This window comes from Chiloscyllium punctatum, chromosome 9, assembly GCF_047496795.1.
Source record: "Chiloscyllium punctatum isolate Juve2018m chromosome 9, sChiPun1.3, whole genome shotgun sequence".
NCBI classification, from domain to species: domain Eukaryota; kingdom Metazoa; phylum Chordata; class Chondrichthyes; order Orectolobiformes; family Hemiscylliidae; genus Chiloscyllium; species Chiloscyllium punctatum.
In genome coordinates this window covers 8,453,350-8,597,528 of record NC_092747.1, presented here as the reverse complement: position 1 = coordinate 8,597,528, position 144,179 = coordinate 8,453,350, and the positions used below count along the sequence as shown (strand labels likewise).

At 41.1% G+C, this 144,179-nt stretch overlaps 1 protein-coding gene across 5 annotated transcripts; it reads right to left on the bottom strand.

Annotated features, from left to right (window-relative positions):
* Nucleotides 1-34,714: 34,714 nt before the first annotated feature.
* On the bottom strand, nucleotides 34,715-129,058 carry emsy (EMSY transcriptional repressor, BRCA2 interacting). 5 transcript variants are annotated; one of them, XM_072576821.1, is made up of 21 exons: nucleotides 128,799-129,058; nucleotides 110,934-111,037; nucleotides 110,506-110,605; nucleotides 108,791-108,865; nucleotides 107,221-107,396; nucleotides 101,349-101,501; nucleotides 99,646-99,905; nucleotides 99,252-99,513; nucleotides 97,755-97,955; nucleotides 91,832-91,975; nucleotides 90,908-91,084; nucleotides 88,006-88,151; nucleotides 79,217-79,390; nucleotides 78,188-78,401; nucleotides 76,074-76,124; nucleotides 66,910-67,071; nucleotides 58,185-58,340; nucleotides 50,501-50,667; nucleotides 45,951-46,388; nucleotides 42,956-43,429; nucleotides 34,715-35,396 (listed from the first exon to the last, which is right to left on the bottom strand). In XM_072576821.1, the coding sequence occupies exons 2-21, from the start codon at nucleotides 111,001-111,003 to the stop codon at nucleotides 35,187-35,189; spliced, it is 3,810 nt and encodes a 1,269-aa protein (XP_072432922.1). In that variant the 5' UTR covers nucleotides 111,004-111,037; nucleotides 128,799-129,058; the 3' UTR covers nucleotides 34,715-35,186. The 5 variants fall into 5 exon arrangements, with proteins under 5 accessions (XP_072432922.1, XP_072432923.1, XP_072432924.1 ...); XM_072576822.1 differs by lacking the exon at nucleotides 128,799-129,058 and adding an exon at nucleotides 122,360-122,378; XM_072576823.1 differs by lacking the exon at nucleotides 76,074-76,124.
* Between the last annotated feature and the right edge of the window lie 15,121 nt (nucleotides 129,059-144,179).

The window sequence follows — 144,179 nt, the reverse complement described above, 5'->3', positions numbered from 1 at the left end:
GAACAGGAGAATCGACGTTTCGGGCATAAGCCCTTCTTCAGGTAGAGACTAGTTCCCATAGCGCTGAACTGATTTAAAATTCCACCATCTGCTATGCGGGATTCGGCCCTCTAACTCCCAAGTCATAAAGTTGACTCTCTGCATTAAGACAACGCCACCATTTCCCTGTCATGGGCAGATGAAAAATTCTCTTCACCTTGACACCTTCAACCTTGAGAAAGTACCTCACCCCACTTCAAGGAACGACAGCGCTGGGTTTTGAGAATTAGAAGCTGGTAACATTTCACATCTCTCTTTAGACACAGGAGTGCAAACATCCCAGGTGGAATTTAGCTGGCATGGTTTCTGTGAACAAACCAAAAGACAGACCCACCCCGGTCACATTTTTCAAAGTGATGAGTTAGTCACTGTTTGGGGTTGAGAAAGATGGATGGCTGTCTGTAAGAGCTGTTGGCCAATGAGAGGGGGAGGAGAGACTCTTGAAGCAAAGTGAGTGGTGTCAGTGGCATCAGGCAGACACCAGGTAGGGCTGAGGTTAGTGTTTGGATGGAGCAGCCATTAGCTTCCCCACTAACCATCTAAGTCTTGAGGGAGTGAGTGATTCCGATTTCCGCACTCTTTGGGCGGAGACAGGCTTCGCTGAAACACCAACTACTTGTTCAGGTCTCGGCAGAAATGCAACCACTCACCCACCAGGGGAAGTTACATACCAAAGATGTGATGTGATGGAAGATCTCCTGAACAAATTGTGAGTTATCTATTCTCCCAGGCTCTCTGACAATGCCATGTGTACGTCTATTCTCTGACATACATCAGAATTTTGTCACTTTTGTGAAGACCTAAGTATGAAATTGGTATTATGGCAAAGGTGCAGGGATCTCTATTCTGAACAACCGAGAGCATGTAACCTTTGAGTTTGGCTGAATTGGGTAGACTGGGTCAGAAGGCGGTATGTTCAAGGGATTGTCCATGCAATTGTCTTCAAATTGTTTCCATCTTAAACTCCAGTAGTGCCAGCAGTGTGACTGGTTGGCATTAGCCATTTCAATTATGTTGCTTTAAATTCATTCATGGGATGTCAGTGTCAATTGTTGGGTCAATATTTATCGCCCGTCCCTACTTGCCCCTAAAGAAAGTGGGGGTGAGCTGCCTTCTTGAACCGCTGCAGTGCACATACTGTAGGTGCATCCATAATGCCCTTCAGGAGGGAATTCCAGGATTTTGACCCAGTGACACAGAAAGAACAGCAATATATTTCCAAGTCAGGATGGTGAATGGCTTGGAGGGGAACTTGCAGGGGCTGGTGTTCCCATGTATCTGCTGTCCTTGTCCTTCTCGATGAAAGCGGTAATGGGTTTGGAAGGTGCTGCCTGAGGATCTTTGGTGAATTTTTGCAGTGCTTCTTGCTGCTACTTAGTGTCGGTGATGGACGGAGTGGATGTTTATGGATGTAGTGCCAATCAAGCAGGCTGCTTTGTCCTGGATGGTCATAGAGTCATAGAGATGAACAGCATGGAAATAGACCCTTTGGTCCAACCTGTCCATGCCAACTAGATATCCCAACCCAATCTAGTCACACCTGCCAGCACCCGGCCCATATCCCTCCAAACCCTTCCTATTCATATACCCATCCAAATGCCTCTTAAATGTTGCTATTGTACCAGCCTCCATCACATCCTCTGGCAGCTCATTCCATACATGTACCACCCTCTGCGTAAAAACGTTGCCCCTTAGGTCTCTTTTATATCTTTCCCCTCTCACCCTAAACCTATGCCCTCTAGTTCTGGACTCCCCGATCCCAGGGAAAAGACTTTGTCTATTTATCCTATCCATGCCCCTCATAATTTTGTAAACCTTTACAAGGTCACCCCTCAGCCTCCGATGTTCCAGGGAAAACAGCCCCAGCCTGTTCAGCCTCTCCCTGTAGCTCAAATCCTCCAACCCTGGCAACATCCTTGTACATCTTTTCTGAACCCTTTCAAGTTTCACAACATCTTTCCAATAGGAAGGAGAGCAGAATTGCACGCAATATTCCAACAGTGGCCTAACCAATGTCCTGTACAGCCGCAACATGACCTCCCAACTCCTGTACTCAATACTCTGACCAATAAAGGAAAGCATACCAAACGCCTTTTTCACTATCCTATCTATCTGCGACTCCACTTTCAAGGAGCTATGAACCTGCACTCCAAGGTCTCTTTGTTCAGCAACAGTCCCTAGGACCTTACCATTGAGTGTATAAGTCCTGCGAAGATTTCCTTTCCCAAAATGCAGCACCTCGCATTTATCTGAATTAAACTCCATCTGCCACTTCTCAGCCCATTGGCCCATCTGGTCCAGATCCTGTTGTAATCTGAGGTAACCCTCTTCGCTGTCCACTACACCTCCAATTTTGGTGTCATCTGCAAACTTACTAACTGTACCTCTTATGCTCGCATCCAAATCATTTATGTAAATGACAAAAAGTAGAGGACCCAGCACCGATCCTTGTGGCATTCCACTGGTCACAGGCCTCCAGTCTGTAAAACAACCCTCCACCACCACCCTCTGTCTTCTACCTTTCAGCCAGTTCTGTATCCAAATGACTAGTTCTCCCTGTGTTCCGTGAGATCTAACCTTGCTAATCAGTCTCCCATGGGGAACCTTGTCGAATGCCTTACTGAATGGTGTTGAGCTTCTTGAGTGTTGTTGGAGCTGCGCCCATCCAGGTAAGTGGGGAGTCATCACACCCCTGACTTGCGCTTTGCAGATGATGGACAGGCGTTGGGGAGTCAGGAGGTGAGTTACTCACCACAAGTCTCTGACCTGTTCATGGAGCAGCTGCATTTGATTGGCAAATCCAATTCAGTTTCTGATCATTTGTAATCCCCAGGATGTTGATAGTTGGGGATTCAGTGATGGTAACACCATTGAATGTCAAGGGGCAGTGATTACGCTATTGGAGATGGAGATGTTATTGAAGATGGCTACTGCCAAGTATTTGCGTGGCAGGAATGTTACTTACCATGTGTTAGCCCATGTCTGGATATTACGTCTGTTACGTTTGAACATGGACTGCTTCAGTACCTGAGGAGTTTTGAATGATGCTGAACATTGTGCAATCGTTAGTGAACATACGCAGTCATGACCTTTTGATGGAGGGAAGGCAATTGATGCAGCAGTTGGGGATTGGTTGGGCCTAGGACACTACTCTGAGGAGCTCCTCCAGAGATGTTTTGGAACTGAGATGACTGACCTCCAACAACCATGACCATCTTCGTTTGGGCAGGGTATGACTCTAACCAGTGGAAAATTTGCCCCCTGATACCTATTGATTCCAGTTTTGCCAGGGGTCCATGATGCCACACTCTGTCGAATGCCACTTTGATGTCAGGGACTGTCACTGCCAGAGAGGCTAAACAGCAGAGGCTATACATTAATGAATCTAACAGTCATGGAACAGCAACAATCAACTTTATATCTAAAACTGACAGAACAATGGAGATGGGTTCACACTATTAACTAATCAATGGCTACTGTGTCACATACCACTGGCAAAATAGCTCTTAAAATTCATGTTTTGCATTAACAAGTTTCCAAATGTTTTTAAAAGGAAACACGAAGCAAGGATTTTCCTTTTAAAAAAATATTATTCAGTTCCCTTGAGCTATGCATTTGCAAAACTTTCCTTGGATATTTTTCTTTTCTGCCATCAAATTACACCAAATCACAACTGCAAAGAGCCCCTTCATTGGCCAGGCTTAACATTTCATTCTTTTTTTGGAAAGAGAAGCTGATAGATTAACCTTTCATGGCTGTGGGCTGAATTAGTTAAAGCATGAATCCAATCTCAGTGTGAGCATTCTTGTTAGACTAAACATTCACTCACTTTTCCCAATTTTAAATATTGATCCCACATGCAAGCTCACTTGTTTAACTTTGAAAGAAGGAATTTAAAATATCAGAAAGGACAGTTATTTGCCAGTGCCAACTTTTTATGTTGAATTATTTCTCATCTCCAACTGACCAACTACAAGATACCACAAAGTGGAGGCATTTCAAATTGAAGCTTTCTTGTTAGAGTCTGCAGACAAATGATAGTGTAACTTTTCTTCTTTTCCCTGATCACATTTCAATCCATAAACCATCAGAAAATGGCCTCACATCCAATGGGACCATTAGATTTTTTTTTTGCCTCCCTAAATGTTGCCAGTACAAGGCACTGGTCAAACCGCAGCTGGAATCCTGTGAACAGTTTGGGCCCCTTGTCTAAGGAAAGGCAGACTGGCATTGGAGGCAGTCCAGAGAAAGTTGACTAGGCTGATAGCCGGTATGGAGGGACTGGGGCAGCATGGTTGTTCAGTGGTTAGCACTGCTGCCTCACAGCACCAGGGACCCAGGTTCAAATCCAGCCTCGGGTGATTACTTGTGTGGAGTTTACACATTCTCCCCTCATCTGTGTGGGTTTCGTCCGGGTGCTCCGGTTTCCTCCCACAGTCCAAAGATGTGCAGGTTAGGTGAATTAGCCATAGTGTTCAGGGATGTATAGGTTAGATGCATTAGTTGAGGGTAAATGTAGAGTAATAGGGTAGGGGAATGGGTTTGGGTGGGTTATTCTTCGGAGGGTCAGTGTGGACTCGTTGGGCTAAATGGCCTGTTTCCACACTGTATGATTCTTGTATGGTGTCATATTAGGAGAGAGTGAGTAGGTTGAGTCTGTACTCATTGGATTATAGAGAATTAGAAGTAACCTTATTGAACCTATAATTTATTAGGGGACTTGACAGGGTAGATGTGAACAGATTGTTTCCCCTTGTGGGAGAGACTAGGACCAGACGGCATCATTTCAGAATGAGAGGTCACCTGTTTAAGACAGAGATGAGGAGGAATGTCTTCTCTCAGAGGGGATTGAATCTGTGGAATTCTTTACCACAGAGGGCTGTACTGGTTGGGGTCATTCTGTAAATCCAAGGCTGACACAGATAGATTTTTAATCAGTAAAGGTATCAAAATTATGGGAAAATAATCAAGGAAGTGGAATTGTAGATGATCAGATCAGCCATGATCATATTGATTGACAGAGCAGACTTGATGGGCTGAATGGCCTAGTTGTGCTCCTACATTTTGTGGTCTTATGGAATCAGTAAATTACATTGGAAAGATGGCACTTCCAGCCAGTGATGAGTCAGAATACAGGAAGGAGATAGAGTCATAGAGATATACAGCGCAGAAACAGGCCCTTCGGTCCAACTCATTCATGCTGATCAGATATCCTAAGCTAATCTAGCCCATATCCCTCGAAACCCTTCCTATTCACCAACTTCTACAGATGCACCATTGAGAACATACGGTCCGGGTGCATAATATCCTGGTATGGCAACTACTCTGCTCAGTACCGTAAGAAACTACAGAAGGTTGTGAGCACAGCCCAGACCATCACAGAAGCCAACCTCCCATTTACACATACAGTTGCCACAGAAAGGCTGTCAACATCATCAAAGACCCATCACATCCCGGTAATGTGCTTCTGCAACCTCTTCAGTCGGGCAGAAGATACAGAAGCTTGAACACACGCACCAGCAGGTTCAGGAACAGCTTCTTCCCCGCTGTCATTAGACTGAGGAATGGACTAGAGCTGAAAATGTGTTGCTGGAAAAGCGCAGCAGGTCAGGCAGCATCCAAGGAACAGGAGAATCGACAAGGGCTTATGCCCAAAACGTCGATTCTCCTGCTCCTTGGATGCTGCCTGACCTGCTGCGCTTTTCCAGCAACACATTTTCAGCTCTGATCTCCAGCAGTCCTCACTTTCTCCCAGAGGAATGGACTATCTGACTTTAAATCATGTTGATCTTGTTAATGTTGATCTTGTCTAGCACAGACCCTGTGCAGTGTGACCTGTACGCCTCACCCAATCTGAGCACCCTATGATCTGCCTGTACTGCTTGCAAAACAAAGCTTTTCACTGGACTTAGGTACACGTGACAATAAATCAAATCAAATTAGCCATGCAGCACTCTCTCAACAGAACGCTGAAGGGTTAGCCTGGATGACCAGCTTCAATCCTGTCTCGAATTGACAATCTTCCATCTCTTGAGACAAGAGTACAATCTGCTAAGGTGACATATTTATCTCTGAAACAGAAACAGAGAATGCTGGAGAAACTCAACAGGTCCGATGGTGCCTGTGGAGGGAGAAACTAGAGTTAACATTTAGATTCTGTGGCCTTTCTTCCTCCCACAACCACACGTTTTTCTGGTAACGCAGCATCCCACATAGTTCATTATTTTTAATATGATGCTTTTTCAAAATATTCTATTTAATGAACATTATATTGTTTTTGAGTTGCTTCAGTGTGCTTCTCAAGTTATGACGTAGTACCTCTTATATAAGCAGGCTGCCTGAGATCAATAAAAGACTTTAAAATCCTTTAAAAAGTAGTCACCATAGTATTACCACACCATAGGGCTGGTCTCTCATTAAAGATGACAGGTGATAGTTTTAGGTTAAAGTGGTGTTGGAAAAGCACAACAGGTCAGGCAGCATCCAAGGAGCAGGAAAAATCGATGTTTTGGGCAAAAGCCCTTCATCTGGAATTCCGGATGAAGGGCTTTTGCCCGAAACTTCGATTTTCCTGCTCTCCATATGCTGCCTGACCTGCTGTGCTTTTCTAGCACCACTCTAATCTTGACTCTAATCTCCAACATCTGCAGTCCTCACTTTTGTCTGGTGATAGTTTAGCCTGACGGTCCCCACACCTCAGGCGAGGGAGAAAGAGAGAAGGAGAGACCTCCTTGTTCATCTCAGTCAGTGTGGGAATTAAACTCATGGTGTTAGCATTGCTCTACATTCCAACCAGCTATCCAGCCAACTGAACTAACCAACCCCCTATTAAAATGTTGCATTGAGTCTACAGCACTGAAACATTTAACCCAACTCTCCAAGCATGTGTGCTTCCACCTCCTTTATAGAGTCATGGAGATGTACAGCATGGAAACAGACCCTTCAGTCCAACCCGTCCATACTGACCAGATATCCCAACCCAATCTAGTCCCACCTGCCAGCACCCGGCCCATATCCTTCCAAACCCTTCCTATTCATGTCCCCATCCAGATGCCTCTTAAATGTTGTTATTGTACCAGCCTCCACCACTTCCTCTGGCAGCTCATTTCATACACGTACCACCCTCTGTTGCCCCTTAGGTCTCTCTTTTATATCTTTCCCCTCTCACCCTAAATCTATGCCCTCTAGTTCTGGACTCCCCACCCCCAGGGAAAAGACTTTGTCTATTTACGTGGATCTTGCTGCCAACGGCAGGATTTGGTCCCATTCCTCATTACCCCTCAGCTGACTGGCTTACTGGACCATTTCAGAGAGCAGTCAAAAGCCAATAACATTGCTATGGGTCTGGAGTCTGGAGTCACATGTGGGCCAGACCAGGTAAGGATAGCAGTTTCCTTCCCCTTCCCTGAAGGGGAAGGAAACTGGATGACTTTTTGCATCAACTGAAGATAGTTTTCACAATCACCATGAGACTCACTTAACATTATAGATTTCTTTATCAAATTTAAATTTCATCAGGTGAGATTTAAACTATTGTTTTCAGAACATCAACTTCTAATTTACCTATCTTGGTGACCTATCCACTGCACTATCCTCTTCCCCCTTATTCTCTGCAATTCTAATCCTCTCTCCCTCACATTCTTCTCCAGCTTCCACTTTAATAAACCTAAATATTTTATCGTGAGAGTGTCATGAAGGTGTGGGTGTGCTGTACTTTTAAAGAGTTAAAAGCTAGCAGAACTACCTGACATCACCAATTGTTCTGAATCAGATATAATATAACATGCGGCCCAGCAGCTAGGGTAGATGGTTGCCTGGAAACAAAAACAAATTCAAATTAGAGTTAAATTACAATGGAGGAAAGTGGAGTTAGAAAATAGAGAGAGAGAGCGAGGAAAAAGAGAGAATAAAAAGAGAGAGACAGAAGGTTCTTAGCTGAGCAAAGAGAGGGAGAAGAATGGGAAAAGAGAGAGAGAGAAAGAGAGAGAATTTGAACTTGAGAAGTTGTGGCTTAGTCAGTAAAGTCAAGTTAGGATGGAGATTAAAAGAGAAGGGAGTGATATACACAAATAAATCAAAACTCTGCCACATTTTGATGAGAAAAATATTGAAGCCTTCTTTATTTCATTTGAAAAATTGGCTAGGCAGATGGAGTGGTCCGTGGATTTATAGGTAGTGCTAGTTCGGACCAAACTGGTAGGCAGAGCTAGTGAGATATTTGCCACGCTGTCAGAGATTATGAAGAGGTTAAACAGGCTATTTTAAGTGCTTATGAATTGGTACTAAAAGCACATAGACAGCAGTTCAGAAACACAAAGAAGGAATCAGGTCAGACTTATGTTGAGTTTGAAAGAATTAAACATAGTCATTTTGATAGATGGGTATGTGCTTTCAAAGTAATTAGGACCTTTGAGGCTCTAAGAGAGATTATTCAGCTGGAGGAATTTAAGAAAACTCACTTCCAGAGATGGTAAGAATTCATGTGGAGGAACAGAAAGTTCAGGAAGTGAGAAGGTGAGAAGGGCTGCAGAGTTAGCAGATGAGGACGTGTTGGTGCATAAGACAAGCTTCCGGCCAGAACTTCATCCTTTGAGGGATAGAAGTTGGGAGAATGGGGGATCCTACACTACAAAACCAAGAGTAGACAGCACTGGTAAGATTTTACCACAGGTTAGAGAAGCCCAAGAGGGTGGAAAGGAGGTGAAAGGCCTCAGGTGTTTTCACTGTAATGGACTGGGACACAGAAAATTACAGTGTCGGTGGTTTCAGAAGGGCACTGGGAAAAGGTGCTTTCACTGCCAGAAAGGGACGTGTGAAGAGACAATGCTGGTCATTAAAGAAAGGCATTGTGGGAAAGATATGGTAAAAGAAGCTAAACCAGTGGCATTAGTGAAGGTAGTAGAGGAGACCCCGAGAGGAGCCGAGGAGCTGCAGGAGAGTGCACAGCCTAGGCAGGGGCTGGAGTTAGTACCTGATCTCTACAAAGAATTTGCCTCTGTGGGTAAAGTTTACTCAGAAAAAACAAGGAGAGAAGGGCAAGAAGTTGTAATTTTGAGAGATACAGGATCTAATCAGTTGCTGATAGTAAGGGATGAGTGAGTATGCTCTTTTTCTGATCTATTACCTGAGGGTGTGGTAATTTGTGGATAGATGGACAGAAATTTAGCATTCCCCTGTGTAAGATCAGGTTGCAGTGCCAATTCAAGACTGGGAAAATTACAGTGGGAGTGATTGACAGAGTGTCAGTTCCAGGAATTCAGTTGTTCTTGGGAATGATTTGGCAGGATCCAAGGTGGGAGTGACACCCCTTGTTGTGGAGAAGCCCAAGGAAGACCAAGAAACTGAGGAGTTAAAACAGAAATATCCCGGTATTTTCCCAGACTGTGTGGTAACCAGATCCCGCTATTGTAAGTCACAGCACAAAGCGAAAAGTAAAGAGAAAGATGAAGGAGTTGAGGTTCAGTTAGCGGACACCCTGTTTGATGTAATGGTGCAGGAAAAACCTGAACTGGCAGAGGGTCAGAAGGAAATGTTTAGTCCAAAAAGGCTAATGGACTGGCAACAGCAAGACAAGCCAATAAAAGATATATATGTGGATGCGTACTCCAAAAAGGAGGCAGAGAATATCCAAGAGGGTTATTATCTGAAAGGTAGACCCCTAAGGTGGAAATGAGCTCACAGCAGGTTAGTGGAGAGGAGAAATGGGCCGAAGTGCACCAGATTGTGTTGCCGGTAGCATACAGATAGGAAGTGTTACAGGTAGCACATGAACTACCTGTAGGAGGTCACCCAGGGGTACGAAAAACTCAGGCTAAGGTACAAAAACATTTTTATTGGCCTGGAATGCACAAGGATGTGGTTACATTGTGCCGTACGTGTCATACATACCAAATGGTAGATAAGCCACAGGCGGTAATAAGGCCAGCCCCTTTGTTGCCAATTCCCACATTTGAAGAATCTTTCACGCGGGTTATAATTGATTGTGTAGGTCCCCTCCCGAGAACTAAATGTGGGAACCAGTACTTGTTATCCATCATGGATGTGTCTACCAGATTCCAGAGGCAATTCCATTACAGAGTATCAAGGCAAAAAGGGTAGTAGAGAAGTTAGTAGCTTTCTTCATATGGTATGGGCTACCCAGAGAGATTCAGTCAAACCAAGGATCAAATTTTACTGCTAGGCTATTTAAGGAGGGTATGGATAGCTTAGGTATACAACACTTTAACTCCAGTACTTATCATCCTGAATCCCAGGGAGCTTTAGAAATGTGGCATCAGACCCTGAAGACCATGTTGAGAGCATACTGTCAGGATTACCCGAATGATTGGGATAAAGGTACTCCATTCATATTGTTTGCCATTAGAGATGCCCCAAATGAATCCACTCAATTCACTCCCTTTGAGTTAATATTCGGGCATGAAGTAAGAGGTCCTTATAAACTAATTAAAGAAAAATTGACAGGACCGAAGTCAGAGATCTCACACGTAGGTTATGTATCGGAGGTGAGGGAGAGATTAATTCGCGTAAGTAAGTTAGCTAACCAGCACCTAAAGAGGGCACAGTGTAAAATGAAGCAGGTTGGAGATAAAAGCTCTGAGACTCAGACGTTTTCCCAAGGGAAAACCAGTGATAGGAAATCCCTTCAAAGCCAGATGTAGTGGTCCCTATCAAATTGAGAAAAAGTTGAGTCAGGTGAACTATCTAGTAAAGATGCCAGATATATAAAAAGTATCGGGTATGTCATGTGAACATGTTGAAACCATATTACACTCGAGAGAAAGAACTGGAGAAACAGATGTTAGTTACTGCCCCGCAGGGTGAGGAATCAAATCCAGATGATGTGGATTTTGAGGTGCCTCAAAATAGATTTAAAAATGAAGAAGTCCTTGAGGAGTGGGATAGGTTAGTAAGTTATCTGTCTTGGGAGCATAGGATACAGTTGAAAGATTTGTTACTACAGTACAAGGACATGCGTAAGAATCAGATGGGGAGGACTAATGCTATTGAACATGAAGTAGACGTAGGGAATACCGCTCCGATAAAACTACACCCCTATCGGCTTAATCCTTCCAAAGCCAGACAGGTCCAGAAGGAGGTGGAGGCCATGCTCGACAAGAACATCATTGAACCGAGCCAGAGCGAGTGGAGTTCGCCGATTGCCTTAGTTCCCAACCCGGACAGGACTCAACGATTCTACGTGAATTATCGGAAGGTCAATGCCGTTACAAAATTGACTCATATCCAATTCCTAGATTGAAGGACTGTATCAAGAAAGTCAGACAAACCAGTTACATCACCAAGTTGGATTAATGTGTGGTTACTGGCAGGTACCTTTATCAGAGTTGGCGAAAGAAATTTCTGCGCTTGTAACCCCAAATGGGCGATATCAGTTTAAAGTGATGCTCTTTAGAATGAAGAATGCACCTGCCACATTCCAAAGACTCATGAACAGAGTTGTGACTGGGTTAACAAACTTTGCAGTCCCTTTGGACGATGTACTGATCTTTGGTAAGTCCTGGAAAGATCACATGGTACAGTTGGCAGAGCTCTTTGAATGACTATGAGAAGCAAAACTGGTGATAAACATAAACAAAACTGACTTCGCGAAAACAGAGGTGACATCCTTGGGACATAACATTGGTCACGGAAGGTTTGACCCCATGGAATGCAAAGATGAAGGCCATCGAGGAATTTCCACAACCAACCTCAAAGAAAAAGGTGCTTCGATTCTTAGGACTCAGCGGATTCTAACGGAAGTTTGCTCCAATCTTCAGCAGTGTAGTGGCACCGTTAATCGATTTGCTGAAGAAGAAGTTTCAGTGGACAGAACAATGCAGGAGGCATTCAACCATTTGAAAGCAATATTAACCACCAAACCAGTTTTGGCTACACCAAACTTTTCAAAACCTTTTAAAGTTGCCATCGGTGCTAGTGACATAGATGTTCGAGCTGTACTCCTACAGGAAGATGAGGATGGGATTGAACTGCCAGTTGGTTACTTTTCAAAGAAGATCAACATCCACCAGAGGAAATACTCCACAATCGAAAAGGAACTATTGAGTTTGGTACTGGCCTTACAACATTTTAATGTGTATGTCACGAGCAATGTGTCGGAGACAGTTGTGTACACTGATCACAATCTGCTTACATTCTTAGAATGCTTTCAAGACAAGAATATCGGACTATTTCGTTGGACTCTTATTTTAAAGACTTTAATTTAAAAATCATACATGTAGCAGTCATTAGAATGTTATCGCAGATACGTTATCGTGGATTTAAACTGATAAAGTTTAGGTGAGATTTGTATTTATTTAATGTTTTATAGATATATAGTTGTATGGGAAGACGTTAAGGTGAACTTATATTAAAGTTATTGGTATGTTAGGGTAATGTGTTTAAAGAATAGAAAACAAAAATGAAGCCATCTTTTCATTATGATGGTTCATCTTTTCTTAAGGGGGTAGGTGTTATGAAGGTATTACAAGGGGGTATCTCAGCTATTACAAGGGGGCATAGCTTTAAATTAAGGGGGGGTAGATATAGGACGGATGTTAGGGGTAGGTTCTTCACTCAGCGAGTCGTAAGTTCATGGAATGCCCTGCCAGTAGCAGTAGTGGACTCTCCCTCTTTATGGGTATTTAAGCGGGCATTGGATAGGTATATGGAGGATAGTGGGTTAGTGTAGGTTAGGTGGGCTTTGATCGGCGCAACATCGAGGGCCGAAGGGCCTGTACTGCGCTGTATTCTTCTATGTTCTATGTTCTATGTTCTAAGGTGTGGGTGTACTGTACCTTGAAGAGAGTTAAAAGCTAGCAGAACTACCTGACAGCACCAATGTAACATGTGGTCCAGCAGCTAGGGTAGCTGGTTGCCTGGAGATACAATCAGAGAGTCATAGAGGTGTACAGCACAGAAACAGACCCTTCGGTCCAACTTGTCTGTGCCGACCAGATAGCCCAACCCAATCTAGTCCCACCTGCCAGTACCTGGCCCACATCCCTCTAAACCCTTCCTATTCATATACCCATCCAGATGTCTTTTAAATGTTGCAATTGTGCCAGCCTCCACCACTTCCTCTGGCAGCTCTGAAAAAACAAATTTGAATTAGGTTAATCAGTTTAAATTATACCCCGAAAAATACCAAACTCCAATCAGGTTTGAATTTAGTATATTAACAATCTTAAAAGCCAATGACACAATCCAATTCTTTGGGGGGGTGTAAGACCGGCAAAAATTGAACAGTTGGGAGAGAACTGCCAAAAGACCAACAGATGTAGGCTGCTAGTGAGAAATCTCTTAAAGATACCTGTCGAGAGAAGGAGTTTGCACAGAGAAAAACATCGACACTAACCTGGAGAGCTAACCTGCAAAGAGAAGATTCGACAGCTGGCTGGTTTGAAATTTAAATTTTTCGGTAAATCTTAATCATGGGGTTTTATCGGACTAGTATTATAGAAAGGAAAATAAAAGATAGGTTAGAGGAAGGAGTTATAAATAGTTTTTAGTTAATTATTCTCTGTTATACTTTAAGAAATAAAGTTGTTAATTTTTATTTTAAATAGTCTTTGGCCTCTCGAATTTTCACTGTGTGGTATAAATCTTTTTTGTGTTGCTGGTTTAAATTAAGAAGGAGGGTTTACCCCATGTTGTAACAGAGACTGAGGCTGAGATTCTCATAGAATCCCTACAGTGTGGAAGCAAGCCATTTGGCCCATTGAGCCCACATCAACTCTCCGAACAGCATCCCACCCAAACCCACCCCTTTCCTGTAACCCTTCATTTCCCATGGCTAACCCACCTAACCTGCAAATCCCTGAACACTATGGGCAATTCAGCATGGCCATTGCACCTGACCTGCCCATTTTTGGACCATGTGAGGAAACCGGAGCATCCAGAGGAAACCCACGTAGGCACAGAGAGAAGATGCAAACTCCCCACAGTCACCTGAGCATGGAATTAAACCCAGGTCCCTGGTGCTGTGAGGCAGCAGTACTAACCACTGATCAAATGGAGAATGCAGCAGCTACTGTGCAAACTGCACAGACCCTCAAAACATAAATGAAACGTGAGGTGCCTTAAATTTTGGGATTAGCTATTGTATTCCTTTTGTGCAAATACCAAACAAGGCCCTTACCATCTTTTATGTATAAGGTTTCCTTGAATTGTTTTTTTGAGTTAGTGACCATTGTGTTTTCATTCATTTTCTCCGGGTCCACCCTATTAAACCTTTTCATTTTTTAAAAAAAAGGCTAATTTTAATCATTGTGGCTAGATCAGCATTTACTGCCCACCTCACTGTTGTAGATCTGGAGTCATATGCTGATCAGACCAGGTCATCAGACTCTTAATTCCAAACTTTTATCGATTTCACCATCTGCCATATGCAGGATAAGAACCTAGGTCCTCAGAACACTATCGGTATCACAAGATTACCAAACTCAGTGGCAACACCATAAAGCCACCGCCTCCCTTTGCTTTAATCAGTATGCCAGTCTTCAGCACACTCCTTTCCAGAGAGAGAAGTCCCAGCCTGTACAGAGATGGTTTATAACCTCATCATTCTGGTATTATTCATATAAATATTCGTGTTTTTTTTTTCCCATTGCTTCTATGTCTTTTTCCTTTTAAAGAGGAGGGATCTGTGCGCAGTACTCCAAACCTTGTTAATCCCAACATAATTTTGAAAAATTATTACCATCATTGACTTGCAGGAAATGCAACAGCCAATTTACGATCCTCAAAACATAATGCAAGGTGAGCTGCCTTAAACGTTGGGATGAGCAAATGTACTCTTTTTGTACAAATACCAAATAAAGCCCCGTGTTACTGGCAATGTCCCGGAAGAGATTTGACACTTTAATTGCTGATCCAAACCTTTTAAACAGTCATAGAGTCATACAGCATGGAAACAGACCCTTCGATCCAGCCAGTCCATGCTAACCATAATCTCAAACTAAACTAGTCCCACCTGCCTGCTCCTGGCCCATATCCCTCCAAACCTTTCTCATTCATGTACTTAGCCAAATGTCTTTGAATCATTTAAACTGTGCCCACATCTTCATCCTGAAACTCTTAAAGGCTTTTATTTGCAGAACCAACATTTTTAAGGTCAGAGAAGGGAATAGAAAAACTACAAGTGGGAAAAATAAACCTCTGCTTTGCTCGTAACAGCAACATGCACTTACACAACCCTTGTAATATGGAATACAAGACCTCCTAAAAAGAGAAGTGTTTCAGAGGAGTGATCACTCAAAAATGCATGGGAGAAAGCGAGGACTGCAGATGCTGGAGATCAGAGTCGAGAATGTGCTGCTGGAAAAGCACAGCAGGTCAGGCAGCATCTGAGGAGCAGGAGAATTGATGTTTCGGGCATACGCCCTTAATCAGGAATGATGATGAAGAGCTTATGCTCAAATCATTGACTCTCCTGCTCCTTGGATGCTGCCTGACCGGCTGTGCTTTTCCAGCAGCACATTTTCGACTCAAAAATGGATGGTGAACCTAAAGTAAAAGGGGATATAAGGACAGCACATCAGAGGGTTGGTTAAAAATCTTTGATTTGCTGATGGTGTCTATTGTGCTAGAATAAGTGCTTCAGTCAGACAGGCCATGGGAAGTGTCGAGGGAAGGAGAGAATTTCGATCTGATCAATGTGCAGGTCAGGTGGATTGGCCATGCTAAATTGTCCACAGTGTTAGGTTTAATCGTCAGAAGGAAATGGGTCTTCAGAGGGTTTGTGTGGACTTGTTGGGCCAAATGGCCTGTTTCCACGCTGTAGGGAATCTAATCTAATCTTAAAAAGTAACGCCAGCATTTGTGTAGCCCTTTTCACTGCCTCAAGATGTCACAACAGCCAATGAAATATAGCTGAAATAAATTCATTGTTATACTGTTGCAAATGCAAGAGGCACTTTGTGCACTGCATATTCTCCGCACAGAATACTAACATAATTACTGGCTAAACTCTTTTAGCGATGTTGATCAAGGAATAGTGCCCAAGGACAAATCCCATGCCCTGCTTTGAAATCATGCAAAGAGATCTTTGATGTGAGCAAATGTGGAGGTGACAGTGTTGACTGGAATGGACAAAGTCAGAAATCACATGGCACCAGGTTATAGTCCAACTGGATTGTTTGAAATGTCGAAGGAGCAGCACTTCGAAAGCTTGTGATTTCAAATAAACCTGTTGGACTATAACCTGGAATTAGAAACATAGATGATAGGAGCAGGAGGAAGCCATCCAGCCCTTCAACCCTGCTCCACCATTCATTACAATCATGGCTGATTGTCCAACTCAATAGTCAAATCCTGTTTTCTCCCCATAACCTTTGATCCCCTTTTGGAAAACTGGAGTGACATGAGCTACCCTCCAATTGCAAGGACTCTTTCAGATTCTATAGAATCCTGGAAGATGACCACCAACACATCAGCTATTTCTAGAGTCACTTCCTTAAGTACTCTGAGATTCAAAGTTTGTGAGGAGATTTGTAGCTCGGGTGCTCGTTGTTGTGGTTCTGTTCGCCGAGCTGGGAATTTGTGTTGCAGACATTTCGTCCCCCGTCTAGGTGACACCCTCAGTGCTTGGGAGCCTCCTGTGAAGCGCTTCTGTGATGTTTCCTCCTGCATTTATAGTGATTTGTACCTGCCGCTTCCGGTTGTCTGGGATGTAGATTATCAGGTAGGAGAAAGTGAGGAGTGCAGAAGCTGGAGATCAGAGTCAAAAGGTGTGGTGCTGGAAAAGCGCATTAGGTCAGGCAGCATCTGAGGAGCAGGAGAGTCGACATTTCGAGGATGAGCTCTTCATCAGGAATTGGGGGGTTGGGGTGGCCTGGGGAGTTGAGAGATAAATGGGGAGGGGTGGGACCGGGGGAAAGGTAGCTGTGAATGTGTTAGGTACATGAAGGTGGGGGAGTGATGGCGATAGGTCAGTGGGGAGGGGACCAGATAGGTGGGAAGGAAGAAGGACTGGTAGGACAGATCAAGAGGGCGGTGCTGAGTTGAAGGGTGGATCTGGGATGAGGTGGGGGCAGGGGACATGAGGAAACCAGTGAACTGGCCATTGTCACCTGTTACATCACTTCTGCCCCTGCGATACCACTGAAGGCAATGCATCTGCCCCCTTGAGCTCCCCCCATGGTGAACGTCACTTCCATTGGTTACGTCAGCCACAATCCCATAACCACATTCACTCCATTCCCAGCTCCATACCAGGTCCTAGCTCCTAGACCTGCCGTGTTTTTACCATCCCCCCCCCCCCCCCCCCCCCAGACCTACCCCTCACTGAGGATGATAAAGGCCTTACCTTCATCCCCCTATGATCAATGAATTCAACACGCGTTGCAACGTCGAACTTTACTTCTGCCGCCTCCACCTCTGTGCTTACTTTTCCCATCAGGACTCCGAGGACCCCTTCGCCCACTTCCAACACACTCTATCTACCTGGACATCCCATGCCAGTCTGTTACCCACCCTCAATCTCTTCATTTCCAACTGCCACTGCGACATTGACACCTCAAACCTGTACACCCTCTTCACCCACACCAACCTCCCGCCTTCACAATGCACAGCCCTCCCACTCCAACCCCAACCTCACCAACAAACCCCTGACAAGGGGGCACATTTGTAGTTTGGCACACCTACCTGTATACCAGTGAAGCCAGGCGCCAACTCACAGACACCTCCTCCTACTGCCCCCTTGATCATGACCTCACCTCCCATCACCAAACCATCATCTTCCAAATCATCCACAACCTCACCACCTCAGGAGATTTCCCACTCACGGCCTCCAACCTCATCGTCTGTGAACCCCACACTGCCTGGTTCTACCTGTAACCCAAAATCCACAAACCTGACTGCCCCAGTCAACCCATTGTCTCAGCCCGCTCCTACCCCATCGAACTTTACACCATCCTGTTCCCCATGGTCCAGGAACTCCCCACCTAGGTTCGGGACACCACGCACGCCCTCCACCTCTTCCGTGACTTTTGTTTTTCTGGACCCACAAGAAGTGCAAATCCTGCACCCACACCTCCGTCCAAGGCTCCAAAGGATCCTTTCACATCTGACAGAGATTTACCTGTACATCCACACGTCATCTACTATGTCCGTTGCTCTTGATGTGGTCTCCTTTACCTTGGGGAGACAGGACACCAACTTGCAGAACTTTTCAGCGAAAATCTCTAGGACACACGAACCAATCAAACCCACTGCTGTTTGGCCGAACACTTCAACTCGCCCTCCCACTCCACCAAGGACATGCAAGTCCTTGGCCTCCTTCGCCGCCAAACTCTAGCCACCAACTCTTGGAGGAAGAATGCCTCATCTTCTGCCTTGGGATCCTCCAACCACATGGGATCGTGGATTTCACCAGTTTCTTCATTTCCCCTGCTCCCACAATATCCCAGATCTAACCCTCCAACTTAGCACTGCCCTCTTGAACTGTCCTACCTGTCCATCTTCCTTCCCACCTATCCGCTCCACCCTTCACTCTGACCTGTCACCATCACCCCATGCCTTCATCTACCTATCTTTCCAGCTACCTGCCCCCCCAGCTCCACCCCCTCCCATTTATCTCTCAGCCCCCTTGGGCCGTTTCTCCCCTTCCTGATGAAGAGCTTATGCTCAAAACATTGACTCTTCTGCCCCTCAGACGCTGCCTGACTGGCTGTGCTTTTCCAGCAGCACACTTTTCGACTGTGGATTATCAGGCCCTGGTGATTTATCCGTTTTCAATTCCCTGAATTTTCCCAGCATCATTTCTTTACTAATCTCGTCAGTTCTTCCCTCTCACTAAATTTCACATTTTCCAGCATTTCTGGTATCTGATTTGTCCTCTTTTGTGAAGAAAGAATCAAAGTAAGTATTCAGTTGCTCAGCCATTTCTTCCTCCCCGAATATACATTCTCCCATTTCTGTCTGTAGGGGACCTACATTTGTCTTCACTAATTTCCTTCTCTTCTTGTACGAATAGAAACTCTTAGTGTCAGTCTTTATGTTCCCTGCAAGCTTACTTTTGTACAGTGTTTTCCCCTTATTAATCAATCCCTTCATCCGTCTTTGATGACTTCTAAACTGCTCCCAATCCTCAGACCTAATATTTTTCCTGGCCAATCTGTATGCTTCTTCCTTGGATCGAATACTCTGTAATTTCCTTTACAAGATATGGATTTGCCCTCTTACCTATTTTGTTTTGTGCCGGGCAGGAATAAACATTTGTTGCAGATTCCCCGCGTGTTTCTTGAATGCTTGTCATTGCCTATCCGCCGTCATCCCTTTTAGCAACCCTCCAAATCTATCAAGGCCAACTCACACCTCATATGTTCAGAGTTTCCTCCTGACTCTGTCCACTTGAACACAGTCTCAACATGATGCTTTGTTCAAGTGCTAGCATTTCCAACATTACAGCACTCTCTCAGTACTACAATTTGAGGGTCAACTTGGATTTTTGTGTTCATTCCCTGTATTCAGGCTTCTGATTCAGACAAGAGCAATGAGAAATGATTGATAAATGCTATATTCCTTCACTTCCTAATGATATGTAAGCATATTGCTTTGATTACTATTCTATTCATAGTGCTTTTCCTCTTCTGAGTCACTTGCCATTGCGTGGATGAGACGTGTACGTACCCATGGCCTGCAGTGATTGAAATTGATCCAACCTAATGTTGTGTCTTGCATAAAAAAGTTTTGAAGAAGTTATTTTTGTATGGGATAAGGGCGTCAGAAAGGACTTCAGATTTCCTTCCCTGACATTAGTGAAACAGGTGGATCAGTGGTAACGTGATTGCCACTATTTAATTTCAGTTTTTATTGAATTCAAATCACGCCATCTGTCGAAACCCACATCCCTGAACCTGGCATACCCTAGCCCAGTGATATTATCACTCTGTGCACTCTACCCTGTCCCTTGTCGATAGAGATGATGGATTTGACAGACTATAAATGGATTGTAATAGGGTAAATATAAATAAAGCACCTTCACATATGAAAGTACTTACAACTAAGGACATCAATACAATAACTAGCAAAGGAATTCAGAAGATTGTTCTTTATTCAGAGTGTGGCAAGTGTGTAGGACGTGTTGGAGCGGGGTGATTTAAGTGAGTTGCATGGATGATTTTGGGGGAAATTATGTAAATACCTGAGAAAGGGACATCGGACAAAATAGGGTTGAAGGAAGTTAGATGGAGTCTAATAATCAGCACAGACCAGCTGGACCAGAAGCCTGCTTGTGAGCTTCTTGGAATGTTTGGTGCGGTGTATGCTGCCAATGCCACATTCCAAGAACATAAAAACTACACAAGTAACGACCTAAAAGAGTGATTTGTGAGTTTTGTGTCAGTTTTTGAGGGGGAGTGGTGGAAGAGGTATAGCTTGTCCTCAATTAAAATTGAAAATTAAGTCAGGGTTCAAGAAGGATTTCATATTATAACACTTTGAAATTGACAATTACAATTAGAATGAGTGAGGAAATTAAAGTATCGTACAATGCTGCTACAAAAAGCATAAATGAGTCTGCAAACAAAGGAAATTGCAGCATGTTATGGGATGCATGAGCTGAGCATTTATCATGAAATGCTGGGAAGGTTCAGCAGGACTGGCAGTGTTCAGGGAGACGGGTGCAAATTGATCCATTTTGTGAGCATCGACTCTCGTGAGAGAATGTTTTCTTCGGGAAACAAGAAGAGAATGGGAATCAGACAAATGGACACTGAACCTTCTCTTTCCCACAGGCAGAAGTCACATGACTGGATTAGTGGTGCTGGAAGAGCACAGCAGTTCAGGCAGCATCCAACGAGCAGCGAAATCAACGTTTCGGGCAAAAGCTTTTCGGGCTTTTGCCCGAAACGTTGATTTCGCTGCTCGTTGGATGCTGCCTGAACTGCTGTGCTCTTCCAGCACCACTAATCCAGTGTTTGATTTTCAGCATCTGCAGTCATTGTTTTTACCCAGAAGTCACATGACACCAGGTTATAGTCCAACAGGTTTATTTGAAATCACAAACTTTCATCAGGTGAGAAAAGGAGCAGCGCTTTGAAAGCTTTTGATTTCAAATAAACCTGTTGGACCACAACCCTATGGTGTGTGACTTCTGACTTAGCCCACCCCAGCCCAACACTGGCACCTCCATATCATTTCCCCAGAGTGCAATGTTCTCACACCACAAAATGTTGCTGGAATCAGGAGAGTTGAAAGAAGAGATCGCTCATTGTGACAAAACACCTGTTTTGTAACGGCTCTCGAGGTTTAAACAAGCTTAGTCATTTCATGACAAACTAATCAGCCTTAATTGTTCTTGGCAACTAACAAAAACCACCTTACAGTAGTAGCAGTCAGATGGGCTGCCAAGTTCCAAAACAAAAACAAGCGATGTCCTTTCTTCTCAGTGTGTCCGTGACAAAGTATTAAGAGCGCAACATCTGCTCAGAATCCACCAGTTTATCATCACCAGCATCAAGGAAATAAATATGTTTTTTGTTGGTTAATCATAAGAGATGTCTGTGGCTTGGATTAGTGGGCAGTGGCTCAAAGCGAAATGGTCACTGGAATTATTGTAGATGATACATTGACAGGAACAACATCATGCTGAGGTCATTGCAACCTGTATTGCTGGCAGTCAGTACATATTAAATTTGCAAGTTTCCCCTGTTTGATGAAAATCTCAGACACATTACAGTACCTGCAAGAATCCTGGAATGATTACACCAGTGAAGGCCATTCAGTCTGTCATTATTTAGATCTATACTCCTTCAGTTAAAACTATATTCACTAGAGTTTAAAAGAATGTGGGGGTCTATAACATTCTAAGACAAGAATGGGTAAACACAGGATGTTCCCAATGACCAGGGAGTGTAGAACTTGGGGTCATAGTCTAAGGATAAGGGGTAGGCTGTTTAGGACTGAGATGAGGAGAAATGTCTTCACCCAGAGAGTGGGGAGCCTGGGGGATTCTCTGCCACAGAAAGGGGTTGAGGCTAAAACATTGAAGACTTTCAAGAAAGATGTAAAGGTACTCATAGCTTTGCCAAACCATAAGGCCACTGTCATTGGAGAAAGATAACTGGTGGTGATTTAACCTGGTCACCATGCCCCAGATGGGTGGGGGTGGGGGTGGGGGTGGGGTAGGGGGGAGAAAGAGGTTAAGGAGGAGAGTCCTTCATGGTAACCTCAGCAAGTCCAGTAACCGAACCTGTGCTATTGACGTCACTCTGCATCACAAACCAACCATCCAGCCAACTGAGCTAACTTACTCCCTGCTCCAAGTTTCTATGACATTCCAGCTGTCTACAAGAGAAACTCAGCTGGTTCTGTTCGCTGCCTTTTCCCTATAGCCTTGCGATTGTTTGCTACTCAGATAATTGTTCAATTCCTTTTCGAAAGCCACAGTCAAATCTGCATCTATCAAATTCTCTGGTTGTGCACTCCAGAACCTAATCACTTGCTGCATGAAAATATTTCCCCGCATATTGCTGCTGTTAGACTCACAAATGTTCACAGCATTCAGTGTATCATGTCTATACCAGTCAACAATGATCTGACTACACTAAGGCCATCTTCCAGCTCTTGGAGGCTACGGCAATGCAATTCCAGAGGTTTGTGACTTCAGATACATGCCTAGTTACCCAGAGTGCAGTTAAGAGTCAGCCACAATGCTGTGGTCTGGAGTCACATGTCTACCTGATCAGGTGAGGACAGTAGACTTTTGTGTCTACAGGACATTAGTAAATCAGATGGGCATATCCAATAAATACTGCTTAAATGTTACAAAAGTTTCTGGCTCAACCACTTTCTTGACAGTGAGTTATAGACTCCCATCAGCCTTCTGGGTGAGAAAAGGTTCTCATCTTTCCTGCTAGCTTTCTTCCTCTAACCGAAAACCTATGCCCCCTGGTTAATGATCTCTGTACTAATGGAAAAGGTGGCTTCATATCCATCCTATTGATGCCCTTTATAATCTTATGCATCTCTGTCAGATCCCCTCTCAATATTCACTGTTCCAAGGAAAACAACCCCAGCCTATCCAATCTTTCCTAAGCTTAGACCCTCCATCCTGGTAAATACCAAAAGAACTGCAGATGCTGTAAATCAGAAACAAAAACAGAAATTGCTAGGAAAATTAATCAGATCTGACAGAACTGAGGAAGGGTCACTCAAACTGAAACATTAACTCTGATTTCTCTCCACAGATGCTGCCAGACCTGCTCAGCTTTTCCAGCAATTTCTGCTTTTGTCACATCCTGGTAAATCTCCTCTGCACCTTCTATAGAGAAATAACTTTCTTCCCAGAATGTGGTGGACAGAACTATGCACAGTACTCCAGCTGTGACCTAATCAGTATTTCATATAGTTCCAGCAAAACCCCCTTGCTTATGTATTCTATTCCCTGGCTAATAAAGGTAACTATTCCATAGGCCAACTCATCCACCTTATCTAACTGCCCTGCAACCTTCAGGGATCTGCAGACGTGCACTTCAAAGTCACTCTGATCTTCAGTAATTTCCAGGCACCCATCGTTCATTATGTAAACTCTTGTCTTGTTAGACATCCCCAAGTGTATTACGTCACACTTTTCTGCATTGAATTCCATTTGTTTCTGCCCTGCCCACCTGTAGACATCCTCCTGCAGTTTTCAGCTATTCCCCTGTTTACCGCCCTACCAATTTTTATGTCATCCACAACCTTCTTGATCATATCTCCTGTACATTAATTAATGTACACCACAAACATCAAGGACCCCAGCACCAAGACCTGCAGTAACCCATTGGAACAAACTTCCAGTCACAGAGAATTCCCTCTATCATCACCCTCTGCTTACTGCTTGTTTAATTAATTTTGCCTTAGATCCCATAGGTGCTTACTTTCTTGACCAGGCTGCCATAAGGCATCTTATTTATGCCTTGCCTAATGTCCATGCAGATTACATCAAATTCACAACCCTCATCAACACTCCTGGTTCAAACTTGCCAAACATGTCTGAGTTAAGTGCACAGAGGGTGGTATTCAGTCACCAATTCGCTTTTATATTTACCTGTGCACAGTACAACGACTCTGACCAGCCTGCTCTGAGTTGCCCTTAGACTGTGGAGACTTTCTGAATCTTCCGTTTCTGACAGCCAAGGCTCCCCAATGGTGCGGGTTAACAACCACAATCGAGGATCTCAGTCAATGAGATTCACCTAGTTCCAATCACCACTAAGCACTTCCCTTTATAAATCAATACTTCTTTTTCCAATCATCTTAAATCAGGGTTCAATAATTCTCAATGGTTTTGCCAATTGAAATAATTTCTCCCTATCTCCTCAGTCCAGTTCCCCTTATCCATTTTGAACATCTATGTCAAATCTCTTCTCACCTTCTCTAATTAATCCAAGTTGCAGAAGGTGGTGGTGTAATGGTTATGCCACTAGATTTGAAATCCAGAACCATAGTCTGATGATCTGGGGCTATGAGTTCAAATCCCACCATCACTTCACCTCATTTGTCAGTTCACATTTGCTGCTTCTGAGCATTTTCCCCCTTGAGTTTAAAACGCTAGTCTTGGACTTACTCTGCCCTTCCTCACACAATGCAAATTTCTATCATATTATGACTGCTGCTGTCTAGAGCACCTTCACTAGGAGGTCACTAATTAATCTTTGTTGAACAATACCAGGTCTAGTCTAATCTGTTCTCTGGGTGGTTCCAGCTATGAACTCATCAACATTTGACCATATGATTAGCCTATTTATAGATCACGTGAAATGGAGATTAAAATCCCTCATGATTATTACCATGTCTTTCTCAGAAAGGCCCATTATTTCTTCCTTTATACTCTATTCTACTATAACCGGATCTGATTACTATAAATGGACCAGTACACGATTCCCTCAAGTAACTTCGTGGAATTGACATTTCTCATTTTTCAAAGGAATGTGCAGATTCATAGAGCATAGAACATAGAACAATACAGCGCAGTACACGCCCTTTGGCCCTGATGTTGCGCCGATCCAAGCCCACCTAACCTACACTAGCCCACTATCCTCCAAATGCCTATCCAATGCCCGTTTAAATGCCCATAAAGAGGGAGAGTCCACCACTGCTACTGGCAGGGCATTCCATGAACTCACGACTCGCTGAGTAAAAAATCTACCCCTAACATCTGTCCTATACCTACCACCCCTTAATTTAAAGCTATGCCCCCTCGTAATAGCTAACTCCATACGTGGAAAAAGGTTCTCATGGTCAACCCTATCTAAACCCCTAATCATCTTGTACACCTCTATCAAGTCACCCCTAAACCTTCTTTTCTCCAATGAAAACAGCCCCAACGATCTTCCTACCATACCAGGCAACATCCTGGTAAACCTCTTCTGCACCCGTTCCAGTGCCTCAACATCCTTCCTATAGTATGGCGACCAAAACTGCACACAATACTCTAGATGCGGCCGCACCAGAGTCTTATACAACTGCAACATGACCTCAGGACTCCAGAACTCAATTCCTCTACCAATAAAAGCCAGTACGCCATATGCCTTCTTCACCGCACTATTTACCTGGGTGGCAACTTTCAGAGATCTGTGTACATGGACACCAAGATCCCTCTGCTCATCCACACTACCAAGTATCTGACCATTAGCCCAGTACCCCATCTTTTTGTTACTCATACCAAAGTGAATCACCTCACACTTACCCACATTGAACTCCATTTGCCACCTTTCTGCCCAGCTCTGCAGCTTATCTATATCCCGCTGTAACCTGACACATCCTTCCTCACTGTCAACAACTCCACCGACTTTCGTATCATCCGCAAACTTGCTCACCCAAACTTCTAGCCCCTCCTCCAGGTCATTTATAAAAATGACAAACAGCTATGGTCCCAAAACAGATCCTTGCGGAACACCGCTAGTAACTGCACTCCAAGATGAACCTTTACCGTCAACTACTACCCTCTGTCTTCTTCCAGACAGCCAATTCCTAATCCAAACCTCCAACTCACCCTCAATACCATACCTCCGTATTTTTTGCAGTAGCCTACCATGGGGAACCTTATCAAACGCCTTACTAAAATCCATATACACCACATCTACCGCTTTACCCTCATCCACCTCCTTAGTCACCTTCTCAAAGAATTCAATAAGGTTTGTGAGGCACGATCTGCCCTTCACAAAACCATGCTGACTATCCTTGATCACATTATTCCTATCCAGATGTTCATAAATCCTATCCCTTACAATTCTCTCTAAGACTTTGCCCACAACAGAAGTAAGGCTCACCGGCCTATAGTTACTAGGGTTATCCCTACTCCCCTTCTTGAACAAGGGAACCACATTTGCTATCCTCCAGTCTTCTGGCACTATTCCTGTAGACGAGGACATAAAAATCAAGGCCAATGGGCTCTGCAATCTTCTCCCTTGCTTCCCAGAGAATCCTAGGATAAATGCCATCAGGCCCAGGGGACTTATCTATTTTCACCCTTTCCAGAATTTCCCACACCTCTTCCCTACATACCTCAAAGCCGTCCTTTCTAATTAATTGTGACTCAGTATTCACATCGGCAACAATGTCCTGTTCCTGAGTGAATACTGATGAAAAGTATTCATTCAGTGTCTCCCCAATCTCTTCAGCCTCCACACGCAACTTTCCACTACTATCCTTGACTGGACCTATTCCTAACCTAGTCATTCTTTTATTCCTGACATACCTATAGAAAGCCTTTGGGTGTTCCCGAATCCTACCAACTAAGGACTTTTCATGTCCCCTCCTTGCTGCTCTTAGCTCTCTCTTCACATCCTTCCTGGCTACCTTATAACTCTCAATCGCCCCAATTGAACCTTCACGCCTCATCTTTACATAGGCCGCCCTCTTCCCTTTAACAAGGGATTCAAATTCCTTATTAAACCACGGCTCCCTCACACGACCCTTTCCTCCCTGCCTGACAGGTACGTACTAATCAAGGACACTCAATCGTTGCTCCCTGAACAAGCTCCACATATCAATTGCGCCCTTGCCTTGAAGCCTACTTTTCCAAGGCACGCATCCTAAGTCGTGCCTCACCGCATCATAATTTCCCTGCCCCCAGCTATAACTCTTGCCCTGCAATGCACACTTATCCCTCTCCATCACTAGAGTAAATGTCACCGAATTGTGGTCACTGTCCCCAAAGTGCTCACCTACCTCCAATTCTAACACCTGGCCTGGTTCGTTACCCAGAACCAAATCTAGTATGGCCTCACCTCTTGTTGGCCTGTCTACATATTGTGTCAGGAAACCCTCCTGCACACGTTGGACAAACACCGACCAATCTAACGAACTCGAGCTATAGCTTTCCCAGTCAATATCAGGAAAGTTAAAGTCGCCCATAACAATCACCCTTTCACTCTTCTCCTGAATCATCCTCGCAATTCTTTCTTCTACGTCTCTCGGACTATTAGGAGGCCTGTAGAAAACTCCTAACAGGGTGACCTCACGTTTCCTATTCCTAACCTCAGCCCAAACTACCTCAGATGGCGAGTCTTCATCCTTCGTCCTTTCCACCGCTCTAATACTATCTTTGACAAGCAATGCCACACCTCCCCCTCTTTTACCCCCCACCTCTGACCCTACTAAAACATTTAAACCCTGGAACCTGCAACAGCCAATCCTGTCCCTGTTCTACCCATGTCTCCGTAATAGCCACAACATCGAAATCCCAGGTACCAACCCACGCTGCAACTTCACCTACCTTATTTCGTATACTTCTTGCATTGAAGTATACACACTTCAAGCCACTTTCCTGTTTACAGGCACCCTCCTTTGAGATTGATGAATATATTTTAAAATCCCACAAACAGGTAGAGAAAATAACCAAGAAGGCTAATCATATGCTTTATATCTAGGGGACTGAAGTATAAGGATGAAGAAGTTACACTTTAGTAATATAAAACTCTGGTTGGACACCACTTGGGACACAGGGAGCAAATTTGGGCTACACTGGATATATTGACCTTGGATGAAGTACAATATAGGTTTTCAAGAATGATACCTGGACGTCAATGATAAGTTATGAGGAGAAATAATATAGATTAGGCTTGTATTCTCTAGAATTTAGAAGGTTAAGAACTGATCTGATTGATATCTTTAATATGTTAACAGGAAAAGAGAGGGTAGATAAATTATTTCCATTGGTTGGAGATTCTAGAATTAGGGGGCATAGTCTAAAACAATAGGCCAGACTGTTCAGGTGTAATGTTAGGAATCTGAGATAGATTAAGTTTTTGTTCAGCAAAAGTGTTAAGGGATATACAGTTGAGTGTATGTTTCGGTTGAAGGGCTCTGGCCCGAAACGTTGATTTTCCTGCTCCTTGGATGCTGCCTGACCTCCTTTGCTTTTCCAGCAACACACTCTCGACTCTAATCTCCAGCATCTGCAGACCTCAGTCTCCTGGATGTAGACCAGCATAGGTACTGGGAGTTAGGTCAAAGATCAACGTGATGTCATTATATGGCAGAATAGATTTGAGGAGCTGAGTGACCTACTCCTATACCTAATTACCCAAACCACTTCCACAACCTGATTTCCTGAACTTAGATCATCCCTCTTTATTTTGCAGATGCTGCCATTAATTAACAGAGCCACCTTTCTACCTTTGGCTAGCTTCCTGGCCTTCCTAAATGTCACATACCTTCAACATTTAGGTCCCTAGCTATGTTACTCTGTCCCTCTGTTTGTAATTACTGCCTACACTTGCTCAGTATTTTGAAATAAAATCAGAAAATATGCAGACTACAGCAACTGTAGTATTTCACTTTTGTGATGCATTTGGGATACCAGAGTGAGATTAAAACCATGCAAACATTGAATTGACAAACTCAAAATGCTGCCCGGCCAGAACTGTAGCCTTGCCAGGTTTGGCAAAATAAGATTTGCAACGCAGCGACTGAACATTAAAATAAATAAATCATATAAACGTGCACCATCTATTATGCCTTATAGAAGTCACAGAATCTGCCATGCATTTTCAGGTATACTAAGAGAGCTATCAGACTATAAATGTTTGATTATCAGTAGATTTTAAACTGTAGCACTCATTGGCAGCCAGCAAGCTTAACTAATGGTTTCAATCTTAAGTTAGTTCATGATGTTACTATGAGGACCTGAGCCAACTTTCTTACAGGAAATTCCAAAGCTGCAAAGTACAAACATTGTCAGTTCGGTTCGTGGCTGCCAATTATTCTCCACAAAGTGTTTTAATTGATGTTGTTCCAATTGTCCAAATTATTCAACCAGAAAACTGTGTTGTCAAAAGGATCAAGACTGAATTAATCCACTCACTAAATAACCCTTCGAGACAAAGGACATTGTTTGAATTTGTTACAGAGCTTTGTACCAATATTCCAAAGCACTGCGCATACAAAGTCACACTTGTATTTTGAGGGGGTCCGGAAAAGATTTACCAGGATGTTGCTGGGAATGGAAGGTTTGAGTTATAAGGAGAGGCTGGGACGTTTTCCACTGGAGCATAGGAGGTTGAGAGGTGACCTTATACAGGGTTATAAAATCATGAGGGATGTAATTAAGGTGCACAGAATGTGTCTTTCCCCTTGCGTGGGGAATTTCAAGACTGGGGGCGTATTTTTATGAGGAGAATAATTGTTAAAAAAAAAACATGAGGGGCAGTTCTTTTACATAGTGAGTGGTTTGTGTGTGGAATGGATTCCAGAGGAAATGGTGGACGTGGGTACAGTTACAATGTTTGAAAGACATTTGGATACTTACATTTGTAAGAAATGTGTTTAGGGATATGAGCCAAGCACAGGCAGATGGGACTAGTTTAGCTTGAGTTTAAGGGCAGCATGAACTGGTCGGACCAAAGGGTCTGTTTCTGTGCTGTATGACTGTATGTATCTACAGGTGTATCACTCTATCCTAACTTCCAAGGGAATTTTACACTTCAAATCTGCAGGCCATAATCTAGCATTCTCAGAAGTGATATTACAAATAAAAGCTATCTAGCCTCATTTTACCTGCTCCTAAAACCAATTCCTAAGTTGCTATTTACTACTGATTAATTACATTTTAGAACAAAGTGTACAACTGTCTCTGTTAATAAAATGCAAACTTGAGTACAGTGGTCAGCACTGCTGTCACACAGCGCAGGAACCCGGGTTCCATTTGAGACTCGGCTGTGTGGAATGTGCACGTTCTCCCTTGTCTGCGTGGGTTTCCTCCCATAATTCTCAGATGCGCAGGTTAGGTGGATTGGCCATGCTACATTGCCCACAATGTGCTGGGATCCGCAAGCAAGGTGACTTAGCCATGGGGATTGTAGGGCTAGTGGAAAGGAGTTGGGATGCTCTTTTGGGTCGGTGTGGACTCAATGGGCCAAATGGCCTGCTTCCACACTGTAGGGATTCTATCATTTTCATATTCAATGAGAACAGTATGCTAATTAGCTAGCAAGTGGGCTGAGATTGGTAGAGGCAATACTATGGAGAATCCACTTCTGCAAAAGTCAAATTAGACTAAAAACATTAACTCTGTTTCTCCCTCTCCACAGATTCTGCCAGACCAGCTGCATTTATTCAGCATTCTCGGTATTTGTTCCAGATTTCCAGCTTCTGCAGTATTTTGTTTTCAGTTGACCGAGTCGAGAGTGTGATGCTGGAAAAGCACAACAGGTCAGGCAGCATCTGGAGAGCAGCAGTATTGACGTTTCAGGCATTCCTGATGAAGGGCTTATGTCTGTAACATCGATTCTCCTGCTCCTCGGATGCTGCCTGACCTGCTGTGCTTTTCCAGCACCACACTCTTTACTTAAATTTAAACCAGCATTTTGACTGATTGATCAAGGCATTGCCCTGAGGGATGAACCAGAGAATGGCTGTCATCTACTTTGTTAAGTTGAAACAAGAGAAATGTGTGTACTTTTCCTCATTTGTCTGCAAAGAACAAGGCTTTGTGTAACAACAGATTTAACTCAGTACGTCACACACAACCCAATTAACAATCTTACTAAGGATTTGATTTATATTTGTGTAAATGTAGGAGAACGGGAGGTAATTCTACAAGGGTTCAACTGGATAAATACCAAATGAGCAACTTCCCAGTCTAGAGAGTATAAAGGCACAGCCTCCAGGTGTCAACAGGATTATCTACCTCAAACAACTGTGGATGCTCAATTATTAAATATGCTCAAGGCGAGAGAAGTAGATATTTTAACTTTGAGGGAGACTTATGGATATGTACACGGTCAGGAAATGGAACTGAAATCAAAGATCATCAAAGATTTCAGTATATGGTGGAACAGGCTTGAGGGGGTCATAAAATTCCTGGTTCAATTTCTTGTGTCGCTAGGTTTTCTTGGGTCTGGAGGTATTGATCTGGGCTTTTTCCTGGTGGACAGGCCCAAGGAGACATTACACATGCACTGCATGATTAATGAGGAAATCTGTATCAATATCGATTGATTATATGCACAGTATGCCCCCAGTTATAAACACCTGACTTACACATACGATCCCATAAAGGGGTTTAATTTTAAATATTGGTCAAATGAACCTTTCCTGTACTTACAAGCAGCTACTTTATACTGTTTTGCATTGTGTTCCAACCTGCATACAAATCAACTTGAGAATTGATTCGAAAACGCATTCACGACCCAGGGACTGCTTGTAAGCTCAATAAAAGCATCAAGATAAATCAATTTATCATTTCTCTTCCTCTTTTACATTGAAACCCAAATTGTCACAAGACATTTCTTTAATTAACAGAAGAGGTAAAGATCCTGATGCTTGATGAGACAATACCCTCAAGAATTAACTGGAACAGAATTTGCTGCAAAGTGCTTAGGAAGGGTTTAGGAGAGAGACCAGGGTAAAGATTTTCCAGATGGTGGTGTTTTCCACCTCAACACTTAAAGAGGCAGCAAGGAATTTATCCCTGTCAATTACAGTGACCCCACGTCATTCAATTCTGGTCTCCCTGCTATAGGAAGGATGTTGTTAAACTTGAAAGCTTTTCAGAAAAGATTTACAAGGATGTTGCCAGGACTGGAGGGTTTGAGCTATAGGGAGAAATTAAACAGGCTATGACTATTTTCCCTGGAGCGTCAGAGACTGAGGGGCGACCTCAGTGGTTTATACAATCGTGAGGGGGGATGGATATGGTGAATAGCCAAGGTCTTTTTCCTAGGGTAGTGGAGTCCAAAACTAGCAGGCACAGGTTTAAAATTAGAGGGGAAATATTTAAAAGGCACCTGAGGGGCAACCTTTCCATGCATATATGGAACAAGTTGCTAGAGGAAGTGTGGATGCTGGTACAATAACAACATTTAAAAAGCATCTAATGGGTATATGAATAGGAATGGCTCAAAGGGATATGGGCCAAATGCTGGGCAAAGTTAGCACATAAAAGTTCTAGAGTGCAGTTTCCTGGATCCAGGAAAGTAAGGTAAAATGTCAGAACATGAGCAGCCATTAATGCAGTCAATGACGCTAACTTTTATAAATCATGTTGCAGTTACTCAAAACTTATTTAGGCCACATTTGGAGTGTTATGTACAGTTCTGGTTGCCACAATATAGGAAGGATGTGGAGGCTTTGTGAAGGGTGCAAAAAAGATGCTACCTTGATTAGAGCATTTTGGCTATAAGGAGAGGTTGAACAAACTTGGATTGTTTTTGCTAGAGTGTCAGAGGCTGACGGGTGATCTGCTAGAAACTAACAAAGTTATGGGATGCATAGATAGGGTAGATATAGGGGGCTTTTTCCCAGGTTGCAAATGTCAAATACTAGACTTAAAGTGAGAGAGGGAAATTTGCAGGTGTGTGAGGTAAGTTTTTCATGCAGAGGGTGGTAGGTGCCTAGAACTCGCTGCCTGGAGAGGTGGTAGAAGCAGATATGATGGGAACATTTAAAAAGGCATTTAGGCAGACACATAAATAGAGGCAGGGAATAGAGGAATATGAGCTATGTGCAGGTAGACGGGATTAGTTTAGAATGGAAACATGGTTGGCAGGGACATGATGAGGTGATGGGCCTGTTCCTGTTCCTGTTCTCTGATGAAGGGACTTTTGTTGGAGGTTCAAGGCGAGGTTGCCAGAAGAGAAAATTCTGAATCCTTAATAAAGTATTGTGAAATAATGTCATTTACATTTGTGCTGGGGGTAGGTAGGATTGGTAAGAATACCTTGAGATATGTCTCAACTACAATTTTTGTTCAAGGCATTCTGAGAAGTGTTTGTCCATAGTTTGTCTGTTAACTATGTCCTTATGTTAAGCTTGCGGTGTTAGAACACAAGTCATAGAAACCCTTGCACAATCCAAGCTTTTGGTTTGGTCCATAATTTTTTCATACTAGTTCAAGTTTTATTTGTAATAACTTAGTTATTTGTGTTTACTTAAGAAACCTGGCTGAATCATTTCATATAATAAAGTAGACACAAAATAAAACCCAAACAAATCAGCTGTGTCATCACCCTGGTTAAACTTAACTTTCTTATCAGCAGTAGAATAGCATGGCAAGAGTGGAATCAGTACACCTTTCTCCTCTCCTCCAGCCTCTGTCACTAGACATGGTATTCTTTACATGAAAACTACATTTCTTAATTGTGGTTTTTGCTGAGAGACAATCAGCAAAACACTTCTGTAATCTAGTAGCCGCCCTCGTCTGCTGTTCCTAATGATAACCAAACCCGTTCAAAGTTTCTACTCTCCTCCCAGATGCTGGAATTTCCCCTCCACGGAATAATTACACACTAAGGAATTTTAACCCACGTATTATGTCTATGAGAAGTAATTCTGGAAAATGTCCCTGATGTCACAGCAAGCCTGACATATGCCAAACTTAAAATGCATCTAAAAACAAAGAAATTTAGGTGACTAGACCTTTTCAATTAAAATAAATACACCAGGGAACACACATGCATTGATACATGTGTACACACACGTGCACACTTAGGTACAATTCTCATGTCACAGATTTTTTTTTCTCAAACTGTTTCCATGTAATGTGATAACCATGCAATTACACCCACTTTATGCACTTCTGGAGTGCCAAGAATGATTGGGCAGAAGATCACCTGAAACAAAATTAATAAATATTGTATACTACCTTGTATACTACAGGTACTATTAAAAGCACATCAGTATAAACCGTGGCAGATTAGCATTTGCTTTCTATTAGAGAATGTTGATTTTGTGTCCAGTATCTCTGTAACCAGCAATTCGTTACTGTGATTTATAAGCAATGCAGCAATCTGCGGTGTTCACAGGGAAAGTAGAATTGTTTCAATAATCAGAACCCTCTTATGGGTTAAGAAATGCTTCCACCAGAAATGTTAACCTGCCTCTTTACTTTCAGATGTCACCAGTTCTGCATTTTTATCCTACAAAGTTTTTCTTTAATTTCTTACCCAAAATTCTAGTGGAGACATGATGACATTTCAACATACAGGTCTTCCCTCCAGAATTATTTCTGTTGAAGTAGGAATTTTAACTATTTCATGCAAAGTAGTTACCCATAGACTTCAACACTTTCATGCTGGATAATCAATAACCTCATAGGATTTTTGTAACAAATTATAAAATTAATACTGCTGGACAATTGAGAAAATAACCTTGAACGTTAACATCCTCCTGACAAAATTAGATCATGCAAAACTCGGTCAATAGGTAGATCTAGAAGTCTGAGATTTTCAGATAACTCACTTCAATGGGGTGAACTGCAGAAATGTTTTTCTTTATTAATAATGGTACATATTTCCAAACATGCCGCCTTTCCCCAAGGAAAATCGCACCTCAAATTCAGAGCTGCAGCTGTGACAACAGTGCGTAATTTCTCAAAGCAGCTGGAAGGCTCACAATAATGTGCCCAGATTCCTAGTGTTCCTTCTGGGAATGCTGAGCAGAAGATTCTTTGTGACTTGGCCAATTTTCACATATACGTAAAGGTGGAAATATTGGGACCTTCTCTAAATCATAGAGAAGCTTTTTTTTACAAAAAAAAAGAACTTCCTACACAAGATTCACTTTTAAAAGTCTAAATGTATACAGAACACTTTACATTTTCTTCCTTTAAAAAAGTCTCTATGTACAATATTTTTAAAAAACACATGTTCAGACTTGTGGAGAAATCTCTCCAGGTTCTGAAGAACGCCTTGGGATACATTTTACTTTTATCCTTTATTCTTTCAATGTGACTGTCCTGTGGTGCTTCCTGTTGAATTAGGCTCTGTACCCTCTTCGTTGCTACTGTCCACATCATGTTCCATGGCTGAATACTGTACAGACTCCTCATCTGCGATTCGCTGGCTGGTAAAGTTTGTGATGTCCAAGAGACCACTGGGTTCGACCACTACATTTGAGCTGGACTGACTGGGTATGGAATACTGAGGTATAGACTAGGAAAGAAAGAAAGTAGTCATAGAATCACAGATATTGCAACCTGGAAGGTGGCCAATTCACCCATTCTGGTTACGTAGGTGCTGTCATTCCAAATTGAATTATGCAAGTTAACCTATTGAACTTTCACAAATAATATTACACAAAACAGCCAAATGCTCTAATGAGCCTGTGCAGAAAATAGAAAAAATATTTTAAGAACTTGCTTCTTCATTCTTCTCAAGTTAACCATAAATCTGTAAGGAAATAATTTGCATTTATACCATGGTCACGTTATTACAGACTTTTTACATTAACTCTGAAAATGATGTAGTTCTATCAGAAACTAGCACCTAAAATCTAAGGGAAACTGAAAATATGAGGGACATATCAGCTATCATGTTTGTGAAAGCTACAATGCAAGTTATAATAGCTGACAAGCAATGGCTAACATTTGAAAGAATTAATACATAGTCTAAAACAAAACCCATTCTTCTAAAGTACAAAAACCCTGCCAAGAAAATGTTCCAACCCTGGCAAATTTAAAAAAAAATTGGGAATTGAGTTTGATCAAAGAAAGGGATATCTAATGTGATCAAACAATGCCAGGCTTGATGATTGGGAGCCATTCAGAATTCTGCAAAAGAATAAAAATGGGAAAACAGGATATGAAAGTACATCAGCAACAGACATAAAAAGAGACTTTAAAAGATACATAAAAAGGAAGTGATTAGAAAAACAAAAAATGGGTTCATTACAGGCAGAGTCAGATGAATTTATAATAGGGACTAAGCAAATAGCAGAGAACCTCTTGGAGTTGGTGGCATTGAGGTATAGTCAGTGGATTAATGATCCAGAAGTTCAGGCCAATGCTCGAGAAACTGGATTTCAAATTCTATTATGGCAGATGCAGAATCTAAATTCAAATGATTGACTTTAGAATTTAAAGTTAGTCCGAGTGACGATGACTGTGAAACTATAGCCAACTGTTGTTAAAAACTATCTGGTTCACTAATTAGGGAAACAAATCTGCAATCCTTACCTAATCGGGCCTACGTGACTCAAGGTCCACAGTAACATTGCTGACTTTTGAGTGCAATCTAAAAATGCATTAGTAAGTTACTTGGTTCAATGACAGATAGACTTGCTAGTGATGCCCAAATCTCATGAAGTAATAAAGTAAATAAATAAATACTCACATCATGGATGAGAATTCAAAAAACCTCCCAGAAATAATGGAGAATCTGGGATTAATGGAAACAAGGGACTTCAAGATACTACCATTTTAAACACAAAGTACCAGAGAAATTCAAGCAGATTTAGAGACAAAAGATGCATTAGTTGTCACCTTTCAAAATTCTACAGATTCTGGAATGGTTCCTGCCGATTGGATGATGGATATCCTGTACATAAAAAGCAGGACAAAGTCAACCTGGCCAATTACTATCCCATCAGTCTACTCTCAATCATCAGTAAAGTGATGGGAGGTGTCATCAATAGTACCATCAAGCAGCACCTGCTCAACAATAACCTGCTCAGTGGGACCCAGTTTTAGTTCTGCCAGGGCCATTCGCCTTCTGACCTCATCACAGCCTTGGTTCAAACATGGACAAAAGAATTGAATTGCAGAGGCAAAGTGAGAGTGACAACCCTTGACATAAAGGTGGCATTTGACCAAGTGTGGCATCAAGAATGCCCTAGCAAAACTGGAATCAGTGGACATCAGGGGCAAACTGTCTGGTGGTTAGTCATACCTGACACATAGGAAGAGGTCAGTTATCTCAGCTCCAGTACATCTCTGCAGGAGTTCCTCAGGACAGTATCCTAGGCCCAACCATCTTCAGCTGCTGCATCAATGACTTTCCCTCCATTATAAGGCTATAAGTGGGGATGTTAGTCAATGATTGCACAAACGTTCAGCACTATTCACGATTCCTCAGACATTGAAGCAGTCCATGTCCAAATGCAACAAGATCTGGACAATATCCAGGCTTGGGCTGACAAGTAACATTCACGCCACACAAATGCCAGGCTATGACCATCACCAGTAAGAGACAATCTAACCACCAACCCTTGGCAATCAATGGTGTTATTATCAACAATCTGGGAGCTATCATTGATCAGAAACTCAACTGGACTCACGTCATAAGTGCAGTGGCTACAACAGCAGGTCAGAGGCAAGGAACACCACAGTGAGTAACTCACCTCCTGACTCCTCAAAGCCTGTCCACCATCTACAAAGTACAAGTCAGGAGTGTGATGGAATACTCCCCACTTACTTGGATAAGTGCAGGCCCAACAACACTCAAGAAGCTTGACACTATCCAGGACAAAGCAGCCTGCTTGACTGTGACCACATTCTCAAATATCCACTCCCTCCACCACCAATGCTCTGTGGCAGCAGTGTGTACTATCTACAAGATGCAAGACAGAAATTCACTAAAGATCCTCAGTCAGCATCTTCCAAACCCATGACCACTTCCATCTAGAAGGACACTGGCAGCAGATACATGGGAACATCACCACATTCAAGTTCCCCTCCAAATCACTCAACATCCTGACTTGGAAATATAACACTGTTCCTTCATGGTCACTGAGTCAAATCCTGGAATTCTCTCCCTAATGGCATTGTGGGTTAACCTTCAGCAGGTGGCTTGCAGCGGTACAAGGCGACAGCACATTACCACCTTCTCAAGAGCAACTAGGGACGGGCAATAAATGCTGGCCAGCCAATGATGCTCACATCCCACAAAAATGAATGATTTTTAAAAAAACTTTAGAAAAGGATGGAGAGAAAAGGGGTAACTGCAGGTCTGCTAGCCTAGCATCTTTTTGATCATTTGAGAAATACTAAAATCTAAAATAAAGAATGTGATTACAGGATACTTAGAAAATAACAGTAAGATTTGGAAGAGCCAATATGGAGCTATGAGAGGGAAATTATGTTTAATAAACCTGTTTGAGTTTCTTTAGGATGTAACCAACAGAAGTGAAAGGAATAAGATTACATTTTTGTATGGTTAGACTTTCAGCAAGCTTTTGATAAAGCTCCACACAAAAGGTTAGTAAAAAAGAAAACAAATTACAGCAAATGGGATTGAGAGGAATGTAATAGGTTGGATTCAGATTAATGAATAGAAAACAAAGATAAGAATAAGTAAGCAATTATCTGGTTGGCAGATTGTGACTAGGGGGTATTAACAGTGAGAAGCTGGTAAAGGGCTTGTGTGCCCTTGTACATAAATCACTTTAAGTAAATATGCAAGTCCAATAAGCAGTTAAGACAGCAAATATTATACTGTGTTTATGACTAGACAATTTGAGTATCAGAGTAAAGCTGTCTTATGTCAATTAAGAGTCTTGGTGAGACCACATATAGTATTGGTCGCTTTACCCAAGGAAAGAAACACTGGTCATTGAGGAAGTTCAATGAAGGTTCACCAAACTAACTCCTGGAATAAACAGATTGCCCGGCAGGAAAGATTTAACTGGGCCATTATCCTCTCTTTTTCAGAAGACCAAGAGATGTCTGAATGGGATCTCAAAATATTCACAATTCTTAGAGATTTGACAGCGTAGATGCAAGAAGGATATTCTTCCTAGTTTGAAGGTAAAGAACCAGGTTACATAGCATTTTATTTCAGACTAAGATGAAGGATAAGTTTCTTCACCCAGAGTTGCGAATATTTGCAATTCCTTGCTCCAAAAGGGCTGTGGGGGCAAATTCACTGGGTATGATCAAGACAGAGACTGATAGATTAGATCTCTTACAGTGTGGAAACAGGTCCTTCGGCCCAACAAGTCCACACAGACCCTCCGAAGAGTAACCCACCCAGACCCATTTCCCTCTGACAAATGTACCTAACACTATGGGCAATTTAGCACGCCAATTCACCTAACCTGCACATCTTTGGACTATGGGAGGAAACTGTAGTACCCGGAGCAAACCCACGCAGACACGGGGAGAATATGCAAACTCCGCACAGATAGTCGCCCGAGGTTGGAAATGAACCTGGTGCTGTGAGGCAGCAGTGCTAACCACTGAGCCACAGTGCTGCCCCAGATTTCTAAATATCAAAATTATTAAAGGGATAGAGGTTAGTTCAGGAACATGAAGCTGAAGTAGATTAGCGATTATGTTATTGAATTGTGGAACAGACTGATGAGATCACTCCTGCTTGTATTTCTTATGTAACATCTTTCATGACCTCAAGGCAAACCAATGCATTTTACAGTTGCTTTAAGGTTAGTTGCAACTGAAAAGTAGGGAAATGAGCAGTCAATCTGGACAATACAGCTGCGTTACAGGAAATTTAATCAAATACATAATGAGATAATCTCCTTTATTGATTAAGGAATGAGTATTAGTCAGAAAGTGCTTCTCTGTTCTCCTTCAGATAGTTGTTGTGGGATGTTTATGCATCCACCTGAGAGGGCAGATAAGGCTCTGGTTCAATGTTTTAACTGAAAGATACAATGAAACACTCCCTCAACGTCACAGCAACTAGAAACTGTGTGCCAAAGCATCTGGAGTCGGGTTTAAATCTCCACAGTCTTCTGATTCAAGGGACAAGTATGCTACTACTGAGTCAGTGCTGATGCATGCTTACTTGTAAATTATTGATCAAGCAGTGAATAGCTTTCATCACCTACTCTTCCAGATTTCATGACTTTCAAAACTATTAATGCTCATTGCTCTAAAAAAGGTTCCAAATGTTCAAACGGCTTCTTGTAGCTATATCGTTTAGTTTTTGGAATCATTCTGTTGAATTTTTGAAGTACACAATGCTCAGGTATTAACTGGAATAAAATCTATGATACCGTATATTAAATAAAACCGCAGCCGTCTATAATTAATATAATGTATATAATAATCATCATTCCTCACAATTAAACCATCTGCTCTGATCTTTGGAAAGCTACAACTAACATCTGCGATAGCCTCTAATTACTAAGCAAAATGATTAAAAAAAACAAACTATATCAAAATGCATTGCAGTACTTGAAATAAAGCCATTCAATGAAGAACAAGGATTATAATGCTAGAAATCAAAAGTTTAGAAAATAGAATAATATAAAGGAACGTATAGAAAGAACTGGTGGCATAAGACTACACCTGGGTTTCACACTGCATTAAAAAAGGAGAGGGAAGCATCCTCCAATTTCAGATTCTTAGAAAATACCAATCAAAGCAGCTGCTGATGAAAAATCATTGATCTGAAATGTTAACTGTTTCTCTCACTTCAGATGCTGTTTGACCTCGTGCATTTTCAATATTTTCTATTTTCGGTCAGTCTGATTTATTTATACAATAAGTCTTTATTTCAATACCATACTCCAAGATGGCGCCGACACCATGCGACTTGTTGTGAGCACCCTAGAGCATATCTCACTTTAATATTTCTTATAATCATTCTACATTTTTGTCTTAAAATTTGAATCTGTAAACATTAACTTCAAATAAGGTGAACTTGTCAATGTTCATCTTGCCTAGCACATGCCTTGTGTGCCTCTGTCCAAGTTTCTTTCCACCCTATGATCTGTATGTTCCTTGTTTACTATGATCTGCCTGTGCTGTTCGTAAACAAAGTTTTTCACTGCATTTAGGTCCACGTGACAATAAATGAATCAATCAATGCTACAAACTGCACTTTTGGGTGATTAGTTCAACAAACATCTTGTAGGGCGGACGAGTTCTATCTTCTCTCATCAATTAGTTTGGTTTCACAGATTATTTCATTTCTAAATTAACATTACAAGTACGTTCCAATGATGGTTTCTACTTCCGCATCACACTTTGTAGTTAAAGTAATATCTGACAATTTAGTAACACCTGACATTGTAGGAAAAACATAGTGTCTTCCAGTCAATTTTTGAAAATAGTTTTCCTAGCAAAGACAATTAACTATTGTAAAAGTTATTTGAATTAATTAACCAAAACACCAACGCTTCACCTTCCAACAGTACAACGGAATGTTCACCTTGATTAGCATGTAATGAACTCACATAGATGATAAAACAAGAAATAACATTAGTTAGAATATTCCCTCTAGTATAAATACTTCATTATTCCTAGACTTAAATCATATATCACTGAATATCAGTAGTCTATTCACAAGATTCCTCAGTTCTGAAGCCAAAGTTAACAAGATTGATTGGTGCAGTTGTCACTGTTTCCCCTGGAGAAAAGAAGGCTGAGAGAAGATTTGACAGTCACTCAAAATCATGAAGAGTAGGACAGAGTAGACACGGAGAAACAAAATCACACATTGCAGGAAAAACTCAGCAGGTCTGGCAGCATTTCGGGTCCTGTTAATTCTAAAGAAGTGTCACTGGACCTGAAACATTAACTCTGCTTTCTCTCCACAGATACTGCCAGACCTGCACTGTTTTTCCAGCAATCTGTGATTTTGTTTCTGATTTCCAACATCCAGAGTCCTTTGGTTTTTTTGTTTGATAAAAACGGAGAATCTGCTCCCACACGTGAAAAGATTGAGGAAAAGAAGCATAGATTATGATAATCATTGGCAAAAGAAGCAAAGTGACATTTTCATGCAGCAAGCAATTAAAGTCTGGAATGTAATGCCCGAGTGTTTTCCTCATTTTAGACCTAACTAAAAAGGGAGAATGTTTAAGGTTACAGGGAGTAGATCGGATCATGGCGCTAAATAAATTGCTCACATGAAGAGATGGTGCAAACACGATTGGCAAATTGGCCTCTTCTGCACTGCGACGATTCTGTGATTCAACCAATCAATGCATCAGAACCAAGCTTAATCTTGTCCCCAGTTGCCACTCTTTCACGTGCATATCCTGTGGGAGTTGCTGTTTAACCATCAAGAAGGGGCAAGCAGATTTCCTTTTCCATGATATGGGCAGTTAACTTCTCATCAAACAAGGCTCACTAAGTGGTTTTATTAATCTTGGTTGGAGGAAAAGTTTGAGGTGCAAGGCGCTATTGCAATGCTTTCCCTATCCATTAAAAAAATATATTTTGAGGCTTTTTGTTATCCTGCTTTATTCTGGCCATCTGATGTCCATTTTAAAAGTAGGAGCATCGTTCACAAACGTTTAATTTTAATTGGCAGAAATTTATTTTTTTGTCCAGACTTGGGAAAATAGATAGATGTAGGTGCATAATGGATTGTGTTAACAGTTAAGTGTAAAATTTAAGATGAGACAACAAGGATTAGCAAACATACTGGCAGCACCCCCCACACCCCCATGCGTCTGAGGACAGTCAGATGAATAAACTCATCTGTGACACCAGTGAGGCCAGACATCAAAATGCTTACAACCTTTTTTAAAAAATCATGATTATTTTGTCAGACGCAAATTACAGAAAAGCAAAATTGTTTACCACTGTAACCTAAAGCTCAATATTCAACTGGGGAAAAAGTACAAGCATTTACAACTGCATCTGGATTGAAATTTCTCTCTGGCACTGTTTTAGCAAAACTATGGTTTAATTTGTCTTGGATTTTTTTTTGGTGCAGTTGACACATTCCAGGACAAAGTGCCTGTGTGTTGCACGTATTGCCAGGCTGCATTAAGATTTTAAATAGATATGCCTGCTTACCTGAATAAGAATATCTGCAGATATTTCACTGGACTTCTCTTGTGTTAAATTCTGAATTTGAAGAAAGTGGCTTTGAACAGCCTTTCCAGATCCCTCGGCTTCCCTAGGTGGAAGCATCTTCTCTGGGGGCTGTTTGGTTTGTTGTTCTTTTAGCACAGGGGCCACAGCAGGTTTCTGGAACTGATTTGAAGGGTCTGACTGTGGTGAGCTTACTTTCTGTGCTGTGGGCTTCCTCTCTTTGCTAGCGTCTACACTGGAGGCTTCCTCATTCATTCCGATCTGGGCCTCCATGATGGAAATCTTTAAAAAGTCTGTTTCCATTGACTTTTTGGAAGATTGTACCGTATAATAGTTTGCCGCCATCACTGAACTCTTTGAGCTGCCACTGGCCATTTTCGTGATGGTAGTGGCTTGGTAATTTCCAAAGGTTATTTTGGTGACTGTTGTTCCTTGCGCTTTGATGGGCGGCTGTGCCTGCAAATGTTAACAGAAGCCCTACAGTAACCATTAAACGACAACGGGAGAACAGAGTAGAACATTTCGGGATGGATTTAAACGTTATTCTGAATCTGATGAGAGTTTACAACTAAAAAAGAAATTTCATCTTTTCTCTGGAGGTTGCTGAATTCCAGAATCTTCTGGTTTTATTTCAGTTTCCAGCATTTGAAATTTAGCGATTGCTCTGCATCTCTAAATCAGAGAATATTTGGAATGTCACAGTAGGCTGATGTAGGGATTGTGCCCTCCATCCCAAAAACCTCAGTCTTCCACCCATGGATCATTTCTAAATCCACTGTCCAGCATCAAACTGAGTCATACGGAACAGGAAATTTCTAGCTTTGTTTCCTTTATATACTGACCTAATGGATCTTTGAATAGATTAGCAGTAGACAGCCTGAGGTTGGCCCCAGTACTGTGGGTACTACAGAGAGTTTTAGAAATGCCCTTCATTCCTTACTGCTATACCAATAACTGCTCCTAAAAACATCACGTGCACAGGTAGTCAGTGAATACAGGATTAAGCTTGACTGTGGTGCTATCCACATTCAAGCAGCTTTTCAACATTCTATCTAAGCTGACACATGAAGACTGGTCACTTTGCAAGACGCAACAGGGTAGTTAGAATCCATGAAACTGTAGTTCAGCATAGAGTGCGGGAAAAGAAAGCTACAGAAGAAGTGAGAGAAAAAAACATTACAGTGCTTCTCAAGTAAAACTGTAAAATTATAATACTTTCAACCCCCTGGGCTGGCTAAAATAGAAACATTACTTTATACTTAACCTTCTGGAAGTATTAAAAATAATTCATAAATTTGACCTATTCAGTCAACCATGGTGGCTAAAATACAGGTTGATTCCATGACGCAAAAATTCTAGGAAAACATAAAATTGCTTCACACTGACAAGATCAAAGTCTGCCTGCCTATTCACTGCAAAATTAGTTGTTTTAATTCTCTTGGTGAGCGTCACTCACTGCACCAAGCTTCTCCTGTGTTGACACTGTGCTGACCATCCCAATTGCCAAAGCCACAGAATGGTTGGCCCAAGAAAAGGGAAATATTCACACTGGTATAACGTGAGACATCTTTCTGAAACATCTGTCAAGGCAGAAGTTTAAAGCAGACTAGAATCCATAAACTGCAACAACTTGCAGGTGAAGGGGCAAAATCAAGGGGCAGCTGAATTAATCTATGTTAGTTCTTTTCTGTTCCATATGAGCCTTCCCACACCACTTTCCAACTAATCTGACCAGCTTATCCTTCTATTCCTTTCCTTCCTATCCAGCTTCTCCTTAAATATAGCAATGACATTCACCTACTGAGGAACTCTAGATGCAAACACTCCATTCAATCTATATTTTGCATATGACACCGGAGCTCTTAATTTATTTAAAGATGATGGTATTAGTTTTGTCTCTAAGTTATTGCACATTGAAGGATAATACAATTCCAAGTGAGCAGGCTCACTTCATCTACTGTTGACATCACAACTTACCCAAGCAGGTTCTGCAATTCTAATGCTGCAACTGAAATTAATAAGCATTCTATTGAGTTTTAAACTAGAATGAGAGATGGAATGCTAAGCTAATTAATGCAACATGGAAAGACCAGATGCATTCATCAGCCACAGATTTTCTGAGAGGAAACAGAGTGACAAAATTTAAAATTAAAACTAAGAGAGCAAATGGCAAATCCAGGAAAAATCTTCTTCAAAACAAATGGTTGCAAATACAATTTCACAGAAGACAGTCACTAGGAAGGAGAGGTACTATGGAACATGGAGATAAAATCAAGGAGTATAGAATAAAAAGGTAAGTTTCATCTCTGGCCAACTAAGTGTTAGAGTAAACTCACTGTCATACAAATAGTTTTGAGAAGGGATCAACATATTGATGTTACGGGATTAGTAGACAGTACAGAGGGCAAGTTACTTGTGATGACTTCTGGCAATCAATACTCTAACCGCCTCAACTCATTCTAATTTCTGCTAAAACTTTCTTACCGACAAATTCTTTACAGAAAAACACGTCATCAAGTTACTTGAAGAACTAATGAAGCATTTTAAGTGTACAAACTGAAGAACTATAATTTGTAACTGAACTTATACAAGTCCAATTCTGTTGCTAGCAAGTTAGTAATTTCAGTAGGTTTGCTACACTTGGCCTCAGACTCCTGATTTGAAGTGGGAATTGGGAGATCAGTAAAGTTTCCAGCCACTGATCATTAGCCATAAGAGGAAGGAAGGGGCATAAACAGTTGGGTGAGAAAAGAGACAAATATGTATTACAAGCATTTATGGCAATCAAATTCAGATCACTTCAAGAATTCCAGTGAACACATCACTATTCTTTAATTTGAATGTTAATGATCAATTGACTGCAGCACATTGACTATTACTCTTGCTAACCTACCTTTAGTACATGGTAATCAGAAAAAAACTTGTTGAAACTGCTGACAGGTATTATATGTTCCCAGCTATTATGCAATATTGTTACCTGGCCAGGAAGTGGTTGTTCTGATGAGGCAGGCTGCTGTTTTATAATTAGCTGGGTCTTATCTGGGTGATGCTGCAGATGTGTTGGCGGTGCTAACTGCGGCGTCTGTTGTGCTTGGTGCAGTAGTTTTGGAAGTTGAGGCTGTTGTGCTTTTACTGCGATCACCTGCAGCATGGTTGGTTGTGTCTGGGTTGTTGCTGCAGCAACTTGCTGCAGTGTTGGAGATTTAGTCTGTGTCACCTCGTGAGATTGTTGTAATTGTTTTTGTTGATGCTGGGATGAGGATGAGGATGATGGTATCGAGGTGCTGGATCTGTAGAAGAGGCCTGTTTGTGGATCCAATGTGTCCCCTTCCTCTACTTCACTTTCTTCAGCTTCAGAATCATCTTGCTTGGCTACTACACCCTGACCAGTGGCTGCTTGTACCTTTATCGGGATCTAGATGCAGATTTTAGGAATCAAGCAGAAAATTAATGTAAGACATACTTAAACGTAACAATTTTCTGAGGCAAACCAGATTGCATTGTAAAGAAGGTACCATGCATAAAACGTTTGGAGTGATAATAAAAATTCCAACCATATTGAAATCTCTGAACTCAGTATAGGTTCAAGCCCCACTCCAGGAAGTAAGTACATGATCTAGACGAACCCATAGCATTGGAGTACTGAGGACAGCTACAAGTTGAAGCTTCAAGCAAGACATTTAAATAAAGCCATGACTGCTCCAAAGGGTTGGGTTGATCCTAGAGATCCTATAACAGTATTTGAAGCATAGCGTCACAGAGATCTACAGCACAGAGAAGACTCTTCGGCCCATTGTGTCTGTGTCGGTCAAAAACAGCCACCTAACTATTCTAATCCTATTTTTCAGCACTTGGCCCACAGCTTCACATATCTTGGAATCACAAGTCACATCTAAATACTTGTTCAATATTATGAAGGTTTTTACCTCTACCACCTTTACAGGCAGTGGGGTCCAGATTCACACCAATCTATAGGTGACAAAGGTTTTCCCCACATCTCCTCTAAACTTCCTGCCCCTTACCTTAAAACTATGCAAAAGGTAAAAACAATGACTGCAGATGCTGGAAACCAGATTCTGGATTAGTGGTGCTGGAAGAGCACAGCAGTTCAGGCAGCATCCGAGGTGCTCCTCTAATCCATAAAACTATGCCACTGGTCACTGATCCCTCCATCAAGAGGAAAAGTCTCTGCTTATATACCCTATCTATGCCCCTCAATTTTATACATCCCCCCTTTAATCTCCTCTGTTTGAAGGAAAACAATCCCAGTCTGGCTGATCTGTCTTCATAACTGATAATCTCCAGCCCAAGCAACATCTTGGTAAATTGTCTTTGCACCCTCTCCAGTGCTGTCACATCCCTCTTATAATGTGGATTCCAGGACTGCAAATGATATTCCAGCTGTGGCCTAACCAACATTTTATACTGTTTTAGCATAACCTTCAAGCTTGACTAATTTTTTGAAAGTACATCTTCTTCACTCAACACATTATGGTCATTTGTCAGATCCTTTGCAAAATGAACTTGGCATTTCACACACGACAAGTTACAACATTTCAAAGAGTTCTATTTGCATGTGAAGCACTGGTATTTCTGGGATATAAAAAAGCACCAAGTCATCTTCTAAAAATAGTCATGATTAGTTTCAGACTTTTAAGTGAGACAGACATCAATTTTAATCCTTACGAAATATGAATTACTTAAATCAACTGTCTCAAATGTTTAGTTTAAATTTAATCTTTATATTACTGCCAAGTACATGGCTAATAAGCATTAATGAAATGGCAGTTTTAAATTGTCTTGTACTAGATACAGCACCAACGATGCCACTCAGCCTGTCATGCTGCACCAAATCTCAAATTAAGAATTCTTTTAGTGCTCTTTGTCTGCCTTCTCCCTATTAACACTACATATTCTTCCTTTCCAGATGATCATCTAAATTATCTACTAATGCTTCGGCAGACTTCACGACTTCCAGACTTAATTTCTCACTGAACAAAACTGTTTTTATTTTATATCACTTTTATTTAAACTTGCACCCTCAAGTTTGTGATTCTGAAACTGGGAGCAGTTTCTCCCTATTGATTCTGTTAGGCCTCTTAATTTTGAGCACCTCAAGCAAATCTTTGTTCAGCCATTTCCCTCTCCCCAAGTTAAAAAAATGTCCTAATTTCTCCAATCTAATTTTGTAACTAAAGTTCCTCTTACATGGGCCCATTCTTGTGAACCCTTTCTGCATAACATGACAGGTTCCCTTCGCAGAAGGACATCAGTGAACCAATAGACCTCCAGCAATATTCAAGGTTCTTTGACCTGGCACAGTCCATATACTGAATTTTATAACTTGCCATGGTAGAAGTGGTGACCAATCAGGGTGATCTGAGCACATTGTGAGCGGGTGGAATGGGGTAAAGGAGAGGGGTATTGCCTGTGATTTTCACTAACAAAATTTCAGATCACAGGTTCTGTCCCACTGGAGATGCAAAGTTCAATGAATATGATCTTCACACAATGTGCTACTTGCAGTATCACCCAACATATGGAGCAAGTTTACAGCAATAAAACTAAAGGAAGGGAAAACTGGGGGAAGGAAATAAAGCAAAATAAGCATTTTTGATGTGACAGCGTTGAATGGAGTACCCACAAAGATAATTACTTGAGATTTTCAAAGTGGTTTCTTAATAATTTCAAAATAGCAGCTCTTTTAAAACAGGCTAACTAGTTACTGTTTGGTTGCTGTTTATTGAATTATACTGTGTGTACAATGGCTGCCTCAAAGTTTTATTGATGTTTGAGAGAAGATTCACACCATACAAATCAAGCAAATCATTAGCTCAAATCAGTTACGCTGTGAGCAAATGTGGACACTGACTACCTTTTCATGTACATTCACAGTCCTGCATTGCAAACAACGTCTCTCAAAATGTAGACCAATGCCTGTGCACTCTAACCTGTGCAAACAAGCATATATAAATGGCAAGTAGAGTCAAGCAACCTCTCAATGTGCATTCAATTCCTTATACGGTTTCATTCAACACCCTCTGTAAATTAACCAAGACGAGGGAAAAATCCTGTGATCAATTTCAGGAAAAACCCTGGGAAATTCTGTCTGAATTCTGTATAGCCTTGATTAAGCAAGTTCCATAAGTCTGGAAAATCAAATCAATAAACTAATTTAACAGATTAAATTCTCTGCAAGAAAATTGAACTATATTTTCCAAATCATTTGTAATGGCATTGGAAGTCTGGGTGAGTGCTTTGAATCAATTGGCTCAACTGTCCCTTTACTAAAGTGGATAACCACTTTAATGTGGTTATGGATTTTCTAATCAATCTTCTCCTATCCTACTGGTCAAGCACATAGATATACTAGTAATCTTCTGACGCTTTGCCCAAGCAATCAATTTTCCTGCCTTAGGTTGAACAGTGTGATCAGGTCTTTGACGAGGGGAGGCACACCCAATCTTGTTCTCACCTGACAACCATATGTTGGTCAGCAATTAAAAGTGGAAATCCTAGCTTAGTTACCCCTCTCTAATAGGAAATATTTTAGCAATTAACTGCCTTGCATCTTGAAAGCCAACAACACCCATGTACCAATTGCAGTAGAGGATAAAATAACTGCACAGAGGATGGTACCCTATCACCAAGTCACCCTTTATTTACAGGTGCACAGTTCAGAGCCAGTCCCTAGAATAAAGGCACTCCCTGACGTTCCTGGTTTATTTCCCCTTTTTCTTTTTTTTTTAAACACTACTGCCTAACTGCAGCAGAGCTTATAATTTTCCCCAGTACCCATGTTGTGTGTGCGCAGGTGTGAGACACAATGAAAGAAACCAATGTACAAATCCTTATTCAATTTTCACCACCAAGAAGAAAGGATATACCCGAGTGGCCAGTGACAAGTAATGCTTTTCTCAGAGGGCAATGCTGTGTGAGTAAATAGTGAGGGGGAGGGCAAGGGATTAAATCAAAATAGAGTTGGAAGGGGAAATAATACACTCCACTCCCTGTGGTGCCCAACTCTCCCTGAACAGCTCAAAGTGGATATTCTTAGTTATATGAGTCAACCAGGGATCCTCAACCAAGGATCTCATTCAATGAGATCCATTTGACCTTTGTTCCAATCACTAGAGCTACAAACAGATCATTGGAGCAGATTGTGCAACCCAAGTGTTTAACTCTTCAGGTGGACTGTCCACATTTGTATCTGGCAGCCATTTTCCTTCAACTCCTTGAAGCCTAGGGCAGGTGCAAAAAGCGGAGAGTCAACAATTCAGCAGTTCAGGCATCAGTTAATTCTTCTTGCTCCAGGAGTGGTGTCAGTAGTACTGGTAGAGGGGGCAGAAGCAGAATAGCAAACACCAGTGCCATTATAGTACTTCATTATTTACAAACATCTATTCTCCACCTAAAAAAGTAATCGCTATTATAGCTAACAAGTTCCCTATATAATAACATAACTTTCTAGGCAATCCCATTGGCAGTACTATTTGTAAAAAGGATTGTGCATAGTCAAGTGATTACCTGCTGAAGAACGTGTGTGACTGCAATTGCTGAGGAAACTGGAACCGATTTCATCGCTGCAGGAGGCTGTGCTGACTGCTGCTGTGGACCACTTGGTAATAATGATGTCAGTGCTACTTCAGCAGAACAGACACTTGAACCAGAAACTGCTGGTTTGATACTTTTCCCTACATTAAAAAGGATCATTAATAGAAAGATACACAAGAGTTGAACAATAAAATTATATAGTACAAGTAGAGCTGTCAGAAAGTGAAAGTCCTAGTACTAAAATAAGATTAGCACTTTCAGTTCACAGCATCTTTCCTTCTCTTTTTGAACCGAGGAGACAACCCCCTTAGCAACAGGACATCGCTGACAGGTCAAATTTGAAAATGGATCAGGGGTCAGAAGAGCTTTCAGTTTGCTTCTACTTTATTATTTAATTAAAAATAAATCATTAGCTTCCATTTACTTGTAAATTGAGTTGCCAAAAATGATAGAAGTTCCAAAACCTAATTGACCAATATACAATTGCCATTCCTAGCATGATTTCCAACATTAGTACCAATGATATGTCTTCAAAACAGGTTTCAGAGTATATTATTTGGTTTCTACATTTCTTCAGTCAGCTTTTCAGACAAAAATATCTTGCAGGTTTCCAACTCAAAACTCTATACCTCAGAATTTGCACTTTTAGTGACTCATAATTCAAGTGATAATTTGTGGGAATTTAGTATAGAAATGGTCATTAACTACAGCATAAGGTGACACTGGGCATTTGAAATCACTATCTGGTTTTGAAGTGAACAAAACAGGCAGGACTCAGATTATATCAGAATCTGTGTTGCTCTGGCTGTTATAGAGTTAGAAAGGACAAAGAAATGCACAGGAAGAGAAAGGGACTGTGATTTGGAAAAGACAGAGTCATAGGGGCATACAAGATGGAAATAGCCCCTTTGGTCATCCATGCCAATAGATTTCTTAAACCAAATTAATCCCATTTCCCTGCATTTGTCCCATTTCCCTGTAGATCTTTTCTATCCATATGTCTGTCCAAATGTCTTGTAAATGTTGTAATTGTACTCGCTCTACCATTTCCTCTGGTTGCTTGTTCCATATAAGCACCACCTTCTGTGAAAATGATGCCCTCAGAACTCTTTTAAATCTTTCCCCTCTCACCTTAAACCTGTGACCTCTAGTTTTGGACTCTCCAACTCTTAGAAAAAGACCTTGGCTATTCACTTTATTTGTGTCCCTCATGATTTTATGAACTTCTTTAAGGTCACCCCTTAGTCTCTTATATTCCAGGGAAAAAAGTCTCAGCCTATCCAGCCTTGCCTAAAACTCAAACCTTTCAATCTCAGTAACACCCTTGTAAAACTATTTTGCACCCTTTCCATTTTAATAACATCCCTGCTATAACAGGGTGGCCAGAATTGTATGCAATGTCTTGTAAAGACATGACACGAAGTCCCAACTCCTGTACTCAATGTTCTGACTGATGAAGGCAAGCCTGCCAAATGCTTTCTTCACCATCTTGTCTACCTGTGATGCTACATTCAGGAACTATGTACATGCACCCACAGATGTCTCTGTTCAATAACACTGCCTAGGGACTTACCATCAACTGTGTAAGTCCTGCCCTGGTGTGTCTTACCCAAATCTAATACCTCAGCATTTATTTGAACTAAATTCCATCTGCCATTCCTTAGACCACAGGCGCTCCTGTTGTACTCTTCGATAACTTTCTTCACTGTCCACTTTGCCACCAATTTTGGCGTCATCTGCAAACTCACTAACCACTCCTCCTATATTCTCAAATAAATTGTTTATATAAATGATGAGCAACAGTGGATCCAGCACAGATCCTTGCAGCACATTGCTGGTCATAGGTCTGCAGTCCAAATAACAACACTGTCTCTTACTGTCAAGCCAATTTTGTATTCAATTTGCTAGTTCTTCCTGAATCCCACGTGATCTAACCTTATTAACCAATCTACCATATGGCATCTTGTCGAAGACCTTTTTAAAGTCCACGTGGGCAACACCTACCGCACCGCATTGCCCTCAATCTTCTTGGCCACATCTTCAACAAAAAACTTAACTAGATTTGACAGACCATTTCCCAGGCACAATGCCATGCTGACAATCCCTAATCAGACTAGCTCTTTCCAAATGCATATAGATCCTGTCTCTCAGCATCCCCTCCAATAATTAACCAGCACTGATGTTAGGCTCACTGCTCTGTAGTTCCCTAGCTTTTCCTTGCAGCCCTTCTTAAATAATGGCACATTAGTCACCCTCAAGTCTTCCATCCTCTTCCCACCCCCAGAGTCCCCATTTCACCAGCCTCTTGCCCCTCCCTCCAAGAGACTCCCTATTCATCCAGCCTCTCTCCTCTCCCAAACTAACCATTGCAACCTCTCTCCTCCCTCCCCACAGTTCCTGCCTCTCCCCACCCCCCAAACTCCCCTTTCTTCATGAAAACAAACCTTCCAGCTCAGTGAACAAACCTATATCCAGAATCTCCAGCCTATTTTCTGCTCCTCCAAACTCCCCACTCCTCAAGCCTCTGTCCTCCCCCAGACCCTCCATGTTATTTCCTGGTATTACCAGAGCCCACCATATTGTTTAAAGGTATTGAAGAAAGGAGTTCCTGGGGGACTCCATGCTTTCAGTACTATCACCACCCAAGTGACAGTAGTTAGAGTGTCTATAGCTGCAAGCAAATGCAACTCAAAAAGGTCTTAAAATGTTTGAATAAAACGCAAAAAAGATTTTAAAAAAGCAAGAAAAGCTGAGTTGGAAGACTATAGGGTTGTATACTCTGCTTCAGTTGTGCAGCAAGCCATGCAAAAGTTTATAACTACAAAGGACATATCTTTGATGTACTGACTATTTAAAGTATAATTTAATATTTGGTCTACAACATCCTTCAACTGCTAATGTTTGAATTATGTTGATTTTACTTGGTTTGTTACAACAGAAGTTTCAAGATGTTGAATCTTGTCAAGCAGTTTTCTTTCCATTGATACATGGTAACATTGGTTTAGCAGACCATTTTGAGCAGGCAAAAGGCAAATTGCCAAAATCAGTGAGCGAGTGAATAAATTGTTGGCCTTAGTTCCTGATCACTCAAATAGTGGAAATAAATCCTTCAAGTGTTTAAAGTCCAGATCAAACATACATTATCAGTTTGTTTAGGTGAGGTGGTTAGGCAGTGCCAAATTCAACAAAAATTACAAACATCCGATGATGACAAACGAAAATTCAAGGCACACAATTTAAGATCACTTGCAGACTGTGTCAATTTTCCTTTTTATATACATGCAAAGACCAGAAGATGTCGGTGCAGAATCAGTCCATATCTAGTTTGTTCTGCTATTCATGAGTGATCTGATAATAATTCCTCAAATCCACTTTCTTGCATTTTCCCCATACTTCTCAATCCCTTTATTAATTTCTAACAGCCTTGAAATGACTGATTCACATAATGAAAACACAATCAACAATCCTCTGCGGTAAAAACTGCCAGATTCACAACACCCTCCTCATCTGCATGCAAACTTGCAACCCCTTATTCTGAGATGATGTCCACTGATTCTAGACTTTACCCACAAAAGGAAACAACTTTGCCACACCTACCCTGTCAAGTCCCCTAAGAATCTTGAATGTTTTATTGATATCACACCTCACTTTTTGATATTCCAAAGAATATAGACCAAATCGACCCAACCTCTCCTCATAAGTCAGTTCTGCCATACTGGTATCAGCCTAGTGAACCTTCACTGCACTGCCTCCAGTGTCAGTGTATATTTCCTGAGATATGTAGCAGAAGACTATTCACTGTAGTCCAGCTGTGTTCTGACTATTGCTTTGTCTAGTTTGAGCAAAATCTCACTACTTTTATACTCCACTCCCTTTGAAATAAAGGCCAAAGATTCCAGTCAATAAGATTATGCAAAGCAATTATATAATGACCCAGCCTCATTAAGTTGTCTACACTTGCTGTGGAAGTATTTTCCAGTGGCTCCTCCAAATACACACAGACACATGAGAGCTGGATTTTTGTACATCAGCAATTTAAGAGCCATGTCTAGAACTACCAAAATGCTGCCACCTGGTGGATTTAGAAACACTGACTGCAAAAATCACATTCTGAATTTACAGACAAGTTACTGAGATGCATGAACATTAGAGTTTGATTGTTCTTCCTGTAATTATCTGTTTCCCACTGTCATTCAGGTTCATTGAATCAATGTCTACCATTCACCACCTACCTATATTTACCAGTGGTATTGCAGCGTCCACCTCTCTGTTTCTGAGTTTACCATTTACCTTTACCCTGTTTGTTTCCCAGCATTCTTCTTGGACATTCATATATCTTCCTCATTAATGTACTCAGTCTGTTCCACATCTTTTAAAAAAATAATGCCCCATTCACTTTACTACCCACTGTGTAGAAATATATATTTTAATTTAATTTGATGGGATTTTCAAAAAAGAACATATTGTATATCTTGTCTGATTTCACTCACCAAAGACTGTTTCCCCAAAGGAATTTATCCAATAAGGACCAAATGCAGCAAGTAATAAAAGAGAGAAGTAAAGAATGTTTGGAAGTACAAGGCTGAAGGCATCAGAATTAGTTTGCTTTCTTTTTCTAGAAATTAGAAACAACCTGCTTCTAGCTAGGTGGTGAGTGCACTTTCCAACCTTATCTTGATGTAGAACATTTCTTACATCTACAGTTGCTGCTAACAACTATTGCAGAAACTAGCAGGGGGCAGGGAAGAAACCTAAAGAACTGCAGATGCTGGAAATCAGAAACAAAAACAGAAATTACTGGAAAAGCTCAACAGGTCTGGTAGTATCTGTTGAGAGAAATCAGAATTAACATTTCAGGTCCAGTGACCTTCCTTAGAACTATTGGGGGTGGGGGTGTTTGTGTTTAGAAGGAGTGGCATAGTGATAACCTCACTGGATTAGTAATCCAGAATTCCAGTCTAATAGTCACCACAACTGATGGTGAAATTTGAATTCAATGAAAATCTGGATTTAAAAGCTAGCATAATGTCCATGTAAACATTGTCAATTTCCATAAACTGGAAACAGAATTTGAACTCGATTTAACATATAAATACGAGGACTACAATATCAGGTCAGATGCTAGGAATCCTACAGCAAGTAACTCACTTCTCAACTCCCCAGAGACTGTCTACCATCTGCAAGGCAAAAGTGAGGAATGTATTGGAATACTTCCCACTTGCCTAGGTGAGTGGAGCATCAATAGTACTCGAGAAGCTGGACACCATCCAGGACAAAGCAGCCCACTTGATTGGTACCACACTGTAAATATCCACCCCCTCCACCATGCTCAGTTGTAGCAAGAAGTCTATCATCTCCAAGATCCAATGCAGAAATTCAGCAAAACCCCTTACTGACCCACAACCATTACCATAAAGGAGGACAAGAGCAGCAGATATGTGGGAATACCACCATCCTGACTTTGAAATATATCATCTTTCCTTCATTGTCGCTGAGTCAAAGTTCTGGAACTTCCTCCCTAATGACATTGTGGATCTACCTAAACCAAATGGATTTCAGCTGTTTAAGGCAGCAGCTCACAATCAACTTGTCTAGGGTTTGAGTAGGGATAAGCAATAAATGACTAGACCAGTCAGCAATGCCCATATAGTACCAATGAATTTTTTTAAAAATCAATCCAGTTCACTAATGTATTTAGGGAAAGAAATCTGCTGTCCTTACCTGGTCTAGTCTACATGTGATTCCAGATTCACAGCAATATGATTCACTCTTAAATGCCTATCAAAATGGTCCTCACAAGCCACTCAGTTTGAAGACTATTAGAAATGGACAATAAACTGGCCATATAAAAACGTATTTATCATTAAAAACATCCAATGCCCTTTTTAATAAACCCATCACCTTGGATATCCGACATTACGCCAATTCATAAAGGGTTGAAGCATCAATCCAGCTTACTACTTGCAAGGAATGTTCCTTTGGCAGAAATATCAAAATCTTTGAGAATTTAGTGTCGCAATGCTTCATGAGAGAGAAGAGAGAGAGTCTCAAGCTGGTAGTGCCATGGATCACGGTGTCACAATGAAAGTGCATATACTTGTCAATAAATATAAATAAGCTGAGTTTGGAAATTTTTTTTTCCCATTTGTTCTCACCCCACAGTGTTTTTCTCCTGAAGGCAATGGTATGCCTTGTATTATTACAAGGTCAGCATTCGCTTCTGTTACTGATGACTTTAAACAGCTAGTATTTGCAGGTTCTGGTGATTAAAGCCTTCACAGATGAAGGCTACTTTTTTCAGCAAATGCTTTTTTATTGTAAGAAAATATCATCTGATTTCACTCAGTGGGCAGAATCCCTGACAGAATCTCTCTCTTTCTCGTTATTGTTCCTCAACCTAAAGGAGCTGAGAATAATTGTAGAAAGCTTATCAAATCAACTTAAAATATGGTATAAATAGCCTAAAACTGAAGAAGAACAAATACAAGTGTCTTCATCATCAGCTTTGCAACTACTCCAATATAAACTGGTACTAGATTAGATTTCAAAGTTTTTCTTTAATTCATAACAGAATGTGGGCATCACTGACTAGGTCAGCAATTATTGCCTAACCCAAATTGCTAGGAGGGCAGTTAAGACTCAACCACATTATTGTCGATCTGGATTCACATGTAGACCAGTCCAGGTACGGATTTCAGATTTCCTTCCCTTACAGAGGTTTATAAAATCATGAGCGGCACAGATAGGATAAATAGATAAAGTCTTTTCCCTGGGGTGGGGGAGTCCAGAACTAGAGGGCACAGGTTTAGGGCGAGAGGAGCAAGATATAATAAAGGGACCTAAGGGGCAACTTTTTCACACAGAGGACGGCGCATGTATGGAAGGCACTGCCAGAGGAAGTAGTGGAGGCTGGTACAATTACAACATTTAAGAGGCATCTGGATGGGTATATGAATAGGAAGGGTTCAGAGGGATAATGGACCAAGTGCTGGCAAATGAGACTAGATTAGGTTAAGATATCTGGTTGGCAAGGACGAGTTAGACTGATGGGTCTATTTCTGTGCTGTACATCTCTATGACTCTAAAAGGATAATAGTGAACCATGCGAGCTTTTGTAACGATTGACAACAGTTTCATGACCATCATTAGACTCTTAATTCCAGGTGTTTTTGTTAATAAACTCATATTCAAACCCTGGTCCCCAGAACATTACCAGAGTCTCTGGATTAATAGTTTAGTGATAATAGGAGAAAGTGAGAACTGCAGATGCTGGAGACCAGAGTCAAAAAGTGCGGTGCTGGAAAAGCACAGCCGGTCAGGCAGCAACCAAGGATTAGGACAGTCAACGTTTCGAGCATTAGCATTCCTGATGAAGAACTTATGCTCGAAACGTCGACTCTCCTACTTCTCGGATGCTGCCTGATCTGCTGTGCTTTTCCAGCACTGCACTTTTTGACATTGATAATAATAAACATCAGGTTCTCAGGCTCAGTCAACTTCTGGCACTAAGCTAAAAAAGGTGACTAAAAAAGAAAGCTATTTGCACTGCTATTCCTTTATTAAAGTCTGGAAATTAACTGATATTTATTTACCATGCATCTAAACATATTGTCATTTTCAGAAACTTCTCTTTTGACTTCAAGTAGGGGGCACTTACCAGAGTTGAAGTACTCTGAAGCTAGCTCCGAGTCAAGAGCAGTGATGGCAGGGCTTTCTGGTGACAACCTCTTTTCCTGTGTCATTTGGATTGGGACTGCCATCTGACTGAGGTCAATAGTTGGCTGCCGAGATTTAGACTCCAATTTTTCTTTACCTACACCAAATACAGAGAAATGTCCAAATCATTTTCCTTAGACCAAATTGCTCCTCACCAAAATGGAGTCAAAAACATTGCTCAGAACTTGTCTGCACTTGAACAACACCTGTAAGCATAAACATTTCAACAGGAATTAATGCTACTCCCTAGCATGAACACTGACTGATTTTTCTCACATCAGACAAGATCAGCTGAGTCAGTACAGACCAAAGAACAGTAAATATGGTTATCCATTCACTGTCATGTATAAGTCCGCAACATGGGTTTGATTAAACCACTAATGAAAACACAATGAGCTGAAGTCATGGGGATAGAGTAAATATACAATAGCAAATTTGAATAAAGTAATGGGCAAGTGATAGCTGGTACTGTACGATCTTTGACAAGGAAATTCAAACCATAGAGATTGCAGGGCAGAGACTAGTCATGACTATGCTAGTAATGGGAAACTATAATTAATACGGATGGATTTGAGATACTGGGACAATGTTCACTGGAGCAAAGAAGGTCAAGAGAAGAAATTATAAAGTTTTTCAAATTAGGAAGGTTTTTAGTATGGTGAGTGAGGAGAGACTTGCTCCTCTGTTTGGGAAGTTGATACAAGGGATCATCAATTTAACTCAAGCCCAAAATGAGAGGCACAGGAGACATTGTTTTGCACAGAGCACTAATTGCTTTGCTACAAGAAATCATTGAGGCAGAAACCCTGCATCCTTGAGAAACAAACAGAATAAATGTTTTGCAAACCAAAAAGCAAAGCTATGAAAGCAAAGTGAGGATGGCAGCAAGGTTAGTTTTGAATTTACTGCTCCAAGAACTGGTGTATATACAATGGATTAATGACCTGTGCTAAAAACATAATGGAGATGCTTCAACAAATTTGTCACCAGTCATGCCTACAATCACTGCAATGAAGAGCAGGCTACAGGCTACAATTGAAACAAAACAGAACAGAAATTGTGTTCTCTTTTGCTTCAATTCAAAACAATTCCTTCACAGAATAAAGTGTTATAGGTAATTGTAACAGTTTTTTGGCAATCAGCACTCAGTTATACCTAGCTAAAGCACCATCTTTAGGTAACTCCTTTCAGACAATGTAAAAGTTATCAGCTCTTTTAGCTCTCACCTTACCATACAACCATTGGTGTTGGCTGTTTTGAAAAGCACTAAGGTAGACAAGTTCCCAAGACCTAATGGAATTTATCCCAGAACACTGGGTTGAAGGTGGGGGGATACGGAAGGGAGGAAATCGCTCAGGCCTTGTATGAAATCTTTGTATCTGAGAATAACCAAAGTTGTTCTTTTGTTTAAGGAGGGCAACAGGGATAATCTGAAAAATTACAGGCCAGTGAGTCTTACATAAGTAGCAGGCAAATTCTTGGAAAAAGATTCTTAGGGATAGGATTTACTCACATTTGGAAAAATATGGACTTATTAGCGATAGGCACCATAGCTTTCTGCATGGGAAGTCTTTCCTCACAACCTTGATTGAGTTTGTTTTGAAGAAGTGGCAAAGATGACTGATGACAGCAGGGTGGTGGATGTTGCCTACAGGGACTTTAGCAAAGCCCCAAGTGGAAGGATGCTACAGAAGGTGAAGTCATGTGGGATTCACAGTGATTCTGTTAAGATGGATACAGAATAGCTTGGTCAAAGAAGACAAGAGTATCAGTGGAAGAGTGCTTTTCTGACTGGAGATCTGGGACCAGGGGTGTTCTGCAGGGATCAGTGCTGGGACCCCTGTTTTCTGTAATTTATATAAATGATCTGGAAAAGAATGTAGCTGGTCTGATTAGTAAGTCTGTGGATGACACAAGATTGGAGGAGCTGCTGAAAGTGGAGTGCCAGAGGATACAACAGGATATAAGCAGGTTGGAGACTTCAATGGAGAAATGGCAGATGGAATTTAATTCAGGCAAACATAAAGTGATACATTTTGTACAGTCTAATGCAGGAGGGAAGTACACAGTAAAATGGCAGAACCCTGAGGAATTACAGAGGGACCTAGGCATACATGTCCACAGTTCCCTGTAAGTGACAACACAAGTAGATAAATAAGGTGGTCAAAGAGACATATAGTATGCTTTTCTCGATTGGTTGGGGCATAGTGTATAAAAATTGGCAAGTTACATTGCAGCTGTATAGAAGTTCAGTTAGGCCACAATTGGAATATCATGCACAGTTCTGGTCACTATACGACCAAAAGATTGTGGAAGTTTTGGAGAGGGTACAGAAATGATTTACTAGGTTGTTGCGTGGTTTGGCGGGTATTAGCTATGAGGAAAGAATTGACGAACTTGGTTTGTTTTCACTTCAACATCAGAGGCTGAGGGACAACTTGATAGAAGTCTACATATTGTTGAGAGGCATGGATTGTATATCAATTACTATAGGAAATAGCTTTAAGGTTTAAAAGTTTAAAAGGAAATGTGAGAGGCAAGGCTTTTTTTTAAATTGAGCTTGGATTGCATTGCCAGAAGAGGTGGCAGAACCAGATACAACTGAAATCTTAAAAAAAGCATCTTAACAGATTCACAAGTAGGCAACGAAGAGGGGAATAGGAAGCTAAAGGGTTTTAATTTAGAAAGGCGTCTTGTGTCAGTGTGGGCTTGGTGAGCCGAAGGGCCTGTTCCTGTGCAGCATGTTTCTTTGTTCTTTCTTTATTCTGTATGTGAGGGCAAGCAAAGCAAAAGCTGCTGATCAACCAAATCTACCTAGAACTTTTACACATGGCAGTCAGAGTGATGGGTGGGAGTCTTTGAACACATTGTCAACCTGCTATTTCCTTGGGAAAAGTGCAAAACAATATGACAGAGTTAAAGGAATGAGGAAGGAGAGACACAGACACTAGGAACATGGACAAAAGAGTTGAATTCCAAAGGTGAGATGAGAGTGACTGCCCTTGATATCAGGCCATATTTGAGAGAGTGTGGCAACAAACCTAGCAAACCTAGAGACTCAATAGTGAAAATTCTCCACAGGTGTGAATAATACCTGGCACAGAGAAGATAGTTAATAGTTGTTGGAGGTCAGGTATCTCAGCTCCAGGACATCTCTAAAAGGAGTTTCTTGGGATACCATTCTAGATCTGATAATCTTCAGCTGCTTCATCAATTACCTTTCTTGTGGTCAGAAATGGAGATGTTCACTGATGATTGTACAACATTCAGCATCATTCGAAACATCTCAGACACTGATGCAGTCAATGTAAAAATGCAGTTAAGACCCAAATGATGCAAGAGACATGGGCTGACAAGTGGCAAGTAACATTCACAGCACACAAGCACCAGGCAATGACCATTTCCAACAAGAGAGATTACAACCATCGTCTCTTGACATTCAATGAACTCCCTACAGTCAACATCCTGGATGGTTACCACTGACCAGAAATTGAACCGGACTAACCACATAAAGGCCACCACAAGAATTAGGAGTTTTAATAGAAGAATTACACCTGACTCAAAACACTAAGTGCTTCTCTCTCTCCACAGATGCTCACAGATCAGCTGAGATTCTCCAGCATTGTATTTGCAATCGCATAAATATTGTGCCTCAAATACTGTGCAGGCCAGACACTAGGAGCCCTGCAGCGAGTAATTTATCACCTGGATCTCCATAGTTCAGCATAAAGGAGCCGATGACTGACATTAAATTCGCAAACATTCGCTCCCTTTATTAAAGAGTAGCAGCAGTGTCACCATCTACAGATGCAGCACAGAAATTCAACAAAGCTCCTTAGACAGCACACGCCAAACACACAGCTTCTGCCATTTAGAAAGACAAAAGCAACCGATACATGGAAACACCACCACCTACAAGTTCCCCTCCAAGCTACCTACCATCCTAACTTGGAAACAGATCACAATTCCTTCACTGCAATTGAGTCAAAATTCTAAAACTCCCTCCCTAACAACACCTACAGCAAATGGACTGCAGCAGTTCAAGAAAACACTGCACTATCACTTTCTCAAGTGCAATTAGGAATAGGCAATGAATGTTAACACAGTGAGATCCTGATCCCAGAATAAAATAAATCTTGCAAATACAAGTTCAAATTAAAATTTATTAAAGTGCCAGAGCCTAGATAGTATTGAATTCAACAATGTATGGTAATTTCCTTCATGGTCAGAGAAGGGTGTTGACGGCAGACTGTTAAATGTCACTGGATTAGTAATCCAGAAGTCCAGGCCAATGTTCTGTAGACATAGGATCAAGTCCTACAATATCAGCTGGTGAAATTGAATTCACTAAAGATCTGGGAATAAACAGTTGGCCTACTGGTGGCTATATAATCCATATTGTTTGTTGTAAAAAGGTTCAGAAATGTCCCTTTGGAAAGAAAATCTGCTGTTCTCGTCTCATCTGGCTTACATGTGACTCTAGATCCACAGCGATGTGGTTAACTCTTAACTGCTCTCTGGCAATTACAGATGGGCAACAAATGCCAACCTAGCCAGTGATACCCTCAAAAGCAAACAGAAAATATGCCTAGAGTGACACATCTCCAGCACTTTATGGCACAGCTTTTTTTTTTAAAATGACAAATGCAGGCTTGTTGGTCACAAGACCAGTTGAACTGGTTGGGAATTTGTGGGTTAATTATTGTGACCATGGAACTCTGGAGTTTCAGTTATCCAGGACATAATAGCCCAACATTCAGGATATGTTAATGGTACCTTAGCTGATGAAAGTTGTTTTGGTCACATTTTGTCTAATTCCTCATTCCTCTTGCAATTTCTCATTTATTTTGTTCTAAGTCTCCAACCATAAGGCTTTGAAGCCTCAACAACCCTCTAATTAATTCTAGATTCACTATCCTCTAAGAAGAAGATTTAAGTGGGTGACCGCTCACTCTCAGATTACACCCTTTGGTCATAGACTTTCCAACAAGAAGAAACAACCTCTTCCCATTAACCCGGTCAAGTCCCTTCTGAATCTTTAATGTTTCAGTTCAGTCTCCTCTCATCCTTCAAATGAGTACAACTCAACTTAACACTTTTCACTGACAGTCCCTCCATACCCTGCAGCAACCTTGTGAACCTTCTTTGGATCGCTCCAATGTCATTACATATTACTTAAGATATGAAGCCCAAAACTAGTCACAACATCCAAGCTATGGTCTGACTAGTGCCTTCTATAGTTTTAGCAAGACTTACCAGTATTTTTATACTCCATTCCCTTTGAAATAAAGGCCTACATTCCATATGTCTTCTCTCTTCCTCAATGACTTTAGGAGACAGTTCTTTTTGACATTCACGGACAAGGATTCCCAAATCCCTCTGTGCTGCAGCTTTCTTGATTTAAATAACTGGAAAAGTGCAAAACTTTGTACTTTCCCACAATATATTCAAAATGTCAAGTTCTTGACTGCTCACTTAACCTGTCTATATCCCTCTGTAGATTGTGTCATCTTCGTATCTTGAATTCTCAACAAGCTTTTGTGCCATCTGAAAACTTAGCAATAGCACCTTCACTTCTCTCATCAAAGTAATTAACACAGATTGAAAATGTCTGCTTTAATCCAACTGTCTCCTATGGTTAGCCAATTCTTTACCCATTCTAACAGACTATCGTTAGCACCACTGGCTCTTAAGCAATTCCAAGATGGAGGCAGAGTAGGAATCCTAAGTCAGAGCATGTCGCTCCGACCGTTTATTTTCTTTTACTTCTTTATTTCTCTTTCGTGTTTCTTTTTCCTTCTTTCTTCTGGGTGATGTCCTGAACTCCCGGCATCAGCACAGGCCCAGCGTTGCTGTCTCTCGGCAGTCCTACTTGTCCTCAGCATGCACTTCTGGTCTTGAAATGATTCCAGAGCAGTCTCCTGGTCTTGCAGAGTCAAGACCCGTCACAGATTGGAGGCAAGGTGCCAGCGTGGACTGGGTTGGGAGGACTGTTATTCTGACCTTTTTACTCTTTATTTTACTAAAATATGTTTCATGCAGTATATGTCTATGACTCTATTCATATGATCTGAAATGCTGGACTTTATTCTTCTTTATTTTTCTAAATATTATTCCCAAAGAATCTATACTTAAGAATCTGTGATTAAGTGGTGATTTGTAAACTTTTCACTGTATTCATTTGAGCACGTGACAATAAAGCTAATTCTAATAAGTAGCCTTATGTGTGGTACTTACCAGACCCTTTTGAAATCCAAATATATTAAATCTATTGTTCCTCTGACCATGCATTTTACCTTTTCAAAGAATTCCATAATAATACCAATTTCAAAACTGTCATTGTCTACCACATCCCAAGTATGATAAAAATACATTTTTTAATCAATGAGATAGCGCCACAGTTTTATTCCCAGAGTCATTACATAGAGTAACTTCTCATCATCAATTGATTTTAACTTCCATCCCAAATCATCATGTTTGCTCTCCCATGAGTTCATTGCTCTCTTATTATACCCAAACCTTGCTTTTGTGTAAACATACCATTTTCATTCCTTTCATCTTGCCATTCCACATGGACTTGCTAGTCCAATTGCACAGGTAGGTTTATCTCTGGTAAGTTCCTTGCATTGCTCCCACTTTCATGTGCCTTCTGTGCCCCAAAACTATATCCTTCTGTATCCCTGTCTGGAAAGAAATGACTTCCCAATTCACTCGCCTGTGTACCTTCAAAATCCCAACTCTCTAGCCTTAAACCCTCCAACGGCACAATATATCAGTAGCTACTGCTTTGCTCAATCTCAGCTTTCATTCCTAGCCCCAAAGAAAAGCACTGATTTCTCTCACCCAGGCTGTTCCCCAGTACTGCCCTCATCGCTGATCCTTTAAGGCTGAGGAATGCACACTTCAAAAAGGATTTGGTGGACAGCGGGGTTAGCCATCATCTGGTCTGATAGACCATTGGTTATATCCTGCTATCATCCGCTAAACTTGGTCATTATTTCATAGAATCATAGTCATACAGCACAAAACCAGATCTTTCGGTCCAACTCACCCATGCCGACCAAGTTTTCCAAAATAAATGAGACCAACTTGCCTGCATTTGGCCCACATCCCTCTAAACCTTTCCTATTCACATACTTGTCCAAATGTCTTTTAAATGTTGTAACTGTACCCGTATCACCACTTAAACTGGTAGTTCATTCCACAAAAACCACCTTCGGCGTGAAACAGTTCCACCTGGAGTCCCTTTTAAATCTTTCTCCACTCACTTTAAAAATACACCCACTAGTTTTGAACGCCCCACACCCTAGGGAAAAGACCTTGGCAATTCGTCTTACCTGTGCCTCTCATGATTTTATTAACCTCTATAAGGTCACCCTTCAATCTCCTATGCTCCAGTGAAAGAAGTCCCAGCCTATCCAGCCTCTCCTTCTAACTGGAGACCTCTAGTCCTGGCGACAGCCTAAGAAAACACTAAGATTCCTTTTTTATTGCAGACCTTCTCAAATTGCTCTCCCATCCACTCTTGCCTTTGAAATTATGTGCAAAGGGTTTCTTTGTCATCAATTTTGAGCCAGCCAATTAGAGGTCCCAGCATAGTATTAAAACTACTCTTAAGGTCACAAATGATTTTCTGCGTGACTGTGACAAAGGTAGACATTCCTTCCCTGTCACTCCTGATCTGTCTGCAGCCTTTGCATATTGACCACACCATCCTATTTAAATTCCTCTCCGCTGTCAACCAGCTGGGTGGGATTGTACTCAACTAATCCCAATACTACCTTTTCAAGAAAACTCAGAGCATCATTTACTGATGTTCCTGGCCACATACCACGACCTTTGCTGTCCTACAAAGGATATGTCCTTGGCCCCTTCCTATTTCTCAGTCACATTTAACAAGGTGATCTTCAGATCTTGTACTTGTGCCATCACTCACATTGTCTATTTTCACCTCCACAAAATTGCTCGAATAAGCCTCTGTCTCAGCTCAAACCATAGTTCATACATTTGTCACACTTTTGGCTGGCATACCAAATTCTACCCTCTGTAACCTTGAAGGCCATCCAAAAGTGCACTGCCTATGCCTTAACTTGAAACAAATGTTCCATTCTGTGCTCACTTACCTACACTGGAAGCAACATAGGGATTTTAAATTTCTCATGCCGTCAAATACTCCCATGGCATTATACCTCTAACTCAACTCTTGCAGTCCCATACCCTTTGACACATCTGCACTCCTCCAATTCAAACTTACGTGCATCCCTGATTTTAGCTGTTCTACCACTAATGGCTGCCTCAGTCCTAAGCTCTGGAATACTCTCCATCTATCTTTATATCTTGCTTTCCTCTCAAGGCATTCCTTAAAACCTATCATTTCACATCAAACATTTTGGTTATCTGACCTCACATCTCCTTTAGGTGGCTCAGTGTCACTTATATAATGTCTTTTGTGACAGGTCTTGCAATGTTTCATCAAAAGTAATATAAAAATATAAAATATTGTTTGCTAATGTTTGCTTCAACTTCCCTGTAAAAATTTGGATGGCTGAAGGGAAATTCAGTTTCCTTAAGCCTGTCAATTTTTTTAGAATGGAAGCATTTGTCCACTTCTCCACCATCACAATACTTCTCCCCACATTAAGCCAGCAGTTTAATAAAATGCACACCTGTCTGCTGGAGTTCCAGCAGTGCTTTAATGGTGGAGGTGGCTGATTGGGGTTCTCCAGAAACATCCTGGTAGATGATTGTAGGGCTGGTGTCCATGGCAACTTCATGTTCTGCCCAATCCTGGCTCCTTGATGAAATAACATGGACTACTTGCTGAGAGTCTGCAATGAAAAGCACAAATTTTATTAAAGTTGCAGTACCTCAAATCTGAACTTCTACTTTGCGAAACAAGAAGTCACATTTACAACATGATGATGTAACTGGTACACTGAAAACTTCTGCTCTTCTCTTCACACATACAGCTATAAACATCTACACATGCTTGTGCATACACACCCACATTCCCATTTGCATCGATACAGAAACACACACTCATCCTCTCATCCTCACGTAGATACACATGAACCCCCCCCCCCACAAAATATATTCACACAAGTGTGTGTACACACATGCATACATACAGATACATCCATGTACAGTCAGTTCTCCTGACTGTTCAGTTGTTACCAATAGCAGGTAAATAAACTGTGCAGACAATTCCAAGCTTGTGTTGAGTTCATTAATTTCAACTGGAGTACTTGCTTCAGCATTCAGGAGAAAAGTCAGCCAGGTTCCTGTTCAATTTTTAAAATTACAGTGTTCTAAAGAGTTAGATTACAAATTTTCTGAATCAATCTTTGATTTAGGTACATTATGACACACCTCTGGAGGAGGTGGAACTTAAAACCAGGCCTCCTGACTCAGAGGTAGGGACGTCACCACTACACCAAAAGAGTCCGCCAGGTTTCTGTTCACGATCTGTTATTTGAGGACAGGGGTTTAATTATCCTTTTGATCATATATAACATTAAAACTCATTTTGACTCTCAGAGCAGCAATAAATGTCATTGGAAATCAAGATCCCTTTGAATGAATAAATACATTTAAGGTAAAGAGATGATACAATTTAAAGTAGTTACTTGGGGGAACAGTGGACCAACACATAGGTAGTGCACTAGGTCATCAAGTTCCTAAGCCTATTCCACATCTACTTATATGAGTTCTGGATGTAAGTTTGCTCGCTGAGCTGGAAGGCTCATTTTCAGATGTTTCATCATCATACTAGGTAACATCATTAGCGAGCCTCCAGTGAAGCACTCGTGGTATGGCCTGCTTTTCACTTAAGTGCTAATCCCTTACCGGCATAAAATTCACTAAAGAGGAGGAAGACAACAACAAATTGCCTTTCCTAGACTCACTGATGACATTATCTAGTATGGTGACGAAATGTCTGAAAACAAACCTGCCAGCTCAGTGAGCAAACTTACATTCAGAATCTCAAACGGTGCTACAAATCTTCTTAAAACTCACCACTTATATCAGTTCATGACTGATCTATATTGACAAATCTCCATTTCTCTAACTTGACCAGCTTCTTAATTTCAATCATAATGGCTTAGTTCTCACTTTAAGAATAAACCACCATTTTCTGAATTTACCGTGGTTTCGTAATTCCCACTCTAAAAAATATTATTGTAATTATCAGATATGGATTTTTAAAACCATTCTTTAATGGAATCTGTGCAGTGCTGACAAAACATTCGTTGCCAAACCTCATTTTCCATTATAAAAGTGGTAGGGAGCAGTTAACTTTTACCCTTTAAACTTCAAAAGTTAGGGGAATAAAAAAAAATAGTAATCTTAAGGAATCTAACCTTGTAACCTAATCCTTTAAAAGCAGGGGTGCCTTGTGGAATAGTGGTAGTGTCCCTACCTCTGGGCCTGGAGGTCTGATTCAAGTTTTACCTGCTTGAGATTTGTAATAACATCTCTGAATAGACGGATTAGAAAATATTGATTCCTTTCAACTGACTCACTATTCAAGATGACCAAGTTGAAAACACAATACTTCTGCTCTCTCTCCATAGACTTTGACACTTTCAGCTTCTAAAAGAGCTACTTCTTTCCTAAATGTATTGAGTAAGATCATCTCCACAGCCTGCTGTTCCACAGGTCACCACCAAGTGAAATAATTTCTCCTCATGGCAGTCTGAAACTAACTATTTGTCTGGATCACCTTTCTTAGGAGACCAAATCTACACACAATACTCCAGGTGTGATGTCACCAATGCCCTGTACAACTATATAGTAAGACTTCCTTGCTCCTAATCTCAAACATTCTTGCAATGAAGGCAAACATAACATTTGGCTTCATAACTACCTGCTACGAATATATGCATATATGGAATGCTCTGCCCCAGTTGGCGGTGGAGGCCAAGTCTCTGGATACTTTCAAGAAAAAGATGGATAGAGCTCTTAAAGATAGTGGATTCGAGGGTTATGGGGATAAGGCAGGAACAGGATACTGATTGTGCATGATCAGCCATGATCATAATGAATGGTGGTGCTGGCTCAAAGGGCCGAATGGCCTACTCCTGCACCTATTGTCTAATGCTACACCTGCATGCTTCTTGCCCCCCACCTTTTCTCAGTCCCAGCCCTCAGACTCAGCACCGCCTTCTTGACCTGCAATCTTCTTCCCGACCTCTCCGCCCCCACCCCCTCTCCGGGCTATCACCCTCACCTTAACCTCCTTCCACCTATCACATTCCCAACACCCCTCCCCCAAGTCCCTCCTCCCTACCTTTTATCTTAGCCTGCTTGGCACACCCTCCTCATTCCTGAAGAAGGGCTTATGCCCAAAACGTCGATTCTCCTTCTCCCTGGATGCTGCCTGACCTGCTGCGCTTTTCCAGCAACACATTTTTAAGCATACAAGAATACCCAGGTCCTTCTGTTCATAAATCTACTCCATTTAAATGATACTTTTTTTAACCTACTGAAGCAAAACCTTTACTTATCCACGTTACGTTGCATCCATCACATATTTATCTGTTCATAACTTGTCTGAACAATCCTGAAGCCACTTTACATCCTATTCATGACTCTCACTCAAACCTCGTTTTTTGCTCCCAAACTTTAAATATTACACTATACCCTCATCCAATCATTTATACATAGTGAATAGCTAGGACGCAAGCACTGATCCCTGAGGTACTGTATTTGTCACTACTTCCAACTGAAGATGGCCCACTTATTCAGACTCTGTTTTCTGTGTGCTAACCAATTCTCAATCTACGCCAGTATATTATCATAAGTCCCATTTGCTTCGATTTTGTGCATTAAACTCTTATGTGGGATCTTATCAAAAAGGTCCGAAAATCTAAACGAATCACATGTATTATTCTCCATCATGTATTTCCCTAGTTAGAACCATAAAAATCCAGATTGCTAAACAACATTTGCCTTTCATAAATCCATAGTGACTTTAAGTAATAAAGTATCAGCTATAAGTCTCTTGTTATCACATCTCCATAACAGACTCCAGATTTTCTCTAGTACTAACAGTCAGAAAACCAGTCTATAATTCCAGGTTTTCTCCCTACCTCCTTTTTTTAAAACAGTGAGCTTACACTGGTCCCTCCCCAATCTGCCAGGACAATTCCAGAATCTATAGAACTTTGGATAATGACAACAAATGCATCCACTATTTCCATGGCTACCTCCTTTAACACCCTGGGATGCAGATTATCAAGCCCTGTCCCAATAATTTCTCCAGCACTACTTTTATTCACTAAAATCCTTCAATTCTTCTTTCCCATCAGCTCCTTACTTCCCTAGCATTTCTGGAAAGTTTTGCGTGCCTTCATCTGCGAGGACAGAACAAAAGTAATCAATTAATTGTTATGCCATTTCCTTGTTCCCCATTATCATTTATCTAATTTCAGGCTCTGGGAAGTGACAATTGCCATCACTAACCTCTCTCTTTTTATATAATTATGAAGCTCTTACCATCCACTTTTAACATTCCTTGCAAGTTTGCTGGAACACACAATTTTCCCTTTTGAATCAACTCCTTGGTTGTCCTTTGCTGAATTCTAAACTGTTCCAGGTCCTCAGACTTGCTACTGTTTTGTGTAACTTCACTGTATTTGACTTTGGATTTAATACCATACTTAACTTATTTCGTGAATCGTGTTTAGGCCCCCTTTCTTGTTGTCAAATTCAGCTATGCAATGCATGCATTGCATTTCTTATGTAATATGCCATTTAAGCCATGATGTAATCAGGGTAGCTTATGCTGCATCCGTTCCAAGGTCAATACATCCTTCGAGAATTGCATGACCAAAACTGAATGCAGCAGACGAGACTAAACACAGCTCTATAGAACTACTTCCTATCCTTTGCATGCAGTATCATCGAAGTCTAATATTCGATTCACCTTTTTGATTCCTTTATGTTCACTAAATAGAAGTAGTCTGCAATAACAAGTGATCACAATGTTCAATGGCCCACTAAAAAAAGCACTGATTCTGAGAGACATACGAGTACTTTGTAAGGCCATACAAATTTTGGCACAATACAACTACAGGACTGAATTATTTTTCACCAACTTATGATTTGATTTGATTTGATTAAGCAAATGAGGAATCAAATAATATTCTGCTTGAGTTTTTTTTTTGTTAAACACTTTTTATAAAAGGAGGAAGTCATTTAACCTAAGACAACTACGACATAGATTTATGGCTGCGTTTAAGGCTCAAGCTAATGTAAACTTCAGCTAACATCTATGCATATTAGTTTGTAAGGTTACTTTGAGCTTTAAATCTGTTTTAGACATCAACAATTACAATGGAGTTACGCATGTCTTTTTGATCTAAAAGATATTGATAGGTTTTGGAGAATACTAAGATGTACCAGTAGGAACATTTGGGATGACATTAATTACTGGGGGTGATCCTACATTCTCCAAGCAGATACACATTATTCACCGGTGCCACCTGACCTTGGTAAAGAGCTATAAAATCATTACGTTAAGATGCTATAAAATGGTTGATCTTACAAAATGATTAGCATGTCAAAGAGTAAATCAGAAGACAGTAGGAAGAGATGTCACTAAGATGGTTGTCACTTTTAAAGAAACCAAATAAGCATTAGGCACACATTACGTAGCCAACTCAGTTTAATCTTGTGCTGACCATGCATTAGTAGGCCAATGAGTTCAGAATGTCTCTGCTCACACAAGGGTAGTGACTAGCAAGGGTTAATCTGCAGTGATTCTTCATGGTTGACTGCACAAGGAAGGAAGACTGAAGGAAAACTTCAGTGGACAGAACAAAATAAATAAATCAATCAAACAAGACATGTGCACAATCAATCTGTGTTGCAAACAGCATCTTGAAATGGGTTGACTGAAAAACACTTTTTAATCAAGTACCAAAGCTTTGATACTTGTTTTGATACAATTAATAAATCCTGCAAAACCTATGAAAACAAGTACCTGGAATGTGTCTTATAACGAATTAGGACTCAAACTTTTAGACTGACTCGCTCAAACTCAGTCTATAACTATAACAGAGGGACTCTTGTAGTGGAATGTCCTTACCTCTGAGCCAGCATGCCTGATCATACAATCTCATTTGGCCCATTAAGTCACACCAACTCTCCGAAGAGCATCCCAGCCAGACCCACCCCATCCTTGTAACCTTGCATTTCCGAAGGCAGATTGACCTAGCCTGCACACACATGGGCACTATGGACAATTTAGCATGACCAATTCAGCTAATCTGCACATCTTTAGACAGTGAGGGACAGTTGGAGCACCTGGAGGAATCCCACACAGACACATGGAGAATGTGCAAACACCAAACAGACAGTCATCAGAGAATTGACTCGAACCCTGGTCCCTAGTTCTGTGTGGCAAATGCTAACCACTGAGCCACCATGCCACCCCACAAGTTTGAATCTCACCACACATCTGAACAGATTGATTAAGAATACCTATAATTATTTTAGTTCTAACTGAAGTGAATCCCCAAATCCTAATTTTAATAACTATTATTAAAATCATCCTAGTTTCATTTCTTGATGAAAATTCTAACATCTTTCAATACAATAGTTCAACTAGGTACTCTGACCTTACCACACAAAACATGAATATTACACCTTGCACTCTTCAAAATACCCCAGAGTCTTAACAATTGAGAACATAGAACAATAGAGCACAGGAATGAGCCCTTTGCCCACAAAGTTGTGCCAAACATGATTTCAAAATTAAACACTAATCCCTTCTGCCTGCCCTTGGTCCATAACCCCCCATTCCGTGCTTATCTAAAGTCTCTTAAATGCCCCTATCGTATCTGTCTCCAACCCTGGTAACGTATCCCATCGCTCTAAAACATTTTCCCCTCAGATCTCCTTTGAACTTTCCCCCTCACACCTTAAATGCATGCACCCTGGTTTCAGACATTTCAACACTGGGAAAAAGATTCTGATCATCAACCCTATCTATCCATCTCATAATTTTATAGACTTCTATCAAGTCTCCCCTCCAGTGAAAACACCCTGAGTTTTTCCAGCCTCTCCTTACACAGCTCATACCCTTCTATCCAGGCAGCATCCTGGTAAACCTCTCCTGCACCCTGTCCAAAGCACCACATCCTTCCTGTAATGTGGCAACCAGAATTGAACACAATACTCTTAAGTGTGGCCTAACCAAAGTCTTATTAAGCTGCGACAGCACATCCTGACTCTTGTACTCCATTCTCTGAACAATAAAAGGCAGACATGCCATACGTCTTCCTTACCACCCTATCTACTTGCATGGCCACTTTCAAGGAACTATCGACATGAACCCCAAGATCTCTCTGTACATCAATGCCATTCAGGGTTCTGCCATTAACTTTTCCTTAACATTTGATCTCCCAAAGTGCAACACCTCACACTTCCCTGGATAAAACTCCATTTGCCATTTCTACACCTATATCTGCAACTACTCTATATCCTGCTGTATCCTTTGACAACCCTCTGCACTATCCACAATGAGTCATTCATTGTCATAATGTAGGGAAGCGAAGCAAATATGCACACGGCGAAGCTAGCAAACAGCAATAAGATATCTATTTCAGTGATGTCGACTGAGGGATAAATATTCATCTGCATTGAGGAGAGAACATAACTGTTTTTTCATTCATTTGAGGGGGAGTCAGAAGCCTGGTTTAATGTTAAGAATGACACCTCTAGTACCACACTAAAACATCAAATAGGCTAGAGGTCTCATGAATAGAGACTGAACTCTCAACCGCTGTGTCATAACTATGAGGCTTCAGAGATCTGTGCCATGACATCCAAGCCACTCATCACCCTGACTTGGAAATTTATTATCATCCTTTCAGTGTCACTATTTCAGAATCCTAGAACACCCTCGATAATGGCATTGTCAGACTGCTTAGACCAAATGGGTTGCAGAGTGCAACGTGGCAGCTCACAACCTTCTCAAGGGCAACTAGAGATAGGCAATAAATGTTGACCCAGACAGATACATCCAAAATGAATTCCAAGTTATTACAAAATAGTTAAATTGCTTTCCTTTATTGCGTACCAAACCTGCCTATCTATGTCTCCCAAAAAAGTCAACTCCTCCATCCGATCTGTGATTAATAACATAACTGAGAACAACTACCATGTTCAAGACTGCATGGGAGTAGTGCCTTTCTGCTAAATACAGGTTGACTATGATTTTTCCCCTCAGTCAGATTTGAAGACTTGTGGTATGGGTCCAGCACATAGGAAACATCTGCTGCAGGGCAGCAATTTAATCATGCGTCAATGTCTTCTGAGGATGAGTGAAGATAACTGGGAAGAAACCCCTCTAGTGATGGAAGGATAGATGTATGGAGAAGAACAGCTCTGTTGAAAACGTTTAAATATTTTTCTTCACGTATCAGCAGATTAAAAAATTGTTTTCTCCATCAAAATCCTTTGATGCCCCTTCAAATATAGATTTTTCTAAGATAAAGGAACAAGTTACTTAGCACTCTCAGCTCATCTCTTCCAATTACTGGAATTGCTGCCACCTAAATTAAAGTGACAAAGAAAGTTTGATCCTGTAGGATTCTAATTTAAGTATTTAAAACCAATTGTCTCTGAGACATTGATAAGTTTCAGCTCAGCAATCACAAAGGGATTCTACTCCACAGATGTAATTAGTCAACCTGCCTCTTGGATGAAGATCAAGACCTGGCTTTGGAGGCACATAATAATGAGTCTACCCTGCAATAATAAACGAGCTTATAGTGTATTATATTGGCCTATTATATCTGCAAATTCCATATTAAAGGTTTATCTATTCATTCACAGGATGTGGTAGGCATCACAACATTTATCGTCCATAAGGCAGTTAACAGTCGACCACTTTACTGTAGGTCTGGAGTCTCACGTTGGTTTGACTAGTTACAGAAAACAGATTTCCTTCCCTAATAGACATCAGTGAACCAAATGAGTTTTTCCTGACAACAATTTCATGACTATCATTAGAGTCTTAATTCCAGATTTTTACTGAATTCAAATTCCAACTTCCACCATATTCGAAGTTGGGCCCACAGAATATTAACAGGGTCTCTGCATGAATAGACTTTTAATAATACCACTAATCTATTGCCACACATTAGCAAAAAATTCTTAAAACCTAACAATAACTAAACGGAACTCGAGGCACTGCAGAGAAGGTTAAGTGCAGGGACAGAACATGCCTGTCCTCTTGAAAGCCAGCACTCCATTTAAAAATAATACAGACTAGTATAGGTATCTGGCACAAAAATAATGTAAACTAAATTTCAACAAGTCACTAACAACTCACAGATATCACGTATGACTGATCAGATTGAAATGCTTTACTCACACCAGTGGTTAATATCAAGAATAAAGCTTCACTGTATCATTCTAAATTAATCAAAAAACTTTGCTCTTTAAAAGCTGTTCTCATTTATATGAACTCATCCTGTCAGAAATGTTTAATACACATGTATGTGCACATAGAGTCACTGTTTTCAGCACTGCGAGAACATTGAACTGCATCAATTTAATCAAAACAATTTCATTGGAAGGGGAGTAAGGTATGAAAACATGGAAAACAAGGAAATGGTATAGGAATACTGCAATAGTCCTTTCAATTAAAAATAATTCCATAGGATGAGGTGAAATGGATGATACCTTATAATCAAAAGATAAAACTAAAAGGAGGGAGCAGATACAAAATACAAAATGTTGTGAATGACATCCCATGTAGACTTACAAGTGGTCAGTTTTAAAAATGCAACAGGGACGGCACAATATCTGGACTTACTCAAATAATTATTTCGGGTTTTCTGTATCTCGATGTACGATCTGCTTTTGCCTAGTGTGACAATTAAGACAAAACAACAAGCAGGGGTTAAGGAAGACCACAAAGCTTTGCATTTAAAAATGGCACCTCAACAAAGTATATTTCAAATCTATAATGCACTCAACCTTTACTTTATTCATTGATTATAAAGCTAAATATCCTGATCAATACTGAAAACGGTTCTGCAACATGAACAAAGACAGCTTGTCACACATCAAACAACAGTGCACTCTGTTCCACTGGATCATATGTTGAGCCTGGTCTTGTACAATCCTTCATTTAGCTACAAAAACATCCCATTAACTTCTTAAAACAATGCCTGCCTTTCACATGACCTTGTAGACTTGAGGAATTCTGAGATGAGAGAGGAGACAACCTTTGCCAATTCTGTTGTCACCTACCACTGGGAGGTGTATAGGGATATACATAGTAGTACTTGCACTAATTTTGCATCCTAGAAGCCTTCACCTAGTGCTAATAATCCAGGAGAGAGGTGGTCACACAGAGCAAACAAAATGTCATGGCTCCATTCAGCATCTTTCATAATGGCAAGGTAGGGACGGGGAAATACTCAGGCATGCCATTGACAACCACTCTGCAACACGGCTTGTTGATATACTAATACACCAAACAATAATGATAAATATTGGCTGAAACAAGTTCGTACAAGATACAATGTGAGAAATACTCTTGACTATGTGCAAAAAGAAATCAGCCTTTCTCTCCTAGAAAACGTACACAAAAAATTATCAGGAGGAAAGTGGATAATAATTTCTAAAATGAGAGACACTATAATAAAAGCAGGAACTTGATGACCAAATCTCCAAATCAACATCTAGCTAGATCACAAAATCAAGTTTGGACTTTTTATCATCTGCATTTAGTTTAAGCATGTTGATTTATCTATAAGTTATTTTGCAATCTGTAAATTTAACACATTATGGAGTTCAGCTTATTGCTCACACGCACACGCTGGCACATTCAAAACAAGACATGGACATTTTCCATCTAGATAAATGGGGGAAAAAAGACTGAACAACCATGGCCTGATAACAAAATGGACAGAAAAGGCTTGAAATACTCATCAGGTTAGGCAGCGTCAGTGGAGATAGAACACTTCATGCATGTGTTCTGATAAAAGGTCAAACAGAAAGATAAACTCTATTCCTCACCACAGGGACTGACTAGCCTGAATACCTATTTCAGATTTCCAAAATATTTGCTTTTATATCTGACAACAGAAATTCCAGTTACTTGTGTCTGTGATTAGAAAAAATGACTACATGCAGTTTTATTGTTAGGCTAAGTGTTAATTAAAACACAGACAAACACCTAATTTGAGGCAGGGCAGAAACAAGAAACACAAGAAATTTGTAGGAAAATGCTACACATTCACTATTTCTTGAAAATAGAATAATGTGTGGTCTGTGAACTGAGAGAAAATGAAATCACCTATTCCCAGTCAGAAAAAGGGTTGAACTGACTGAATAAAAGATTCACTGAATAAGAAGAATTGGCTGTGAGTTACAGAAGTTGAATAATCAAATTATCTTAGTGATGTATCCCTGATTTCTGTTGGCATTTTAATGATTCCCTGCTTGCAGCCATCACCAACCACAACTTATCCGATGAGAAAGAGTTGAGTAGCATAGCAGCCATTTACTTACGCATGATTTAATTCAAACAGACACAAACAAGACTGCATTTTAAGTTATAAAAATACAACTGATGCCAACTGGAATAAACTTATTGTCCTTTGCTTTCCCTTTCAATAATTCAAGGTTCATGCACACCCTATGTTCCTGCCTTGGGATTTTGTACCCAGCTTAATTTGAGAGAGAAGAGTACTAGAATGGGAAGACACACATTTAAGTATTACCACTGTATATTTTTATGAAAATGACAAAAAATATTAAGTCTGTTGTTCATATTTCAGCTCCAATTCTTCTGAAGTTTAATGTTCCTTCCTTGCATAACTTATTAGATGCATACTCAAGCATTTGAAACTATATTCAATCCCTCACCCTGCAAATTTGAAAAAACATAAAAGATGCAAGCATTTTGAGAGTTTGTACCATGAGAGATTTGTACGGAGTCACTCGAGGAACCACTCCCACTGCTGCCCTCAGCATAGGATTGTGCATCGTCCTTCAGACTGCCTTCTTGTCCAGATAAACTGCTTCCCTCCGTGACCCTTGAGACCTGCTGCAGAGTTTCACTCACCAGCTGACGAGTCTGTTCACTCACCATTGTGGCCTGGAAAGCCACAGGCTTTGGTTTAATCAGAACCTGTATTGCAAGTGAAAAGTATTCTTTGTTATTACGGTTGTCACAGACCATTAAAACTTAGCAATTAACAGGAAGATATTGAAGGTGAAGGAGGATTTTAAACTCAAGTCCTGGCTGATCACCTGTATTAAGATACTCAAATTTAATCTTCAAACAGGGTTTCAATAGTTGGTTTACATCAGAATACATTGTGTATAATTTTATGCATTGAAATACAAAGCAAACAAACTTTTACATGCCCACTCAACATTCCAAATAGTTTCCCACATTTGATTCAAGATGAAAACGCACCACGTCTCCAATGATTTGCTTTTCCATATATGGGACAGTTCCAAAATGGGGGAAAACAACCCTCCTCCAATCTCAATGCCAGGCTCAGATATATTTGACCAAGATTGTAACTTTCTCCTTGCTAATATGATGCCCAACACTAAGGTTGTGTTACTTTAACCCAACTCGTTGGCATGGATAAGTTGGACTGAAGGATCAGTTTTACGACTAAGTAAAAAGTCAAGTTGTGTTTCCTCAGTGATGAACAATAGTAAATGACAATCTGGGTGTGACAAACATAGCAAAAATGCCATAGTTAAACAAAATAAAATGCTTATACGTACACATATTAATACCCCGAGGGGTAAAAAGTAAATCTGTGAAAATGAGAGAGACAGAAATAGTGGTAGTGTTCAAATCAAATAAATCAAATAGAACCTAAGAAAGACCAGACTAAGAGAGCAAGTTAAAGACTTCAGAAGGCATCACCCTTCAACCACCAGCATTTCCTGTTTTTTATTTCTTCAGCTTTAGAACCCACTCACCTGCGTTTTCCCTTGCTGTCCGTAGAGAATTTTGGTGGGGATGATTTTTGTGGTGGGTTGTACTGACGAACCCACCCCTTTTGGTTGAGCCACAATCATTTTAGTAATGGGTCTTGTTGCAGTGATAATTGCTGGTTTTGTCCCTGCAGGTACTGCCTGAATGGTCTTTTCACCCTAGCAGGCAGATTTAAAGGGAGAAGTGGGGAAAAATATACAAGTAAATGCTCTGAGAGTTAAAGCACAATTTTTCAAGTCAAATTCAGTACACAAACAGGCACAAAAATTCTTTGCCCTGAAAAAATCAACTTGATAATTAATATAGAACAGACTCAGCTATACATTTAAAGCTTGCAAAATTATCTTGGCACTTAAATTATTTGCTTAACGCACATTCAACCCAGTCTTAGTCAAATGTAACAAAACAATTTTACAACTTCTGCTACAGCAAAACCGTGGGGGTGGGAATTCAAAATAGAAATGGGGAGAGTGTGGGTTCAACGTGTTGCCTTTAGACATGTAGCAGCAATATGCACAGAGCATCTTGCATTCGTAGGAACATGCAGGACTTGATAAGGAGCAATAAGGAGGCAGGGGCTCTTGTCGACAATAGAAGGGGTGGTGAGAAACTTAAAAACAATTAGGAAAGCGAACAGGGGGCATGAAGAAACACAGGTGTGTAAGATTAGGGAGAATCAGAAGATAGGCAAGAAGTATATTAAGGGGAAACAGATGACCAAGGAAAGAATTGGGCCTATTAAGGACCTAAGGGCAAACTACATGTGGAGCCAGTAGACTTTGGCAGGGTGTCACATCAATCTTTACTCAGGAGAAGGAATATTTCAGTACAGAATTTTTGGTAGGGACTGAGGTGTTCTTGAGCAGATTGACATAGGGAGAGAGGAGATATTGGCAGTTTTGTAGGCTTAAAGGTGGACAAATCCCCAGGTCCAATGAGTTGCATCCCAGGCTATGTTGGAGGTGAAGGAAGGATTTCAGGTCTAACCCAAATTTGTGATTCACCTCTGGCCACAGGGGAGGTGCCAGAAGAATGAAAGAGAGGTAATGTGGTACCACCTTCCAAGAATGGTGGTGGGATAAATCAGGGAATTACGGGCAGTAGGTCTCACAACAGATATATGGAAACTGTTGGAAAAAATTCTAAAGGAGAAAACTAATTTCTGCTTGGAGAATCATGGGATAGTCAAGCAATGGCTTCATCAAAAAGGGGTCATGCCTTTAAGGTTTTTGAGGTAAATCAGCTGTGTTGATGAGGGCAGTGCAATTAAAGTAGTTTATATGAATTTTAGTAAAATCTTTGATGAGGTCCCATATGGGAAACTGATATAAAAGGTAAAAGCACATTGGATCCAGTGCAACTTGGTAAGATGCACCCAAAATTAGCTTGGGGGGCGCAGGAGACTACGAAAAGGAGGTGATGGCCTAGTGGTATTTTTGCTAGGCTATTAATCCAGATACCTAGCTAATGTTCTGGAGACCTGTTTCAAATCCTGCCAGGGGCAATAAATAAAAATCTGGAATTAAGAATTTACTGTTGAGCATGAAACCATTGTTCATTATCAGAAAAACTCATCTGGTTCACTACTGCCCTTTAGGAAAGAAAACTGCCACCCTCTTCTGGTCTGGCCTACATGTGACTCTAGATCCAAAGCAATGTGACTGACTTTCAACTGCCCTCTGAAATGATCTAGTAAGGCACTCAGTTATCAGTCACTACATATCTCAACAAAGAAATTAAACTGGCATCAACCCAACCATCGGAAAAGACAATGGCAGAAACAGCCCTGTCAACCCTGCAACGTTCTCCTGATTTGCATATGGGGCTAGTGCCAAACCTGGGAGAGCTGTCTCACAGCTGTTAAGCATCAACCTGATATAGTCATATTCACAGAATTACACATTATAGAAAATGTCCCAGGCACCATCACCACCATCCCTGGATATGTCCTGTCCCATTGGCAGGACAAACGTGGCAGAGGTGATGGCACAGTGGTACACAGTCAGGAAGGTGTTGAGTCTTGACATTGACTAAATCGATTCCCACATTGAGAATGGCACTTTGAATAGATGTAGCATCTCAACACTGGGCATGCACAAGGTGCTGTGGGCCATCAACAGCAGCAGAATTGTAGGCAAAAATGAGGACTGCAGATGCTGGAAACCAGAGTTTAGATTAGAATGGTGCTGAAAAAGCACAGCAAGTCAAGCAGCATCCGAGGAGCAGGAAAATCGAAGTTTCAGGCAAAAGCCCTTCATCAGGATTCCCAATGAAGGGCTTTTGCCCGAAACATCGATTTTCCTGCTCCTCGGATGCTGCCTGACCTGCTGTGCTTTTCCAGCACCACTCTAACCAAAAAAAAAGCAGCAGAATTGTACTCTAGCACAACTTGCAGCCTCATAACCTGGCATATCCACCACTCAATCAATACCATCAACCCTGGTTCAATGGACAGTGCATTAGGGCATGCCAGGAACAGCACCAGGAAATCTAAAAATGAGGTGTCATCCTGGTGAAGCTGCCAAACAGGACTATTTGCATGTCAAACAACCTAAGCAGCAAGTGACAAGTCCCACAACCAATGGATCAGATCTACACTCTGCAATTCTGTCACATCCAGTCATGATTGGCAGTAGGCAATTAAACAATTCACTGGAGGTGGTGGCTCTACAAATATTCTCATCTTCAAATGATGGAAAAGCCCAATATATCAGTGTTGAAGCATTTGCAGCGATCTTCAACCAGAATTTCTGAGTGGATGTCAGCCTCCTCCTGGGCTTCCCAGCATTACACAAACCAATCTTCAATCAATTCAATTTACTCCACTTGATTTCAAACAATCGTTGGAGGCACTGGATACTGCATGACTATGGGCCTTGATAACATTCTGGCACAGTTCCAAAGATTTGAGCTCCAGAACTTACCAAGCTGCTCTAGTATAGCTACAACACTGATATCTACCAGACAACGTGGAAAATTGCCCAGGCACGTTCACAAAAAGCAGGACAAATCCAATCCAACTCAACCAATGAACTCCCCGATAGGCTACTCTTGAGCATCAGTAAAATGCATCAGTCAAATGTTGGAAGGTGTCATCAAGTGCTATCCAACAGCACCTGCTCAGCAATACCCAGTTTGAGTTCGCCTGGGCCACTCTGCTCCTGTCCTCATTGCAACCTTGGTTCAAACATGGATAAAAGAGCTGAATTCCAGAGGTGAGGTAATTCCAGTGGCAGCCCTTGACATCAAGAAGATATTCAACCAGGCATGGCATCAAGGAGTCCTATCAAATTTGGAATCAATACAGCAAGCTCTCTGCTGGTTGAAGTCAAACCTGACAGAGAAGATAGTTGTTATTGTTGATCACTCATCTGAGCTTCAGGTCATCTCGCATGAGTTCCTCTGGACAGCATTCTAGACCAAACCATCTTCCACTGCTTCATCGATGACCTTCACTCCATCATAAAGGTCAGAAGTGGGAATGTTCGCCAATGCTCAGCACCATTCATGACTCCTCAGATACTGAAGCAGTCCATGTTCAAATACAACAAGATTTGGAAAATTTCTGAGCTTGGCCTTACAATGCGACAACTAACATTCACGCCACAAAAATGCCAGGCAGTGACCATCTCCCATAACAGATGATCTATACGTTGGCCCTCTATGTTCAATAATGTTACAATCACTAAATCCCCCACTATCAACATCCCAGGGGTTACCATTGACCAGAAACTCAACTGGATTTGCCACATAAGCACAGCAGCTGTAACAGAGGCTAGAATACTGCAGGGAGTAACTCACCACCTGACTGCCCAAAGTCTTTCCATCATCATCAAGGCACAAGTCAGGAGTGTGATGGAATACTCCCCACTTTCCTGAATGGGTGCAGCTTCAACAATATTCAAGAAACCCGACACATTCCAGGACAAAACAGCCCACTTGATTGACACCACATCCACAAACGTCGAGTCCCTCCACCACCAATACTCAGGAGCAGCAGTTTGTACTACTGACAAGATGCAGTGCAGAAATTCACCAAAGATCCTTAAACAACACCTCACAAACCCATAACCACTTCCATCTAGAAAGAGAAGGACAGCAGATACACGGGAACACCACCATCTGCAAGTTCCCCTCCAAGCCACTCACCATTCAGATATGGAAATATATTACCATTCCTTCACTGTCATTCTGTTAAAATCTTGGAATTCTGTGCTTAATGGCAATATAGGTCAATGTGTAGCACATAGACTGCATTGGTCAAGAACGCAGTTCACCACCACCTCCTTAAGGGCAATAAATACTGGCTAAGCCAGCGACACCCATGTCTCACAAATGAAAGAGAAGGTGATGGAGAAGGCGGTGTGTGCCTGGAGGATGGTGTCAAGTGGCATAACACAGGGATCAGTTCTGGGTCCTTTATTCTACTTATACCTGTAAAAGATACAGATGAGAATGTGGGGGTGATGATAAGTAGGTTTGTAGATGACAAAGATTGGCCAGGTGGTGAATAGTGAGGAAGAAGGTCTCAGGTTGCAGGGAGATATAGACAGGTTGGTCAGATGGGCAAATCTGTGACAGACAGAAATTAACCCTGTAAAAAGTTAGCTGATGCACTTGGAAGAACTAACAGGACAAGGAAGTACTCTATGAATGGCAGGATACTAGGAAGCTCAGAGAAAGGGAGGGGCGGGGGGGCAGATCGTGGGGTGTTTGTCCACAAACATAAATTATCTGGATGTCAGCATAAGATGTATAGTTAGTAAGTTTGCAGATGACATCAAAATTGTAGGTGTAGTGGACAGCAAAGAATGTTCCCTCAGATTACAATGGGATATTGATCAGATGAGTCAATTGGCTGAGAAGAGGCTGATGGAATTTAATTTAGATAAATGAAAGATGTTGTATTTTGGGAAAGCAAATCTTAGCAGGACGTATACACTTAATGGTAAGGTCCTAGGGAGTGTTGCTGAACAAAGAGATCTTGGAATACAGGTTCATCACTCCTTGAAAGTGGAGTCACAGGTAGATAGGATAGTGAAGGAGGCATTTGGTATGCTTTCCTTTATTGGCCAGAGAATTGAGTACAGGAGTTGGGAGGTCATGTTGCGGCTGTACAGGACATTGGTTAGGCCACTGTTGGAATATTGCATGCAATTCTGGTCTCCTTCCTATCAGAAGGATGTTGTGAAACTTGAAAGGGTTCAGAAAAGATTTACAAGGATGTTGCCAGGGTTGGAGGATTTGAGCTACAGGGAGAGATCGAATAGGCTAGGGCTGTTTTCCGTGGAGTGTCAGAGGCTGAGGGGTGACCTTATAGAGGTTTATAAAATCATGAGGGGCATGAATATAGTAAATTTGATCCTGGGTGGGGAGTCCAGAACTAGAGGGCAGAGGTTTAGAGTGAGGTGGGAAAGATTTAAAAGAGACCTAAGGGGCAATGTTTTATCGCAGAGGGTGGTGCGTGTGTGGAATGGGCTGCCAGAGGAAGTGGTGGAGGTTAATACTATTGCAATATTTAAAAGGCATCTGGATGGGTATATGAATGAGGGGGATTTAGAGGGATATGGGCCGGGTGCTGGCAGATGGGACTAGTTTGGGTTGGGATACCTGGTCGGCATGGACAAGCTGGACCGAAGGGCCTATTTCCACGTTGTACATTGCTACGACTCTATGACTCTAAATCCCTGAAGCTGGTAGGAGAGGTTAATGGAGAAGGGGATTAAGAAGGCACATGGGACACTTTCTTTTATTATAAGAACAGCGAGGTTATATTGCAGCTGCACACAAATTTTGCTTAAACCATAGCTGCAGTGCTTGTGCAGTTCTGGTTGCCACACTACAAGGAGGATGCGATTACCCTGAGGGAATGCAGAAGAGATTCACTAGGATGTTGCCTGGTTGGAATATTTTAGCTGTAAAAAGATACTGGAAATGCTTGAGTAGTTGTCTCTAGAGGAAAGTGAGGACCGCAGATGCTGGAGATCAGAGTCGAGAGTGTGGTGCTGGAAAAGCACAGCAGATCAGGCAGCATTGAGGAGCAGGAGAATCGATGTTTCGGGGCTTATGCCTGAAATGTCAACTCTCCTGCTCCCTGGATGCTGCCTGACCTGCTGCGTTTTTCCAGCACCACACTCAAAACTCTAGTTTTCTCTCGAGAAGGGAAACTGATTGAGGCGCATAAGATTGTGAGGGCATGGACATGGCGAATAGGAAACAATCGTTCCCTTAGTTGAAATATCAATAACAACAAAACATAATTTTAAGTTGAAGGACTGGAGCTTTCGAGGGTATCTGACAAAAATCTTTTCACCCAGAAGATGGTGAGAATCTGGAACGCACTGCCTGGCATAGCAGTAGACACAGGAAACCTCAACTGATAATAAGTACATGGATGAACACTTGAAACATCATAACATTCAAGGCTATGAGCCAAGTGCTGGAAAGTGGGATTTGTGTAGCTAGGTCAGTGCAACTTGATGAACCAAAGGGCTTCTTCTGTGCTCCATGACTCTACAACTTGGTAGCATTTTTGTCCTGAGATGATCTCCTGGCCACATTCTTAACATCACCAAGAATTCAGAACATTTCCAGACTCCAATTCTGCTTCAGCCCATTTTCTGCTGAAGAATTCATCTCTGCTTGTCACCCAAAGGCTTGGCGAATCTAAAACACTCTTCAATGGCTCCTATGATCTTGGATATCACCCAAACCTCTACTCCACATGCCCTTCTGCACAATGTGTCAATTCATCCATCATTAATGTTTGCTGACCTGCTGCTGTTTAAGTAATATTATGCTTTCAAATTTCTTAATAGCTTCCTGCTTCTCTACTTCTGTAATATTTTCCAGCCCTGCAACCATTAGAGATCTTAAGACTTCTCCAATTCTGGTTGCTGTTGTGATAAAGTTGAATAATGTGCTATCATTATTTTGGAATTTGAACGGTCAAAAGAGAGGCTGATGAATTGGTTTCAGTTCTGTGATGGTAACTATTTTTTCAAAAAGTCAGAAAATCATTTGGAAAAGTGACCTAAATATACAAATTCATTGCTCAGTAAATGTCTAACTAGATATCTGAGGCAATAGCTGATTAAATATTTACACTGCTGAGGATATGACATACAGAAAACCAAATAATCAGGTTCACTGGTCGTGCATTCCAGATTGAGTTCAGTTTGGAAGAATTAGGTTTCAGTTTCATCGACATTGAAGAATAAAACTTTCAGCTCAGGAGATCAATTTCACTCTCATAGAAGGGTAGTTTGTGAAGTCTCAAAGCAATAGGAGCTTGCAAAGCTGTCTGAACTCAATGGACATTTAGGTAATCTAGGAAGGACTCTTAAAACTGCTTAAGCAGTCCAAGGAGAAAAGCTGGAAAGCATCAGTTAAGTAAGAAAGGAGTGATTTTCTCTAGGCTTGAGTATCTGAAAGGGATATTGCTGCAAAAACAGTTAAATCTTTGTTGTGTTTATGTAATGCTTTATTCAAATTGGATTACATATTAATACTTAGCAGCTTGATTCCTTTGTAAACAACTTTTATGTTAAGAAATATCAGTATTCTCATGTGAATGTTTAGCAACTGGTATCCAATTGCAAAAATAAATATAATCCATCAAGCCCAGATTTCTTTCTCAGATGTGATTTCTTCTGCATTACTATCAAACGGGATCATAACACGTGCTTTCAATTTCCTCAGCCATATGCTCTAGAATTCTCTTTAATTCTCTATGTTTCTCTATCTCACTTGGTTCCTTTTGAAAGCTCCTTAAAACCTCCCTCTTTGACAAAGCTTTTGGTTATCAACCCAAATAGCATCTTATGTTGTTTGGTAGCATCTCAGGATTTTCTAATGTCTCTGAGAAGGTCATTGGTAAGTTTTGTTATATTAAAGACAGTATATAAATACAAGTTAAAATGAAGAACTATAGATGCTGGAAATCCTGAACAAAAACAGCAAAAACCTGGCAGAGGAATTGTTGAAAAAACTCAGGAGGTCTGAAAAAGGGTCAGTGGGTCTGAAATGTTAACTCTGCTTTCTCTCCACAGATGTTGCCAGACCTGTTGAGTTTTTCCAGCAATTTCTGTGTTTTCTTTTGTAAAATACAACTTGCTGTTGTTAACTGTATCACTTCTCTAGAAATGAGATATGGTTAGTCCATGAAGTTCAGTTTCTAAGCAAATGGTTGGTGAGTCTAGAATCAAGGGATGGTCTTAGAACTAGGGTTATTCCATTTCAAACTAAAAAGAGAAGGAATATCTTCAGAGGGTGGCAAATCTTTAGAATATGCTTACCCAGAGTCTGAGGAAGCTCAATTATTGATCATGCTCAAAGCAGAAATCAATTGTTTTTTGGATAGTAAGGTAAAAAGGTAGCATAAAGATGGATGATTAGCCATGATCTAATTAATGGGTGGAACAGGCTCATTCATTCAACCTGGCCATCTTCTGCTGCTCTTTCCTATATCTTGGAAATTTGCCACAGCACTAGCTGTTATGAATTGTTAACACTTTCCTACTTATTTTCCCTACTGATACTTTTTCTCAAGATGAAGGCTGGGAGGCCAGTGATGCTGCAAAATTATCAATGCACATCCCTATCTAACCATTTCTCCAAATATTAACGACATACACTGGTGTTCCATTCTTGCTTGCCTCCTAATTTTGCGATACTCGAAACCTTTCAGTGACCTCCACTAATCAGGAATAAATGAAACCACTATGGATCATGAACTTTGTATGTAATGTACAATAGATAATTACGAACTTACCCCAGCATTCAACAACGTTGTGACCACATTTTTTCCTGGAATACCCTGGATGGTTGTTCCTTTCCCTGCAGTCTTCTGTACAACAATGACATTTGGCTTCGATGTCATCGAAGTCATTGGAATAGTAGTTATTTTTGTTGTTGTTCCTAGTGCAAATGCATTACAAAGGATGTTATATATAATTGCTACTGGGCTGACTGACATATGAGCTATCAATAATAAAGTATGCATTTGTTCCAAGATTTGCCACAGTAAGAAAGGAAATTTGAAGCACAGAAAGCAAAAGATTGAGAATAAAAAATTACAAAAAAAGATATAATCACATCTATCCAAGCTAATAGCTATCAGCCATGTAGCTTAAGATCAAGAAGAACAAGAACAAAGATAAGAGAAAATGGGATAAAAAGCAAGTCAGAAAATTATTACCTCGGTCTAAATAGCAGTAAAAAGATATTTTACAACTTTTCCCCATAAACAGTTTCTCCATTTATTTCTTTGGAGAAAAAAGTCCATGCCTTAGTTCATAACTCAACTACTCACTTAATTCTGGAGATGAAGGCAGAGAGCAAAAAAAAGAGACAGAGAATTCCCCTTCTGGATATTTAGTCAAATCAATAATAAAAATAACTAAACAAGGCAAGGGAATGATGCACTGTAAGTACAGAGGATGGTCATTATGCTGTAAATAATGTGTTAGGAATCTGACTAAGATTTTAGGTTTAAGCTAAAAAGGTGCAAGTTTAAAGGAGATCTGAGAGGCAAGTTTTTGTTTTAAACAGAGGGTGATAAGTACCTGGAATGTGCTACCAAATGCAGTGGTTAGGCAGATTCAATAGCAATGGTTAAAAGACATCTTGACAGATATATGAATAAAGGGCAGGAATAGTGCGATGCAGACTACTTAGAGGCTAAACGTTTTTAGTGTAGAAAGGCATCACACGTCAGCGCAGTCTTGGTGGCCGAAGGGTCCATTCTTGTGCCGTACTGTTCTTTGCTCCTTGAGTTGAACAATGATCATGGATCATATCCTTTATTCAGCTTCTAGTCTGCTCAAAGTAGACTAGCAGGAAAAGATCTATTGCCCCACCTGATTAATTTAACAGGAAGCTGTTCACTATTAATTGCATTTTAACTCCTAAACTTTAGTGATGACCTGCACTATAAACTGTGCCCCTTCATGTAACATGTACTTTTTCTTCGGTTTTAAAAAAGACAAATTACTGATATACAGAGAGAAAGAAAGTCAGTTATCATTTGATAAATTTCCTCAGTCTTCACTCAACTAAATTTCACTTCCTTCCCTCTGTCAAGTTCCAGCAAACCACAAAGGGAAAGACTAGTATAAGTATATGAACTAGACTCGGAATGAACATTAATCTGAAAACAACAGCAGTAGAAAGCGCTTTTAAAAGAAAACTGTTTAAAAGAAACTGTGCCAAGGGTAAGAAGATGTACTGAAGCATTAATGACACAGTTGTAGTTGTATAGTTTAAGTCAATAATTTCAACAAATGAACTAATGTTTTCCACATTAATCAATTAGAACAGGTCATCTACAAAAACAAGAAAAGATGCCCAGAGAAAGCAATTCCTTGGGATTCAAATATCATGCTTAGAACATTCCAGCACTGCAGAGCTGCAAGATGTATCAAAACTGTGTACTTCCAAAACAAAAGCAAAATATTGTGAATACCAGGGCTCTGAATCAAAATGCGAAGTACTGGATAAACTCAGAGTGTTTAACACTATCTGTGGAGAGAGGAAAACAGAGTTAACGTTTCAAGTCCAGTATGACTCTTCTTTGGAATTACTAACAAAAATTTAACAGAAACATTAATCCACCTCATATCACAAGAACAAAATTACTTTGTTGAGTTGAAAGATGTGATGTGTCCTAATTATAAATATTTTAATAACATCTATTTGAGTGTGGATTGTTGAAATGTAACTAGTAACAAACACATGTGGGTATGAAGAGATTTAAATCTTGAATTTGTAAGTACTTCTATAGCTTTGGTAATTTGTTTTAAAATTTATTTTAAATTTCTGGACAGTAATGGGTTTTTGTTTCTACTGGAAAAATTTTACAAAAAAACAAGGTAATCGTTGTGCATTAGCTTCCAATTAGGATTTTTTTTTGGATTAGGGGAAACTCCAGTACTTGGGGAATAATTTTTTTTAAGTTTTAATGTAGGCAATTCTATAAATGTCAAGGCTGAGCTGGATAGGTAAAGCAGTTGCTCCTGAGGAAGGAAGACAATAGTTTAGAATTGTTAAAAATAGGATAACCTCTGTATAAGGAATTTTGGACAAGTTGTACAGCAGAAGGGTTTGGTTAAACCCTCAGCAGCTCTTTGAGAAAGATAAAGCCCAGTTCTCTGAAAGTTCCAGAAACAGGCTATCAGGTTTTCAAGACTGAGAATTGAAGCCACAGTTAAAGTAAGCTCTAAAGGAGTAATAAAGAAAGGAATCCTCCCTGATATTTAAAAATAGTTTTAGGGTTTAATGGGATCATACTTTCACCATGTTTAAAAATCATTAAATATGGCTGTAAATATTTTGGTTTATTCTATTTTATCTTCTTTTATTTTGCATAATAAGTTCAGATTTATTGTTAAAATCAATTCTGCAAGATTGCATGAGTATGTTTCAGTGAGATACCACATTGTTAAAATTTTTTTAAAAATCTATAAAGCCGGATTTTAGTTTGGAATCTAACTTCGTCTCATGATAATGTGAGCTGGATAATAGAAAAATGTCAACTCTATTTCTTTCTTCACAGATGCTGCCAGACCTGCCAAAGTAGGAAAACAGCACATGCTCTTATTGCATATTTCCAAACATTAGGCAAGTCTGATCTTTAAGAAATCTTCATTGTTAACAGTTGTACTGGTAACACTAACCAGACATTATACTGCTGCTGATAATTTTTCCTCCAAGGGATGTAGCTAGTGACTTGGGTACTACAGTGATGATGCTCCCACTGGTAGTTTTCATGTAGGTTGTAGATCCTGTAGATGCTGCCATACGAGCACTGATAGTGGGATTCAATGTAGGGCGTGTGTAGGTAGTTTGGGTACCTGTATCACAAGAAAAATATATTGTTTAAAAAAAAATGATTTTCTGAATTCCACTACCATTTAAATCGAAAATAACTACAATAATTATTTAAACAGAAGCATCAATCGCTCACAAACAAGACAGTTAGGCCATTTTTTGGAATACTGCATGCAATTCTGGTCTCCTTCATGTTGGAAGGATGTTATGAAACTTGAAAGGGTTCAGAAAAGATTTACAAGGATGTTGCCAGGGTTGGAGGATTTGAGCTTTCAAAGAGGTTGAATAGGCTAGAGCTGTTTTCCCTGGATCATTGGAAGCTGAGGGGTGACCTTATAGAAGTTTATAAAATCATGGATAGGGTAAATAGACAAGGTCTTTTCCCTGGGGTAGGGGAGTCTAGAACTAGAGGGCATAGGTCTGGGTTGAGAGGGGAAAAGATATAAAAGAGACCTAAGGGGCAACTTTTGCACGCACACAGTGATGAGTGTATGGAATGAGCTGCCAGAGGAAGTGGTGGAGGCTAGTACAATTGTAACATCTAAAAGACATCTAGATGGGTATATGAATAGGAAGGATTTGCAGGGATATGGGCCGGGTGCTGATAAGTGGGACTAGATTAGCTTGGAGTATCTGGTCAGTATGGACGGGTTGGATGGAAGGGCCTGTTTCTGTGCTGTACATCTCTATGACACAAATCACAAGAATGGAACAACAAATGAAATAACCTACTCACATGCTTCTTCAATGTTCTGTACTTCAAGTCTTACCTGTCGGTGTAGTAACCAACTTTGTTGTCATAATGGCACCATTACTGCTAACCACCATGATAGGCGAAGTACTAGTACTAGGCATTGTAGCTGGTTTTGGCAGGATTTTGCTTGGTTGCATCTGTTGGGTTATAATCTTGACGCCTGTCAAAAACAAGCTACAATGAAGGTAGTCAGCGACAGACCTAATAATATGGTTTAATATGACACCTTCTCCCATTCCAAAGAACAGATTTAACAATAATGACTAGCTTATATCACAGTCAAAAGCTTGAACCAGAGATGCAACTGATGTCTGGTGAAGAGCACTACACCACAAGGAACAAAGTGTATTTCAAACATCATCTGACAAAGAGACCACAGGAAGAAGACAGAACGGTTATTATCTACACTGTAAATTGGATGGTTAACCAACTGGAAATAAGATATGGCAAAAATCACAGGACAAATGACCAATACACTCACAACAAAGGAATGCTTTGCCTACAATAGGTTGTTTTCTCCCCATGCACTGGTGCTTTAAATTTAATGAGTATTTTGTATAAAGTGCTGGCATTCTGCACTCTCAGACAAGTTGAACCTGGAGACAGTTTCCAGCTGATGGCAGACAAGTAGTCAACATGGCACTGCATTTGAATGCAGAACATATGCACCTAAAAGAGAAGCTGCTGACTGTAATCATCGGAAACTACCTTCATTCTGACACCATATAATTTTTTTTAAAATAGTGTAAGCAGTAAAACGAAAAAAGAGTGCTACTGGAATAAAATTATAGGACTTGTTTTGGTAGAGTCATAGAGGTCCACAGCATTGAATCTTCACCAGTCAAAAAATACCGCCTAACTATTCTAATCCCATTTTCTAGCACTTGGCCCATATCCTTGTAGGCTTTGGCATTGTTACTGCATATCAAAATACTACTTGAATGTTGTTATGTGGCTTTCTGCTTCTCCCACTCTTATATACAGTGAGTTCAACATTCCTATGACCCTGTGGGTGAAAATAAAGATTTCCTCGCATTGCCTCTAAACACCCTGTCTCTGACCTTACATCTATGCCCCCATTCACTGATCCCTCAACAAGAAAAGATTCTTCCAATCTACGTTGTCTATGCTCCCTCATGATTTTATCCATCTCAATCATGGTTCCCCTCACCCCGCCCCTCCAGTCTCCTATTCTCCAACGAAAACAATCCCAGTTGATCCAATCTCTTTTCATAACTAAACGTCTCTGGCCCAGGCAATATCCTGGGGGCTATGTTGATGATAATCTCTTGGCTGACCAATAAAATAAAAGAATTGCAGATATTGGAGCTTGGAAAGAAACAAAAGGGTCACTGAACTTAAAATGTTAACTATCTTTTCAGCATCAATGTAATCAGTCTCATCGTGCTGCCCACCAGCAATCCTCATTGCCTTCACCTCAATTTGTGACCATAATTTTGTTCGCAGATTACACAGCTCTACTTATTTCCCACTCAAGAACCATGTTACCATACTTCAAGCAGGGGTCATCAAGAACCAGGTGGTCTTCATGAAATTTGTCTTGGAAATCAAAAGAAAGACCGAATGTACCCTTACACGGAGGACTGAATTACATCTGAATTCCATCACTCCAATCCCTTAAAAGACTAACCTGAAGATCAATAAGTGTCAGCAGCCAACTTGCACACAGCAGGATCACAAACAAGGAGATGAATGGCAAATAATTTGTTTTAGCATGCGATTAAACAATAAATATTAACAAGGAAAGCAACGAGACATCCTTGCTCTTCTTTGAAATAGTGCCATGGAATCTTTTCATATCCATTTGAGAGGATATGGTTCAACATCACATTCAAGAAATGGCATCTCCAACAATGTAAGATCCCCTCAGTACTGTACCGAGTGTGCTAGCCTCGACTTCAAGTCTCTAGATTGGAACCTGAACCAATGTCCCACAAATTCAGAAGCAAATCTTCTCCCCAGAAACAGAACACGTCTTACGAAATTCTATCCAAAATTGAAAGGTTTTTGTCATGCTTTTTGTTTAACATCATGAGGATAGCATCCATGCAACTGAGATCTTGTTCAAGGTAGTCCATATCACGGTGAACACCTGAAATAACAATGTCCTTCAGCACTATCTTGGGATCCAGGACACAGCACAAACTGTGCTAATAGGTTCCCTAAGTAAACAAACCAAGGAGGAAAGAAAGAACTAATGTCAATCAGCTACTCTGCCAAAGATGAGCTCAGAGGTTCAGTCTTTATCTTTTCTTTCAATTCTCTCACGGTTGGCTGGCCAGCCAGTATTTACTGCCCATCCCTCGTTGCTCGGGAATATGGTGGAAAAAGGTTTTGAACCTGCAGTTAACGCACTGTACCAACAATTTCATGAGGGAGGGAATTCCAGGATTTTGACCCAACAACACTGAAGGAATGTTTCCAAGTCAGGATGGTGAGTGGATTGGAGGCCAAAATTGCTTCTGGTGATGGTGTTGCCATGTATCTATTGCCCTGATCTTTCTAGATAGTAGGTATGAGTTGAAAAATGCTACCAGAGTAGCTTTGGTGAATTTCTGTAATGCATCTCAGAGATGGTGCATACAGCTGCTAATGAACGTTGGTGGTCCAGGGACTGGACATTTGTCAACATGGTGCTAATTAAGCAACTGCTTGGTTTTTGATGGTGTGAACTTTCTTGACAGTTGTTGGAGCTTCACCCATCCAAACAATTGAGGAGTATTCCATCATACTTCTGACTTGTGCCTTGTAGAGGGTGATCAGGTTTTGGGGAGTCAGAAGGTGAATTACTTGCTGCAGGATTCATAGCCTGTTCTTGTAGCTACTGTAGTTATAATGCTTTTCCAGTTCAGTTTCTGGTCAATTGTAACCCACAGAATGTTGATAATGGGGATTTCAGTTGCAGTAATGTATTTAAGTTTCAAGGGCCGATAGGTAGATTGTCTTCTATTGGGAGTGGTCACTAACTGGCATGAATATTACTTGCCATTTCCTAGCACAAGCTTGGATACTGCCCATGTCTTGTTGATTTTGAGCATGAACTGCTTCACTATCTGAAGAATAACAAATTGTGAACATTGTGCAATCAATGGGAAACATCTACATTTCTGTCATAATAATGGAGGGAAGGTTGCTGATGAAGCAACTGAAGAGAGTTGGACATAGTGTACTATCTTGAGGAACTCCTGCACAGATATCTTGAAGCTGAGATGACTGACCTCCAACAACCACATCATTCTTTTTACAGAGATGACACCAACCAGCAGAGAGTTTTCCATCTGATTTGCATTGACTCTAATGAGATCAAGAACTGAGCAGCCTTGGCAGAACCTAAATTAGACATCAGGGAGCAAATTATTGCTGTGCAGGTGCTGTGTGGTAGTGTTGTTGATGACATCTTCCATCACTTCACTGATGATCGAGAGTAAATTGATGGGGAAGAGGAGGAGGGCAGTAACTGGCTGGATTGGTTTGTCTTGCAACAGAATATTTTCTGCATTGTCAGGTAAATGGCAATGCTGTAGAGGTACTGGAAAGCTTTGCTCGGTGTGTGGCAAGCTTTTGAGCACAAGTCTTCAGTACAATAGCCGGAATGTTGTACAGCCTTGTAGCCATTGAAGTATCCAATGCCTCCAACCATTTCTTGATATCATATTGAGTGAACTCAATTAGCTGAAGGCTGGCATAAGGGGACTTTTGCAGGAGGTGGAGGTGGATCATCCACTCATCAGTTCTGGTTGAAGCTTGCTGAGAATGATTCAGTCTTATCTTTTACACTCACGTGCTGGGCTCTCCTATCATTGCCAGTTGGGATACATTTGCGGAGCCTGCTCCAGTAAGTTGTTTAATTGTCTACATCATTCACAAATGGATGTGGCATAACTACAGAGTTTAAATCTGATGTAATGGTTGTGGGATTGTTTAGCTGTGTTTCAGCTTTGTTGTTCAGTTTGCAAATAACCCTGTTTTGTAGCTTTATCAAGTTCACACCTCATTTTCAGGTATGCCTGGTGCGGCTCCTGACATGAACCTCCTGCACTTTTATTTCAAGCAGGATTGATGCCTGGACTCAAGAACAATGGTATATCATTTGGGACATTTAAGAATGATTTTAACTACCAAGGCTAAGCTGCTGAAATTACAGCTCATAGGCCACATTCAGCTTTCAAACCCTGGCAATAAAACCTTCAAATCACAACCAACTTTGGCCCTTTTAAGTTGCACTGTTTATTCACAGCTGAATTTCATGGGTCTGACAGTTTATTACAGGCTGTTTATTACAGTTTATTAATGCTGCTGACTTAGCAGTAAATAAATTCTAAACTTCAACACCAGGTGTATTAGTTCCAGCAGGTTAGAGTGGATGCACATTCATGGAATTAAAGATATATTATGACCCACAATATCCATCTAAATGAGCCCCCAAAAAAGTCAGTAAGGTTCAATGTTCTTGCATTTAATTATAACTTAGCCTCATTCAACTTTGTATTCATAGGTACAGGCTCTTTTATGCCAAAACTATGGGAAGGTGCTCCACAGGCTTTTGAAAGAGTGTTGTCTCCTCTCTTTTATAATCTACTTCCCACAACAATTATGCACTTAAAAAAAATCACATACAAAATAAACAAACAGTCTCACTCTTTTTTTTTACATTGTACATATGATGTGGATGTTGCTGCTTCAACCAGCACTTATTGCCCATTGCTAATTGCCCTGGGGAAATTGGTGGGGAGTTTATTTAACTGCTGTAGTCCCTGTGGTGTCGGGTCACTCAATGCTGTGAGGGAGGGAGTTCCAGGATTTTGACACAGCACAAACAAAAGAGCAGCAATATGTCTCCAAGTCAGGATAGTAGGTGACTTGAAGGGGAATTTGCAGGTGGTGATACTCTGATGTATCTGCTGCCCTTGTCCTTCTAGTTAAAAGGTAGCTATATGTTTGCAAAATGCTATCGAAGGAATGTTCATGAGCTACTGTCGCACATCTTGGAGATGGCACTGCGTGCTAATGGTCTAAGTGGTAAATGAGTTGCAATCAACTGATTGCTTTACTCTGGATCGTGTTCATCTTCTTGTGTATTGTCTGGATGGGTACAGTTCCAACAAGTGGAAAGGATTCCATCATATCTGACCCGTACCTGTAAATGGTGGACAGGCACTGGGACACAGGAGGGCAGTTTCTTAACACAGAATTCCTAGCCTCTGACCTACTCTTGTTGATCCATTCAATTTCTGGTCAATCCCAGAATACTGGTGGTTTTAGCGATAGTAATGTCACAATGTCAGGGGGTGATGGTTGGATTCTTTCTAGCTCTACAGTTAACCTCTGGTGCCCATCTGGATATTGATGAAGGGTATATAATGGTGAATGGTTGAAGAAGCTAAGCTCAATCTCTTACTGCCTTTATATCATTCATACATTCAGCAAATGAATATTTTAAAAATCTGGAACTCTCTTCTTAACAGCACTATGGCTAACCCTGCACCAAGGACTGCAATGGGTCACCATCACTTTGTCCAGAGCAATCCAGGATAGGAAATAAATAGTGGCCAAGCCAGTGATGCCCACATCTCATGCACAAATAAAAATAATTTTTAAATCTTAGAATTATGCAACACAAGTTACAAGAGAGTGAAACAATTAACAAAAAAAAACCCTCACTCAGGCTTGTCAAGACTGAAGCCCAGAGAAACAGAAACACGCTGTAAGCAGTTGCAATATGTAGTTATATACGCAAACACCACAGAATCTATCGGGAATTATTTTAGTAGCACACTGGAAAAAACAAAGACTCAATTTCCAGATAACTACTGAATGAAAAATCATGCACTTAAATCCATACTTTGTCACTGCTGGGTATCTCATGTCGTCCTCACAAACAACATGTATATAAAATCTTCACTGCATTTTCAACTTACCTGACTCCTGTTTGATCTGAATGGTAGGTTTGACACCAGGTGATGTTTGAGACTGTTGGGACTGCTGCTGTGGAGATTGTGACATTTGCTGCTGCTGTTGCTGTTTGGGAAACTGCGTCAAGATCTGAGTTGGGGAGCCCATAAGTGCTTTGGGGGACTGAAGCCTGGCTGCGGTAACTTTAACTGCAGTACCAGATGCACCTTTCATAAAGACAAAACAATCAGCATTTGTTTTATAAAGTGCTTTGACTAAAGTTGTGCCTGGCATCCTGACTTAGGATTTCTTAAAATTACCAACAATTTCCTCTTCTTCTTCTGGCAGTCCCTTGAAGCATTGGGGGTTGCTTGCTGCCGAGAATGGCTTTGACCTTTCGGGTGGAATCTTTTAATGTGAGGAAACTGTTGTGCTACTACTATTCCATGATTCTGGCTATCCAGGATTCTCTGCTGCTCTTATCACCTGCTGTTGGCCTATTGGAAGAATGTGCAAATCAATGCTGTCATGAATACAGCTTCCATGGCCACTGAGTCCTGAAGTGGGACTTGAACCCAGAGCTTCTGGCTCAGAAACAGGGACAGTACCACCCTGCCACAAGACCCTCACTCGCAATACAATACTTGTAATATAAATTTACTCGAGCTACTTGAACACTTTGTCCAGGTTGTACATTACTGACGGGCTCCTGCACCATCAGCCTTTCTGATGAAACATTAGAGCAAAGGTCCTTTTCAGATGAGCATGACCTATCCTATGAGCCTTTTAAAGGACATGCGAGTTCCTCCTGATGCCCTGGCCTATATTTCTCTCTCAATGACAAGGACAAATTTTCTGCCCATTATCTCAATGTTGTTTCAGAAACATTGTTGTGTGTAAAATGGCTGCTGAATGTTTCAACTTTGGAAGAACAATGATATTTCAGAAGCATTAGATGGACTGAAAGTTCTCTGGGGAATCTTGCAATTGGAAAGATGCATTAAAAATGCAAGCTTTTTCTTCTGACTTGCAGGATACTAACAGGCAATAAATTTCAGTTAAAAAGAAGCCTGATGGACGAGAACTGAAATCATGAGGTGCAGTCAGTTCAGGTCACACCAATTTAAATTTGGGAGCCTATTCTTAACCACAAGCCAAGGCAGTGCTCTTGTGAAAAGCTAAATAGAACAGCATTAACATCGTGCAAAGAACAGGATGCACTGTATAACATTTAAATTGTTGAGAAAAGGAAACAGTTTCCAGAGTTGCAGTTAAATCCATATCCAAAACCTTAGAACACAGAGGTGCCACTCAGGCAAGTCAGACCCTTGCAGGATCTTAATAAACAGCTAAAGTTTCATTCTTATTTTCATGATATCACTTCATCTTCAAAAAATGTATTATAGTTCCTTTATAAATCCTCACATATTTCAATATTTGATCTAAAAATGGGGTGAATTGTTTAAGAAAGGAAACACAATGGTGATCATAAATTTATTAAACCAGTGCATTTATTCCATTACCTTGAGCTATTGTTGACATCACAACAGAAGATGTTGACGAAATCATTGATGTGGCAGCAGCGGTGGTAGACGTGGATGAAGGGGAGGGGTTACTGCCAGCAGTAAAAGGAGGCTGAGTGGCAGTAATGACCACTGGCTGTCTCTGAGTGGCAGTGGTGATGACAGATGTTGGCACAAGCTTGGTGACAGCTGCGTAATTGTGAGACTTGGACAAAATATTAGGTACAAACGTTGAACTTGGTGACGTGGTTACTATTATCACCTATTTTTGAATAAACACAAAATGAGAATCTTTACAGGATTAAGCACAACTGCTGTCAGAACAATGTCACTGCAATAAAATTCATAATCAGATAGGACTTATTCAGCCAACAGAAACCACGTCCTAACTCACCTTCTGTGTAGCTGTGTTTGTTGTTTGGGTTGTAGGCTTGGTAAAAGTAATTTTCACTGGTGACATATGTGAGGGAATGGAGTTTGCGATGCTCTGCATGATGTTGCTTACTTTTGGGCTGCTGCCGACAGGAACTGCAATTGACTTGGCAACTGGTGTGACTGCCTTGGGAACTTCTTTAAGCACCACAGGGGAAGAACTTGATGAATTTGTACGCCTGCGCTTGCGAGGTTTGTCATCTTCATCAGCACAGCTAACACCTAGTTTAAAAGGAAGTGTCATCATTAATGAGATGCAGAAGAAACAATATACTTTTATTGGAAGATTTAATCATTTACCCATCCCAAGTCTATCACTTCCCTCACTTCTTTGTGTGAATTTGTTTTCTTCATTTGAGAACCTGATAGGCAAATGCCAACAAAGCTTTCAACTATAAAGCATTCAATTCCAGTGTGATCCTGCTCTCACCCAACATCCACGAACAACAGTTTCCTCCTAAGCAGATATCCATGAATAGGAGAAAGGACTGGGAACCCATTTCCCTTCCCAAGCTTTAGTCATGAGCCACTGAAGCTAATTCTGCTGTTTAAACAGATGACCTAGCGGAGATCAGCTAACCTCAACATAATTCAAGGATCAAACCTGTGTCACTGTCTGCCACAACACACATCACATTTATTCACTAAAACTTCAGCCAAGTTTTCCTCATTGCGAAATTACCATACATTAATCCCACTGAATCATATTCTCCATGAGCAAAACCTAGTCAGGACACCTGGTAGACTTTGTTTTGAACAGTGGAGTGGACCTCAGCCACTTATAATTTGGATGAAGCACTGTTTCTTTAACAATTCAACAGTCCCACCAATAGGAGTATGGACATGTAAACTTCTTAAATTACTGCAATTTGTGGTGAAGCTACTCCCACAGTGCTATTAGGTAAGGATTGCCAGAGATTTTTACTCCTTATACTCAACTTTCAATATCACACTCCTTAAAATATAGTCACCTGCAATGTACAGAAAAGCTCCCTAGCAAAGATGACATAATGCCAAAATATCTGACTCCATAATTTTATTATTAAAAATATAAAGAAATGCAGGCTGCGATATAAAGTGTGCACAACTTCCAGAAGCAACTTGATTTTTCAATCTTGAAGAAACTAGTCTGGATAAGCAAAGATATAACCTATCAGCAAAAAGTACAGCATTAGATGCCATTGAAAGTACTACACTAGCCAAACTACCATAAGCAATGACGAAAGAAAACTAATTATACAAATTTAAACACTACATGTATGTAATGTAACTCATATTAAATAAATGCACATATGACTATCACTTGACCTCCAGATATTGTGACCAAAGCGCACAGGATTTCTGCAAAGTTTGAACAAGCTGGACCTTACTGATACTCTACCCCAAAGCAGAAGCCTGTCAATTTCCTTTTGTTTGCCCATGTATTTCTGGAAACAGTTTTACTTCAGCATTCCCAGGAGGGAAATGGGTTTCCAGGCCTTTTTCAGCATTTGTTGCCTTCAGCATGGAATGCAACAAATTCTCACTCACAGCAAGGGAACTACAGAACAAGCATGAATAGAGCATTTGCTATTGTGCAACCTCAAACCCAGAACACAATAGTTAAGAAATGAGCACAATTACTAGTTTCACATAATAACTTCGAACAAAACAAATGGCACTTACTTTTGACATACACTGTGCTACCACTTGGCAGTACAACTACATTGGAAGCTGGACTGGCAGGTCTGGGAGATTTGACCGTTGCTACACTTCCACCAGGTACTGTGGCTGAAGCTGGAGTAGGAGTGGTACTTGTGTAGGAGTAACAGACAATCACTAGAAACAAAAAAATCATGCTTTTTCTTTTATTTCAAACAAAATCTTTGCTGGAAGTCACAACCATTACAAAATTGTATCTTGTCAATTTTAGTGAAGTCTGTCAGAGTAAAGGTTTTCATTTGTTGCCACCATGTGGTTGATGTTTGCAATGCGGCCAGCACATAACTACATTATAAAAACAAAATTCAATTTAGCAACATATGGGCCTCAAATCACTGAAAAAGACCGGCAATGCAAATTAATTATCAATAGAGTAGAAAGCATAATATTTTCCATAATACAGATTTTCATCTGTAGCCAAAACAGTAACAGGTAAATCAGAGTCTGAATAAGTTCCATAACTAGTGACTGCCCTTTGGTCATAAACCGACTTTCTTCCACAATAATCAACTGTCTTTCCATTACAACATCCAACTGATGTGAATCTGCACTTGGTGGTGGAGAGACTAGGGTAATTTTGTAAAAACAGTACTTTTTTCTTCTGTATGTTTAACTGAGGACTGAAATGGGAAAAGGACTGTTTTAAAAAGCAAAGATTACTGCATTCATTTGAAGTGTTGCTTCCACTGTTATTTGTTTAGGCAGTGAGGGGTGTTACCACACATGTGGTGCAGGTGGCAGAGTGGGGGAAATTAAGCCAGCAACAAGTACTTGATTGATCTGTGGAAAAGTGGCCACTTCTCAATGACAAAGGGTCTTTGGCTGTAAGAGTGACTGTCAGGTTGCTGAACAGCTGGTGGGTTTTACTGTTTGGTCATAGCTATTAGATCTCTGAAACTATCTTTCTCAATGCAGCAAAAAAAAATCCAGCTTGAAGAAAAATAATTTATTTCTCCTCATCAGTTGCGGTTAAACTGTTTTTTTTAAACTAAAAAATCAGAAGCTTTATTGGCATGAACCAGTCCCCTTGCAAGGGAGCAAGGTTGAGGACCAGCTTCATGTTTCCTCCTCATGTTTTTCTTTTTGTGTCTGTCTGTAGTTAATAGGACCTGAGTAGACATCATGAACTGAATGGACTCTTTCTGCACTGTAACAATTCAATGATTATGTGTGCGTGTGTGTAGGCAGAATTTTAATTCGTAGATTTATATATTGACAATTCAAAATATTTTATCTGAAGCTAACTATTCATTTGTACTAACAAGTAATTCTTTTAGAGAAATCTGGTCCATCATTTCCATCAAACTGAGTCTAAAAAGACAGGCAAGTTGGGGAATCTTGCATATTTTTACCAAATCTTTGAGAGTCATGACAATTTGGAAAATCTTGATGTAGAGAGCTGAAAATATCAACTTGAGAAAAGCAAATATCGAAAGATCAGGAAGTTGTGAAATGCGGTCTGCACAAGGAAGAACGGCTGGGGAGAACTGAACAGCAAAAAACAAATTCTCAGTTTGGCAGAGGCAGATATTGAATATGAAGAAATAACAATAAAATCGAATTGGCCAAACTCTAAGGCATGAGAACCTGCTCGAGGAGGCAAATTAAGGAATTTAGAAGGATATAGATTAGCAGGATGTAGATCCAAGGTAGGGAGATGGAAATTATGTTCAACAAGTTGAAAATGAAAACTGACAATAGGAGACTCACGAGAAACTTAAGAAAATGCAAGGGCATGAGGTGTGAAGAAATAAGCGGAGGATTAGCCCTTGGGCAGATCACGACTGCTATTAGTCTAAGCTGACTAAATTTTCAACGAATTCCAAAACGATATAGCCAGAACCTTGTACAATCTATCTGTATTGTTCTATGTTCTATATCTCTTTCTGAATGGCAAGGTTTACGTTCCTCAGTTTTAAGGAGTGTTTTGAAGATTTCCATAGCTTTGGCAATGTGGAAAAATTGATTTATTTCAAATTTCAGAATTATGGAGACCTGGACCATTTTTCTTAAAAAGCAAAGAACACCAGAAGGAACACTGGGACCTTCGAAATGAGATAACTGTTTAAAATAGTCTTATTACAAATATCAGAACAAAAGGTTCGACCCTTTTACCCTCAACAACCATCTCAGAGATAATCAAAGCGCAGGTGAAGGTGAGGATCTGAAATCTGAATACAGGCTGAAGTAACTAGTTGTAGTTAGAAACAACCATTTAATACATGCTCTTACACAGGCAGCAATAAAATGGCTTTGTAATACAAATAACGTAACAAAATGGCTTCTAAACTGCAAATTGACAATTCTGCTCAAAAGCTGCTAAACGCTGCATTCCTGAACTAACCATAATGAGCCTCAACAAAGATTAGCAGACAATGCTTCCCTTATAGTATAGAAATAACCAGACTAGATAAGACATTACTAGCCATCCTAATTGACCTTGCAAGAGCAGATTCAAAGGATAGTTTCACGAGATAAGAATGCTTGAATATCGAAAGTAAGGTTGGTTCTCAGGAAATATCATTGGGCTAAGTTGCTGTCAATAGTCATTTTATTATAATTGACTGGTAATTGTCTGAATGTGCTCTGGAATGATGCCCTTACTTCTCTCAAAAAATGTATAAAAATGTCTTTGTCTTAAGCCATGTGCACAGTTTCTCCTAGGGACACAGAAGTGTTTAACCTCTGTGTTGCTGGACAACCTGTGCCCGGCTGTAATTAGAATATAGAACATTACAGCGCAGTACATGCCCTTCGGCCCTCAATGTTGCGCCGCCCTGTCATACTATTCTGAAGCCCATCCCACCTACACTATTCCATGTACATTCATATGCCTGTCCAATGACGACTTAAACGCACTTAAACTTGGCGAATCTACTACCGTTGCAGGCAAAGCATTCCATACCCTGACTACTCTGAGTCAAGAAACTACCTCTGACATCTGTCTTATACCTATCTCCCCTCACTTTAAAGTTGTGTCCCCTCGCGTTTGCCGTTCCCATACTTGGAAAAAGGCTCTCCCTGTCCACTCTATCTAACCCTCTGATTACCTTGTATGTCTCTATCAAGTCACCTCTCAACCTCCTTCTCTCTAACGAGAACAGCCTCAAGGCCCTCAGCCTTTCCTCGTAAGACATTCCTTCCATACCAGGCAACATCCTAGTAAATCTCCTCTGCACCCTTTCCAAAGCTTCCACATTCTTCTTATAATGAGGTGACCAGAACTATACACAATACTCCCAGTGTGGCCATACCAGAGCTTTGTACAGCTGCAGCATAACCTCATGGTTCCGGAGCTCGATCCCTGTATTCATAAAAGCTAAAACACTGTATGCCTTCTTAACAACCCTGTCAATCTGGGTGGCAACTTTCAGGGATCTGTGTACATAGACACCAAGGTCTCTCTGCTCATCTGCATTCCCAAGAATCTTACCATTAGCCCAGTACTTTGAATTCCGATTACTCCGTCCAAAGTGTATCACCTCACACTTGTCCACATTAAACTCCATTTGCCACCTCTCAGCCCAGCTCTGCATCCTATCTATGTCTCTCTGCAACCTACTACATCCTTCGTCACTATCCACAACTCCACCAACCTTAGTGTCATCTGCAAATTTATTAACCCACCCTTCTAAGCCCTTATCCAGGTCACTTATAAAAATTACAAACAACAGTGGACCCAACACCGACCCTTGCAGTCCGCCGCTAGTAACTGGACACCAAGATGAACATGTTCCATCAACAACAACCCTCTGTTTTCTTTCAGCAAGCCAATTATTGATCCAAACTGCTATGTCTCCCACAATCCCATTCCTCCGCATTTTGTATAATAGCCTACTGTGGGGAACCTTATCGAACGCGTTGTTGAAATCCATATACACATCAACCGGTTTACTCCCACCTACCTGTTTGGTCACTTTGTCAAAAAAGTCAATAAGAGTCGTTAGGCACGACCTACCCTCCACAAAACCATGCTGACTGTCCCTGATCAGATTATTCTTTTCTAGATGGTTATAAATCCTAACTCTTATAAGCTTTTCCAACACTTTACCAACAACTGAAGTGAGACTCACTGGTCTGTAATTACCAAGGTTGTCTCTACTACCCTTTTTGAACAAGGGAACTACATTTGCTATCCTCCAGTCCTCAGGCACGATTCCTGTAGACAATGATGATTTGAAGATCAATGCCAAAGGGTCAGCAATCTCTTCCCTTGCTTCCCAGAGGCTCCTAGGATAGATCCCATCCAGCCCAGGGGACTTGTCTATTTTCACACTCTGCAGTATTTCTAATACCTCTTCCTTGTGAACCTCAATCTCTTCTAGTCTAGATGCAAGTATCTCTGTATCTTCCTCACCAACATTTTCATTTTCTATAGAGAGCACTGTTGAAAAATATTTATTTAGTGCTTCCCCTATCTCCTCTGACTCCACACACAACTTCCCACTATTATCCTTGATTGGCCCTAATTTAACTCTCGTCATTCTTTTATTCCTGACAAACCTATGGAAAGCCTTAGGGTTAACCCTGATCCTATCCGCCAACACCTTCTCATGTCCCCTCCTGGCTCTCCTGAGCTCTCTTTTTAGGTCTTTCCTGACTTCCTTGTAACCCTCAAGCGCCCTAACTGAGTTTTCACATTTTGTCCTAACATAAGTCTTCTTCTTCTTCTTCTTGACCAGGGATTCCACTTCCTTAGTAAACCTAACAGAAATCTTACAAAACCAGACCAAATTGCTAGTGTTTATTGAGCAATCACAGAACTGAGAGACCCCACTCGTGGATCACAGTGTTTCCATTTTAAAGATCCTGTTTAGTTGGTATGGCTTGGTTGCTTTGTGGTAAATTTCTGTATTCACGCGAGGCTACCTTGTCCATCTATTGTCTCTTCACAAGACCATGATAAAAACTACTAACAGAGCCAATTTAAACCTTAACACGTGTTCCTTAAATTCACGCATTGAATAGCCTATAGGCTGTCTTCCTTTCTGACATCTTAAAGCTGTCTCTACAGCTTTTTTCTTCCTAATGCCTGATGTTATTTAGGACATTTTGCCCCAATTGTTTTGGAGATGGTGAATATTATATTATCGTCCTTTTCTCTCAAGGTTACCTGCTTCTCTCTCTCTCTAAGAAACTTGCATTCTACTAAACCTTCAGACGATTCGGTCTTCCTCAAAGAACGTCTCTGTCGTGCAGTGTCACAGGGTACTACGCAATAACCCTTTCAATTTCTTTTCTACTATTTCAATGTTTAAGCACTAAACTAGCTTTGATTTAAAAGCTTAGTTAAACACATGTAAACAATTTTTGAGACAAACCAACACACCAGAATAATGACCCTAAAAGTCTCTCACCTCTTCTTAGCACACAATACAGAAAGACAAGTATAACATAAAGTTACACAGAGGAACCTCAATTATCCGATGTAAACGGGCAGGGAGTATTTTGTTCAGATAATCAAAAGCTCGGATAATACAGTTTAGCCAAGTATCAGGACCTTGCGATTTTGTCCAGATAATCCAAAATTCTGATAATCGAGGTTCATCTATACATGGCTTTGCCCACCTCAGAACCCCAGTCCTCAAATAGTATGTATAGTGAATTTTCATTACATACTAAATTAATAATTCTTGTCTTTATTAAAGAAACATTTTAAAACATTTTCTAACTCAAATATACATAACTTATTTAATTTGTTATTAATGCAAACCATTTAAACTTATGTTGTGAACCAAAAGAACTAACGAGACATCATGTACACCTTCTCGGTTGTAAAATACAAAATTGTATGAAAGAAAACTAGCCCTAGATAAACGGTTTAAAAAAAACTGACCTTCTTTGTTACCAGTTTCAGCTGGTGAAGGAAGAGTGGCATTATGCAGAGCTGCTACATTAGCTACTGCATTTGCTGTAACTGTGAATGCTGTCTGAGGAACTAGCCTGGGCATGAGAGGGACAAGCCGACGACCTTCAATGGACCATTCAGCTGAGCTGTTAGGTCCAGACATACTGCGGAAAACAGAAAAATATATATTTGTTCAACACAAAGCTATTTTATTGTTTATACTGCTCATCAAAAGGGGCAAATTTAAATTAGCATCTTTTTACAAACTTCTATAAAATGAAATGCATCACTCTTATAGACTTTTATTGTCAGGAGTGGAATCCAATTAGGTCGTTGGTGAATTACTTCTTCCTCTGTCTTCAAGAGCTGAAAGTTGCATTTTTTTTCATTTTACTATTGCCCAATCATAACATGTAAGATGCTTCTTCTTAATAACACCCCATCAAGAAATTACTATGCAAGATTCAGTCACCTGCCTGTTTACATGATAACATTAGTTACACTCTAAAATTACCCCAGTAACTTTCTTTTCAAGCCAAGCAGTGTATGCTGCAGGGAAACAATGTGCAAACGATAGGTAGTTTATAGCTCAATATGTCTGTAACACACCAATTCTGACCAATGTATCTAAATTTGAATCCCAGTCTGTGAAATTAACTAATGTCAACCTTGGCTCAGTTGGGAGAAATCTTGTTTCCTGAGTCACAATGTTAAGGGTTCAAGTTGCACACTCAGTCTTGAGCACACAAACCAAGGTTCACACTCCAGTGCAGTACCGAGGGAATTATGCACTGCTGGAGGTATCATCTTTTGATGAGATGTTAAACCAAGGCACCATGTGTTTGCACGGTGATGTAAAAGAATGTCCTATCGCATTATTCTGAAGGTGGGGAAGTAATTCTTGGTATTCCAGCAAATACTTATCCCTCAACAAACATTTGGTCATGCATGCACATTGATTATCATGTTTCCTACATTACAACTATAACTACCATGGATCTAGGTCAGTTAGCTGCAAAATACTTTGAAATATCCAGAGGTCCACAAAAAGAGTTTTATGTACATACACAAAAATTCTCTCACTGTAATCTCAGTTGGTGATAAGGAACTACAACTTGTCTCTGCACCTAGAATATCCACCCTTTTCAATCCTGCTGGCATTCTTCCAAAGTCTGTCTGCACAGTAGTACTGCACTCCACTTAAGTGAAACACAGACAGCATGCAGTTTCAATAAAATAACATCCTACTGTTGATCAGCAGGTACCTCAGTCTCAGCCTCCAAATGTACATATGGATGTAAAACATCTGTCTCAGTTGGGTAGCTAATGAGTTCACATCAATTGGTAACTGATGTGAAAAAAGAAAATGTCAACTTCTTCACAGTGAGGACTGGAAATTAAGGAATAATTTGATTTTGTTGTACATATGCCAATACCAAGTTGAGATCCTGCAGGGAGGCTATTAATTTGTGCTAAACAGCAGAAGTGACTTCAGCTTTTAAAGTCTGCAATAGAAAATTGGTCAGAAAAAAAACTGACCCCTCACAATGAAACTTACTGATGTGCAATAGTCATCAATCTTTCATCATTAACTGCTCGACGAACCTCTGCACGGTGTCGCTCTGTTGAAATGCTATAAAGGAAGAAAAGAAAATCTTCAAAATATTAATCTACAAAACAGTTTTTGCCTATATAAATGCTATTCAGCCTGGCCTCTCATTTTGCACCCTGCATAAACGTGTGCTCATTCAAAGCTCGGCTGCTCATATCTGAACTCACCAAATTCTGTTCAGCCATTATGCCCATACTCACTGAACTACACTGGATTCCATGCAAAGTCTAACTTGAAAATTCTTGTCTTCATTCCCAAATCCCTCCAGAGGCTTGTGTCTTCCTATTTATTTCAGCCCTTCTCAAGCTCAACAAATATTTGAGATCTCTGTTAATCTCTAATTCTGGCGATTTACGCCTCATTAACTGCTCCCCTACTGGCTACCATGCCTTCAGCTGTCAAGGGCCTAATCTAGAATTTTCACCACAAACCTCTCCAACACAAATACTCATGTTTTATGACAATCTTAAAATCTACCACTTGGGAGAAGCTTCTGGGCCCCTGACTCCATAACTCAATTTGTGACCCAGTGTAAACTTTTGATTAATAACACTGTGACATAATATAATTTAGGATGTTGGAAAATATTTAAAAGGGATTTAAGGAGCAACATGCAGAGGGTGGTGCATGTATGAAATGAGCTGCTTGGAGAAGTAATGGAGGCTGGTATAAATACATTTGAATGGCAACTGGATGGGTATATGAACAGGAAAGGTTTAGGGGGATATGGGCCCAATGCAGACAAATGAGACTAGATTAATTTAGAATATCAGGTCGGCAAGGACAAGTTGGACCAAAGGGTCTGTTTCCATGCTGCATATCTCTATGACTCTATGTTATGCTCAGGGCAATTAACATAAATATAGGCATAGTTCTTGTCTTTGTGCTATTTGCTTCCAAGTAGCCTTGCCACAGGAACATGTATAGGGCATGCATATTAATGGAAGGAGATGGTGGTGTAGTGGTAATGTCACTGGACAATTTGGCTCAAATCCCATCATAGTAGCTTGTGGAATTTAAGTTTGATTAATATCGTCTGAAACTGAAAAATAATCTCAGTAATGGTGACCACGAATCTATTGTCAATTGTTGCAAAAGTCCACATGGTTCTCTTCCTTATCCAGTCTGGCCTACGTATGTTCCCAGATCCACAACAATGTCGGTGATTCTTTACTGCCCTCCGAAATGGCTTAGAAATCCACTCAGTTCAAGCACAATCACAAACAATGACCACATCCCATCAAACAATTCTCTCAAAAAGTCATTCTTGCTTCAATTTACCAGAAAGCATGGAGAGGATCCATTCCAGTGCAACCGATGTTCTTCCTTTTGACAGAACTAGAGAAATCTTTACTTAATATATTTTACAATTATGTGTGTAAAATGAGGCATTTTCATAGGATATAGATGCAACATAATTACAAGATTATGGAGCATAACAACCAAGGGCTAGAGACTTCTCCACAGAGAAAGTGAAGCAAGCAAAAATCACATTAATATTAAGGCAGTCACTGGAAAATTACTGAGAACAACATCCTCCAATCATTTCAAAACTGCAGTCGGAAAGACAAAGTTGGAGTTGAATGGACTAACGTATTAAAAATCATGCACATGAAACCAAAACATAGCAATTCAGATTTTAATCTCCATATAAGATTTACCTAAGAACCTTGGCCAATTCTGCCAGGAGGTCTTTCTTTTCTTTTGTAAGGTCACCTTGTGCACGAAGAGCACTAATAGCACCAGCATAAGCTTCAAGTTCTAAGAAGCAAGAGAAAAAAGTAAAATACATTTCTAACCTGCACATTTCCAAACTGTTCCAAGAAAAGATTAATATTTTACTCATTCAGGTTTGTTTATCCATTTATTTTCCAATTAGAAAAAGGATTTTTGTTTTTTTCCCACAAGATTTTGCTCAACTTATGCCCAAATAAAGTACTGTAAACTTTGGGTACATCACCCCAATTTGTCACTATGCCCTCAATAAAGATCAATTAACTTAGAACAGAATAAACCTGGAAAAAAGTCAGTAATTCACAAAACAGTATCTTATTGTAGCAGGAAAAGAGGATATAAACCAGTGCTCTACCAAGTTTGCGGAGTATTCTCTTGCATTCATCCCTGCTGAGATCCAGAAGACTCGGCCAAACAGCAGGCATAGTGGTGGCAATGTCCTACAGCGTCAGCCTAACCCTGCAATTAAATTGTAAAAAACGAAATGTAATTCCTATCACAAGCAACAATCTAAAAAAATTAACCGATGAATGAAATAAAAGTGGCATAACTTTGTAACAATGAAAAAATTGTAATTCGTCCCAATTTAACTGTTACAAGGCTGTTTATTTTGAACGATATTTCAAAATGATGCAGAAACTGCAAATCATTTTTAAAAAAAACTTAATTGTATCCAGTATTATTAAGAACTCACTAAAAATGAATAATGCATGTGTAGACGTTTCACACTAAGCCTTGAGAATGATGAAAAAAAAAAATCACCAGCAACGCAACAAGAGACTACCTCATTCAATGTGGGTTGCAGCAAGAAAGGTTTGAACGAGGATGAAATGCCACTCAAAAATTAGATTAGATTACTTACAGTGTGGAAACAGGCTCTTCGGCCCAACAAGTCTCCACACCGACCCTCCAAAGAGCAACCCACCCAGACCCAGCATTCCTGTGCTTCCAAAGTGCAAATCTACTAAATAAACAATGCATTAGTTTAACAACTGTACAAAATGTCAGACTTCAAAAGGTTTGAAATTTATTTAGAAGTGCTTTGAAAATTTGCAAAAATTATAAAAATGTTTATTTGTTTTTCAGAATTACTGTAGCTTTTCCAACGTCATGCAAGGGCTGCAACACTGAGATAATCATGTCTTATTTTGACACTTCAATGCCTATAGCACCATTCCTGAAACTTTAATCAAACTTATAGCTGAGATTTATTCCTCACTGCAAAATCAATGGAGTGAGTATATAGTCTTGGAATGCATACTTTCTCCTTGTTCAAAATATTCCCATGTTTTCTCCTTCTTTGTCTTCCTCCATTCAACCATTTGAATCCTCGAGCTTTTTTAGATCACGTTATTGCTCAGTTCCATTTCCATGAGAGATGTTCTCCCTACACCTCTAGCCTTTAACATCCACTTCTGGCACAAACTTTAGCTTAATTTAATCAATATTTATGGTTGTTACTGCTCTGATATTTCTCTAAATCTACTGTACTTCAAGAACGCCATCCCACATGGTGCTGCACATTAACTATATGCCTTCATATTTATTTTGGTGTCATCGGTAAACTTGGCATTAGTATATTCACTTCCCTCATCCAAGTCATTAATATATATTTTAAATTAAGATTTCAGTACACATTATCGTACTATTTGCCAAGTCAACTAAACTATCCAAGAGGAAGGGAGCTTTCAACCCAAGGTGGGTACTGTCCACTTCTTTATTGAACATTTCAAGTCTGATTGTTATTTTTTAAATCATTTATGGGATAAGAGTGTAGTTGGCTAGGTCAGCATTTACTCACCATCTCTTGCTCCATAGGTCCCAGTTGTTTACTTAGGTTTCTCCATTCAGACAAAAAGAAACATTTTGGCCATGACACACGCAGCAAAGTTTTAGGAATACGATCTGGATCTGATATCACTAATGCTTCTCCATGTCTGGGCCATAATCCTGGCACTTCTGACTTAACAGTATCAGTACAAATTCCAGAAGACCAGTGTAGTGAAAGGATTCTGATTAATAGAGTTTGGGTTTCTATGGGTGTTGACCTTATTTAAAAACAACTACATCATAGAGATGTCAGTCAGTCTTTCCAGAACCATACCTAAATTGTGTGTGCGCGTGTGTTGCACGCACATGTGAGTGACAGAGAGAGTGAGAGAACATTGCTAGTATTGTAATAGGCTTAGGAGCAGAAGTTGGCCATTCAGCCCATCAGATCTGCTCCAGCACTCAATTAGATCATGGCTGATCTAATAATCCTCAACTTCACTTTCCTGCCTTTTCCCCATAAGCCTCGATGCCCTTCCTGTTTAAAGGTCTGTCTACCTCATTCTTGAATATCCTTAATGACCCATTTTCTACAACACTCTGCAGTAAAGAATTTCAGAGATTCACTGCCCTCTAAGAGAAGAAAGCATCTACCCTGTGAAATTCCTAATGAAACTTATAATTCAATAAAGTTGTATATTATTCTTCTAAACTCCAATGAATATTGGCTCAACCTCTCCTCATAGGTCCTTTCATACCCAGGATCAACCTTCCCTGCACCACCTCTAACACCAGTATCTTTCCTTAGATAAGAGACCCAAAACTGTATTTCAGCTGACTATAGTTTTAGTGAGACTGCTGTACATTTATAATCTTCTCACTTGAATAAAGGACAATATTCGATTTGCCATCTCTATTACCTGCTGAACTTGGATGCTAGCTTTTTTGTGACTTATGTGCAACGACTCCCAAATCTCTCTGCACTCTACCCTTCTGTAGTCTTTCTCCATTTAAATAATAGTCAGCTCTTCTCTTCCTCCTGCCAAAGTGCATATCCTCACATTATATTCCACCTGCTATGTTTTGCCCTCTCATTCAAATCCCTTATTTCCCTGTAGACACTGTCATCCTCACAATATGCCTTCTTATTTATTTTGGTGTCATCAGTAAACTTGGCATTAGTATTTTCACTTCCCTCATCCAAGTCATTAATATATATTTTAAATAATTGCAGCCCCAGTACTGATCCCTGTGGCACTCCACTAGTTACAGATCACCAACCTGAAAATAACCCCTTTATCCCAACTCTGTTTTCTATTAGTTAGCTAATCCTATGCCCATGTTAACACATTCTCATCAATAACATGGACTCTTATCGTATTAAGTAGCCTAACATGTGGCAGCCACATTATAAGCTTGCTCTTTCAACTTGATGCTACCATTTTATTAAGTCATCTGACATCAAACACTAATAGTCCAAATACATCTTCTGTTTCGTTTTTATCTGTCCTGTTTACTCCCCTCCTCAAAAGAATTTGACTAGATTGGACAGACATGATCTTAAGAAGCCATGCTGACTCAGTTTGATTGTATTGTGTATTTTTAAATGTGCTGCTATGACACCATTTATTGATAGTTTCTAATAATTTACCAAAAACAAACATTATATTAACTGATCCGGTTACCTTTGTTTTGCCTCCTCCTCTTTCTAAATAAATGTGTTACACCGGCAGTTTTCCAAAGCTCAGAGTTTTCTAGAATATAAAGAAATCTTGCAAATTACTACCAATGTCTGTCTCTATAGCTACTTCTTTAATACCCCAGGATACATCCCATCAGAGAACAGGCCATCCGAGACTAGGTATTATGTAATGAGAAAGGAATAATTTATGGATCTAGTTGCAGGAATCCCTCTGGGGGTTAGCAACCATAATATGATGGAATTCTTCATCAAGATGAAGGGTGATGTAGTTGATTCTGCAACCAGGGTCCTGAATCTAAATAGAGGAAGATATGATGATATGAGCTGGGAGATAATCATAATAGATTGGAGACCGTCACATAAAGGAATGACAATGGAATGGTAATGGGAAACATTCAAAAAGCACCTGGGCAAACTCCAAAAATTGTTCATTCCTGCCCGATGCAAAAGTAGAACAAGAGAGGTGGCCAAACCATGGCTTACAAGGGAAATTACCAAAAGTATTAGATCCAAGCAAGAGGCATACAAATTGGCCAAAAAAAAACGTGATGAGTGGCTTAGAATTTAGCAAAGGAGGACAAAGGAATTGATTAAGTAAGAGAAGGTAAAGTACAGACGTGTTAAAGGGTTAATTTGTTCTGCTGACCTGTAAGAAATTAGATGTCCTGGGGGGAGGGTGGTGTGTTATTCTGTCTTGCAGGCAGAATATAAAGATTTATATAGCCATCTCCTGCAATTCAGAATCAATTTACAGAGACATCACTTGAAATTCAGAATCAATTTATACAGCCATCTCCTGCAGTTAAGAATCAAACCACACCCTGCAGTTAAGAAACAATTTAAATCAGATCCTGCAGTTAAGGAATGATCTAATCATATTGTTTCCAGAATTAATCAAATCACTACATTGTGTCTTTGGTGGCATGTGACTGTGCTGTAAAATCCTGTATAAAGGAGGACTGATACCTTGTTCAGAGAGGTCTCTTGACACAGCTTCACAAGCCCCGGAAGAGTGTTAAGGGTTCCTCCTCAAGCTTGTATTCGCTTAATAAATTTTGGCTTGTTCACAGAAGTTGGCGCATTGCAGCTGCATCAAGTGTGTAAGAATCTCAAGAAAAAGAACCTAATCTTTATCAAAATATGCTCATCCACACAGGGCATTTCAGTCATGTCTAAGAGTACCTGCCACATCCATCTACAACAGATTATTAAAACAGGACACATGAAACTGATCCAGAGCAAAAGCTCTTGGCAAGCTACTTTAGAAGATACCTTCTTTATACCAAAGCAAATATTAACAGTTCTCCTTTAGAACATTACTAAAGCAGTTACTTGGATATTTTCTGAACCAGTATTTTAACACACCAAAATATTTAAATATCAAACACTTTCAGTATGGCACAATTTATACTGAAACTTCCTTTCTTGATCCAAGTATTTGTACAATCTTAATTTCAGCGTTTCTCTTTTTTTTGGAAGAGCCTCTGGTCAGAATTCTTCTCATTTTAATATGGCAGGAAGAAACATGGCACATTTGAGACATTCCTCAGTTTACTCAGTGATGATCCAGGAATGGAAATCGAGGAGTCAAAAAGATGGAGGCGGTCGTTTCAAAAGATTTACACCAGAGTCGGATAAAAACAAATCACGTCCACAGGTCCTTAATCAACCATTACGGCACAGAAAAAACATAAGCATTGGTCCAAGATTCTTAAAGCTCTGTGAACCCTACAGCGACTGGCACACACACAAAGAGATTATTAAAACATCTTCACTTCGGTGGAAACCAGAGTGAGGAATGTTATTCCATCACCAGGCAAGGCTGCAAAAGAAAGAAATAAAGGCAGTGAGCCTGAAGCATGGAGAGATAAGCTAGAGGAGGGTGGGGGTGGGGAGAGAGTAGCATAGAGTACAATGGGTGAGTGGGGGAGGAGATGAAGGTGATAGGTCAGGGAGGGGAGGGTGGAGTGGATAGGTGGAAAAGGAGCTAGGCAGGTCGGACAAGTCCGGACAAGTCAAAGGGACAGTGCTGAACCGGAAGTTTGAAACCAGGATGAGGTGGGGGGGAATGAGGAAGCTGTTGAAGTCCACATTGCTGCCCTGGGGTTGAAGTGTTCCGAGGCGGAAGATGAGGCGTTCTTCCTCCAGGCGTCTGGTGGTGAGGGAGCAGCGGTGAAGGAGGCCCAGGACCTCCATGTCCTCGGCAGAGTGGGAGGGGGAGTTGAAATGTTGGGCCACGGGGCGGTTTGGTTGATTGGTGCGGGTGTCTCAGAGATGTCTAAAGCGCTCTGCTAGGTCTTCCGTAATTATACCGGCACCACTCCCCACCTCTTCCTCCGCTACATTGACTGCATTGGCACCACCTCGTGCTCCCGCGAGGAGGTTGAGCAAATCATCAACTTCACCAACACATTCCACCCTGACCTTAAATTTACCTGGACCATCTTTGATATCTCCCTCCCCTTCCTTGACCTCTCCATCTCCATTAGTGACGACCGACTTGACACTGACATTTTTTACAAACCCACCGACTCCCACAGCTACCTGGATCACACCTCTTCCCACCCTATCTCTTGCAAAAATGCCATCCTGTATTCCCAATTTCTCCGCCTCCGCCGTATCTGCTCCCAGGAGGACCAGTTCCACCACAGAACACACCAGATGGCCTCCTTCTTTAGAGATCGCAATTTCCCTTCCCACTTGGTTAAAGATGCCCTCCAACGCATCTCGTCCACATCCCGCACCTCCGCCCTCAGACCCCACCCCTCCAACCGTAACAAGGACAGAATGCCCCTGGTGCTCACCTTCCATCCTACAAACCTTTGCATAAACCAAATCATCCGCCGACATTTCCGCCACGTCCAAAAAGACGCCACTATCAGGGATATATTTCCCTCCCCACCCCTTTCCGCCTTCCGCAAAGACCGTTCCCTCCATGACTACCTGGTCAGGTCCACACCCCCCTACGACCCACCCTCCCATTCTGGCACTTTCCCCTGCCACCGCAGGAACTGTAAAACCTGTGCCCAAACCTCCTCCCTCACCTCTATCCAAGGCCTTAAAGGAGCCTTCCACATCCATCAACGTTTTACCTGCACATCCACCAATATCATTTATTGTATCCGTTGCTCCCGATGTGGTCTCCTCTACATTGAGGCGACTGGGCACCTCCTAGCAGAGCGCTTTAGGGAACATCTCCGAGACACCCGCACCAATCAACCAAACCACCCTGTGGCCCAACATTTCAACTCCGCCTCCCACTCTGCCAAGGACATGGAGGTCCTGGGCCTCCTTCACCGCTGCTCCCTCACCACCAGACGCCTGGAGGAAGAACGCCTCATCTTCCACCTCGGAACACTTCAACCCCAGGGCATCAATGTGGACTTCAACAGCTTCCTCATTCCCCCTTCCCCCACCTCATCCTAGTTTCAAACTTCCAGTTCAGCACTATCCCCTTGACTTGTCCGGACTTGTCCGACCTGCCTAGCTCCTTTTCCACCTATCCACTCCACCCTCCCTGACCTGACCTATCACCTTCATCTCCTCCCCCACTCACCCATTGTCCTCTATGCTACTCTCTCCCCACCCCCACCCTCCTCTAGCTTATCTCTCCACGCTTCAGGCTCACTGCCTTTATTCCTGATGAAGGGCTTTTGCCCGAAACGTCAGATTTCGCTGCTCGTTGGATGCTGCCTGAACTGCTGTGCTCTTCCAGCACCACTAATCCAGAATTTGGTTTCCAGCATCTGCAGTCATTGTTTTTACCTTGCAAAGGAAAGAAAGATCAGTCGCATCCTCTCAATGAAATTACACTTATAAAAAGAGAAAACTTTTGCAGCGGGTCACATGGCACTGCAGTTTAAGCCACCCCTTTCGCCAGAAGAAAGATTTGCCGAGTCAAGTTTACAGCTCAGAAACTGAGACGCTCACAACAAAATCATGGACAAAGTTTCCCTAGTAGTTAATGTACTTTACTGTTGGGATCTGAGCGGACTGGGTCCACTTTCTCCCCCTTTTCCCAGTGATGCCATATTGCCCTAAAAGTACTTCGAAGAGGTGGTGTGGGGAATAAAGGCGGTAACTTTAAGAAGTACCAAGTTTTGTTTAGATGTTTTTCTTTGTTGAAATTCCTGATTTCCAACTGTTTTTTTCTTTAACTTCTGTTACTACTGACTTTATATTTAGCTGTAATAAAGTTTAACTTCCAGTAATCTACTTTCCTGATCACTTAAACAAGGCTTACCAGCAGTATTCCCATGATGCCAAAAACACAATATAGTGATTTGATTATTTCCAGAAACAATGTGATTAGATCATTCCTTAACTGCAGGATCTGATTTAAATTATTTCTTAACTGCAGGGTGTGGTTAGATTCTTAACTTCAGTGTTCTTATTCTTTATTAACTGCAGGAGATGGCTGTGTAAATTGATTCTGAATTGCAAGAGATGGCTATGTAAATTTTTACATTTTGCCTATAAGACAGAGAAACATATCACCACCCACTTCCCCGAATTAACCCTTCAACATCTCAGTACAATAGCAAGCTTTCAGGGAACATAAAAACTGACTGTAAAGGTTTCTACCATTTTACGAAGATAAAACGTTTGGTTATACAGACAAGCTGAAGGGCTTCATTCCTGATGAAGGACTTTTGCCTGAAACGTTGATTCTCCTGCTCCTTGGATTCTGCCTGACCTGCTGTGTTTTCCCAGCACCACACTCTCGACGCTGATCTCCAGTGTCTGCAGTCCTCAGTTGCTCAAATTCATTACATAATTTGGTTCTGTGTTCCCTAAGAAGGACATAAATAAGGCACCAGAAATGTTGGGGAAGGACTGGGTTTAGTGAGAGTGAGCAACGGAAGGAAATCAGGATTAGTAGGGAAATAATGTTTGGGAAATTGATGCAATTAAAAGGCAGATAAATCTCTAGGGCCTGTTAATCAACATCCCAGAGTACTTAAGGAAGTGCCCTAGAATAGTGGTTACATTGCAGGACATCATCCGAAAACCTAAAGACTTTGGAACGGTTTGCACAGATTGAAGGATAGCTAACATAACCTTTCTATTTAAGAGGGAAAGCGGAGAGAAAACTGGGAATTATAGACCAGTCAGCTTGACAGTGCTAGTGCAGAAAAATGCTAATGCACATCATAAAAGAATTAACAGCTGAGCATTTGGTAAACGGTGGCAGGATCACACGCACTCAGCATGAATTTACGAAAGGGACATCATGCTTACCAAATCTACTGGAATTCGTTGAGAATGTACCTAGTAGAGTTGATGAAGGAGAGCCAGCAAATGTGGTTTATTTGGACTTTAAGATGCTTTCAAAAACATCCCACAAGAGATTAGTGTATAAAATGAAAGCAGATGGGATTTGGGTAGCGTATTGTAGAGGATAGAAAACTGACTGGTAGACAGGAATCAATAAGAATAAACATTTTTTCATAAATGGCAGGCAGTGATTAGTTTCTGGATTAGTGGTGCTGGAAGAGCACAGCAGATCAGGCAGCATCCAAGTAGCTTCGAAATCGACGTTTCGAGCAAAAGCCTTTGCCCGAAACGTCGATTTCGAAACTACTTGGATACTGCCTGAACTGCTGTGCTCTTCCAGCACCACTAATCCAGAATCTGGTTTCCAGCATCTGCAGTCATTGTTTTTACCGAGGGAGTGATTAGTGGCATATCACAGGTAATCACTTTTTTTTAAAACGATTAGATTCCCTACAGTGTGGAAACAGGCCCTTCGGCCTGGGGAGAACATGCAAACTCCACTTCTTGGATCTTAGTTATTCACAATATACGTATATAATGATTCAAGCGAGGGAACTAACTAAAGTATTTTCAAATCTGCAGGTGACACAAGGGTAGGTGGGAGAATGAGCTGTGAGGAGAATGCAGAGATGCTTCAGTGTGATTTGAACAAGCAGTACAAGGTGGATAAAGCTGAGGAAATTGCCATCCCTACTTCATTTTGCCTACATGAGACTCCAGACCAACAGTAACATGGTCTTAATTATCCTCTGAACAATAAATGCTGCCCTAGCCAGCAATGCCCACATCCCCTGAATCAATATGAAAAAAAAAGCAAATGGTATGTTGCCCTATATAACAATCAGATTCAAGTATTGGAGCATTGATGCATATTACATTTACTTCCTCTCTCCCTTTTGCTGCTTGATTATATAGTATTTTTCAGAATGCTGTAGTCCTTACTCTGAAAACTGTTGCAAAATATTTATTCAACTCCTCTGCCATTTCCACTTTTCCAATTGTTACTTCCTGAGTCTTGTTCTTTAAGAAGCCTCTGTACATTTTGGCACTCCTCTTCATTATTATATGTTTAAATAAGTTCATTGATGGCTACTGCTATTACTCAAGTGCTTACCTTGTAAGTTTACCTTCTCCCATTTACCTTTTTTTGCTCATTTTTTTGTACGTATGCTTTTTCCTCTTTCAACGTGATGCTAATATTAACTTCCAATGGTAAACTATGGTTACCTCCTTCCAAGAATCATTCTCTTTCATTGGGATATATCTTTGGTGTGAGTTACAAACTATTTTCTTGAACATCTTTGCTGCTGAACTCCTTTCCCAGTCCATTTCAGCATGCTACACTCACTTCTTCATAATTACCCTCTGAGAGCAGCAGAGCTACCTTCAATCTAAGTTGCTCCCTTTCACACATGAATGCTAAATTCTATCATGTTATGAGAACTGTTTTCTCAGGGGTCTATTATTTTGTTTGTTTATTTATTTATTATTGGGAGAGGTGGTGGGTGACAGTGGTAATAGCACTGGGTTAGCAAACTTAGAGGGGTGTGATTCAAATTTCACCACAGCAGATGGAGAAATTTTGGGGGCGGCACAGTGGTTAGCACTGCTGCCTCACAGCACCAGGGACCTGAGTTCAATTCTTGCCTCAGGCAACTGTCTGTGTGGTGTTTGCACACTCTTCCCATGCCTGCGTGGGGTTCCTCCGGTTTCTAAAGATGCGCAGGTCAGGTAAAATGGCCATGTTAAATTGTCCATAGTGTTAGGTGCATTAGTCAGAGGTAATGTACAGGAATGGGTCTGGGTGGGTTGCTCGTTGGAGGTTGGTGTGGACTTGTTGGGCGGAAGGGCCAGTTTCCATACTGTAGGGAATCTAATCTAATCTAATCCAAAACCTTCCACATTACACATCAACAGATCCAAAATACCCTGATCCCTGGTTGGATCCACAACATATTGTCCTACAGGTTTAATTGGAAGCACACTAGCTTTCGGAGCGCCGCTCCTTCATCAGGTGGAGGAGCGTCGCTCCGAAAGCTAGTGTGCTTCCAATTAAACGTGTTGGACTATAACCTGGTGTTGTGTGATTTTTAACTTTGTACACCCCAGTCCAACACCGGCATCTCCAAATATTGTCCTAGGAAGCCAAAAAGACTATGAACTCTTCCTCATGGCTAGTTCCGTCAATTTGACTTTCCCAATCTACGTAAGATTGATCATGGTTAATGTCCTGCCTTTTTCAAATCCCCATATTATGTCTGGATTTATTGTCTGTTCAATGTATCGCTATTGTTAAGATGCCTGCAGATGACTCTGACAAATGTTTTCTTATTGCCACACGTATGGATTCTACATCTCCCGATTCAAGATCATTTCTTATTATTGTACTTAATTCATCCGGTACTCACAAAGCTACTCCTTCCTTCCTTCCTACCTATCTCTTTGAAAAGTCTCTTTGAATATTTAATTTTCAACTTTGTTCTCTTTACACCCTATGTGGATATATATTTACAATATCATACTCATTAACGTACAGTCGTGGCACTAATTTGTGAACCTGGAGTGTAAACATAGAGGGCCACTTTTAATTTAGAAAGCATCAAGGATCATCATGCAAAATACTGAAAAATTGAGTATAATGAGGGAAAGTGTTAAATTTTTCCTTTTGCAGGAAGAATTTTCTAAAGGTAAGAGGTTGCAGTGCTCTGAGATGGGGGGAGATCAGTGTCCTCGTACATGATTAACAGAAGATAAGCATACAGATACAGCAAATCATCAGGGAAGCTAACAGAGTGTTATGGTTTATTATGAGGGGAATTAAATGCAAGAGTAGAGAGATTAGATAAGCACATGGATGATTTTAGGATAGTGTAGGGGACGAGCTGAGAATAGTTCACAGGTCAGCGCAACATCAAGTGCCGAAGGGCCTGTTCTGCGCTGTATTGTTGTATGTTCTATAATGCATCGGTTATACAGGTCATTGGTGAGACCATATTTGGAGTACTATGTTCAGTACTGGTCACCATACTTACAAACCTACAAGATCTGGAGGGGCGAAGGGCTTGATCATGTAGATGTCAAGACAATGTTTCCTCTTTGTGGAAGAATCTAGAATGAGGAATCATAGTTTAAAAATAAAATGGTCGCCTACTTAAAACAAAGAGGAAACATTATTTCCTCTCAGAGGGTTGAAAGCCTTTGAGATTTATTTGCTCAAAGAGCAGTGATGTGGAATATTTAAACATTTTTAAGGCAAAGGTAGATAGACTCTTAATGACCAAAGGAATTTAAAGATTGTTAGAACATGCAGGAATGTAGTATTGAAGTTAAATCCAAATCAGTCATTATATTATTGAATGGTGGAGCAGGCCCTAAGAGCTAAGTGACCTTCTCTTGTTCCTTTTTGAGTGCACGTTCATATGATTTTGGTTCAGAAAATCCAAACATTGAATTTGAAAGTAGTTTTGGAGTAGACCTAACTGAGTCAGAAACAATGGTATAAATTTCCTCCCCATGTCCTTTCCTCCTCCCATCCCAGTTACTGTCTTTTCAAGTCTATCAGGACACACAACGTTGTTCTGCCTTTCTCAGATTCCAATCACTTAAGCAGAACTATCAACATCTTTTTCCCATCAGTACACTACACCCCAACTCACCCCCCCTCAAACTACAGCATAAATGCAGTCCCCATCTCACTTTACTTCAGCTCTGACGAAGAGTCACCTACACTAAACGTTAGCTTGTCTCTCCACGGATACTACCTGACCTGCTCTGATCTCCAGCATTTGCCATTTTCAGTACAGATTTCAGTATAAATTTCTCTCTTACAAGAATAGAACCGTTAAGGGAACAAGTTACCTTAACAGAAAGCTAGTCAAGTAACTTCCAAACCAGAAGCATCTGATTAGAAATTGATAGGTCGTTTAAAGATTGAAGAAGACTAAGCCTATGGTTTTGAGAGCATTCACACGTGATGGCTTCACAGTTCACACGAAAAGGAGCAATTGAACTGACTAAGGATTTGAGACGCACGGGTAATCTCTCTGGATTTGACATTGTAAAGTAATGTAGTTAGGAAACAGAGGAGACTTTGTTTGCAGTGTGTTTTAAGATCTTTCAAATCATGCTCTGCATTTGGAAAGCATGGTTATTTTAATTTATCAATTGTCCTTTTACATAATAGAGTCATAGAGGTGTACAGCATGGAAACAATTCCTGATGAAGGGCTTTTGCCCGAAACATCGATTTCGCTGCTCGTTGGATGCTGCCTGAACTGCTGTGCTCTTCCAGCACCACTAATCCAGCCTTCGGTTCAACCTGTCCATGCCGACCCAATCTAGTCACACCTGTCAGCAGCTGGCCCATATCCTTCCAAATCCTTCCCATTCATAGAAAGGCATAGGATGCCTTTTAAATGTTGCAAACGTACTAGCCTCCACCACTTCCTCTGGCAGCTCATTCCATACACGTACCACACTCCTTATAGTTCAAATCCTCCAACCCTGGCAACATCTTTGTAAATCTTTTCTGAACCCTTTCAAACTTCACAACATCTTTCCGATAGGAAGGAGACCAGAATTGCACACAATACTACTTGGAACCATATTGCCAGCCTTTGTCCCTGCATCAAAATCCTGCATCAATTGTCCTAACAGCACTGTACCTCTTACTGCACCAGACGGCCAGCAGCAGTTTGAAAAGGTATAAAATTCTGCTTTATCTTGCTTTTATTATGTCAAGCTTGGCTAACTGAGCCAGCATTTATTCTTCATCCTTCCCTGTCCTTAAGAAGGTCAATGTGAGATATCCTCTTGGACTGCTGCAGTGTCTTTGGTGTTGATACATCAACGACGCTTTTATATAACAAGTTTCAGGATTTTGACCCAACGACAATGAGGGAATGGTGATATACTTCCAAGTAAGGATAGGGAGAGTCTTTAAGATTGAATTACAGATAGTGTTTCTATGTGTCTGCTATGCTTATCCCACTAAATATAGTAGTAGGTAGGGATCTCGGATTTGGAAGGTGCTGTCTAAGTTGCGAATTTCACAAATTGATGAACTTCAGCAGCGAATCTTTGTGGATGTGGTGCTAATGAAACAGGCTGTTTTGTCCGGAATTGTGTCAAGCTTGAGTATTGCATGGGTAAGTCAGCAGTATACCATCACACTCCTGCCTTTTAGAAAGGCTTTGGGCAGTCAGGAGGCAAGTCACTCTGCAGGATTCCTAGCCTCTGACCTATTCCAGTTTAGTTTGTGGTCAATGGTAACCCTGCAGAATTTTGATAGTTGGGGATTCAATGGCAATGATGATTATTGTTAAAGAAAGTTTGTAGCTTTGTGTGCATCTGGCTCATTGAATGACCACTGTGCTATCTTTCTTAAAAACTCCATTAGGCCCGGTTTCATTCCTGTCCAGTAGTAACATCAACTGGGACCATAATACCAATCATTATTTTCTGAGAGCAAATAGGAATTGGCATAATTATAACTTTTCTAGTATCGTGTATATTCTAAAAACAAATGTTAAAATATGTAAATTTCATTCACATTATGGGAGGGTATGATGAACGCCACAATTACCAGGCCAATATTTCACCACTGTCAGTGTATAGCTATTAACTACAAAAGCAGCCCATTGTAAACATAGCCACAAGATAGTGTCAAATGCAATGCCAACAAACTTTTTACCATGCATAATAGAGCTCACAATGATGGAACTACCAGCAGATACCCATAATGCCCTTACTTGATGTCAAGTGAGGCAGAATTCTTGAAAGGCTCCTTGAAGAGGAGTTAAAAGAAGAAACATCAACAGTCATGATTGTCTCAGATATTTGCAGTTATGCAAGAACTAAGTATACCTTTGTGAGGTCTTTTTTGATATTAGTGATCAGTTTGTGGATTCCAGGTAGGGCATTTGGATTCTCATTTTTAATTACTATGCAGAAAATCCTACCAAATAGACACATCAATAGCAGATGATGGCTACAATCAGCCTTTGCTGTTAAAACTGTCTTGGTGATATCCTATCAACATCCACTAATACGATTCAAAGTGAACATCTAGAGTCTATGTATCGCTGAAAAGTTTTTTTTTAGATTAGATTACTTTAGATTAGATTACTTACAGTGTGGAAACAGGCCCTTCGGCCCAACAAGTCCACACCGCCCCGCCGAAGCGTAACCCACCCATACCCCTACATCTACATTTACCCCTTACCTAACACTATGGGCAATTTAGCATGGCCAATTCACCTGGCCTGCACATCTTTGGAGTGTGGGAGGAAACCAGAGCACCCGGAGGAAACCCACGCAGACACGGGGAGAACGTGCAAACTCCACACAGTCAGTCGCCTGAGGCGGGAATTGAACCCGGGTCTCAGGCGCTGTGAGGCAGCAGTGCTAACCACTGTGCCACCGTGCCGCCCACGGTGTTTCCTTCATACAGGCAAGGGAAGAAACAGGAAGGAAAAGACTTGGCTCTGGAAAAAGATTTGATATTTTCTTAATGCTTTCCCTCAAAGTTAAAGAAAACTTAAAATGTGTTGCAAATTGAATTTTGACCTAGATTTCCATTCCAACTGTTCAGCTATTTTAAAATCTTTAGAAACAGGTAAATCGCTGGGAGAAAAATATCACGAATAACATAAGAGGTAGACGTCTACCCCATAAATAATCCAAATGCAAACCAATCACAAAATTGTAATTATTTCTAAACAGTACAGTAGATACTGTCAAATATTAGTGCTACTTCAGAGTCACAAGTCATACAGTATGGAAACAGATCTTTCTGTCCAACTTGTCCATGCCAACCAAGTTTCCCAAAACAACCTAGTCCCATTTGCATGCATTTGGCCCATATTCCTCTGGACATTTCCTATTCACGTATCTGTCCAAATCACTTTTATATGTTGTAACTGTACTTGCATCTACCACTTTCTCTGGCAGTTCCTTCCATATATGACCCACCCTCTGTGTAAAAGAAAGTTGTTCCTCGTGTCCCTTTTCAATCTTTTTTCTCTTACCTTAAAATTACGCTCTCTAGTTTTGAGCTCCGCAACTAGAGAAAAGACATTTGCAATTCACTCTATCTATGCCCAGGATTTTGTAAACTTCTAAGGTCACCTCTCTAATACAAAAAAAGCCGTTTATCCTACTTTTCAATATAACTCAAAATTCTCCAGTCTGAGCAACATCTTTGTAAGATTTTTTCTGCACCCTCTCCAATTTAATAATGTCCTTCATACAACAGGGTGACCAAAATTGCGCACAATACTCCAAAAGTAGCCTCATCAACATCCTCAGCCGCAACATAATGTCCGAACTCTTATACTCAATGGTCTGAGCAACTAAGGCAAGCCTGTTCAAATGCTTTATCATCCAGTCTACCAATCATGCAACTTTCAATGAACTATGTACCTGAACTCCTGAGACTCTGTTCTACAACACTTCCCAGAGGCCCGACAATGAATTGTGTAAGTCTTGCCCTTGTTCACCGTCCCAAAACGTAACACCCTCACATTTATCTAAATTAAATTCCATCTGTCACTCCTTCACCCTCAGGCCCAATTGATCAAGATTCGGGCAAAAAGCTACTTGGATGCTGCCTGAACTGCTGTGCTCTTCCAGCACCACTAATCCAGAATCTGGTTTCCAGCATCTGCAGTCATTGTTTTTACCCAATTGATCAAGATCCCTCTGTAATCTTCGATAACTTTCCTCACCAATTTTGTACCAAATTTGCAGTCATCTGCAAACTTACTAACCATGCTTCCTATATTCACATCCAAATTGCTTATGTAAATGGCAAACAACTGTGGACCCAGCAGTGATCCCCACAGAACAAATCTGATCACAGAACTTCAGCCTGAAAAACAATCCTCCACCAACCCGAAATGTCGATTTTTCTGCTTCTCAGATGCGGCCTGACCTGCTGTGCTTTTCCAGCAACACACTGTCAACACCACTCTCTGTCACCTACTGTCAAGCAAATTAGATTAGATAGGAATAGCTATAGGAATAGAAAAGTGACAATGATATTGTATGAATACCAGCATTAATATCCTGAGAACACAGCAATGTGCTCGGCTATCTGAAATGGCATAGGAAGCCACTCAGTTCAATAGCAATTAAAGATTGGCAAATGTGGTTTTGCCTGCAACACCAAATTCCATGATAGAATTAAAATTAACAACCAGTTGTGACATAATGCACAGAAGCCCAAAGTTAAAAATATATAATACTAGTAATTGGGGATGGACTGGCTACAAATCTATTAAATTTTGTTTTATTTTCTGAATGTTTAAATTCCACCTAATGCCAACAATGTCCTGGGTCTATAATCTAGTTGCTATACATTTATAGAGGAGGTCAGTAGCTAAGACCCTCCTCCTGAGGCTCATAGTAGCAACAGCATGTTTTATCAAAAGAAAATTCTCAAAAGATTCTTCAACAGCAAACCCACAACCTCTAGCATCTACGTGGAGAAGGACAGCAGAAATATTGGACTACCACTGCCCAAACGTGTCCTACTAGATCAATCAATCACCACTATCCTGACTAGGAACCGTACTGTCATTTCTCCACTATTTCTGGGACTCAGCCCTGGAGCTCTCTCCCAAACGACATTGAAGACCTTGAGTCCAATATGACCTTTCTTTGGAACACCTAGACTAAATGCAAGAATGCACAGCACCACCTTCTCCAGGTTCCCTAAATAGGTAAAGTCACCATACTTCTACCAGGCCACAGGTTTGCTCTCCATCAGAGAGGTACAACTGGTGTCAGTTGAACCTGCGGGTGACTATGACTCAGGGGAGGGACAAGCTGAAAGGGAGCATCCTTGATGGTAACCAGGAGGTGAGGGTATTGAGCCCACTGCATCATTACAATGCAAATTAGCCATCCAGCCAAGGGAGCTCATTTAGAGCTGTGTGGAGTATGCACATTTCGCCCCATGTCAGTGTGATTTTCCACTGGGTGCTCTGGTTCCCTCCCTCAGTCCAAAGATGTGGGGGTTAGATAAATCGTCTATGCTAAATTGTCCATAGCGTTCAGGGATGTCTAGGTCAGGTGCATTGTTCAGGACTAAATACAGGATAATAGGGTAGGGGAGTGGGTCACTGTTCGGGGTGTCAGTGTAGACATGTTGGGCTGTAGGGCCTGGTTCTACACTATAAGGATTCTATGATACAATACGGTGGACTCTGAGCAAACTGAGAAAAAGCGGATTTCCATTCAATGGTGCTGCCATGCACCCCCACCACCAAGGGTGACGCGCATGCGCATCAACCAATGTTTACCTCCACAGAGCGGCCCGAGGACCGAGCGACGGTTAAATGTTAACAACGGCTTCCATCTGTCACCAAGAGAAGCAGTGATCATATTCTCCGTGTATACAACATTCTATGAAGACTCTCCTGTGAGAAAAGAAAGACCTACAAACCACAAAAAATAAGAGCCACTTCACCTCTCGGCGTTTCTGGGCAACGGAGCTCGGTGCTGATCTCGCCGCGATTCAGCAGTCCTGCCGAAACTTGGCATCCTTCACTTCTTCACCTTGATTATCCCCCAGGGGATACAGGAGGAAGAGTGTAGTTTTTTTAAAAAAAGAAAATCTATTTATATTTGAAAACAAATCACGAAGCGCCCGAACTGCCACCTTTCGACTGTCCGATTCAAGGCCGGCATTGCCAACAACGACCGCCAACAACTGGTCAGGTCCTCCAGTATCCCGACCAGCACCGCGCCTACTCCCAAAGGGGCGGGGCCGGCCTTTTTTTTTCCCACCCTTGTCCCATTTAAACTCATAAACTGAAGGGCACAGTATTTTGCAAAGTGAGGGTAAAGGGGTATTTAAAGAGAAGGTAGATAGATTATTGAAATATTGGGCAGTGCAGGGCATTGTAGATCTACCTTCCAGCATGTGAACTGCAGCCGTTCAAGAAAGCAACTCACCACCGGTGATCTTCTCAAGGGCAACTAGGGATGACAATAAATGCTGGCCAGGCAATCATGCCAATGTTCCACATGTTAATAACAAGGGTGCATGATTTAAAAGTTTAGAGGAAACTTTATCATTACACCAGATGGTGGTAGAGATCTGGAATGTATTGCCTGGGAGAGTATTAGATTAGGATCCCTACAGTGTGGAAACAGGCCATTTGGCCCAACAAGCCCAAATCAACCCTCTGAAGAGTATCTCGTTCAGGCCCATTTCCCCCTGACTCATGCACCTAACACCATGGGCAATTTAGCATGGCCAATTCACCTGACCTGCACATCTTTGGACTGTGGGAGGAAACCAGAGCACCCAGGGGGAACCACACAGATACAGAGGAGAATGTGCAAACTCCATGCAGACAGTCACCTGAGGCTGGAATCAAACCTGGTTCCCTGGTGTTGTGAGGAAGCAGTGCTAACCACTGTGCCACCCCTGTGGCAGGAAACCTCACAACCTTTGGAAAGGTATTTGGATGAGCAGTTGAAGTGTCATAAAGTTCAAGGCGATGGCCCTAGTGCAGGAAAGTGGGACTAGCGTAGATAGTAGTATATTTTTAGCAGTGCAGACTCTGCGCTAAAGTGCTTCTTCTGTGTGATTGTATGAGTGAAATAGGGGAGACAATGGTCAGTGGCATTAAAACTGGAGTGTTAATCCAGAGACCCAAGTAATATTCTGGAAACCTGGACCTGAATCTTGCCATGGCAGATGGTGGATTTGAATTCAGGTTTTGAAATTCCACAATTATGAGTCCAATGATGACCATGAATCCATTACCTAATTATCAGAAAAAACCCATCTGCCTCACTAATGTCCTTTACCGAAGGAAATCTGCCATCCTTCCCTGGTCTAGCCTACATGTGACTCCAGACCTACAGCAATTCTCTGGGCAATTAGGGATGAGCAATAAATGCTGGTTTAGCCAGCGATGCCTTCATCCTGTGAGTGAATAAAAAGAAATAAATTGTGTACTTAAAGAAAGAGGAGTTGAGGCAGGGAGCAGATCAAACTTGACCTTGTTGAATGGCAGAGCAGACTTGAGGCCTGAAATAAAACAAAAAAACTGCAGATGCTAGAGACCAGAATCAAAAACAGAAATTACTGGTGAAACACAGCAGGTCTGACAGGATCTGTGGGAAGAAAATCAGGCAAGAAAACAAAGTTACAGTCAGAATTAGATCAGCCATAATCTTATTAAATGGTGGGGCAGTTCTGATACATTGCATGGACAATGCTGTCCCTTCCTTCTTATGTTCTTAATGCGACCTGATGAAGGGCTTTTGCCCGAAACGTCGATTTCGCTGCTCGTTGGATGCTGCCTGAACTGCTGTGCTCTTCCAGCACCACTAATCCAGTATTTGGTTTTCAGCATCTGCAGTCATTGTTTTTACCCAGTTTAAGAGAACAGTTGACAATTACGTAGCATGGGACATATAAGACAGACTGGGTAAAAATAAGAACATAAACAGGAGCAGAAATACTCAATACAAGTCTATTCTGCCATTCAACAAAATTGAGTTTGATATGCTCCAGGCCTCATCTCATGAAAGTTCATATGTCCCTCCACAATCCAATATTTCATAAACCCATTTGTCTTCTCTTTAAGTACTTTCAGTAACTTGGTCTCCACAGTCCTCTCAGTAACTTTGTAGCTTGCCAATTAGATACAAAATTGGCTTGATGGTAGGAGACAGAGGGTGGAAGTGATGGAGGGTTGTTTTTCAGACTGGAGGCCTGTGACCACTGACGTTCCACAGGGATCAAGGTCCACTTTTGTTTGTTATTTATATAAACAATTTGGATGAGACTTTAGGAGGCGTGGTGCGTTAGTTTGCAGATGACAGCAAAATTGGTGGGAAAGTTGACAGTAAAGAAGGTTATCTAAGATTACAACGGGATCTTGATCAATTGAAGGTGTAGTGGACAAAGAAGAAGGTTACCTCAGAGTACAATGGGATCTTGATCAGATGGGCCAGTGGACCAAAGAGCGGCAGATGAGTTTAATTCAGATAAATGTGAGGTGCTGCATTTTAGAAAGGCAAATCAGGGCAGGATTTATACACTTAATGGTAAGGTCCTGGGGACGATCGGCATGAACGAGTTGGACCAAAGGGTCTGTTTCTGTGCTGTGCATCTCTAAGACTCAAAGACTCTAATTGGGCCTATGGACTAAGTGATGGCAGATGGAGTTTAATTTGAATAAATGCAAGGTATTACACCTTGGTAAAACAAACAAGAGCGGTTAATGATTAGATTAGATTCCCTACAGTGTGGAAGCAGGCCCTTTGGCCCAACAAGTCCACACCAATCCTCCAAAGAGCAACCCACCCAGACCAATTCCCCTACATTTACCCCTAACTAATGTACCTAACACTACGGGCAATTTAGCACGGCCAATTCACCTAACCTGCACATCTTTGGACTGTGGGAGGAAAATGGAGCACCCGGAGACATGGGGAAAATGTGTCAACTAGACAGACAGTTGCCCAAGACTGGAATCAAACCTGGGACCCTGGTGCTGTGAGGCAGCAGTGCTAACCACAGGTAGGGCCCTGGGTACTGTTGTAGAATAGAGAGACCTAGGGGTTCAATTACACAATTCTGTAAAAATTGCATCACAGGTAGACAGGATGGTATAGAAGGTGTTAAGCACGCTTGCCTTCATTGCTCAGACCATTGAGTACAGGAGTTTGAACATTTTGTTCAGGTTGTAGTGAATGTTGGTGAATACCAACTCGATGTGCTTGTTGATAGAGTTCTGGTTAGACCCCCATCTACCACCCCCTGAGAAAAGGAACAGGAAGTGACTTCACCAGAGGAAATAACATCACCACAGGAAATGACATCACCAACCTAAAGAAACCCAAACATATAAATAGAAAGCAGGAATTTTCAGCATTGCTTCGCATGAGGCCCACTGAAGATGTTACCTAGTAGGGTAACAAAACATCTGGAAATGAACCTTTTAGCTCAGCGAGCAAACCTGCATCCAACATAAAACTAAAAGACAACCAACTCACAGAAGAAACCCAGCAAAATCTTAGACAGGCAGTCACACCAACATTAAGCAAAAAAAAGGAAGGAAGCGCACTCAATACACAAGAAAGGAAAGCACTGGAAAGACCAAAAAAAAGATAAAAACCTTGTTTTCCTACCTGCAGACAAAGAACACTTGATAGTCATTATAAATCGAAGAGCCTACATTGAAAAAGCGAACACACAACTTACACATACCAATACTAACCAACAAGTAGCCATAGATGCGATCCCACAACTAGAGAACCAAATCACAGCCCTACTCAAAAAACTTTAGAAATCTCGAGAAATAAATAAGATGGACTTCCAAAAAAATGAAACTAGATGGATCCAACACACCACCATTCTATGGATTACCCAAAATTTACAAACCAAGAGCACCCCCCCCCCCCCCCCGCCTCATAAACTCATTACCCAGAACACCAACTTACAGATTGGCCAGGGAGCTACACCAAAGACTAAAACACTTAGTAGAAGACTCACACCACTCCATTCACTCCACCCAAGAATTCCTGAAGACTAGGGGGCGGCACAGTGACACAGTGGTTAGCACTGCTGCCTCACAGCGCCAGAGACCCGGGTTCAATTCCCGCCTCAGGCGACTGACTGTGTGGAGTTTGCACGTTTTCCCCGTGTCTGCGTGGGTTTCCTCCGGGTGCTCCGGTTTCCTCCCACAGTCCAAAGATGTGCAGGTCAGGTGAATTGACTATCCTAAATTGCCCATAGTGTAGGTAAGGGGTAGATGTAGGGGTACGGGTGGGTTGCGCTTCGGCGGGGCGGTGTGGACTTGTTGGGCCGAAGGGCCTGTTTCCACACTGTAAGTAATCTAATCTAATCTAAAAAAACCATCAAAGACACCAAGATAGAAGAGGATGAAATAACGGTCTCCTTTGATGTAACAGCCCTGTTTACATCAATCAACCTGGTAAAGGAAACACTGACTACACTATTAGAAGATCCAAAGACGCATACACCAAACACCACTAACTTCATCAGCAAGGACAGTGCCGTCAAGCTAGTGGACCTTTGCTTTAACACACATTGCACCTTCAACAACAAAGCCTACAGACAAACCAACGGAACACCTATCGGATCTCCGATATCAGGGTTCTTAGCAGAGGCAGTAATGCAGAGACTCGAACAAACAGCTCTGCTAACCAGGTAAAACAATGACTGCAGATGCTGGAAACCAGATTCTGGATTAGTGGTGCTGGAAGAGTACAGCAGTTCAGGCAGCATCCAAGTAGCTTCGAAATCGACGTTTCGGGCAAAAGCCCTTCATCAGGAATAAAAGGAATAAAAGCTCTGCTACCCATCTAACCCAAACTTTGGGTCCACTACGTGAATCACACCTTTTTCATCACGAAATGAAACAAATTAGAAAAAACATTCAAGACCAACAATAATACCCTTACTGGCATAAAATTCACTAAAGAACAACAACAAACTGCCATTCCTAGATGTCACAGTAGAGCAAACAGCCAATGGGGAACTTTAAACCAGGTCTACAGGAAAACAATACATATGGACCAAATATTGTACTACAGAAGCAAATCATCCCAAAACCCACAAACGTAGCTGCATCAGAACATTATTTCAATGAGCTACTACACACTGCGGCACAGAGGAACTATGCAGAGCAGAGGAAAATCACCAATACCGTGTGTTCAAAAAGAATGGGTACCCAATGAATACAGTCTGCCGATTTCTCAGCAATAACCCCCAACAAGCAGACAAAACATGCTCGGAAATGCTCGCTACTCTCCCCTTCATCAAAGATATCTCGGAAATGACTGCAAGACTACTCCGATCCCTTGGCATCAGGTTAGCCCACAAACCCACCAACACACTAAAACAGCAGCTAATGAACTTAAAAGACAACAAATAAAATTGATGTCATTTACAAAATACCTTGCAAGGACTGTAACAAACACTGCATTGGACAAACAGGCAGAAAACTAGCCACCAGGATACATGCACATCAACTAGCCACAGTACGACAATGACCCTCTCTCACTTGGATCCTTACATACAGATAAGGAAGGACATCACTTTGACTGGGACAACACATCCACCCTAGGACAAGCCAAACAAAGACACACACGAGAATTCCTAGAAGCATGGTATTCCAATCGTAATTCTAGCAACAAACACAGCGAGTTAGACCCCATCTACCATCACCTGAGAAAAGGCACAGGAAATGACATCACCACAGGAAACGGCATCACCAACTCAAAGAAACTCAAACATATGATTAGAAAGCAGGAATCAGCAGCAGTGCTTCGCCCGGAGGCCCACTGATGATGTTACCTAGTAGGGTGACGAAATGTCTGGAAATGAACCTTGCAGCTCAGCGAGCAAACCTACATCCAGGGTCACTGGACTCAAATCATTAACTCTACTTTCTCTCCATGGATACTACTATATTTGTCAAGTTTCTCCAGAAATTTCTGTTTTTTGTTTCAGATTGTACAGGATCCTCAGTTCTGTATTTTATTTCAGTTAAGGATGGCATCAGATTAAAATAACAAAATTAGGATATGGCAAAGATTCATGTTAAGCTAGAGGTTTGAGAAAGTTTTATTAACCAGCAAAAGATCATTTAAAAAGTCAAGAGGGAGAAATAAACTCTTGTGGGTCTAATTGCAAATATATCAAGCCAGACAGCAAAAGGCAGAGAAAAGCTAAAATGAGCATAGGTCCTTTAGAGGATGAGGCTGGGGAAATAATAATGGGGGTGAAGGAAGTGCCATCAGTCTTCATAGTAAAAGACACTAATAGCATTCCAAAATTATTAAATGACATAAGGAGTTTGCAGAGGGATACAAATAAGTAGGTGCATTGGCAAAAACTTATTAGGGAGAATATAAATTGGTGGGCGGCACGGTGGCACAGTGGTTAGCACTGCTGCCTCACAGCGCCAGAGACCCGGGTTCAATTCCCGCCTCAGGCGACTGACTGTGTGGAGTTTGCACATTCTCCCCGTGTCTGCGTGGGTTTCCTCCGGGTGCTCCGGTTTCCTCCCACAGTCCAAAGATGTGCAGGGCAGGTGAATTGGCCATGCTAAATTGTCCATAGCATTAGGTAAGGGGTAGATGTAGATATAGACGTAGGGGTATGGGTGGATTGCGCTTCGGCGGGGCGGTGTGGACTTGTTGGGCCGAAGGGCCTGTTTCCACACTGTAAGTAATCTAATCTAATCTAATCTAATAAATGTGACATTATAAGACTATAAGAAATAGGAGCAGAATTAGGCCATTCAGTCCACCAAGCCTGCTCTGCCATTCTATTTTGGTTGATATGTTTCCTAACCCCTTTCTCCTACCTTCTCCTCTTAACCCTTGATCCCCTTACTAATCAATGAGGCAATGAGTCCCCAGATTCACCACCCTCTGGCTGAAGAAATTCCTCCTCATCTCAGTTCTAAAGGGTCATCCCTTCACCCTGAGGCTGTGCCCTTGGAACCTAGTATCTCCCACTAGTGGAAACATCTCAACGTTCGCAGGCCTCTCAGTATTCTGTAAGTTTCAATCAGATTGCCAGCTCACACTTTTAAACTCCATCGAAGACAGATCCAGAGTTCTCAACCATTCATCATATGACGAGCTCATCATCCCCAGGATCATTATCGTGAACTCCTCCAGACCCCTTCCGAGGCCAGCTCATCCTTCCTTAGATATGGGGTTCAAAACTGCTCACAATATTCCAAATGTGGTCTGACCAGAGTCTTATACAGCCTCAGGAGAAAGTGAGGACTGCAGATGCTGGCGATCAGAGTCGAAATGTGTGGCACTGGAAAAGCACAACAGATGAGGCAGCATCAGAGGAGCAGGCGGGTCAAAGTTTTGGGCCTAAGCCCTTCATCAGGAATGGCTTATGCCCGAAATGTCGAATCTCCTGCTCCTTGGATGTTGCCTGACCTGCTGTGTTTTTCCAGCGCCACACTTTTCGACTTTTATGCAGCTTCAGTAGTACATCTCTGCTCTTGTAATCTACCCCTCTTGAAATGAATGCGAACATTGCATTTGCCTTCCTAACTGCCAACTGATCCTACATGTTAACCTTAAGAGAATTCCGAATGAGGATTCCTAAGTCATTTTGTACTTCAGATTTCTAAAGGTTTTTCCAATTTATAAAATAGTCTACACGTCTATTCTTTCTGCAAAGTGCATACCCTCACTCTCCCCTGTTGTATTCCATCTGCAACTTCATTGCCCTTCTTGGAACCTTGCAGACACTCCCAAGTCCTTCTGCAGCCTCCCTGCTTCCTCAAAATTATTTCCTGTCCCTTCACCTATGCAGGAAGAATAAAGGAGTTGAATATTATTTAAATGACAAATAACTGCAGAAAGTGACAGAACAGAGGGAATTAAAATTCTCAACCATGAATCAGTGGGTAATAGGGAAGGAAAATTGTACAATGGCCTTCATTTCATGGGGAATGAAATATGAAAGTAGACCGCTTTCACCAAAACTAAACAAGGTACTAATCAGACCAAAGCCAAAATACTGTGAATAGTTGTAGGCCCTTTATCTAAGATATACCAGCATAGAAGACAGTCCAAAGAATGTTCATGAGGTTGATACCAGGCATACATGGAGGGACTAGGAGAAAGTGAGGAGTTACCCATTTATTGACAGAAATTATTTTTTTTCTCAGAGGGTAGTGAATATGTGAAATTTATTATTGCAGGGGATGGGTGAACTTGCCTCATTAAGTATATTCAAGGCAGACATAGATACATTTATAATCAGTAATGGAATTGAGGGTCATGGGGATAAGGCAGAAAAGTGGATCATCAGATGTGCCTTGATCTCATTGAAAAACAGAGTGGACTCAATTGGCCAAATGGCCTACTTCCACTCCTCTGTCTTATGGTCTATTTCATAGTATCTACTTTTGTAGACACAATATTTATGACTGGTGCAATTCAGGTTCGGTCAATGATAAATCCTGAATTTTGATAGAAGGGGCTTCAGTGATGGTAATGTCATTGAACATTACAGAGTTGTTGAAGATGGTCATTGCCTACATTTGCATGGTATGAATCTTCCTTATCACTTATAAACCGACACCAAAAAGTTGTCCGGGCCTTGCTGCCTATGGACCTGGGCTGCTTGAATATTTGAGTCATAAGTGGTGCCGAAAGTTATGCATCATCAGTGAATATCCCTACTTCTGATGATGGAAAGATCATTGATGAAGCAGCTGAAGACAGTTAGACCTAGGACACCTCACTGAGGAACAAGAGGGGCCCTCTTATGGTGCAAAGATGGTGTCCTTACACCTTATCTGAGAGAACTGGGTTTAAGTCTCACCTGCTCCAGAGATACGCAATAATATTGTTGAGCAGGTTGATTAGAAAAGTAGGTTAAACAAAAAAAAAACACGGGAGGAACAGGCACTTGAGGTGCAGTGGTAGTGTCCCTACCTCTGAGCCAAGAGGGTCAGGATCAAGTTCATCTGTTCCAAGTATGCATAACATCTCTGAACAGTTTGCTTAGACAATGTGTGTCTATCCTGAAGGACCCCTGCAATGCTGTCCAGAGACTGAGATGATTGACGTCTCATAACCTGAGCTGTGTTCCTATATATTGTAAATCATTCCAAACAGCAAAGAGTTATCCTTTTGGTTCTCATTGACCAGAGTTTGCTGGAGTTCCTGATACATTGATGTCCCCTCTCACTACACCTCTGAAGTTCAATTTTTTCTGTCCATATTTGAACGAAGGCTATACTGAGGTCAGGAGATGAACAGACAGTAAGCAAGTTATTGCAAACTAAATAATGTCTTTTGCATTGCCACTGATACCCTCTTGATGATGAAGAGTAGATTGTCAGAGCAGTTGCTGGCCTTGTTGGGTTTGTCTTGCTTATTTTATACAGGACATACCTAGGTAATTGTAAATGTTTACTGGCAGATGCCAGTGTTACAGCTGTACTGGAATAGCTTGGCTATGAGCATGTCAAGTTCTGAAGCATGAGTATTCAGTCTTATTGCCCAAATATTTTCAAGGTCTGTAGACTTTGCAGTATACAGTACCTTCAGCCATTTCTTGATATCATGTAGAGTGAACTAAATTGGCTGAAGACTGGCATCTTATTGCTAAGAACCTCAGGTGGAGGCCCATTTGGATAATCAATTCAGCATTTCTGGTTGAAAATTGTTGCAAATGCTTCAGCCTTGTCTTTTGCATTGGTGTACAGAGCTTCCCTGTCATTGTGAATGGGGATTTTAGTGGCTTGTTCTCCTATTGTTAGGAGATGGTGGTCCTGGAAGCCCTCCTGCAGTCTTTGTTTAAATAATGCTGCTCTGCTGGATGAATTGTAGTAGAAGAATGCGAGACCATCAAGTTATAAAACCCATAAAGTTCTTACATGCATGTAAAGTGGGTATAGATGGGATGTTTCCCTAGCTGGTGACTCTAGAACCAGCGGACACAATCCAGTGCACAAATAAGGGACAGGCCATTACAGACTGAGATGAGAGGAATTTAACCAGTCCAAGGGTGTTGAATCTTTACATTCTCTATAAGACCATAAGCAGAAATTAGGCAATCCAGCCCATCAAATCAGCTCTGCCATTCAATCATGGCTGATAAGTTTCTCAACCCTAGTCTCCTGCTCTCTTCCTGTAACCCTTGATCCCCTTCTATGTCAGAAGACTGTGGTCGCTCAATCATTGAGCAACTTCAAGACAGAAACCTACAGTTTTCTAGACAGCAATGACATTATGGGAAATGGAGATAGTGTGGAACAGTGACATTGAGTGATGATCAGCTATGTTTTAGAATCATAGGACAGGCTCTATGGTCTGAATGACCTATTCCTATGTTACAGACTGAGTTTGAATACAATTATACGGATGGCCCTCATGCTTCCTGAGTGCTTAGTATTGAATTGCTTAATATGTTTGAAATCTATCCTTTTTAGCAGAATGATGAAGGATATCCGCAACATGAAAATAGGATATCATCTCTACAAGGACTGTGCAGTTGTCATTCCTGCCAATACTGTCAGGGACAGGTGCATCTTAGAATTAGAATTATGTTTATTGTCATGTATACTCAAGTACAGGGATACGTGACTGCAATGAAAAGTTTACAAAGTCGCCATTCCTGACACCAACCTAGGTACAATATTTGAGGTACAAAGTACAAAAATAAGGAAATAAAGTTCCAAGTTCAACATTACAGTTCTTCTTAAGTGCTTGGCCATGTGATCTCGCAATCCCCACAAGGCCTCGATCTCCTGCACGCTGGGGAGTTGCCAGAGGGTGTGGTGGAGATTGGTATAATTGCAACATTTAAGAGGCATTTGGATGGGTATACGAATAGGAAGGGTTTGGAGGGATATGGGCCGGGTGCTGGCAGGTGGGACTAGATTGGGTTGGGATATCTGGTCGGAATGGACAGGTTGGACCGAAGGGTCTGTTTCCATGCAGTACATTTCTATGACTCTAAATCTCTTCTGAACTCTCTGTTTCCATGCTTTACATCTCTATGACTCTATGACTGTATGGCTCCTCGACCACAATGGGCTCCCTCTCCCAGCAATGGCCCAATCCTGACCCCGCCATGCTTGATGTTGCTGAAGATGCTGGGAGTCCTCGGGCTGCCTGCTCACGCCACCGCTACAGTTGCAGTTGCTGGGGGACCTCTCTCATTGCCATGCTAGCTTGACCTCCTCCACCTTGCAAAAACCCGCTCTCCATAGAAGGTAAGTCGATTAACGCAAGAAAAAAAAGAGCAGAGAAAGAAGGGAAAAAACAGACAAGCAGATGGAGCAGGTGAGCTCCTGGCAGGAACCCACAAGTGTGCTCCTACTCCACTGTCATCTTGAATTAGCAATTAAAACAAGCCATTTGGATAGAGAACTGGCTCAAAGGTCGAAGACAGAGGGTGGTGTTGGAGGGTTGTTTTTCAGACAGGAAACCTGTGACCAGTGGAGTGCCACAAGGATCTGTGCTGGGTCTTCTACTTTTTGACATTTACATAAATGATTTGGATGCGAGCATAAGAGGCACAGTTAGTAAGTTTGCAGACGACACCAAAATTGGAGGTGTAGTGGACAGCAGGGAGGGTTACCTCAGATTACAACAGGATCTTGACCAGATGGGCCAATGGGCTGAGAAGTGGCAGATGGAGTTTAATTCAGATAAATGTGAGGTGCTGCATTTTTGGAAAGCAAATCTTAGCAGGACTTATACACTGAATGGTAAGGTCCTAGGGAATGTTGCCCAGCAAAGAGACCTTGGAGTGAGGATTCATAGCTCCTTGAAAGTGGAGTCGCAGGTAGATAGGATAATGAAGAAGGCATTTGGTATGCTTTCCTTTATTGGTCAGAGTATAGAGTACAGGATTTGGGAGGTCATGTTGTGGCTGTATAGGACACTGATTTGGCTATTGTTGGAATATTGTGTGCAATTCTGGTCTCCTTCCTATCGGAAAGATGTTGTGGAACTTGAAAGGGTTCAGAAAAGATTTACAAGGATGTTGCCAGGGTTGGAGGATTTGAGCTATAGGGAGAGGCTGAACAGGCTGGGACTGTTTTCCCTGGAGCGTCAGAGACTGAGGGGTGACCTTATAGAGGTTTACAAAATCATGAGGGGCATGGATAGGGTAAATATGCAAAGTCTTTTCCCTGGGGTTGGGGAGTTCAGAACTAGAGGGCATAGGTTTAGGGTGAGAGGAGAAAGATATAAAAAATACCTATGGGCAACTTTTTCACGCAGAGGGTGGTATGTGTAAGGAATTAGCTGCCAGAGGAAGTGTTGGAGGCTGGTACAATTGCAACATTTAAGAGGCATTTGGATGGGTATATGAATAGGAAGGGTTGGGAGGGATATGGGCCGGTTGCTGGCAGGTGGGACTAGATTGGGTTGGGATATCTGGTCGGCATGGATGGGTTGGACCAAAGGATCTGTTTCCATACTGTACATCTCTACGATTCTAAATGCAAATTGCATCTGTGACAAGTAGATTGGTGAGGACGAAGTCAGGAGAAAGTGAGGACTTTTAAGGGGCAGGAGAGTCAATGTTTCAAACATAAGCCCTTCATCAGGAATGATGAAGAGCTGGTGCTCAAAAGGTTGACTCTCCTCCTTCTCGGATGCTGCCTGACCGGCTGTGATTAGATTAGATTAGATTACTTACAGTGTGGAAACAGGCCCTTCGGCCCAACAAGTCCACACCGCCCCGCCGAAGCGCAACCCACCCATTCCCCTACATCTACCCCTTACCTAACACTGCGGGCAATTTAACATGGCCAATTCACCTGACCTGCACATCTTTGGACTGTGGGAGGAAACCGGAGCACCCGGAGGAAACCCACGCAGACACGGGGAGAACGTGCAAACTCCACACAGTCAGTCGCCTGAGGCGGGAATTGAACCCGGGTCTCTGGCACTACACTTCTCCAAGACGAAGTCAGCTAGGTTTTCTATCTTACTGGTTTCCTCAACATCTGTTGCAACCTGATCTTTCACGCTTGTTTTGTAGGGCTTGTCCAGCTCTGTCAGCAATGGTGCTACTAAGCCACTCTTGGTGGTGGACATTGAAATCTCACACCTTCAGGATTTGGTGGGGGTGGGGAGGGGAGGGGGTGGTGGTAGTTGAAGTTGCTGGCAATCAACAGGAGGCTTTTGTGCTCATGTTTGATCTGATGCTGGGCCTCTGGATTACTTTTCCGGTGACATGACCATTATGCCACCACATCCACGTGTGTGGATGGGTGCCAGGCAATTAAAGGATCAGCGTGGCCTTGTGTTGCTGTGACTGAAATGACACAGTCCTCCAGCATTTATCATTCAGGCTGACATGCAAAGAGAGGAAAATCAGAAAATGAAGTCAGCAGCTAAAATAAGGATCTGTTCCAAGTTAGGTTACAGTCCAGTTGGGTAAAGAACAGTGCAGTGCCATTAATCGGATAGTTCTCTACTGCAAAAGGTCCAGTAATGGCATAATGAGCCAAATGGACTTCTGCTATGCAGGATGATTTTGCTTTCAAAGTTTTGACACGTTATGGGGAGGTGGTGGCTTCGTGGTATTGTTACTTGCCTACTAATCCAGAATTACACACCAATGTTCTGTGGGCATGATTCAGATCCCACAGAAGGGCAAGCAAAATTTATGGCAGCCAGTGAAATTTGAATTAAGTCAAAGTATCTGCAATAAAAACTAGCCTAATGGTGACCATATAACCAATATTAATTGTTGTTAATTGTTAAAAAAATCTTTTTGGTTCGCTTGGGGAAGAAAATCTGCCATCTTTTCCTGGTCTGGCCTACATATGACTTCTAGCCCACAGCAAAATTGTTGATTCTTAGATGCCCAATTATTGATGGACAATAAATGTTGGCCTTGCCAGAATATCCAAATCCCAGGTGAATGAACAGAATTTTGAATTTGATTATTGTAACTTGTATTTATTTTTTTAAAAGATCACTGACTGAGAAACCTTCTTTCAGGTTTCTTTCATTCACATAATTAGGAAGGCAAATCTAAATCTACTTCATCAATTGTCATAATTTCCAGTGAAATGTACTGTTTTCTTTAAATACACACACATGCATATTACATTCACCACAACTTCCTGTGTGCTGGTCAGCATATTTTGAGTGAGGTAACAAGAATGTAACATCTGGAAAATAATCTACTTCTGTAAAGCACAGCACACAGTGAAGGAGAGTGAAACTTATAACATAGGAGACCATTCAGCCCATTGTTCTTAGTACATGATTTTAATATATGTTCCTGTCAGTCATGAAAGGATTTTTTAAAAAATGATAAGATTTATGTGGTCTAGATGTTAATAAAATGCTATTGAGGCATAACAACAGGAGGAAGGGCAACATCTCAACTCCTATCAAGTTGTACAGACTTCCACAAGGAATGATTATCCCATTCTGGGAAAATGGTGACACAGTGATAACTAGTAATTCAGAACCCCAGGCTAATGTTCTATGGTGAAATTTGAATTCAACAAAAAAGCTGGAATTAAAATCTAGTCTAATAGCAAACATGTAACTACTGTCCATTGTCATAAAAAACACAACTGGTTCACTAGTGTCCTTTTGAAAATCTGCATATGGTAGACTTTTAAATACCCTCTGGGCAATTAGATATGCGCAATAAATACTAATGTTGCCAATGGAGCCCACATTCCATGAATGAACAAAATCGACAAAGCTACTGCCAGAATATAAAGTGTTATTGCTGTAGTGAGCATTCTACTTTATAAAACACAGCATCAGTTTCAACACAACAATCTCCCTCATTCAACTCATTAAAAAACACAATTACTTGCTTAACTGCATTGGATAATGATCTCTCCACAGATGCTGCTAGACCTAAGTTTCCCCAATGTTCTCTGTGGTTGTAATTCAGAAGATCCAAGTGATTTGTGCTTATATATATTTCGGTCTGTTCAAAGGCTATATTTATTTTGTGGGTGTGGACTCTATGATCATAAAATGTAGGGGCAGGAGTATGCAGTTTGACCTGAGTCAGCTCAACCATTCAATAAGATCATGGCTTATCCAATAATCATCTACTCCATTTTCCTTCCTTGTCTCCATAAACGTTGATTCCTTCACTTAAAATCTGATCTATCTCAGCCCTGAATATAGATATTTTCTCACCAAAAACAGAAATTGCTAGAGAAGCTCACAGTTCTGGAGAGAAAGTCATGTTAATGTTTTGAATCATAGCGTCATAGAGATATACAGCACTGGAAAGGTCTTTGGCCTATTGCATCTGTCACAAAGCTGGTCCTTTTTTTCGAAAAGCTGTTCCTTTTCTCAAGGATACTGT

What these genes read in the sequence shown, in the direction of transcription:
- emsy (XM_072576821.1), bottom strand. Translation starts at nt 111,003, where the DNA reads ATGCCTGCTGTTTGGCCGAGTCTTCTGGATCTCAGCAGGGATGAATGC. An exon ending in GTTGGTTACTACACCGACAG is followed by an intron (nt 91,085 to 91,831) that starts GTAAGACTTGAA and finishes CTTGTGATACAG; the next exon opens with GTACCCAAACTACCTACACA. An exon ending in CTCCGTACAAATCTCTCATG is followed by an intron (nt 76,125 to 78,187) that starts GTACAAACTCTC and finishes TTGTCACACTAG; the next exon opens with GCAAAAGCAGATCGTACATC.